The 130,573-nt window shown below is 43.0% G+C and overlaps 1 protein-coding gene across 6 annotated transcripts; it reads left to right on the top strand.

The window, feature by feature from the left end:
- Positions 1-41,559: 41,559 nt before the first annotated feature.
- On the top strand, positions 41,560-124,158 carry PACSIN3 (protein kinase C and casein kinase substrate in neurons 3). Of its 6 annotated transcripts, none has more exons than XM_063437933.1 (12): positions 41,560-41,773; positions 94,970-95,043; positions 99,654-99,751; positions 100,953-101,109; positions 104,728-104,963; positions 108,803-108,958; positions 109,340-109,515; positions 109,668-109,788; positions 111,914-112,053; positions 112,593-112,655; positions 115,589-115,746; positions 122,990-124,158. In XM_063437933.1, exons 3-12 carry the CDS (start codon positions 99,701-99,703, stop codon positions 123,103-123,105), a joined length of 1,374 nt encoding a protein of 457 aa, XP_063294003.1. In that variant the 5' UTR covers positions 41,560-41,773; positions 94,970-95,043; positions 99,654-99,700; the 3' UTR covers positions 123,106-124,158. The 6 variants fall into 6 exon arrangements, with proteins under 6 accessions (XP_063294003.1, XP_063294005.1, XP_063294008.1 ...); XM_063437935.1 differs by having other exon boundaries at positions 94,970-95,093; XM_063437938.1 differs by having other exon boundaries at positions 115,589-115,673; positions 122,990-123,090.
- The last annotated feature ends 6,415 nt before the right edge of the window (positions 124,159-130,573 follow it).

Genomic DNA, 130,573 nt, shown 5'->3' with positions numbered 1-130,573 from the left:
TACAGGCATTGTGTGTGTGTGTGTGTGTGTTACAGGCATTGTGTGTGTGTGTGTGTGTGTTACAGGCATTGTGTGTGTGTGTGTGTGTTACAGGCATTGTGTGTGTGTGTTACAGGCATTGTGTGTGTGTGTGTTACAGGCATTGTGTGTGTGTGTGTGTTACAGGCATTGTGTGTGTGTGTGTGTTACAGGCATTGTGTGTGTGTGTGTGTTACAGGCATTGTGTGTGTGTGTGTGTTACAGGCATTGTGTGTGTGTGTTACAGGCATTGTGTGTGTGTGTGTGTGTGTTACAGGCATTGTGTGTGTGTGTGTGTTACAGGCATTGTGTGTGTGTGTGTGTTACAGGCATTGTGTGTGTGTGTGTGTTACAGGCATTGTGTGTGTGTGTTTTACAGGCATTGTGTGTGTGTGTTTTACAGGCATTGTGTGTGTGTGTTTTACAGGCATTGTGTGTGTGTGTTACAGGCATTGTGTGTGTGTGTTACAGGCATTGTGTGTGTGTGTGTTACAGGCATTGTGTGTGTGTGTGTTACCGGCATTGTGTGTGTGTGTTACCGGCATTGTGTGTGTGTGTTACCGGCATTGTGTGTGTGTGTTACCGGCATTGTGTGTGTGTGTTACCGGCATTGTGTGTGTGTGTGTGTTACAGGCATTGTGTGTGTGTGTGTGTTACAGGCATTGTGTGTGTGTGTGTGTGTTACAGGCATTGTGTGTGTGTGTTACAGGCATTGTGTGTGTGTGTGTTACAGGCATTGTGTGTGTGTGTGTGTTACAGGCATTGTGTGTGTGTGTGTGTTACAGGCATTGTGTGTGTGTGTTACAGGCATTGTGTGTGTGTGTGTGTTACAGGCATTGTGTGTGTGTGTGTGTTACAGGCATTGTGTGTGTGTGTTACAGGCATTGTGTGTGTGTGTTACAGGCATTGTGTGTGTGTGTGTGTGTGTTACAGGCATTGTGTGTGTGTGTGTTACAGGCATTGTGTGTGTGTGTTACAGGCATTGTGTGTGTGTGTGTTACCGGCATTGTGTGTGTGTGTGTTACCGGCATTGTGTGTGTGTGTTACAGGCATTGTGTGTGTGTGTGTGTTACAGGCATTGTGTGTGTGTGTTACAGGCATTGTGTGTGTGTGTTACAGGCATTGTGTGTGTGTGTTACAGGCATTGTGTGCGTGTTACAGGCATTGTGTGTGTGTGTGTTACAGGCATTGTGTGTGTGTGTGTTACAGGCATTGTGTGTGTGTGTGTTACAGGCATTGTGTGTGTGTGTTACAGGCATTGTGTGTGTGTGTGTTACAGGCATTGTGTGCGTGTTACAGGCATTGTGTGTGTGTGTGCGCGTGTTACAGGCATTGTGTGTGTGTGCGTGTTACAGGCATTGTGTGTGTGTGCGTGTTACAGGCATTGTGCGTGTGTGTGTGTTACAGGCATTGTGTGCGTGTTACAGGCATTGTGTGTGTGTGCGTGTTACAGGCATTGTGTGTGTGTGTGTGTTACAGGCATTGTGTGTGTGTGTGTGTTACAGGCATTGTGTGTGTTACAGGCATTGTGTGTGTGTGTGTGTTACAGGCATTGTGTGTGTTACAGGCATTGTGTGTGTGTTACAGGCATTGTGTGTGTTACAGGCATTGTGTGTGTGTTACAGGCATTGTGTGTGTGTTACAGGCATTGTGTGTGTGTTACAGGCATTGTGTGTGTGTGTGTGTGTGTTTGTTTGTGTCCGTTCCGCCGGCCATGTCTCGCGATGTGCTGTGGTAGCGGACAGCCAGCTGTTCCCGGGGGAATCCCCGGGTGTTTCTCTCTGTGCGCCGCACTCAGGGCTGGGGGACTGGGTGTGAAGGCTGACTTACCGGTCCGGCAACTAAGACTTCAGCTTCCGGTTTCCGGGTGCGCGCACTTCCTCTCAGTCCGGCCGGAAACCGGAAACTGACATCGAAGTTCCTGTACCGCGGTGCGCGCTGTGCGGCCGGCCCACCATAGCCGTAACACCCCCCCCGCAATACGGGTACAGCAACTAACTATAGAGGGACCCTATGGGACAGGGGGAGGGGGGAGAACACTATGGGACAAGGGGAGGGGGGAGAACACTATGGGACAAGGGGAGGGGGGAGAACACTATGGGACAGGGGAGGGGGAAGAACACTATGGGACAAGGGGAGGGGGGAGAACACTATGGGACAAGGGGAGGGGGGAGAACACTATGGGACAAGGAGAGGGGGGAGAACACTATGGGACAAGGGGAGGGGGGGAGAACACTATGGGACAAGGGGAGGGGGGAGAACACTATGGGACAAGGGGAGGGGGGAGAACACTATGGGACAAGGGGAGGGGGGAGAACACTATGGGACAGGGGAGGGGGGAGAACACTATGGGACAAGGGGAGGGGGGAGAACACTATGGGACAGGGAAGGGGGAGAACGCTATGGGACAAGGGGAGGGGGGAGAACACTATGGGACAAGGGGAGGGGGGAGAACACTATGGGACGGGGAGGGGGGAGAACACTATGGGACAGGGAAGGGGGAGAACACTATGAGACAAGGGGAGGGGGGAGAACACTATGGGAGAAGGGGAGGGGGGGAGAACACTATGGGACAAGGGATGGGGGGAGAACACTATGGGACAAGGGGAGGGGGGGAGAACACTATGGGACAAGGGGAGGGGGGAGAACACTATGGGACAAGGGGAGGGGGGAGAACACTATGGGACAGGGAAGGGGGAGAACACTATGAGACAAGGGGAGGGGGGAGAACACTATGGGATGAGGGGAGGGGGGAGAACACGAGGGGAGGGGGGAGAACACGAGGGGAGGGGGGAGAACACTATGGGACTAGGGGAGGGGGGAGAACACTATGGGACTAGGGGAGGGGGGAGAACACTATGGGACTAGGGGAGGGGGGAGAACACTATGGGACAGGGGGAGGGTGGAGAACACTGTGGGACTAGGGGAGGGGGGAGAACACTATGGGAGGAGGGGAGGGGGGAGAACACTATGGGAGGAGGGGAGGGGGGAGAACACTATGGGACTAGGGGAGGGGGAGAACACTATGGGACAAGGGGAGGGGGGAGAACACTGTGGGACAAGGGGAGGGGGGAGAACACTATGGGACAAGGGAAGGGGGAGAACACTATGGGACAAGGGGAGGGGGGAGAACACTGGGACTAGGGGAGGGGGGAGAACACTATGGGACTAGGGGAGGGGGGAGAACACTATGGGACTAGGGGAGGGGGGAGAACACTATGGGGAGGGGGGAGAACACTATGGGGAGGGGGGAGAACACTATGGGACAGGGGGAGGGGGGAGAACACTATGGGACAGGGGAGGGGGGAGAACACTATGGGACAAGGGGAGGGGGGAGAACACTATGGGACAAGGGGAGGGGGGAGAACACTATGGGACAAGGGGAGGGGGGAGAACACTATGGGACAAGGGGAGGGGGGAGAACACTATGGGACAAGGGGAGGGGGGAGAACACTATGGGACAAGGGGAGGGGGGAGAACACTATGGGACAAGGGGAGGGGGGAGAACACTATGGGACAAGGGGAGGGGGGAGAACACCATGGGACAAGGGGAGGGGGGAGAACACTATGGGACAAGGGGAGGGGGGAGAACACTATGGGACAAGGGGAGGGGGAGAACACTATGGGACATGGGGAGGGGGGAGAACACTATGGGACAAGGGGAGGGGGAGAACACTATGGGACTAGGGGAGGGGGGAGAACACTATGGGACTAGGGGAGGGGGGGAGAACACTATGGGACTAGGGGAGGGGGGGGAGAACACTATGGGACAGGGGGAGGGGGGAGAACACTATGGGACAGGGGGAGGGGGGAGAACACTATGGGACAGGGGGAGGGGGGAGAACACTATTGGACAGGGGGAGGGGGGAGAACACTATTGGACAGGGGGAGGGGGAGAACACTATGGGACAGGGGGAGGGGGGAGAACACTATGGGACAGGGGAGGGGGGAGAACACTATGGCACTTCCTCTCAGTCTGGCCGGAAACCGGAAACTGACATCGAAGTTCCTGTACCGCGGTGCGCGCTGTGCGGCCGGCCCACCATAGCCATAACACCCCCCTGTAATACGGGTACAGCAACTAACTATGGCGTGACCCTATGGGACAGGGGGAGGGGGGAGAACACTATGGGACAAGGGGAGGGGGGAGAACACTATGGGACAAGGGGAGGGGGGAGAACACTATGGGACAGGGGAGGGGGGAGAACACTATGGGACAAGGGGAGGGGGGAGAACACTATGGGAGGAGGGGAGGGGGGAGAACACTATGGGACAAGGGGAGGGGGGAGAACACTATGGGACAGGGGAGGGGGGAGAACACTATGGGACAAGGGGAGGGGGAGAACACTATGGGACAAGGGGAGGGGGGAGAACACTATGGGACAGTAAAGGGGGAGAACACTATGGGACTAGGGGAGGGGGGAGAACACTATGGGACTAGGGGAGGGGGGAGAACACTATGGGACAGGGGGAGGGGGGAGAACACTATGGGACAGGGGGAGGGGGGAGAACACTATGGGACTAGGGGAGGGGGGAGAACACTATGGGAGGAGGGGAGGGGGTAGAATACTATGGGACAAAGGGAGGGGGGAGAACACTATGGGACAAGGGAAGGGGGAGAACACTATGGGAGGGGGGAGAACACTATGGGACAAGGGGAGGGGGGAGAACACTATGGGACAAGGGGAGGGGGGAGAACACTATGGGACAAGGGGAGGGGGGAGAACACTATGGGACAAGGGGAGGGGGAGAACACTATGGGACTAGGGGAGGGGGGAGAACACTATGGGACTAGGGGAGGGGGGAGAACACTATGGGACATGGGGAGGGGGGAGAACACTATGGGACAGGGGGAGGGGGGAGAACACTATGGGACAGGGGGAGGGGGGAGAACACTATGGGACAGGGGGAGGGGGGAGAACACTATGGGACAGGGGGAGGGGGGAGAACACTATGGGACAAGGGGAGGGTGGAGAACACTATGGGACAAGGGGAGGGGGGAGAACACTATGGGACAAGGGGGGGAGAACACGAGGGGAGGGGGGAGAACACTATGGGACAAGGGGAGGGGGGAGAACACTATGGGAGGAGGGGAGGGGGGAGAACACTATGGGAGGAGGGGAGGGGGGAGAACACGAGGGGAGGAGGGGAGGGGGAGAACACGAGGGGAGGGGGGAGAACACTATGGGACAGGGGAGTGGGGAGAACACTATGGGACAGGGGAGGGGGGAGAACACTATGGGAGGAGGGGAGGGGGGAGAACACTATGGGACTAGGGGAGGGGGGAGAACACTATGGGACTAGGGGAGGGGGGAGAACACTATGGGACTAGGGGAGGGGGGAGAACACTATGGGACTAGGGGAGGGGGGGAGAGCACTATGGGACAGGGGGAGGGGGAGAACACTATGGGACAGGGGGAGGGGGGAGAACACTATGGGACAGGGGAGGGGGGAGAACACTATGGGACAAGGGGAGGGGGGAGAACACTATGGGACAAGGGGAGGGGGGAGAACAGGAGGGGAGGGGGGAGAACACTATGGGACAAGGGGAGGGGGGAGAACACTATGGGAGGAGGGGAGGGGGGAGAACACTATGGGAGGAGGGGAGGGGGGAGAACACGAGGGGAGGGGGAGAACACGAGGGGAGGAGGGGAGGGGGGAGAACACGAGGGGAGGGGGGAGGGGGGAGAACACTATGGGACAGGGGAGGGGGGAGAACACTATGGGACAGGGGAGGGGGGAGAACACTATGGGACAGGGGAGGGGGGAGAACACTATGGGACAAGGGGAGGGGGGAGAACACTATGGGACAGGGGGAGGGGGTGTTAAGAAACACTGGGACAGTTTGTTCAGAATATTTTTTTTTCCTGGGTTTCCTCCTCTAAAAACTAGGTGCTTCTTATGGTGAGGTGCGTCTTCTGGAGCGAAAAATGCGGTTACCATTTATCTACCCATGTGATTTACAAATATTAACAATGCACTGTGTGGCAAGCAGGTAATTCTCTCCTGGGTGAGGAGAGATCATGTTTCGGCTGCAGTTGATGCACTGGCAATTTCTATCCATTATCAGAGGAGATGCACTGCGTAAGCTCCAGGTAGTTTTTCTCGCTTGGGAGTGACGATGCACGGTGTATGCATCAGTAGTTCATCTCCCAGGTTAGAGAAAATGCAGAATGTATGCACCAGGTAGGTTCAACCCCAGGAGAGAGTGTATGCACCAGGTAGATTCAATGTCAGGTGAGAGACTTGCCGCCTAGCTTTCAGGTGAGAGACACGCCGTGTAGCCGTCATGTGAGAGAGATAGGTACCGGTAAGTCCCCCAAGGTAGGAGATATATTATGTGAATATCAGTATTATCTGCCCCAGGTAGGTGATGACTGATCCCCCCTGGGATTACATTCCCTGCAACCTGTGAGCTCTATCCCGGGTTACATTCCCTGCAGCCTGTGGGTTACATTCCCTGTTAGCTCTATTCCGGGTTACATTCCCTGCAGCCTGTGAGCTCTATCCCGGGTTGCATTCCCTGTGAGCTCTATCCCGGATTGCATTCCCTGTGAGCTCTATCCCGGGTTACATTCCCTGTGAGCGCTATCCCGGGTTACATTCCCTGTGAGCTCTATCCTGAGTTACATTCCCTGCAGCCTGTGAGCTCTATCCTGGGTTAAATTCCCTGTGAGCTCTATCCCGGGTTAAATTCCCTGTGAGCTCTATCCCGGGTTAAATTCCCTGTGAGCTCTATCCCGGGTTGCAATCCGTGTGAGCTCTATCCCAGGTTACATTCCCTGTGAGCTCTATCCCAGGTTACATTTTTGTGAGCTCTATCCCGGGTTAAATTCCCTGTGAGCGCTATCCCGGGTTACATTCCCTGTTACATTCCCTGTGAGCTCTATCCCGGGTTATATTCCCTGTGAGCTCTATCCCGGGTTGCATTCCCTGTAAGCTCTATCCCGGGTTGCATTTCCTGCAGCCTGTGAGCGCTATCCCAGGTTACATTTCCTGCAGCCTGTGAGCGCTATCCCGGGTTACATTCCCTGTGAGCTCTATCCCAGGTTACATTCCCTGTTACATTCCCTGTGTGCTCTATCCCGGGTTACATTCCCTGTAAGCTCTATCCCGGGTTACATTTCCTGCAGCCTGTGAACGCTATCCCGGGTTACATTCCCTGTGAGCTCTATCCCGGGTTACATTTCCTGCAGCCTGTGAGCGCCATCCCGGGTTACATTCCCTCTTACATTCCCTGTGAGCTCTATCCCGGCTTACATTCCCTGTAAGCTCTATCCCGGGTTACATTCCCTGTAAGCTCTATCCCGGGTTACATTTCCTGCAGCCTGTGAGCGCTATCCCGGGTTACATTCCCTGTTACATTCCCTGTGAGCTCTATCCCGGGTTACATTCCCTGTGAGCTCTATCCCGGGATACTTCAGAAGGATATGAACATACGGATCTGCACCCTACCTCTACCTTCTACCCACAGCACGTTAAGAGTGATCCAATCCGAGTATTTGAGAAAATGGTGGAAGCTGATTTCAGGAAACTGAAGAAGAACAATAAAGAACTGAAGGGCGATAACCTTACCCGGAAAGAGAGATTAGCTTTGAAGAAATTGATGAAAGAAAACCAGATAACTATCAAATTGGCTGATAAGGGTGGCGGGCTGGTTATTCTTAACTCAGAAGACTATGAAAAAGAAAATAGATTACTTGAAGACACCTCCATGTATCAGAAGTTGGATAATGAACCCACCATATCTTTTATTGTAAGAGTTAGTAGATTATGGTAAGCAAAGATGTATTTTAAACGAAAGGGAATACAAATATTTATATACTCTCCATCCCAAGATTCCCATCTTTTACCATTTGCCCAAAATACATAAGAGACTGCAGAATCCCCCTGGAAGGCCGATTATATCAAGGATAGGTTCCCTGACTTCAAACCTATCTGAATATGTGGATCAGTATCTACAAAACCTAGTCTAACACTGAGTCAATGCTTTCCTAAGGGGAGGTCCAAACCCGCCTGTCGCACACGCGCATTAGGTCCCTGTAACGGATCGACGGGCACCCTGACTGGGTACCTCCATTGAAGGATGCTCCTAGCACTTCTTGAGGACTCCAAGCACTGCAGCAGACACCACAACCACCGAACCGGAGAAGCATACAAATGCTCTCAAACATAGGAATGCTGTAAACCGCTGAACAGGAAAAGCATACAATCAGCTTACACTCCTGGCAATCAGCATACAATCCAATTCCCCCAATAACGAGACAACACTTTGTTTTGAGGTCAAGCAGAACTGACTGTACTGGCACATACAGCCTCTTTTATTCACAATCCACAAACAAAGTACTGCCCGAAGGGTTTTGAAATACAACCAATCAATCCGTACAATACACAGACACTCCCACACAAAATCCTCACCTCTGCCTGTGATATGATTACTGAACACAATGGGTAATATAATTATCACAGGCAGAGAAATAGTTTTATAAAACATATCACAGGGACCCCAAAACATGCAATAACCCCATACAAAAACCCATACTGCACGATGTCTTTGTGCACCAAATACCGGCGAGATGGCACCGTGTAGAAAAGTCCAAACAGTGTCTGTGAGTTAAAATGGCCGCCATCCATTGTTCTCACCATGTGCTTCATCCATTGTTCTCACCATGTGCCTCTGATACATGAAATGGTGGCCACCCAGTAACTCCACAGTATGTCCCCAGATGGTTCTTAAAGGGCCAGCAGCAGGATATTAAAATACAATATGTCCAAATCAGTTCCTAGAAGGGCAATACATCCCTGGGCCATAGTTGCAGGGCAAGAGGCTGGCAAGCAGTCCTCTCCAGGCACAAGTGGCGGGGCTGGTTCCGCCACAGTCCCCTCCCATTGGATAACATCTGCACTGGATTCAAGTGGGTAAATACCTTATTAGCTGGGGGGAGGTGGGGTGCGTGAGGAGGGCGGGGGGGGGGGGGCAAGAGGACACTATAGTGTTAGGAATACAGCTTTGTATTGCTAACACTATATTATAAATTCCTTTAAGCATTGTAGTTATATTCTAGGAAATTGCCCTGATTGAAGGAATAATTTTTCTGTCTAGTACCTGATATATCCATCATTAATGAGGCCTTTGAAATACACCATTTTAAGGCGTCACTTCTTGCCATGGGATAGTAATACCTACAGAGTGAAAATTGGTTTATTTATTTCCTGCTGAGCACGCCTTTACACCTCATTTTTCTTTTTTCCACTTCCTTGGACTAATGTTTGGTCCAGACATGGTGATCACGCCATGACCTCCTTGACCTCTCTCCTTTGACTCGCTCTGCCCACCACCAAATAGTGATTGATGTAGCACCTAGACAACATACGGCTGATTACATTGGAAGCTATATATCTATGATTTATGGACTCTGTTCATTTCTTGTTTTTTTTTTTTTTTCACTTACAATGGGCTGCACACTTTAAACACAGTATATGCTTTTGTTTAGTTAGTGGATTTGTCGTATACAGAGCACTTTGGCAATGTAGGAATCCTGATTTTAGATCAGGTACATTTCAGAAATGTTTTAGATAACCAGATTTAGGCCTTTTTTTTTTTTTTTTTTTTTTTTTTAGCTTTTTATTAGTCTTTAGTGGCAAATACAAGTAACAGGGTCTTAAACGGAGACTCCACTGGCCCAATTAAATCACCATTTAGTCGATAAATATATCCCAAATGAAAACATTAATTTAATTATGCAATTGTTTTGCATTGTGGGTATATCTAAAAACAACTTGCAAAAGCTGCAGATTTCTTGTAACCCTTCTAACCCCTCCCACACTTTCTGTGGCTGTTAAGTCACAGCTCAATGAGAAGTCTTTGCAAGGCAGGGGCTCTGGGCAAATGCTGCCTCTCGAGCAGTGGTGTATTCTGGTTTTGTGCTGCTCTGGCATGACACAACTCAGGCACCCCTCCCCCCCCCCCCCCCTTCTAAATTTCACTTCCTTTTAAAAACCAACACGCTCTTGGCCTGACAGACACACACCTTCACTGATGCATACACTCACTGACGCAGTCATTGCCACACACACTGTTTAACCAACACACACTTTCATTGACACATACACACTCACTGACACACATTCACTGACAGATTCACATGCACACTCACTGACAGACACACATACGCATTGATACACATGCACACTCACTCAGTGTCAGACACACACACACTGTGACACACATATACTCACTGACAGAAACACACACACACACTTACTGACAGACACATATACACTCAGTGTCTGACACACACATTTTCAAACAGACATACACATTGGCTGACAGATACACACTCTCAGTGACAGACACGCATACACACACTGACAGACATACACATTTACTAACAGACATACACACTCTCACTGACACACACTCTTTGACATACACACACTCTCTCTAACAGAAACACAAACACACTCGCCAAACTACACACACTCTCTCACCGACAGACACAGACATACTAACACACTCATCAACACACACTAACACCAACCGACACACACACACTCTCACTGACACACACTAAAACACTCACTAAAAGACACACACCCTCACTGGCACACACTAACACATTTACTAACAACCACAGATACACTAACACACTCCCCAACAGAGATGGATACACTGAAACACACTTTAACAATTTTGTTTTTTTAAATTGCAATCCACCCAGCCCCATACCTTTGCTGGAGTGGATTTCTCTGGGATCCAGTGGGGATACTTTAGTTGCCGGAGGGACATGTGTGCAGTTAATGCAGGCACGTAAAGGAGCTCTGATCTCCCTGGCGCGCCTCTTAGTGATGCCGGAGCCGGATTGAGGAGAGCTCAGCGGACAGTGCTCCCTCGCGCTTCCCGCAACATCAGCGCATGCTTTCTAGGGACCTTAGGTGGCCAGCCGGCCAGCTACTGCCCCCCCCCCCAGAACAAGAGACTGACAAGGCATTTGCCAGGGCTTTTTTTACCGCCCCCCTGAAAGTGCCACCCAAGGCAAATGCCTTGTCAGCCTCGCGGTAAATAAACCGCTGCTCTTGAGTTTAGCTTCACTGAGCTAACCAGACCAGGCAGTAACAGGACCGGTTGTCTGACAGCCAGGGAGTGTAACAAGGTTAATTTATAGAATTGTCAATTTCTATGGAAATCTTAACTTTTTGTGAAGTGGGAAAAAAAAAAAAAACACTGTTCACACATAAAGCACTTCAGCAAGTTTTGCGAAGACTTTGTTCAGCAAACTATGTACAGTACTGTACAGTGATCTGGTATGAATGACAATAGCTCCCTTTAGTGGGCAAAGTCTGGTTATTTTTCTAGCTTGATGACTTATCTAAAAGATACCTACAGAGTGTCGTCTGTACATCCATACAATCACAACAGGAGCCTCAAGATTATATTGCTCTGTTGTGTGCATGATATGTTTTCACATTGTGTACGTGTGATCTGTTTGCATTCTGTGTCTGATCTGTTTTGTGTATATGTGTATGATCTGTTTGCACTGTGTGTATGCCCTTTCTTTAAAAAAAAAAAATTCTTTATTTCAAAGATTTTGTTCTTTGGGAAGCTGTACAGAAATAAGCGTCGGGGGATAAAATTTGTATAACACATATATTGCATAACATTCTTTTGTTACAACATGACAGTCAGTCTTACAGATTATACAAATATACAGAAGTGACAACAGCGGTTTATGCAGAATTTAACCTGTGAACATTTTGAGTAAAGCTTCTACTGTAGTGAGGTCGTCTGCCTTTGTTATGGTCGGTCATAGGTGGAGAGGGCCCAAAAGAGGGAACTAATGTACTACTTTCGACAACTATGCTTGTTCGGGGGTCCATCAATACCGGTAAGTTATAGGGTTCATAACCGTTTGTGACTCTGGTGTTAATGTCTATGGCTATTACAGCGTCACTGTAGTCTATGGTGGGTCAATGTACATTACATCGGTCGTCGCTGTGATGTAAGGGGGGTAGGAGAAGGGGGTTTGTCTTGTTCTGGTTCCTCCCGGTAGGCTCTGTTGTGCAAGCCCTGGGGGTGGCCTCTTGCTTGCGCGGTGTGGGAAATGCATATTGGGCCCTTGTCGTGGAGGAGTTTGCATGTCATGGAGGAGTTTGCAGTAATACGGTATGGTAGGTACATTTTCTGTAACAGTGGAGGGGTAATGTAGGATCAATGGGGAGGGGATATTGAAAGGTGTCGAGGATACGTGCTGAACTAGTAGGCTAGTATAGAGATGGTTTGTGTTCCTCAATGGCCTAATCTTGTGCCATAGTAATCTGATCATGTGGGGAGGGGGAGTTTGGAGAGCCAGGGATCCCAGATTTTATGAAAAGTTTTGGTGGTATCATGGATGAGTGATGGAAGGCTGTCCTTTTTCCTAGCTTTGTTTATCTTCTGCTTTAACATGTCTAGGGAGGGGGTTTCTGGGCTACCCCATTTGTCTGCTATGGTTCTCCTAGTGGCTAGTGCGATTTTAGCGATGAGTTTGTTTTGAGCTCTCGGCACGTCCCCACAGGGTTTGGTCAATAGCCAGGTCCATGGAGTGTGTCTGCCCTTTTAATGTAGCTAAACTTACCGCACAATGTGCAGCACTGACATTCAGCATCTCCACGCCCTGCATGGAGGCGCTGAACATTCCTCATAGAGATGCATTCATTCAATAAATCTCTATGAGGAGATCCTGATTGGTGGAGCATGGCGTTTTGCCGCGCATGTGCAATAACCTCCCAATGCTTTTGTAATGGAAAGCATTGAACTAGCTGAGATTATCAATTTTAATTATCTCAGCTAAGGAGGCGGAGCGGGGGGTGGAGTCAGTCGCAATGAACCTGCCTGGCTCTGGAATAAAGGTATGTAAAATCCCTTTTTAAATTGCTCATGGGTCTAAACAGTGCGAGATCTCTTACCAATGTGAGTATGTAATTGATGATTTCACTAGGTTGTCAAACATGGGCACCCCAACTGATGTAAGGTTTCAGCTCCCAAAATGTTCTGCAAACATATGGCAAATACAGCGATTATCCACAATATTAAAACCACTGACAGGTGAAGTGAGTAACATTGATTATATCATTATATCATCACAATGGCACCTATCAAGGGGTGGGATATATTAGGCAGCAAGTAAACAGTCAGTTCTTGAATTTCATGTGTTGGAAAGCAGGATAAATGGGCAAGAAAAAAGATCTGGGTGACTTTGGGCCAAATGTTGATGGCTAGAGGACTGGGTCAGAGCATCTCCAATGGCAAGTCTTGTGGGGTGTTCCTAGTATGCAGTTATTAGTACCTATAAAGGACAACTGGCGAATCTGTGTCATGGTCAAGGGTTGCCAAGGCTCATTGATGCATGTGAGGAGCGAAGGCTAGTCCATCTGGTCCAATCACACAGAAGAGCTTCTGTAGCTCAAATTTCTGAAAAACTTTATGCTGGCCATGATAGAAAGGTGTAAGAACATACAGGGCATTACCTCTACACCACAGCAGTGGATCCTAATGCTTCCTGTGAATCTGTTACCAGCAAATCCTCTCAAAAGCGGAAACAGGCCTGCTGACAAAAGGGAAAAGGAGCAGACCTCTGGACGATGCAGAAGGCTTCAGAAACCATCACCATTGTTCCATGTGAGAGCAGAATAGTCATGTAGTCACCACCGTGGGACCAGTGGGGTGAGGTCTTATGTCAACCTGGCGACTGGTGATTTTTCTATGCAGCGACCACCGCATCTCGTGAGTCTCACCCAACACTTGTGTATATAGACAGCAACTTTCACCTAGGCCTGTGATTATTATTGTGTGCCTTTGGAGGTAATTGGTTAACCATGGGACTGTGCCAAGGATTAAATTTTGGGCACATAGCACTGGACCACTTAGCAGTAGCCATGTTGCACAGATTTTCTTATGCTTCAAGTTGTTATATTTTATATTCTGTACTCAAAGCAATCAATACTTTCTTTATTATTTTAGAATGTGCAGTGTACTAAATTCATGTTACTCTGACAGACTTAACATGTTACCTCTCAAATTAAAAAAAAAAAGAAGTCAGAGTTGGCCAAACAGAATTGGTCAACCAGGCACGTTCATAACATTTGGTAATATCTGATCAATGAGACACAATAGTTGTCCACATTTATAAAAATAAAAGGTGTCAAACAATCGATATACAGGTTGACCTCAGTAATTGTTGCTTAATAAAAACATTACCCTAGTTATTTTTTAATGTAAGATTAGTGGCAAGGGACATGCACAGATTAAGCACTGCGCCTCTGCATGTCTGATCTGCAAGAATACAGTAAGTGTTTGTGCAAATTGCATGTGTATACACAATCCACAGCTTGTGAAGAGTCCTCATGTTATAAAAACTGTTACCAGCAATCTTTGTCTTTTCAACATAGGCAGTTAAAAAGTTAACACGTGGCACATGTCCGCTATGTACAGGTTAAGCTAGTTTCCAGATCTTTATCATTCTGCGTGATGCTCTTGTTTCCCACATTCAGTTATCTGATATGTGAATTTCTATTTTGTTTTTTTCGAGAGTGTGTATTGTAACATTCTTGATCCTTGACTTCATTGTTCGGATCTTGGAGATATGTTGTGTTATTTTACCATAGTATTTTTAAAACTGAAATATTAGGACAGTTCTGTGTTCTTGTTTCATAACATGCCTTGCGGCGGTCTGTTCGGTAAACACTTCCTGTAGTCTCAGAATGAACAGGTCCACCTCTCTGAGTATCCTGCTCCCATGCCTGCCCACCATCACCTAGATGGTGAGTGGGCAATGATGGTAGGACTCGTTTTACAGTCTGAGCTTGGTCAGGACATTGACACAGGACATGGACATTGTCCATTATATCTGATTCTTTTATTTTTAACATTTTATTAAATATTTGTATCTACTTTGCATTAAAGAAAACATTGATTAATTCTAGCCTCAAGTGTCTCATTAATTAAAAACAAATTGTGATTTTATCTAATTCTATTGTTACATCACTATAATGCTTATTGTAATGCTAGAGGAAAATAAAAATCTGTATACCTCTATTATTTTGTAAATAACACTGGGATCATTTGCTCAACCTGCGCCATTTATAATGACCAGGAATTCACTTGCACAAATTCCATACATTATTTTCAACGATGAGCAGGTAAATTCTCAAGATTCCAACAGGTTCTTACACCTGTGGTTAAGTGGGGTGCTAATTCTTTGTATGACGTTCTTAGCATCGAGAAGATCTGTCTGCAGGGAAAACCATTTTTGGAGCTAATATTGAAACTGTAGAAGTGAGTGGTACACGATGGAGGTTAAACGTTCAAAAGATTGTCACATCAGTTGTTTTACCACTGTAGAAGGGTAAAATTAGCTTTAACAACCCAGGTTCCCCCAAAAGTAGGGGCAACTTAGAAGCACAGATTGCAAAGCCAAGAAAGCGATGACTATGTTTTGAGAACATGCTTTAGGAGCCAATTGATGATGTCAGATCATTTCCCGCCCTCTGAAAGCAATTGTTTAAGCAAAGAATTGTAGCCTTGATTTGTCAAAAAAAAAATTGTGGCTTTGATGCATATTCAGTGCTCTCTCAATCTCTGGTGTGCGAACTTGGCAAGTACTCAATGATTTTTTATGTACACTAATATATTATGAAGATACACCATGACTTGAGACAATAACTTGTCCTCTAAACCATTATTCACAAAAGTCAGATTTACGCAACGTAGAAACATTGGAGAGGCCGGATGGAATCACGGCAATTAAGGTCGAAATAATTGAATCTTCATTTTCTCCGGTTATGCTGTTTTGGCCTAAGAATTGCAATTGCCCTTTCATTTCTCCAGAATAGCCAGTTAATAAAATAAACCTCATATTGTTTTGTGTTTGAAGGGAATTATAATCCTTCAAATACCTTTACTTTCACAACATATTAATGTCAAGTAGTGTTACAACAAATCAAAGAATCCGATTTTGTTTCTTTTTGAGAATCTGTATTCTTTTGCAATAACCTCGTGTTAGGACTTGTCACATTTAGAACAACCCCTCTGCCTATCCCTCATGTAAGTGACACATCTAATTGATGCCTGATGGCTTTTCTAGTTTAAGATGAAGATATTCACATTTTCATACATTCATTTGTAATTTAAGAAGCTTCTAATTTTTTTTAAATACACATACTAAGGCCTCATTGTAGTGTGGATTCCACATGATTCCATGCTATTGTAGTGGCTTGGGTGATCAGGATTTCACGCTATTGTAGGGGCTTGGATGATCAGGATTCCATGCTATTGTACTGGCTTGGGTGATCAGGATTCCATGCTATTGTAGTGGCTTGGGTGATCAGGATTCCACGCTATTGTAGTGGCTTGGGTGATCAGGATTCCACGCTATTGTAGTGGCTTGGATGATCAGGATACCACGCTATTGTACTGGCTTGGGTGATCAGGATTCCATGCTATTGTAGTGGCTTGGGTGATCAGGATTCCACGCTATTGTAGTGGCTTGGGTGATCAGGATTCCACGCTATTGTAGTGGCTTGGGTGATCAGGATTCCACGCTATTGTAGTGGCTTGGGTGATCAGGATTCCACGCTATTGTAGTGGCTTGGGTGATCAGGATTCCACCCTATTGTAGGGGCTTGGATGATCAGGATTCCACGCTATTGTAGTGGCTTGGGTGATCAGGATTCCATGCTATTGTAGGGGCTTGGATGATCAGGATTCCACGCTATTGTAGTGGCTTGGGTGATCAGGATTCCACGCTATTGTAGGGGCTTGGATGATCAGGATTCCACGCTATTGTAGTGGCTTGGATGATCAGGATTCCACGCTATTGTAGTGGCTTGGATGATCAGGATTCCACCCTATTGTAGGGGCTTGGATGATCAGGATTCCACGCTATTGTAGTGGCTTGGATGATCAGGATTCCACCCAATTGTAGTGGCTTGGGTGATCAGGATTCCACGCTATTGTAGGGGTTTGGATGATCAGGATTCCACCCTATTGTAGGGGCTTGGATGATCAGGATTCCACGCTATTGTAGTAGTTTGGGTGATCAGGATTCCACACTATTGTAGTGGCTTGGATGATCAGGATTCAACGCTATTGTAGGGGCTTGGGTGATCAGGATTCCACGCTATTGTAGTGGCTTGGGTGGTCAGGATTACACGCTATTGTAGTGGCTTGGATGATCAGGATTTCATGCTATTGTAGTGGCTTGGGTGATCAGGATTCCACGCTATTGTAGTGGCTTGGATGATCAGGATTTCATGCTATTGTAGGGGCTTGGGTGATCAGGATTCCATGCTATTGTAGTGGCTTGGGTGATCAGGATTCCATGTTATTGTAGGGGCTTGAATGATCAGGATTCCACGCTATTGTAGGGGCTTGGGTGATCAGGATTCCATGCTATTGTAGTGGCTTGGGTGATCAGGATTCCATGCTATTGTAGGGGCTTGGATGATCAGGATTCCATGCTATTGTAGTGGCTTGGGTGATCAGGATTCCACGCTATTGTAGGGGCTTGGGTGATCAGGATTCCACGCTATTGTAGGGGCTTGGGTGATCAGGATTCCACGCTATTGTAGTGGCTTGGGTGGTCAGGATTCCACGCTATTGTAGGGGCTTGGATGATCAGGATTCCACCCTATTGTAGTGGCTTGGATGATCAGGATTTCATGCTATTGTAGGGGCTTGGGTGATCAGGATACGCCAACATCCTTTATGAAAATATGACCAAGGGTTTATGCACATGAAAGGTGCTCTACCCTGTGTGTCTTGGGGTTGATCATCCCAACCACAGCATGCACACCTCTAATGGGTTGGAAAAGATCTATGCTATTGTCTATTTGATCTGTGAGGTAAAGAGATCTGTATTCTGTGCAGTCCAATCTGTTTTGCACTGGTTTGTGATGTCGGATTGCTGCTCACAGTAGTCCTTAAATGGTTACACCAACCAAAAAAATTGTGTTTTAAGAAAACTGCGGTTTTAGTTAGAGTACCTCTTCCATTACCTGTATTCCAGCGCCGAGGCCAAGTTCTTCTTACAGCCCGATCTTTCAAAGCGAAACACTGTGTATACAGACTCCAGGCACCATATCAAACCAGTAAAGTGGTCATGGTTCTTGCTCTAACCCTCTAATAGAGCCTGTTATGGGTAATGCAGAGAAGAGAGATCCAGTGGTAGCATCACTGCCTTAGAACTGGAAAACCCAGAGTTTAATCTCAAATCCTCACAAATTGTAAGATCGTTTGAGCAGGGCCTTCTGCACAGTTAAATATCCACTTTGTATAAATTGTGCAGCGCTGCAGAATGTGTGTGTGCTATATGATTACGAATAGTCATAGTGACGATGGGAAAGGCGCATGCATGTCCTGTTCCCCCTTTTGATCACCAGACATGCACTGATCACTGATCACTGATCACCAGACATGCACGGAGTTACGAATAATCATTCCAACCCTGCATTTCATATTATTACACCAATGTCATCCTGCAGTCAAAAAAATGGGCAACCTCAGAACCATAGCCTAGCAAAAGTAATGTTATAACTCTGCATAAGGAAAAATGGCATTCCAGGCACCTACACATGTTAGATGCAGTTCAGATTAATTTACAGTTAGTTATTCTGAGAGTTTTTATATTAAGGCAATACTTTGCATTGTCTATTAGCCTACCATTTCTTCCCATCTTTTCTCCTCTTTCCCAACCATCAGTTTTTCCTTTTTTTGCTTCCCAATTACTTCAGTGTATGGGACACCAGGGCTGGGAGTTGTAAATAAAATGTTCATCAAATCTTTGTTTTCTACCGAAAGCTAATAATCGAACTACAACTCCCCAAACCTCTTAATGTGCCTATGAAGAACAGTTGGAGGTTAAAGCTCTAGAAAGGTAAGGGATCATCCTTATTGGCCGAGTCACGTCCTAGTTTAGCGAGTGCTTAATGCAGAAGCTGCACAGTCTAACAAATTGTGCCAAATTAAAGGATCACTATAGGGTCAGGAACACAAACATGTATTCCTGACCCTATAGTGTTAAAACCACCATTTAGACCCCCTGGGCCCTCATGCCTCCATAAATATTGTAAAATCTTACTGTATTCAAGCTTGAAGCTGTAACTCTGCATGCTGTTAGACTCAGAAAAACAAGCAGTCTGCTGACATCATCAGAAGTGGTAGCCTGGTCCAATCACAATGCTTCCCCATAGGATTGGCTGGGACTGACAAAGAGGCAGATCAGGGGCAGAGCCAGCATGATTCAAACACAGCCCTGGCCAATCAGCATCTCCTCATAGAGATGAATTGAATCAATGAATCTCTATGAGGAAAGGTCAGTCAGTGTCTGCATGCAGAGGGAGGAGACACTGAATGTTTGGATGCATTTTAGGCAGCCATGACCCAGGAAGGATCTCTAACAGCCATCTGAGGAGTGGCCAGTGAAGTTATCACTAGGCTGTAATGTAAACACTGCCTGAAGGTAATGATTCTACTCACCAGAACAAATTCAGTAAGCTGTAGTTGCTCTGGTGACTATAGTGTCCCTTTAAGGAAATGTGATTATCATTTTTATTTTCCCTTGACTTTTTTTTTTTTAAGGTGTGAATGACTTTTATTTATTTATTACTCAGCTTAATGCAGGTTACACTTGCCTTGATTACTTTTTTTCCTTTTTTTTCTCTCCTCATTTACACCTTATAGAAAACATTTTTCACAAATACAAAAAAGAAAAACATACAACATTCAGACTATGTTACTATATAATTATCTGTAGAGCTGCCTTAGGCAGCACAGAACTAGAGCACCCCCCCCCCCCCTTTCCAAATTTCTCTTCCTGACAGACAAGCCCTCACTGATGCATGCACTGACATACACTCAATTACAGATACACAGTCATTGTCACACACACTATTTAACCAACGCACACTTTCACTGAAACATACACATTCACAGACATACGCACTCACTCATTCAGTTACACTCACTCACATTCACTGACAGACACGCATTCACCGACAGACACATACACACTCACTGACAAGACAAACATGCACACTCACTGTGAGAAATGCATACACACTCACTGACAAACACACATATACAACACTCACTGACAGACATATATACACTCAGTGTCAGACACACACATCAGACAGACAACAGACACACATGCACTAGCTGACAGACATGCATACACACTGACAAACATGGATACACATGCTGAAACACGCATACACACACTGACAGACCCACACACACACTCAGTGACAGATACACACTCACTGACAAACATATACACTCTCAGTGACAGACACATGCTCACTAACACACACGCTCACTAACAGACACACACACTAACAGACACAAACACTCACTAACAGACACACTAACACACTCACAGACACATGCTAACACTCACTAACAGACACATTAACACTCTCACTAACAGACACACACTAACACACTTCCTAACAGACACATTAACACTCTCGCTAACAGACACACACTAACACACTCACTAACAGACACACACAATCCATAACAGACACACTAATACACTCACAATTAAAAAAAAAAAAAATGTAAATTCAATCCTCCCAGCCTCCCTACCTTTGGGAGTGCTGGAGTGGATTCTTCTCTGGGGTCCAGTAGGGTTGCTGCTGGCTGGGCTGGCAGGCACGCAGGCAGGTGGTCGGGTTGGCAGTCAGGCAAGCTCACATTGGAGGCGGCGAGGGAGCTCTGACCTCCCTGTTCTGCTCCCTTGCGCGCTTCTTAGTGATGCCAGAGCCGGAGTGACGTTATATTTCGGGTCTGGCATCACTGTGGTGTGCGCAAGGCAGTTGAACGGGGAGCGCTCATGGCACAGTGTTACCTTGTGCGCCCGGCAACATCAGCGCATGCCAGCCTTCGGGGGGCCCTGACGTGGCCAGCACCCCCCCAAGACAAGCAATTGGGGCAGCAAATACCTTGTCAGCCTCACGGTAAATACACTGCTGACCATATACCATTTGCTGATGATTATCATTTTTATTATTTTTCATCTATTGTTTATGAATGTTTGTATAATGCATAAAAATGATGGACCTACACCTGCCTGCAGTATCGCTGGTTATCTTTCCACATTTTTTAATACAAATATTTGTATTAATTTTGTGTGTGTTGATTTTTATTTATTTTTGCAAATCTGTGTTTATTGAGTTTTCCACATTGTCAGACAGGAACAGTCAAAAGGTATGATAGAGAGAGCGTGCACGCCATTCAACATAAATTGTAAATATTAGAAGCAGGTGTAACCTTATATATATAATAAATCACAATCGTATATCTTACACATTGTATTATCGATCACTGTAGTCATAGTCGGCAACTTTTAACCAGGTATATAGAACCGTAAGCTGCCTCTGAATTATCCAAAAAGAAAGGAGTACATAGTCATCAGTGCGCTCGATGTCATCCCAGAACTTTGCCATCCAACAATCCCTAAGGGACTCAGGAGTGGGTCAGGGAGGAGATACTATAGGAGGAAAGTAAGTATAGAGAAGAGAATTAGATGAGAGATGGGAGCGGTCACCGTCCGAGGAGGCCGAGCATCCCCAGCGCACGCCCCACTACCCTGGAGATCGCCCCATCTCACAGATCCCGAGCCATGAACATGAACCATGGTTGCCATGTCTCCGCGCGCCTGGTCCCCCTTCACAGCAGCGAGGCATGAAGCACCTCCGCCGCCTGAATGTCCTCGACCCTGCGGATCCACTCTTCCCTCTTAGGAACCTCGGTCCGTTTCCAGTAAGCCGGAATAAGGGCCTTGGCCGTGTTTAGTAAATGGCGCAATATCGATATAAAGTGAGAAAGGTCTGGATGAAATATGCAGTAGGGCTAATTCAGTGGAACATTCGGCTGGTTCTCCCAATATTGCTGTCACATCAGCTTTTACCATCTCCCAATATGGGGTGATGATTCGGCATTCCCACCAAATGTGCATCATTGTCCCCCTTTCCACCTGGCATCTCCAGCATGTTGGGGGAACCGTGGGGAAAATTCTGTTGAGTAGGGTCGACATTTTATACCAGAGAGATATGAGTTTATAGTTAATCTCTTGGTATTGAGTACTGATGGAGCTCTTATGCTGACACAGTAACACCTTGTCCCATTGTGGTTGCGAGAATGTCTTGCCCAAGAGAGTTTCTCATTGCCTTTGGAAGGTGTTGTTGGCCGTCTGAGTTCATATCAATAGGTATTGATAGATCGTGGATACTGCTTTTTCAAACCAGGTGAAAAAGCCCTGTATGCAAAGGCCTTCAAACCAGGAGAATTCCCTATGCAACCAGTCTTTATGTGGGAGCGAGTTATAATAATAAGTCAGTTGCATCTATCGAAGGGCATCCAGGGATGTTCGTGGTCTGCCCTCCAACAGCGAGTAAGGTTGATGGTCCTCCAACTGTCCACCAGTCCCAGGTCTCCCAGCGATCTACGTATGCAGCGAATGCACCTTTGGGAGATGCAACTGTGTCCCGATGAGGAGTCTAGCAGTGGGTTGTGTGTGTTGATTTGTGTAAAATTACAGATTTGAATTCTTTCCTTTATATATTTACAATGTTTTATTTGCTGATTTTGTAAACCATGTGTTCTCAGTGCATAAATAATGAATTTATTGTGTAGCACAACGTGGTGTATCTGTAATTAGATTATATGTCTTGGTCTTATGAACTTTAGCAGAATAAGCACGGAATAATATTAATCACAGTATGACTCCATGGTCATTCAGAGAATAGAAGTCAAGAGTTCCTTTTATACAAGTAATTAATAAGAAAAAATAACTTGGGCTGTGCCAGAGTAAGATTACCTTATTCTGACTTATCTCGGGTAATTTGAACACACCCATAAGAAACGTCTCGTGAGTTGGAACAAACATTGGTGTAAAATGAAATTCTGGGTCTATATAACACACATTGTATTGCAGTATTTCAAAGCAAATCATCAAAATAAGGGAATTTGAAACATTTTTTTGTAATGCTGTTATTTTTGGTACCTGATGCCCTGACCATGGTGCTGTGGGCCTACAACCGTATTGTCAGAAGACACTCCTCGTCTGTTCTAAAGTACATGTTTAACCTGATACTATGTGAAATATAAAACAAATAAAGCACAAATAGATTGCATTTGAAGGAAAATTATAAGGTCAGGTATAGATCTTTTTATAATGATCTAATAGGCAGGGGCGGGCTGGGCCGGGGGGCAGGGAGGCAATTGCCCCCCAGGCCACCCTAAATCCAGGGCCGCCCACATCCAAATAGAAAAGAAAAATGTTCCCCCCAGTGGCTGAACTACCGGGCTCGGCTGCTCTGTAGACCTATGCTGGCAGGACTGGCTCCCCTTGCAAAACTGCTATTTAGTATATTGCTAATTCGGCAATATACTAAATAGCAATTATCCTAGCTCACTGATTGGCCGATCGGCCAGTAACCTCAGTAAAGGGCAGAGTGGGGTGCAGATGGAGGTCCCGCTGTATTCATTGTTTGGGTGTCCCGCGGAGGCACACCGGAACTCAATGCCTACCCTCACCTCTTCCTGGGCGGAGTTCTGGCAGAGCTGCCTCCATATCCTGCCTGCAGGCCCCTCCTTCTCTTCCCAGGATGCCAGCACTGGGACGGCACAGGGGAGCTCCGAGCAAGCCCAGCAGATCTCAGGCCCCCAAGAGATCCCTGTCCCAGCTGGCAGCAGTGGCACACAGGATCAAGGTGAGTGAAATACTCTACCTCACCTCTCCCTGCTCACATAGGAGGCTGTCTCTTCCTGGCTCTACTTCTTTCTGTGTGTCTCGCTTTCTTTCTGTCTCTCTCTAGTTTTTTAACTGTCCCAGTCTCTCCTTTCCTTGTGTCACTCTCTGTCTCTCTATAGCTTTCTAGCTGTCTCAGTCTCTCCTTTCCTTGTGTCATTCGTTGTCTCTTTCTAGCTGTCTCTGGCTCTCCTTTCCTTGTTTCACTCTTGGTCTCTCTAATTTTCTAGCAGTCTCAGTCTCTCCTTTCCTTGTGTCATTCGTTGTCTCTTTCTAGCTGTCTCTGGCTCTCCTTTCCTTGTTTCACTCTTGGTCTCTCTAATTTTCTAGCAGTCTCAGTCTCTACTTTCCTTGTGTCATTCGTTGTCTCTTTCTAGCTGTCTCTGGCTCTCCTTTCCTTGTGTCACTCTCTGCCTCTCCATATCTTTACATGTGTAGCTCTGTCTCCCTTTGGTTCTCTGTCTCTCCCTCCCTCTCTGTCTTCTCTGGCACTCTCTATCTCACTCTCTGTTTCTTTGTCTCCCTCTTAAACAGCCACAAATACAATCACACTCAGCCAGCTCTCACACACCCACACAATCACACTCATCCAACTACACAGATGCATGCAACACTCACTCAGCAACAGTACAATCACACAAAGAAACCACACACATTTCAACCATGTGTATTGCTTAGTGGGGAGTGACGAGGAGTGAGAATCTGCACAAGGTACAGTGACAAGGGGGCCCTACTTTCTTGCACAGGGGCCCAGCGGTTCCCAGTTACGCCCCATGTTCCCCCCCATGGGCCCGTGGTGCTGGTACTGCGGTTGCACTGGGGCCCACACACTAAGGGGGACCACCGGGTGGCCTATACACAGCAAGCAGAGCCAGACCCCAACTCCCAAGCACCCTAGCCAGCACACTAGACCTTAGGAAAGGTACCAGCAAAGGTAGGAAGCTGGCTTTAAAAGTGTAAAGTGTGTGTGTGTATGAGTATGTCTGTGTGTTTGTCTGTGTGTCAATATGTCTGTGTGTGTGTGTCAGTATGTCTGTCTATGTGTGTGCAAGTATGTCTCTGTGAGTGTGCCAGTTTGTCTGTGTGTGTGTGAGCCAGTATGCCGGTATCTTTGTGTGTGTCATTTTGTATGTCTGTGTGAGTCAGTATGCCTGTAACAGTGTGTCTGTCAGTGAGTGTGTGCATGTGCCAGTCAGTGAGTGTGTGTGTGTTTGTTAGTGTGTGTCAAATCAGCGAGTGTGTGCGCCTGTCAGTGAGTGTGTCTGTTTAGGTGACTGCCCCCCCCTTTCAATCACATGGGAAACGTGTTTTTACTCTCTTCTTGGTGCGATGGGCCACTTGACTGGATTTGCCCCCCAGGCCTAACGCTACCAGCCCTCCCCTGCTAATAGGGAAAACTGTGAAATAGTCTGCATCCCCTCTTTTAGGACCAAGTCTCCTGCTTACAATGGCCTCAAATTAAATCATTTCACCCAGAATCAAAAATGAGGGGGGGGGGGGCCTTTTCAAATTATTTAATTACAAAAATTACCATTAAAGTCTATAGGAACCTTTGTAGATAAATAGATAAATCACATTGAAAATAATTTTTCTATCAGAATGGAATATTTTTTTTTAATTCTGATTAACACTAATGAAATGGAGGCCATTATTTGATAATACAAATACAAAAAGAGAAGTCCTGCGCTAAAGCAGCATGGACTACAACACACATCAGCCCCAATATGTAGTAAAAACCAAAGAAAAGAAAATGTTACTTGCGCTTTTTCCTTAATCCCTATGTATATTTAGACAAATGGAGGTCATTTAGTTGCTCCAATGGCCATTGGAGGGATGCCCGCCTGCCAACGTCAAGGCAGACCCCCCCTAAGCGGGTCCTAACACTGACCCTTCAGCCTGCTTCCTTGAGCTTCTGGCAAAGATATCTCTAATGAGACAGAAAGGGGTATTTTTTATATACACCCCTTTACTTATTAACCCTTAATAGGGAACACATGGGATGGGTAGCAGCATTGTAACCAGGCTGTGTGATACAAAGTAAATACAAATACAAAAAGAGAAGTCCTGCGCTAAAGCAGCATGGACTACAACACACATCAGCCCCAATATGTAGTAAAAACCAAAGAAAAGAAAATGTTACTTGCGCTTTTTCCTTAATCCCTATGTATATTTAGACAAATGGAGGTCATTTAGTTGCTCCAATGGCCATTGGAGGGATGCCCGCCTGCCAACGTCAAGGCAGACCCCCCCTAAGCGGGTCCTAACACTGACCCTTCAGCCTGCTTCCTTGAGCTTCTGGCAAAGATATCTCTAATGAGACAGAAAGGGGTATTTTTTATATACACCCCTTTACTTATTAACCCTTAATAGGGAACACATGGGATGGGTAGCAGCATTGTAACCAGGCTGTGTGATACAAAGTAAATACAAATACAAAAAGAGAAGTCCTGCGCTAAAGCAGCATGGACTACAACACACATCAGCCCCAATATGTAGTAAAAACCAAAGAAAAGAAAATGTTACTTGCGCTTTTTCCTTAATCCCTATGTATATTTAGACAAATGGAGGTCATTTAGTTGCTCCAATGGCCATTGGAGGGATGCCCGCCTGCCAACGTCAAGGCAGACCCCCCCTAAGCGGGTCCTAACACTGACCCTTCAGCCTGCTTCCTTGAGCTTCTGGCAAAGATATCTCTAATGAGACAGAAAGGGGTATTTTTTATATACACCCCTTTACTTATTAACCCTTAATAGGGAACACATGGGATGGGTAGCAGCATTGTAACCAGGCTGTGTGATACAAAGTAAATACAAATACAAAAAGAGAAGTCCTGCGCTAAAGCAGCATGGACTACAACACACATTGGAGCAACTAAATGACCTCCATTTGTCTAAATATACATAGGGATTAAGGAAAAAGCGCAAGTAACATTTTCTTTTCTTTGGTTTTTACTACATTATTTGATAATGATGAGTGTATCACAGAGCTTCACAGCAATCAAACTGAAATAATTCTATTTGTATGAGTGCATCTTAGAGGTCTGCGACAATAGCAACAACAAAAGACTTGGATCAGATCACTAACTCTTTCAATGTGTGGGTTTTCGCTGCTTATCGTGAGAGATTGGGACTTCTTATTTTTTTTAATCTTAAAGAAATGGTGCCTTCACAAGGAACCCACTGCACTGAGGTAATGAGCTCTACTTGATAATCACAGTCACATATATATGATGATGTGTAAATTTCACTACTCTAGAGTTGAGCCAAATTTTGCTAGAACCACACCTAGTTTTTGTTTTTTAAGACTTTCCTCAAGCTGTTATAATCTATACCAGGGAGAGGAAACCTACGGCACTACAGATGTTGTGGACTACATCCCCCATAATGCTCTTACATAATTGCCCCCACCCCTGAGCAGAGGGCTCTGTGTCATTTTACACAGCGTGGGAAAGTGCTTTGGAATTTTCCCACGCTGTGTAATTTGACTCATAACTCTCTGATTGGTGGATTAAGTAACCAATCAGAGTGCTATGAGTCAAATTACACAGCGTGGGGAAATTCCAAAGAACTTTCCCACGCTGTGTAAAATGACACAGAGCACTCTGATTGGTGGATTTTAAACCAACCAATCAGAGTGCTGTGACAGGTAAATGTAGAGACTTACCTGTCAGTCTCTTCATTTACCTGTCAGAGCACTCTGATTGGATGGCTTAAACCCACCAATCAGAGTGCTCTGAGCCTAATTGCAGGGCGGGGCAAGACTTTATAAGCCTTCCCCCGCCCTGCAGAGCTTAGTCTGAGCGGAGCCCTCCATCGGTGAAGATAGATTTTTTTTTATATAATTGCGTCGGTTATTATGGTTTTTTATTTGGTCTTTTTTGGGGCTGAAAAAAAGAAGATTTTAGAAGAAAGAAAACATCAAATGGTATGTTTTATTTTTTATTGTTTTTAGGGTGAGGGGGCTAGGTAGGGGGATAATTTTTATTGGGGGGGAGGGGGTGACTAGGGGTTTGGGGACCCTTAGTCACCTGGGGGGGACATTTTTCTTAGGGCCCCCACCCGCCACTCAGGGGTGGGGGCCAGGGGGGAGGACATTAGGTACCCCCCTTATTCTTGTTTAGGGCCCCCACCCACCGCTCAGGGGTGGGGGCCAGGGGGGAGGACATTAGGTCCCCCCCTTATTCTTGTTTAGGGCCCCCACCCACCGCTCAGGGGTGGGGGCCAGGGGGGAGGACATTAGGTCCCCCCCATTAGTATTTAGGTCCCCCACCCGCCGCTCAGAGGTGGGGGCCAGGGGGGAGGACATTAGGTCACCCCCTTATTCTTGTTTAGGACCCCCACCCTAAACTACTCACTGTTTAATAGACATGCCCCTACTCGCGGTATAGCGAGTAGGGGCATCATTTACTAATACTAAGTAATCTTTACTTAGTATTAGTAAATTTGTCTGAAAGACCAATTTAGGTCTTTCAGCCTTTTAGTAGATAGCTCCCTAATACTGTGGGAATTAGGGAGTTATCTACTTATTCATTCCTGTCATTACACTGACTGGCCAAGTAACTTACATTTTATATGAATGTATGTTACTTGATTGTTGTAAGTGTTGCAAATGCTTACAGCTGAATCCTGACTATGTTTGTATACTTTTTATTTAAAATTGTTTACAATGTAACATTCTTCTTCTTTCACTGGGTAAGTATATTAGTACTTAGGCAATACTGTGCTTCGGAACTTCGGCACTTTGACACTTCGGAACTTCGACACTTCGGAACTTCGACACTTCGGAAATTCAGTAATTTTGGAACTTCGGGACCTCGGCAATTCAGACATTCGGAAGTACCCGAATGTCCGATATTCGTCCGAATTCATATACGGACCGAAACGAATTGCACATGTCTACCTGTCACTCAGCCACTGCCTTACCCATGCAACAATATTGGAATCCAAACTTAAAGATTGTAGTTTATTGATAAGCCTTCTATGTGCAACAGTGTCAAAAGCCTTACTGAAATCTAGGTAAGCAATGTCTACTGCACCACCCTGATCTATAATTTTAGTTACCCAATCAAAAAAATCAATAAGATTAGTTTGGCATGATCTCCCTGAAGTAAACCCATGTTGTCTCTGATCTTGAAATCCATGTGTTTTTAGATGTTCAACAATCCTATCCTTTAACATGGTTCCATCACTTTCCCCACTACTGAAGTAAGGCTTACTGGCCTATAGTTGCCCAACTCCTCCCTATTACCTTTCTTGTGAATGGGCACAACATTCGCTAACTTCCAATCTTCTTGGACTACTCGTGTTAACAATGATTGGTTAAATAAATATGTTAATGGTTTTGCTAGTACACCACTAAGCTCTTTTAATAGCTTTGGGTGTATTCCATCAGGTCCCATTGACTTATTTGTCTTTACTTTTGAAAGTTGAAATAGAACCTCTTCCTCTGTAAACTCACGTGTAATAAATAACTAATTTATCCTTTTTCTTAACTGAGGTCCCTTTCCTTCATTTTCATCTGTAAATACCGAACAAAAATATTCATGGAGGCAGTCAGCTAGACCTTTATCCTCTTCTACATACCTTCCTTCTTTTGTTTTTTTTTTTTGTTTTTTTTTTAATTCTTTATTTTTGTGTGCAAAGTGGTAACAACATTGTGAACGAAGCCACAACAGCTTTTTGTTCACAGACATCACATGCATTGTATAACAAACGTGGCTTTTTTTTATCCTTGCACTTTTTATAGTAATATGAGTTCTTTAAACAAAAGGAAAAACAAATGTGTTATAAAGATTTTAGGCCCTGTGAGGGATTAAGACTCGTGTAGCCTAACGGTTAAACAGTTAGCCCTATAGGGCTTCCCCCCATGTTCATATCCTATGTGTCCAGCTCTGTGTCGGCGGGAGGGTGGGGGGGGATGTCAGGTTATCACTCTACAATTCGGCTGTATTGTGCCTCTATGTGTTGTGTGTACGTGCCAGCATCTTTGTGCGAGTGTTTCGGGATCCAGCGGTTTGGTTGGGTGTGTGCTCTCTAATGTGGTTTGCTATCTCATAAACGGTGGCCCTCTTCGTGAGAGCAAAGCCCCCTTGTATTGCCCTCGTATGTCATAAGAAATAGGCTGTACCTACTATAGCTGAGGTGAATAAAAACCTAAACAAAAGTATAACTAATACGTCAAATTGTGATAACGTGTTATGTTAGTGTCCAGAGAGGAGTAGTGAGTCCGAGTATTATGAGTCTCTGACTATACGGACCGGTGCTTCGGCATGGTTGGTGGAGCGGGATGGTGAGGGTAATCCCTCTTTTGGTGGCTGGTCTCCGTTTTTTCAGGTGGGCGATCCGCCAGTAGAGAATCTAGGGGAGTCCCGTGGGACGAATTCTCGGATGCCGGCCGGGTTCAGCTGGGATAGGCTTCTACTGCTCTCTGGCGCCTTTGGCAGGATGCCGATGGTTTGCAGGTGGGTTTCCAGCTCCTGTTGGTTCTGTGCCTTGTAGTGGGTCTCGTTATGGGTGAACTGTACTGCCCGTGGAGTGCCCCATCTGTATGGAATGTCTCTGGTACGGAGGTGGTGCAGAAGGGGCTGTAATGTTTTCCGCCAGTTGATCGTATTTCTGGTTAAGTCTGGAAACACCGTGAGCGACGACCCCTCAAACATCAGGGGAGTTTTGCCCCGCAGTGCCGTGAGAAGATCTGTCTTGTCTGCCAGCGTTTGAAACCGCAAAATGAGATCCGCGGTCGCTGCCTTCGGTGCTCGAGGTGATTTCGGCAGCCGGAACATACCATCTAGTTTAACAGTTTTCACCCGTTTCGGTGGGAACAAGACTTCCAGGAGGCGCCTGATATAGTGGGGTAAGTCCGTAGGGGCTACCGACTCCGGTATCCCCCTTACTTTGAGGTTATAACGTCTCCTCTGATCCTCCATGGCGTCTAGGCGGTCAGTGGTCGCTGTTTGCCCGTTGATCAGGTCAGTTATTTTCTGTTCAACGTTTTGAAGCCTCTCCCCATGGGTGCTAGTGCAGGCCTCCAACTGCGTAATTTTTATTGTGGCTCCTTCTATGGCCTTACGGTAGCAAGCCATGTCTGCTGCCAAATCTTTGCGGAGTTCCGCCAACATAGCCTTGAGCTGGTCAGCCGTGACCGGGTCCCCGGTTGGTAGGCTTTTGGTTTTGCCTTCCGAAGGGTGTCTGTATGCGGCCCCCTCTGGGACTTCTGTGGTGAAATCCTCCGATGAGTACAAGGACATATCGTCAGGCAGCGCCATTTTGGACCATGCGGCCTGTTGCGTGGCCCGGAGCATTTCTCCGATATCCCTCCCGTGCGGGCTTTTGTCGGCTTTCGCCTTTTTAGATTTTCTGCCCATGGCCTTTCTGCTTTCTCTAGAGTTGATTGTGGGTGATATCTAGCCCGGTTTCCACCATATATTTCAACTTTGCGATAGTCAGAGACGGAGCTCCGAAAAATGCGACCTCTCTGCTGCACGGTTAGCTCCGCCCCCCTCCTTCTTTTGTTTTTAATCTAACTTATCCTTGTTTTACTTTTCTTTTCTCATTTATGTATCTAAAAAAAGTTTTGTCCCCCTTTTTTACTGACTGTGCTATTTTCTCTTCTGTGTGTGAGTTGGAAGCTCTTATAACTTGCTTAGCCTCTTTCTGCCTAATCTTATAGATCATTCTGTCTTCCTCACTCTGGAAATGGTGCTTTTTGGATTGTGTGAACAGGGGGTAAGGGCTGTTGTGTGTGTGTGTTGAGGAGGAAAAAGGGTCTGTAGTGTGGGGAATAGGGGCTATAGTGTGGGGATTGTGGCAATAGTAGGGGGATAGCAGCTATAGTAGGAGCTGTAGAAGTGGGTATGAGGGATATAGTGGGGTACAGAGGCTATAGTAGGAGGATCGGGGCTCTAGTGCAGATAGATTATATAGTGCAGGGATAGTGGCTAGGGGCTATAGAGAAAGCATAATGGCTGCAGTGGGTTGAATAGTGGCTACTTCCCACATATAGGGGCTGTAGTGGGGGAGTAGCTTTAGTAAGAGGATGAGGCAATAGTGAGGGATAGTGGCTGTAGTGGGGTATAGGGGAAAAGTGGGAGAGTAGTGGTTGTAGTAGGGATGGGGGATACTGGCTGGGGAGTTTTATTGGGGCAAAAAGACAAATAAATTTATGTTAAAAAACTAAACTGAAGTTTCTTCCCCCCTACCTAAGGCTTAACTTAATCCTGATCCCTATTGGGTCCATGGGAGATGTTGCTCTCTGCATCCCCTGGTTGGTGAAGACATCTCAATCCGCTGGATTGCACTCGCTCAACGCTTTCTAAGGACTGTCCCCTAGCCCTCGCTGGTCCACTCGTCTCCTTACCTTCTTACTAGTAGGCAGAATCTCCTGGTATACAGTCTGGGACAGATAAAAGCTGTACGTGGTGAGTGTAGAAGAAAGGGAACATGCCACAGTGTTAGAGAGACCAAAGTCAGCATTACCTTAACTAATTTTATTTTCAGCCAGTCCACACAAGTTTTGTTCCCATACATCCCTCTTAAGTTTCCATACTTAAGCAAGAGTATGTGAAAAGTAGTTAGGGTTGCCAACTTTCTTGGAAAAACATACCAGCCTTACTAATTTGCATAAATAATTATGTATGGGTGACATGATGTCAGGAGTGAAATAAGACAAAATGCTGTAAAAGCACCAAAAAAACTACTTAGTTTGATTCTGGGGACACTGAGTGAGACACCATGGACATTGGCTGGGACACATGGGGAGACTAGGGGACACTGGGAAACTAGGGGGCACTTGAAGACATGGGGACACTGAGAGACCAGGGACACAGACACTAGGGACACTGGCTGAAAGGCATGGGGACATTGAGACACTTGGGGCACTGGGAGACATGGGGACACAGACACTAGGGACACTGAGACACTAGGGACACTGGGAGACATGGAGATACTGAGACACTTGGAGCATATTCGTACCTTTTGGCAGGTTACGTGAATTGCGTCAGTGGCACACCCTTTTACCGCGCCCATTGACTTCCTGCTTCACTGGACACTGCTGCTAGGGGTTATGGATTTACTTGAAAGATGAAAGCATAAATTAGAGATAGAGATTAGCATAGGGTATGTGTTTTCTTATAGCTGCTGTTTTCTTTCCCTCCAGCATCATCTCCATCAGATACATGATACTTGGGAGTGTTTTTGTGTTTTTGGTTGATAATATTCTGTAATTAGGCCCATCATAATTATCAGCACCAGGCCCACTGGGTGTCAGGGTGGCGGTCCGGTGCCCGGAACCCAGACACAGTGTCCAGGCGGCGGTGCGTGGACTGGGACCCAATATGCCTGATGTTAAGTGGGAGTCTTCAGCGTGGAGGTGGATTAGCAGGGTCTGGTGCAGGGTAACCGTACGCCCCCTGGTGTTGAGCACCAGCGTTTGTGCAGCCACATACCAAGACCCTGAATCAGCTTCAGCGGATACCAGGAACTAGGAGCTTGGAAATTAAGCAGACCTCCCAGGCTGAATAGGGAGGCTCTGCAGCAAGATTGTATCCAGTACTAGAAACAAGGCAAGACTAGAGATAGGCACCAAGCATGAAAACAAGACAGAACTAATAGAACCCAGAACCAGAGAAGGATAGTAAGCTAAACCCAGAACATATACACAAGACATGAGGAAAATATTAACATAACATGGGCATGACTGGACAGGACTATACATGGACTGGGTATACAAACTAAAACAAGACAAGATAACATAGGCAAAACAAGAGGAGAAATAACTAAGTACTACATATGGAAATCATGGGGATTTAGTCACACTATATGATCATACATTGCATAAGCCTGCCAACAACGCCAATGTACCCCATATCTGGCAGGTCCTACACTGCCTAATGTATGCTAAAACATCCTAAGTAGACATATATAGCACTTACCTGCAAGAAAGGGCAGAAGCTTTGAGCAGCTGCCTATAGGACTCTGAAACAGAAAGGAATGATGGAAAACAAATGGGTCATAAATAAAACCAGACATAGACTAGAAAACCAAAAACCAAGGAAAACTAAGCAAGAATAGCAAAAAGAGTACTGGATACCAGAAGCCAAGTCCAGAAATCCGAACAGAGCAGAGCAGATCATGACACCGGGCTCTTAATCTGGCCCTGCCTGGGCCATAGACCGACAAGTAGTCGCTTTATGGTTTATCCTGCTCTGTACTCCCCAAATGTGAGACATACAAATACTTGTACAGGCAAGGCAGGGGTAAACATAGTATCCCTTAGTGCGGTCATAAAGCCGAAGAGTGTCTGAGTTGTTCTTCATAATAATACGTTAGACACATAATCTACATCAAACAGATAAATGCTCTAAATTGTAAACACATTGCACTGACAATACGTTACATAATCTGCTTTACATAATATTACAATACAGTTACACCTTAAGAATTGAAAATGTCAATGGTAAAAAAAAATCTCACTACACCCACACACCCTATGGGATAATAGCTCGACTTTAGTACACTATGTAACTGGGCAATGTGTAACCATACATAATGCTCTCTAATACTATTATCCAGTGACACATAATAGTATTTAACTCTCTGAATACCTGTTCATTTCAATTATTTTTTTTGGCAATAAGATAAACCGTATAACTGTGAGTTATACACATGTAGCAACACAATATGACAGTTTCCAATCATTAAAAAAAAAAAAAAAAAAGGTTATGAATTTTGTTTGCGAAAAAAAGATATAGTTTTACTTTTTCCTTTAAAGAAAACTTTGAGCACAGAGCAATCGGGACCCCTGCAGCATTTAGGAACAGTCACTGCAACTTTAAGACCACCCACTCATTTAAATACGTCACAGGGGGGAAAAATTGGCTTATACAAGTGCTCGTACCATCCTAAGAGGTTTCAGTGGGACTGTAGCTTATGGCTTTCTAGAGTAGAAAATGAACATTTCTCAAATTCCAGAGAGTCCCATGGTGCCTACTAACCACTTTTAATCCAAACTACCAAAGGTCCAGGCATTCAGGGGTGCAATAAGGCAGTTTTAATGAAACTTAGTGCATATTACAAGCAGCTACGTTTTGACTTTGTAGAGAGGTCTTTATCAAGCTAGCACCTCAGTGAACAAGTGCAGCATGTATAGGCCACAGCAAATGTTACGGACTGACCTGGACACTTTAACAACTGTCGCAGGACCCCAGGCCAACTTCACCATAAGGAACTTAAGTCAATGTTTGTCACGACCTGTTGCCATGGAGACTGAGGTATTTATTTATTTTTTTGTCTTTAGCATTTATGTCTCACGTCATTACGTGATGATGATGTGGTAATGCCTAATTTTGTTAAACATTTTAAAATTTGTTTTTATTTTTGGTGTAGTGGTGCCAGGCAGGTCTGCCATCAGGGGGTGAGAAAAATTACAGTTGTCACAGGCCAGGTACCCCACTTCTAATATGCACACACACATATATATATATATATATATATATATATATATATATATATATTAGTGATTATCGATATATATGTGCCCTGCACTGTCTGACTGCCTGTATGTGTGTCTGCCTGCCTGTGTGTGTCTGTCTGTCTGACTGCCTGCCTGTGTGTGACTGCCTGCCTGCCTGTGTGTGTGACTGCCTGCCTGTGTGACTCTCTGTCTGACTGCCTGCCCGTGTGTGTGTGTGTGTCTGCCTGCGTGTGTGTGACTGTCTGTCTGTGTGATTGCCTGCCTGTGTGTCTGTGTGTGTGTGTGTGACTGCCTGTTTGTGTGACTGCCTGCGTGTGTGTGACTGTCTGTCTGTGTGACTGCCTGTGTGTGACGGTCTGTCTGCCTGTGTGTGTGTGTGTGTGTGTGTGTGTGTGTGTGATTGTCTGTCTGTGTGACTGTCTGCCTGCCTGTGTGACTGTCTGCCTGCCTGTGTGTGTGACTGTCTGCCTGCCTGTGTGTGTGACTGTCTGTGTAACTGCCTCCGTGTGTGTGTGTGACTGTCTGTCTGTGTGACTGCCTGTGTGTGTGACTTTCTGCCTGTGTGTGACAGTCTGCCTGTGTGTGTCATTATAATGTCATTAAAATTAAGACAGAGAGAAGGCTATTGGATTCACACTTTAAAAACAATGCAACCTGAAGGTATGAATGTTGACTTTGATATGGCATGTTTTCTGTGACTGTTTATGGGATTTTTATGATGAGGGTTTTTATGATGATTTTTAATGATGTAATTTTAAGAATTTTTATGATGTGTTACCATGATGTGAGTTTTTTTTTTATTTCAATATGTCCTTTTTATATTTTGTCTTATTTTTGTTTTTAAGACTTTTCTGGATTTATTTATTAATTAGTACTTGTTTTTTTTCTCGATGGGAGCGCATGTGCATCCCACTTTAGGAGCTCCATTGACTCTATCGTTGAAAGTGTAACGCATTTGCGTTCCAAAGAGAGTGGTTATTTCTTCCGGATTGAGTGGAACGCATGTGCATTCCACACACAGACTTGTGACAACTTCCGGTGTCGTCCAGAAAGGACGGAACACAAGCGTTCCGAATGTGGATTGGCGGCCATTTCCGGCATTATTGAGAGCGAGGCTTGGGACGCAAGCGCTTTCAAGAAGCGCGAAAAAAGAACGGAAAGAGACGGATGAAATTACCTTCAGGTGGATTTATTCAGAGGTTTTGTTTTGTGATTGGTTAAATGATTTTAAAGTTTTTTCTTGGCAGGGTATTTAACCCCTTAAGGACACATGACATGTGTGACATGTCATGATTCCCTTTTATTCCAGAAGTTTGGTCCTTAAGGGGTTAAATGTATGTGTATGTGTATTATGTATTGTTGCCACGAGCCCCTGACAAAGTCTTCCAGACTAAACGCGTAGGGTGGCAAGCTTTATTACACTATAGAAAATTATTTTACTGTGGACTCTTTCTATCCACTTTTGTCTCCTTATCCTGGCGGTTTTATCTGTTCCTGGTGGCAGACAGCGGATGTTGATATTGATGAACCTTTTAACTTCTTTTATTTTGTAAGTGTATACAATAAAGCATTTTTTTGAATACCATACAGCTATACACTATGTTTTTTTCTGTGCTTTGTTTTAAGTACTCATCTTCATATACAAGAAGAAAAGAAGCACTTGAAGAAGACTGGTTATACCCTGCCTTTTTACTTCTATGTTTGTGAGTGTTTTATAGTTCCCCCTTTTTATGCATTTAGTTTTTTCTGTCTGCACTATTGGCCTCCCTTTGTACTTTTAGGTTGTGCTATTTATGGTTTTATGCCTGTGTGTGACTGTCTGACTGTGTGTGACTCCAATTGTGTGTGTCGAGGTAGCTGTGCCGTTGTGTGTGCCTGTGCCTGTATGTGTGACAATCTGCCTTTAACTGAGTGTGTGTTTGCCTATCAGCGTGCGTGAGTGTCAGCATGCCTGTAACCGAGTGTGTATGACTGTCTGCTTGTAAAGGAGTATGTGTGACTGTCTGTGTGACTGTGTGCCTGTAACTGTTTGTGATTGTGTGCCTGTAACTATGTGTGACTGTCTGCCTGTAACTATGTGTGACTGTCTGCCTTTAACTATGTGTTTGGCTCTGTGACTGTCTGCCTGTAACTGAGCATGTGTGACTGTCTGCCTGTAACTGTGTGTGTGGCTGTCTGCGTGTAACTGAGTGTGTCTGACTGTCTGCCTGTAACTGAGCGTGTCGGACTGTCTGCCTGTGCCTGTGTGTGTGACTGTATACAGGCAACTTGGCGGGAGGGAGGCGCCGTGAAGACTTTTTGCACAGGGCGCCTAATTGCCTAAGGCCGGAACTACTGCCAGGGCAGCCAAAACGGCTGCACCAGGGGCCCATACGCTGACTGGGCCCATCGGGTGACCCATGCACTTAAGGTCACCCAATGGGCATGTAACGGATCCCAGTACTCCAGCTGAGTAGTGAGTACATCTGTGAAGAATCCCCCAAGTCCCAAGCGTAGTAGTGATTATAAGTGTGAATATAGCTCCCAATCCCCCAAACTTGAGCCTAGACTTCATGAAGGGGTAAAATGATCTGTTTAATACAGGCTCAATGGCCTGCTTTTATACAGTACAAGGACACAGAAAACACACCCATGACACTCCCACAAACACACCTACAAAATGTCCCCAAAATGCCATGTCACCATGACTAAGCAAAAATTACAATTTACAGCACACAAAAATACATAATTTGCATAAAGGAACCACCATAGTTTATCTATCCCCGGATAGCCTGGATCTGAGCGCACAAGCTGTCCAAATAGCTCTCCGATCTCATGAATACAGCCGAATCGCCACAGGGGTGAAGATTTGACCGACCACTCACTAGGGGTCTGCCCAAAATAGTTCCATCGTTTCAGAGGTAGCGGTCGGTCCTGTTCGGGAGTTCCAAAACGCATGAAAAGAGGAACAGTTCCCCTGGCTCATTGGTAGCATTTGTTCGTGAGGTCCATATGAACAAACGTACGAACAGTGATTTCCTGGCTTGCCAAGAAATGAAGCATGCATTCGCGAAGTTTCACCAGTGTTCGTGCCGTCGAGTGTCCGCCTCGGAGTTCCAGACACTCAACAACCAAGTCTTGCTGCCTGCTTTAATGTGACAAGATGGTCGCCGTTTTCTCCACCACGTGACTTTCGGTTGTACGACGGCCACACAGAGAGAGCACTTCATTCTTGCGGTTTCTTTGTACTTAATGAGCCAGGAGGTGGTCGGTGTTTGGTACTTTATAATCCCGAATGTTAGGAGGGTAAAAAGAAACAAAGTTTAAACGGATTCCTGAACTGAGGAGGAGAATGGCTCTTGGGAAGGCAAAATAGGAGTTTTGTCACAGGGCATATGTCTTAACGGTCAGCGCTGTAGATCTCTAGTAGTGCGACCAGACCCCTTTAATGGTCTTGGCAATGATAGGAGGAAATGAGTGCTGGTCCCTTCTTCCCAGCTAACACCCGCGCTTGAGGGAGGAGGCTCAGGGAAGAGAGAGCCAGAGAGGAGGGGCGACCCAGACCCTTACTCCCACCAGCACGAGCCAGCAGAGCCCACATTCCTGCACCCAAAATGTATGAAACAGTAGAGTGGCTAAAAAATAACCAACATGTGTGTGTCAGTGTGTCTACGCATGTATCTGTGTGTCTGACACTTGTACGACAGATGGAGATCTACATTTTGACCACTTTACACACACTGCATCCTTGGGGCGGATTAGGGGGCCAAGACCTTCAGCTATGTTAGGTGCCCTAAAATTTCTGATGGCAGCCCCTGGTGCCAGGTTGTCGTGGCGCATTTGTGCCCCACAGGACATCATCTATTGGTGCCTGCATTTTGCGTCTAATGTCATCAGATGGTGCCCACACCTTTTGTTTTTTTAAGCATAGCTTCTGACGTCATCAGGCATAGTAGCACAGTTTGTTACCAATTAGTCTGGCTTGGGTTGGGACTAATTGGGAAAGCACATGAAGGTATTATTTCTTGATTATTTTAATTAATATTTTTAATTGGTATGTCCTATAAATAATGCACTTGTTCACTGAGGTGTTAGCTTGATAAAGTATCATTACAACTGCCTTATTACACCCATGAGTGAGTGGACCTTTTGTACTTTGGATGTTCCTAGTGGGGTATGCCGGCCCTAGTCTGGATTTGTACCTTGTGGTTACAGGAAGTGTCCAGATTCCTATCTTCTGCATAAGCCACTTTTAGGATGGGCTCTCTAAGGTAAGCTCAACACTACAGGGATCTACTCTCTTTAGATCCAAAGCTTAATTTATGATGCAAATTAACAGGAGAAGAAAGAGAGAAAAAAACAATTCATCCTCAATAGAGTAGGACAATGAGTCTGAGCATATTGTTGCTACTCCAGCTAAACAGAGGCTAATTCACAATAGACCACTAGGGGCAGCAGTACTCCAATAGGCAAAAACCTCCAATCTATATGTTAAACTGAATAAAATATATAAATGAGACTGCACTTCCTATACTAAATTTAGATGCACGTTGATGTTTTCTGGTTACAAATGAACTTTGGGGAGTCCTTTACGTGTTCTCCTTGTATTGTTCCTTATGTACTCAGCCCTATTCATGTAAATACAGAAGGGGGAAGAGGGAGCAGAAGAGAAGGCTCATAGGGTAATAATGATAAAACTATTAAAATGTATTATTACACATATAATAAACAGCAAGTTGGACTCTCATATTTTGTTAGGCTTTTGTGGCATAACAGTCTCTAAGGGAGTCTCCAATGGCAATCCCTGTCTGTCTGGTGTCTTGTCAGTCTCTGGGTGATAGGAGTTTTTCTTGTTTAATAAAGCCGGCCATTGATCCGAAGCTGTTTACTCCATACGCATTTGGCCACTCAGGGCTTTATCAATGGTACAAAGTCACTCACTTTCGTCTCGGTATTTAACCCCTTAAGGACACATGACATGTCATGTGTTCTTAAGGGGTTAAGTATAGTAGCAGGGGCATTTTGCCGACCTTGTCATTAGCTAACAGCAGTTAGGGAAGGTCATCCCCTTCCCTGATCAGTCCCTCCGCTGGGGCGGGCTGGGAGGCTGCCCGAAATTGTAAAACATCAGGAGCGTCGGGCTCTGCCCACGCTCCTCCCCTGCCGACGTCCGCCGGCGGGGGAGACCTAATGCGCATGCGCGGCAATGGCTGCTTTCGTATTAAGATTTCCCCGTAGGAAAGCATTATTAAGTGCTTTCTTATGGGGAAAATCTGACGCTGGAAGTCCTCATGCAGAGTGTGACGACGTTCAGCGTCAAAACGGACCTTTGGTCCATTATCTGGTTCCAGAAATCCCTCTAGAGGAGGAGTTAACCCTCAGAGGTAATAGAGTTAAGGGACCTTGGGCATTGCAACCAGACCACTTCAGTGAGCTGAAGTGGTCTGTGTGCCTACAGTGTCCCTTTAAATATTGGATCTAAGCAGGTCTGGAGCCCCCATGGCTGTCTGTCTTACCAACGCTAGTAGTCGTCAAAACTGCTAAATGTAAACAGTGCAAAAACTGCAGTATTTCTATTTGCAAGGCTGCAGGGGCAGCGATTCAACAAAATAAAATAAACTGTCCCTTTAACAGAGTTAGAATAGCAGGCAAGAAACAGCCAGCTTCCCAGATACACAGAATGAGAGTAAATTATAGAGAGAGAGGGAGGGAGAGATGTATAAAGAGAGTGCAGAGACGGAATGTGACAGGGAGAGAAGGAGCAGCGGGAATGAGAAATAGAGGATAAACGGAGAGAGGGGAAGAAGGGAGAATAAAAAAGGTTTATAAAATAAATAGAGGGTGTGTGTGTGTGAGAGAGAGAGACTGGAAGAGAGGGAATGAGAATGAAAATAAGAGAATGGAATGTAGAATGAGAGAGACAGACTGAGTGAGAGAGAGGCGGGGAGAGAGACAGACTTAGAGAATGTGATGTAGAATGAGACAGACTGAGAGAATGTGATACAGACTGAGTGAGACAGACTGAGTGAGAGAATGTGATGTAGAATGAGACAGACAGAGAATGTGATACAGACTGACTGAGACAGACTGACTGAGAGAGAGGCAGGGACTGGAGTGAGACAGACTGAGAGAATGTGATGTAGAATGAGACAGACTGACTGAGAGAGAGGCAGGGAGTGAGACAGACTGAGAGCATGTGATGTAGAATGAGACAGACTGAGTGAGTGAGAGAGAGGCGGGGAGAGAGACAGCCTGTTATTAGCAGGGTGAGGGGGCGGACACAGAGATTATCCAGAGGGGAAGGAGGAGAGGAAGCACTCAGACAGGGGACATAGTGCTGTTTGTAAAGGGAACCCATCTAGGCTATTTACATAGGGGAAGGACACAGTCTGGGAACAGCTACAGGTAGGGTCATTAATAAATAAATAAATAAAGGAACCTGACAGGACTAACAGCAACATCTACCTCCACCTGGGACCCATCACACTCGGCCTCAGCATTATCCAGCAACCGAGGTGAGTGAAGGAGACCTTAATAAGGCATTGCAGGGGGCAAGTGAGTGAGAGAGTAGGGGTGTGAGTGAGAGAGTAGGGGTGTGAGTGAGAGAGTAGGGGTGTGAGTGAGAGAGTAGGGGTGTGAGTGAGAGAGTAGGGGTGTGAGTGAGAGAGTAGGGGTGTGAGTGAGAGAGTAGGGGTGTGAGTGAGAGAGTAGGGGTGTGAGTGAGAGAGTAGGGGTGTGAGTGAGAGAGTAGGGGTGTGAGTGAGAGAGCAGGGGTGTGAGTGAGAGAGCAGGGGTGTGAGTGAGAGAGCAGGGGTGTGAGTGAGAGAGCAGGGGTGTGAGTGAGAGAGCAGGGGTGTGAGTGAGAGAGCAGGGGTGTGAGTGAGAGAGCAGGGGTGTGAGTGAGAGAGCAGGGGTGTGAGTGAGGGCTGAGGGAGCAGGAGTGTGAGTGTGAGTGAGGGCTGAGGGAGCAGGAGTGTGAGTGTGAGTGAGGGCTGAGGGAGTAGGGGTGGGAGTGTGAGTGTGAGTGGGTGCCCTCGGGAGCAGGAGTGTGAGTGGGTGCCCTCGGGAGCAGGAGTGTGAGTGGGTGCCCTCGGGAGCAGGAGTGTGAGTGGGTGCCCTCGGGAGCAGGAGTGTGAGTGGGTGCCCTCGGGAGCAGGAGTGTGAGTGGGTGCTGAGGGAGCAGGAGTGTGAGTGGGTGCTGAGGGAGCAGGGGTGGGAGTGGGTGCTGAGGGAGCAGGGGTGGGAGTGGGTGCTGAGGGAGCAGGAGTGTGAGTGGGTGCTGAGGGAGCAGGGGTGGGAGTGGGTGCTGAGGGAGCAGGGGTGGGAGTGTGAGTGAGGGCTGAGGGAGCAGGGGTGGGAGTGTGAGTGAGGGCTGAGGGAGCAGGGGTGGGAGTGTGAGTGTGAGTGAGGGCTGAGGGAGCAGGGGTGGGAGTGTGAGTGAGGGCTGAGGGCTGAGTGAGCAGGGGTGGGAGTGTGAGTGAGGGCTGAGGGAGTAGGGGTGGGAGTGTGAGTGAGAGTGGGTGCCCTCGGGAGCAGGAGTGTGAGTGGGTGCCCTCGGGAGCAGGAGTGTGAGTGGGTGCCCTCGGGAGCAGGAGTGTGAGTGGGTGCCCTCGGGAGCAGGAGTGTGAGTGGGTGCCCTCGGGAGCAGGAGTGTGAGTGGGTGCCCTCGGGAGCAGGAGTGTGAGTGGGTGCTGAGGGAGCCGGAGTGTGAGTGGGTGCTGAGGGAGCAGGGGTGGGAGTGGGTGCTGAGGGAGCAGGGGTGGGAGTGGGTGCTGAGGGAGCAGGGGTGGGAGTGTGAGTGAGGGCTGAGGGAGCAGGGGTGGGAGTGTGAGTGAGGGCTGAGGGAGCAGGGGTGGGAGTGTGAGTGAGGGCTGAGGGAGCAGGGGTGGGAGTGTGAGTGAGGGCTGAGGGCTGAGTGAGCAGGGGTGGGAGTGTGAGTGAGGGCTGAGGGAGCAGGGGTGGGAGTGTGAGTGAGGGCTGAGGGAGCAGGGGTGGGAGTGTGAGTGAGGGCTGAGGGAGCAGGGGTGGGAGTGTGAGTGAGGGCTGAGGGAGCAGGGGTGGGAGTGTGAGTGAGGGCTGAGGGAGCAGGGGTGGGAGTGTGAGTGAGGGCTGAGGGAGCAGGGGTGGGAGTGTGAGTGAGGGCTGAGGGAGCAGGGTTGGGAGTGTGAGTGAGGGCTGAGAGAGCAATGTTTGGCATGGTGTTGAGTAACTGCTCCCATCACCCCATACCTGACAGAGTGTAATGCCCATAGTAACCCTGACAGAGTGTAATGCCCATGGTAACCCTGACAGAGTGTAATGCCCATGGTAACCCTGACAGAGTGTAATGCCCATGGTAACCCTGACAGAGTGTAATGCCCATGGTAACCCTGACAGAGTGTAATGCCCATGGTAACCCTGACAGAGTGTAATGCCCATGGTAACCCTGACAGAGTGTAATGCCCATGGTAACCCTGACAGAGTGTAATGCCCATGGTAACCCTGACAGAGTGTAATGCCCATGGTAACCCTGACAGAGTGTAATGCCCATGGTAACCCTGACAGAGTGTAATGCCCATGGTAACCCTGACAGAGTGTAATGCCCATGGTAACCCTGACAGAGTGTAATGCCCATGGTAACCCTGACAGAGTGTAATGCCCATGGTAACCCTGACAGAGTGTAATGCCCATGGTAACCCTGACAGAGTGTAATGCCCATGGTAACCCTGACAGAGTGTAATGCCCATGGTAACCCTGACAGAGTGTAATGCCCATGGTAACCCTGACAGAGTGTAATGCCCATGGTAACCCTGACAGAGTGTAATGCCCATGGTAACCCTGACAGAGTGTAATGCCCATGGTAACCCTGACAGAGTGTAATGCCCATGGTAACCCTGACAGAGTGTAATGCCCATGGTAACCCTGACAGAGTGTAATGCCCATGGTAACCCTGACAGAGTGTAATGCCCATGGTAACCCTGACAGAGTGTAATGCCCATGGTAACCCTGACAGAGTGTAATGCCCATGGTAACCCTGACAGAGTGTAATGCCCATGGTAACCCTGACAGAGTGTAATGCCCATGGTAACCCTGACAGAGTGTAATGCCCATGGTAACCCTGACAGAGTGTAATGCCCATGGTAACCCTGACAGAGTGTAATGCCCATGGTAACCCTGACAGAGTGTAATGCCCATGGTAACCGTGACAGTGTGTAATGCCCATGGTAACCCTGACAGAGTGTAATGCCCATGGTAACCCTGACAGAGTGTAATGCCCATGGTAACCCTGACCGAGTGTAATGCCCATGGTAACCCTGACCGAGTGTAATGCCCATGGTAACTGGGAAGGTTAATTGGTTAATGTTAGCACACTCCCATCACTCACAGGATGTGCAAACAGTTGAGTTATTGCTTGGAATACAGAGGGCCGTGTGAAGGAATGCAGAGTTTACAGAATTTGTAGGAAAAGTTCTATTCAATGTTTGTTAATGTTAGATATAGGAACCCCTAACGATAGATTGTATCCACTTACAGGCAACAAGCACTCAGCAATCACTAAACGCTAATTACATGCCAACACATTGCACTGCATCAGAGACATTAAAGGGTTGCAATGTGATTGGTTAAACTGATATCAGTTTTATTAGCCCTGTCTGTAAGTTGGCAATATAACAGGTCTGAGTAAAGAATGAGTGAGAGATGGAGGAGGTAAATATTGGCAGTGACATTAGGTACATTGTGGAGGAAACTTCATGATTTCATTCTAAAGATTGAGGGTGCTTAGAGGTGAACTGAGACTGTAAGTTAGCTGATTTTAGATATGGCCTCTGTGTGTACACAATGTATGTTATAAATATGATATCCTAAAAATATATATTGTCTGTACTGTTTCTTGCCCAAACGCCTCTTGGTTTTCTGTAGTTCTGTTGCTTCATCTATCATGTCAAACAGCCATCTTTAAAATGACGCTTTATACTTGGTCCCTGATGGTCACAAAACTGATTTGGTCCAATTCTGTTAAGCAGCTTTGTACAAACCATCAACTGAACTTGTGGCCCTATGGGTTATTGTACAAGAAGAGTTCCTCATGCCCTAATGATTCCGCTGACTACTTTATTATTAAAGGGACCCTCCAAATAGATCTGTTGCAGTCCCTCTGGGTTTTGATGCACGGTGGTTTGAGGATTTCCTAGGACCCAAATCCCGTCTTGTAAGCCAGGAACATCATAATGAGGGAATTAACTTCCTTGTCATCCACCCAAAATATTTGTACTTTTAGGGCAGGAATTGTGCGCGCACACTATTCAGGGATAGGCTCTGAGCACTGGATTACAACACTTTGGCCACGCCAGAAACATTTCAGTGACTCAGTGCAGTCTTTACCTGCTATCATTTAAAAAATAAAATAAAAAATGTATATAGACTTCTTGAAAATGAAGAGTGTAGACATTGCACTTTTTAAAAGACCATTCTTAAAATATCACTAAAGTCACCCTGACCACTTCATCACAATGAAGTGGTTTGGGTGCATTAGCCATGTAGTTTTAACCCTGGAATGTAAAACACTGACGCTTTGTAGAAACTACAATATTAACATTGCAGGGTTAAACACTCTTTATAATGGTTGCCCTCCAGACAGCCACTAGAGGTGCTTCTGCTGCCCTAGAAAAAAATTGGTCACGTGTCATTTCAGCTCACAGGAAAGCACTGAATTTAATGCTTTCCTGTAAGAAGCATTTGGATGCACTTGCCGCACATGAGCATCAGTCCTTAATACTTCTCTATAGGAAGCATTGAATTGGGTTAATGAGAGCTGGATGACATTGTGGGAGGATAAGCGGGAAGCCACGCTAAGGGAGTATTGGAGCTGGATAAAGGGTTCGTTAAAACCTTTCCTCAAGACAGCTACTAGAGGCTCTTCCGCTACACCGACAGAGTAAAATTCGGCACGTGACACGGAAGCTCATAGGAAAACATTCAATTCAATGCATTCCTATGTGAAGTATTTTGATGCATGCGCATCTATTTCCAATGTTCTGTTGTGCGGAGCATTGGATAGGCCAGGGATAGGCAACCTCCGGCACTCCAGATGTTGTGGACTACATCCCCCCATAATGCTCTTACACCCAAAATGCTGGCAAAGCATCAAGGGAGGTGTAGTCCAAAACATCTGGAGTGCCGAAGGTTGGCTATGCCTGGGATAGGCCTTTTGGCTCGAGAGCCGGATGATGTCGCAAGAGGCAGTGTGGCTGGCGGTGCCTCGGGACTGGAGTAAATGTAACTATAAACTGGAAACAGTTTTTTGGGGGGAGGGTGGGAGGGGGTTAAACCTGCAAATAGGGTACAAATGCAGTAGGTATACAGCCCCCTGATTTTCAGTCGAACCACTAGAGATCAGGGTGACTATATATAGACATGTTTTGTCTGTCTCTATACTTGTCATTTGATAATTTTTCTTTTCAGTTTTCTACATTTCCTGGTTTAGTGGAAAAAGTCCCTATGCCTTTGGCACCTATCCTTGACCGCTGCAGATTAGTGACCGCATTAAGAAATTCCAAACATATTATTATGTTACGTGTGTGTGTGTGTGTGTGTACATATTTCCCAGCGCAGCTATTTCAGCCTATAATTTGCATTTGATTTCATTTCTTCACTCACTGTTCCAGGTAAGTGTAGGTTGCTTGGAGTATTACCCCAGGGGACATGGATTTATATTTTTGCATAGGCTTTAATAATTGTATCAAGGTTCAGTTATGTACACCCAGATTAGGTTATACTTGCTTGAACCTAGACTGTCTGGTTCAGTCACTTTCCCTTATTATTATGTACACTTTCACAAATGGGGCGTAAACTCAATTAGACTTCTTTTTTTGTTTGTTTTATTCACCCTCTAGCACACCGAGAGTATAGACTTCTTGAAGTAGTGCCAGAACAAGCTTGCCTATATATCCACCATCCTGATAGTACTCATATGTTCATGTTGTATTGTTGGAGAATATTGTTACCTGTTCTAATCTGTCTTAACCACTTATCGCTAGGCATCGTGTATAACACAGGGCTGAGCATACATTGCTTAACTGCTGTAGAATGCTGTGCACAATTTTATTCTGTAATACCTTGGTATAATGTCTTTTAACAAGTCTTGACAGAGTCTGTTAATTATGGAGTCTTCGATTCCAAACTTTCATTGTTTGTGTTGCGTAGATCTCTGATGTCCCCCCACCCTTTCTAAAGGATTTTGTCAAACCACTCAATATAAAATTCAACTGGAGCCGATGTGAGCACACGCTGGCACTCTTTGGAGACCTTTCAAATGGGAAAAGGTGACAGGAAAATCCCCTTCTCCCCCCTCATCTTGAATTCCCAACCAGATCTTAAACGCTGAGATTTTTTTAATATTCCTAGATTGTGCTGTAGTATTCGTGAAACACCCCACGCACACTTTTAAAATCATTATGTATTTATATATTTAAGTAGTTTGAAAAATACGCACACATTAAATATATATCTGCAGCGGAGTTAAAATTTTGTGTATGGCAGAGTGGGGGTGGACTGACTTGATTTAGACTTGACTGCATGGGTGTTCACGCAACCCTTCTGGCGGTTGCCTTCACTTTGATTTAAATGGTAGGTGGCTATGTAGGTTATACATTTGCTCCCCTATGGGAAAACGTTGTCTTAATAGCTGTGGATGACTGAACATCATAGATCGTTTAGTCCATTAGATCTATGGTGTAAAAATGTAACCACCTCCATTTTCTCATCTTAGTTTTCTTGCAATGTGCGGCTAGCCAGTAAGTGGCAACAAGAAAATCCAGTTGTTGGGTTTTCTCTAAAAAAAAAAAAAAAAAAAAAAAAAAACACATGCATTTCTATATTTACATCTTTAAACAAGTTAGACGTAATTTTTGCAATTAGGCCCCAATCTCACAAATGGGAATGCAAGCGCCAACACCCACTACCTACACTAAAGGCTTTTACTAGTCTGTTTTAGACAGCTGGTACAGTAAACTGAGTTGGCAAATACAGTTGGCACATAGAATTTGGAATGCTAATAAATGGCCAATATACAGTTTACTTAGTGCTACTGCGCGTGCATAAAAACACACAAAAAAAAACAAACATTGTGAGATTTAGGGCAATGTTGACCTGGAGCTCAATACGTTGATGGGTCTAATGGAAGAAGTTAAATTTACATATGAGCGATTATGGATTATGCGTGTGACTTATGGTGAACCTAACGAAGATCTGACCCTGAATTCTCTCTAATTTGCGATTTGCAAAGTTGCATATCTGGGTTAGAGGCTCCACAAGCATAACAAGAACAAACACCGTACAGACAGAATACTATGTGCAACCACTGGAAAACGTTTAATAAATAAAATATGGAAATTCCAATACCTAACAAATGCAACAGAAACCGAACATTTTACATGGCAGCTCCTTTTGGGCTTTTGTCAAATTATGGTCCTAGAACTTCTACTTTAGTTGGCCCATATGTTGATCTGGCCTCAAAAATCTCAGAACAGATGGTGAGACAAACCCTTGATACTTTGCATGCCTTTCTGCACTTAATCATAAGCTAAGCTGATACTCGGTAACATGGCCCAACCTATTAATGTAGAAGGTTGCGTTCCAATCAGATGCATAGTCTTGCAGGCTTGACATTATCAAATATAATACAATATTACTCTTTCTATATATACACATGAGATCATATTACGTATTTTCCATATGAATTGCAAACAGTGCCTCTACAGTGACATACATACATACATACATACATACATACATACATACATACACACACACGTATGTACAATTAATTCTTAACCCCTCAGTCACGACATAAAATTCTGTATATGTTGATTTGGAACAAACACCTCATATTTATCCATATCCTAGTTTTAGATGGATTATTTGCTTTTCCCTGTGCTATTGTGACCCCTATGAAACAAGACAAATCTAACATAGGTGTTTTTGATTATATCTTATTTTATTTTTGTTTTATAAAAATTTTAAGGATAGATTGGAATGTTGCAAATGAGTCACCAAGCTAATTTCATGTTTATATTTAAAATTACTGTTCACAAAATAAAGTTGAAGGGATTCTATGAGCACCAGAACAAAACTGCTTAATGAAGCAGTTTTGGTGTATAGATCATGCCGGGTGTTGCCAATGACTAAACAATTCCTTACTTCCTAATGTTGGGTACTATGCTGGTGCGATTTTTTTTTTTTTTTTTTTTTTATATTTATATATAATTTTCATTTAGGTTTACTTTAATGTTGCCTTGTCCTTTCCTTCTACCCCCTCCCCTTCCATTGTAGATTATATTTTGCATTTGCTGCTATTTTTATCTGCATTTGGTATACATCTCCCAGCGCTCTCCTTGCATATTTATGTAACCCTAGGAAGTTTTTAGGTATCAAATGTCAATTTGGGATACAATAAGGCTATTCTTTCGTCTTAGATGTGGTGGGGAGCACTGAATCTCAGCCCATTACCTGCTTTATCTACTGTACTGGAGAAATGGTCGGTTACTACGTCTAGCTAGAGTTAATATAACGGTAAACAGGACAGTCCTGTTTAGTATTTGCAGAATCCGAGATTGACAAATTATTGCTGGCACCCTATTTGATGATCTCATTTTCCACTTCTTTATTGTGAGCTGGATGTACTTTGAAATCCTTGGGTTACTTGGTGCAATGATTACTTTAAAGGAAACTATAGGCACCCAGACCACTTAAGCTCATTGAAGCAGTCTGGGTGAGGTGCCCCTGTCCCCTTAACCCTGCAATTGTAATTATTGCAGTTATTGATTGCCTTGCATGGTTAACTCCACCTCTAGTGGCTGTCCGCTAAATGACGCAGGATGTTCATCACATCTTTGCATAAGGGAAGTGCAGCATCAGGTAAAAGCCCCCTAGGTTGATTCAATGCTTTCCTACTGGGAAGTCCTTATGCGCTCTGCTCATGTGCATTAGGTGTGTTTCTCCCCCCCTCTCTCCCCCCCCCCCCCCATCGGCCGAGGGACATCAGTGCTGGAATCTGTTAAGTCGGGGGGGGGAGAGACACTATAGGGCACTATAGTACCAGGAATAAAACTTTGTATTCATAGCACTATAGTTTCCCTTTAATCTGGAAAACAGTGTTACATTTCACAAACGTTTAACTACCCTAAATAATTGTTCTCTCCTTGGTGACACTGGTTGTTTATCTATACATCTGGTACATGCTTCTAAATGTGGAACAATCCGTGAGAACATTCCTTTTGGCTTCTAAAAAGATTGTTCCACTTTGAGAATTTTGCCCATAATTGATATGTATAAACATCCATGTTTGTTTTGGCTTTTTTACAATCCGGTAACTGTCAATTCATGTCAGATGTTGAAAACTCATGAAATGGTGTCTTCCAATATTTTAATATTTTTGTGCCTCTGATGCATGTGTTGCCACATCCATGTGTTTTTTTTTTTTTTTTTGTGGACATCAATGACCTGTGTCCAACAATCACTTTTGTTTCCGTTTATGCAGCCCTAGTCACACCTCCCTGGCTGTGACTGGTACTGCCTGAATGAAAACAAAATGGTTTTCATTTTTAACCAGATGTAGCTTAATTAAAAACATAAAATAAATTATTTTATATTTTCTGCTCTTTAAATCAAACTTTAATTATATACAGAAGGCTCCTGCTGGGTCTAGCAAGCTATTAACAGAGCAGGAGATGAGAAATTCTAAATTACACCGAATTTGCAATCAGGGCCGGACTGGGGATACAAAGCAGCCCTGGGAAAAAAAAAATCTATGCCAGCCCCATAAGTCATTGCGCCATATATTGTCGCATGTAATATGTAAGGCTATGTCTTGCCACCCCAGATGATTGAGTAATTATATATATATATATATATATATATATATATATTACTCAATCATCTGGGGTGGCAAGACATAGCCTTACATATTACATATATATATATATATATATATATATATATATATATATATATATATATATATATATATATATATATATATATATATATATATATATATATATATATATATATATATATATAATTACTCAATCATCTGGGGTGGCAAGACATAGCCTTACATATTACATGCGACAATATATGGCGCAATGACTTATGGGGCTGGCATAGATTTTTTTTTCCCAGGGCTGCTTTGTATCCCCAGTCCGGCCCTGATTGCAAATTCGGTGTAATTTAGAATTTCTCATCTCCTGCTCTGTTAATAGCTTGCTAGACCCAGCAGGAGCCTTCTGTATATAATTAAAGTTTGATTTAAAGAGCAGAAAATATAAAATAATTTATTTTATATTTATAGCTTTTTCTAATATAATATATTGGTCCTTTCAGAGTAAAACATTTAATTATACAGTAAGCAGACACAGACAATCTCACTGACACACACAAGCTCATTGATACACAGCCTCATAGACAAACAATTTCACTAATATACATAAGCTCATTGACATAAAAATACAAGCTCACTCACTAGCAGACACACACACACACACACGCAAGAAAGCAAACTCACTAGCAGGCGCACACACACACACAGCTTAATGTAGTGGTTCTGGTGTCTATAGCCGGTCCCTGCAGGCTTTTGAATGTAAACACTGACTTTTCAGAGAAAAGGCAGTGTTTACATTGCTTCCTAGTGACACCTCTAGTGACAGACACTCAGACGGTCACTAGAGGCGCTTCCTGTGTCAGTGCGGATTGGCTGAGATCATCAAGCTTGATGATCTCAGTCATAGAGGCAGAGACCAGCATGACGTTGGAAAAAAAAAAGTGAGTAAAACACTAATTTTACAAACACACACAGACACTACGACTGACACACACACACCATGACAGACATACACACACCATGACACAGACAGACACACACACACACCATGATACAGACACACAGTGACACAGAGACACACACACAGCATCACACACACAGCATGACACACACACACACAGCATGACAGAAACACACACAGCGTGACACAGACAGACACACACAGCATGACACAGACACAGCATGACACACACACACACACACAGCATGACACAGAAACACACACAGCGTGACACAGACACAGCATGACACACACACACACACAGCATGACACAGAAACACACACAGCATGACACAGACACACACTCCCACTGACATACATACTTGTTGCTACCTGTGTGGGTGGGCAGACTGATAGGTGCCCCTCCCCTTCTGTGCCCTCTTTTGCCCCCTGTGTGCTTTTTAGCCCCTTCCCCTCCTGTGCCCTCTTTAGCCCCTTCCCGTGCCCTCTTTAGCCACCTCCCATCCTGTGCCCTCTTTAGCCCCATCCCGTGCCCTCTTTAGCCCCCCTTCCGACTTGTACCCTCTTCAGCCCCTTTTGTGCTCATCTTTTGGCCCCTCTCCCCTTCCTGTGACCTCTTAGCCCCCTCCCCTCCTGTGCCCTTTCTTACCCCCCTCCCCTCCTGTGCCCTTTGTTACCCCCTCCCCTTCCTGTGACCTCTTAGCCCCCTCCCCTCCTGTGCCATTTGTTACCCCCCCTCCCCTTCCTGTGACCTCTTAGCCCCCTCCCCTCCTGTGCCCTTTGTTACCCCCCTCCCCTTCCTGTGACCTCTTAGCCCCCTCCCCTCCTGTGCCATTTGTTACCCCCCCCTCCCCTCCTGTGCCCTTTGTTACCCCCCTCCCCTCCTGTGCCATTTGTTACCCCCCCTCCCCTCCTGTGCCCTTTGTTACCCCCTCCCCTCATGTGCCCTTTGTTACCCCCCTCCCCTCCTGTGCTCTGTTACCCCCCACCCCCCCCTCCCCTCCTGTGCTCTTTGTTACCCCCCCTCCCCCCCCACCCCCTCCCCTCCTGTGCTCACCTTCCAGCCCAGCCAGCCTTCCTGAAGCTCTTCTTGCGGCCGCAGGGGAAGCTCTTCTGGCGGCCGCTGGGGGAGCAGGCTGTTCTGTCTCTGCTCCCCCTCCCTCGCACGCAGCTTAATGAGACCGGGGCCGGAATATGACGTCATATTCCGGCGCCGGTCTCTTTCTAGCGTGCGAGGGAGGGGGAGCAGAGACAGAACAGCCTGCTCCCCCAGCGGCCGCCAGAAGAGCTTCCCCTGCGGCCGCCATCCAAGCTCTCCATACGGCCGCAGGACATCCACATGTCTCCCCGGCCCCAGGTGCTGACGGCCCACCGGGAAATTTCCCGGTATCCCGGTGGGCCAGTCCGGCCCTGTTTGCAATAAAGGAAGTGTAAACATTAGATGACTCTCTTTACAGGAAGTATTTAGGAAGGCTGTGCATGACACATGCAGGGAGTTGTGGCTAGGGCTGCATAAACAAAGTGATTTAACTCTTAAATGGCAGCGAGACTGCAGGGGCATGGCCTATACACCAAAACTATTTCAATAAGCTAAAGTTGTTTTGGCGACCATAATGTCCCTTTAACGTCTGTTAGAAATTATCTCCTGCTCTGCAAATTGAACTTTAGTCACGCACAGGAGGCTCCAGCAAGCCCTAGAAGGCTAATAACAGAGCAGGAGATAAGCAATTCTTGACTAAACAGTGCAATAAAGGCTCAAACAGCCTTTCTAAACACTTCCTTAGCAGGAAGTGTTTGGGAAGACTGTTTGAGCCACTTACAGGGAGGTCCGACACTATGGCCATCTACACAAAATGATCTAGCTCTTAAATGGCAGAGAATTGAGCAGTGAGACTGCAGCGGCATGATCTATGCACCAAAACCGATTAACTAAGCTAAAGTTGTTTTGGGGCTGATCATATCCCTTTAAATTCTGTTCTGTCTTTCCTGCCAGATATGCTAAATTATAATATAACATTTCTCTGAGGGGTATTTACCTTTTAACCCCTTAAGGACCAAACTTCTGGAATAAAAGTGAATCATGACATGTCATGTGTCCTTAAGGGGTTAAAGGACCACTATAACGTTAGGAATTCAAATCCGTATTCCTAACATTGGTGTTTATTATTATTATTATTATTATTATGTCCTCCTCCATTCTTCACTGAAAGCCTTAAAAATCCTTCTTTACTTACCTTGTCCCAACACTGAGGCTCCCAATGATGGCTGCAGTGAATTGGCTCTATCTATTTAGGGCAGGCTTCCCCAAACTCCGGCCCTCCAGATGTTACTGAACTACAACGCCCATGATTCTATGATTGAAATACGCTGAGAGCCATGGGACTTGTAGTTCAGCAACATCTGGAGAGCCAGAGTTTGGGGAAGCCTGATTTAGGGTCTCGCAGGATCCTCTATAGACCTCAATGCTGTACTCTCTTGCATGTGTGGAAGTACAGCAGTGATGTTGGTTCTGACGATGAAACACCAGGAGCAGAAGAGGATCGACCCTAAGATAATGGTGGCGCCCGCAAGGGACCGGTTCTGGTAATAAAACTCCCCTTTGCATTCCCTCCCGCCCCCCCCTTTCCTTTCTGGCAACTGCACACTCAGTGACAATGTCAGCGTGGGGGGGGGGGGGAAGGGGGTCTTTGAAAAGGAAGCAAAATCCTGAGACGGTGACCGTTTCGCTGTAATGTTTATACACTCGTATCCTTTCAACGATTGATACGTTTGGCTAAACTGGCAGATGTTCACTCACACTATCTCTCAGAGCTGTAACAAACTTCCTAATCTCTTGACAGAAATGCATGTGTTGTGCCCTCAAGTGAATCCAAGCCGCTTGTGGCTGTATTTGTCTGCTTGAGTGGTCCCCGTTCGTTTGAATGATGTGAAAGTATACATGTAGACATCATTCATAATTTGTCATTTTGGGAGCTTGAATATGCAATTGCAGTGTTCCTACAGGGAGCCAAATTAAAATTGTAAGAATAATGAAAACACATTTCCAACATTCACTAAAGTAGTTGCAAGCGCTGTCCCTCAAACATTTTCATGTATATAGTTTGGTACTAGCAGGAGTTGGTGCTTGGAGTGAAATGTTTCAATCAAGTGGTTTTTTTTCTTGTTGGTTTAATTTAGTTTTTTTTTTTTTTTTTCTCATAAAGAGGGTTCTGTGTTTTCTTTTGATCTTTTTTACTTGCAGAGTGACCAAAGAATAGAGAGACAAACCTAAACCTAAATCTGAGTATTACACCCCTTTGTTCCCAATAAACCGCATAGTCTAAATCTTGGTAAAATAATAAAAAAATAATTTATCTCCTGTATTTGTTCATCTTTAAAAAATAAATAATTATGTGGGATAAAAAAAATAGATTTGGTGTTATACAGTTCTAAAACATACTTTGTCATTTCAGGTATGGGAAAAGTAGACCTTTCCTGTAAGTGGATGTTTGTAAGAGACCTGATGACTATTCTTGGAATGAAATTACCATGAGAATTTAAAAGATGTATCTATATAGGCATAGCGCTCACATATAGCCAGTTATGCCAAGTATCTGTATGATGTAGTGTAACGCAGGCTTCTGATGCAGCCTGCAAATAATCCCTGTATTGTACTCTGTGTGTTCAGATCTCTTAGAAGGGGAATTGGATGTACTTGTCCATTTAGGGACAAATGACTTGGCTTGCAATGAGGTTTCAGAGGTTAAGGAAGTTTTTAGTGTTTTTGCCAATGATATACGGCAGGTTGCTTCCACATTGTCATTCTCTGAAGTTCTGCCTGTGCATAACACTCAGAATGACAGGCGGATGCGTATTAGGGACTTTAACTTGTGGCTTGGTGAATGGTGTCGGGAGCAAGGATTTGGCTTTATTGCTCATGGTAGTTCTGTTTGGAATGGAAATAAACTGTACAAAAAAGATGGTTTGCATCTTTCTCAAAAGGGAACAAATGTTCTCAGTGAGCAGTTCAGAGGTTTTGCTAGGATGTATTTAAACTAGGAGGGGGGGCAAAAGGGTGATAAAACATCAATCCAATTGTCCCCCAAAACAAGGACAGAAGGTGCCTGTAGCAAGTGTGTTAAAAAATGATAAGCTTAGAGTCATGTCTACAAATGCTCGCAGTTTAGGGAATAAGATCCATGAACTTGTGGCAATAATGGCAACTGATAGTGTAGATTTAGTCGCTGTTACTGAGACATGGTATAATGAGAAAAATGACTGGGACATAGCAATACCAGGGTACTCTTTATATAGAAAAGACAGGGAAGGCAAGAAAGGGGGAGGGGTGGCCCTGTATGTAAAGAATAGCATAAAATCTAGCCTAATAAAGGTTAGTGAGGCGAACATAGAGTCAGTTTGGGTTACATTAGAATTTGGTAATCACACAGTAACTCGTGTAGGTGTGATTTATAGGCCCCCAGGACAAATTGAAGAGTTAGATAATCTACTAGTTGAAGAAATAGCTAAAATGACAATGAAGGGGGAAGTTATCATCATGGGTGACTTTAATCTTCCTGATTATAAATTGGAAAACAAAAATAGCTACTTGTGGCAGGAGCACACATATTCTAAACTCCCTACTGGGATTGTCTCTAAAACAAGTCGTTGAGGAGCCAACTCGTAAAGAGGCCATACTAGATTTAGTGTTAACAAATGGAGATTTGGTATCAGATATTACTGTAGGTGAAAGTTTAGGATCCAGTGATCATCAGTCAGTGTGGTTTAATATAAGAACAGTGACTGAGTCACACCACACAAAAACAAAAGTTTTAGACTTTAGAAAAACAGACTTTTCCAAAATTAGAATATGTGTAAAGGAGTCATTATCAGACTGGAGCAATTTAAATGGAGTCCAAAAGAAATGGGATTATTTAAAAGTTGCACTACTGAAGGCAACAGAAAATTGCATTAGGCTTGTCAGTAAAAGCAAAAAATTCAAGAAACCACTGTGGTACTCCACAGATGTAGCCAAAATAGTAAAAAACAAAAAGTTAGCATTTAGTAATTATAAAAAAAACCAGAGTGAGGAAGACAGAATGACCTATACGATTAGGCAGAAAGAGGCTAAGCAAGTTATAAGAGCTTCCAAATCACACACAGAAGAGAAAATAGCACAGTCAGTAAAAAAGGGGGACAAAACCTTTTTTAGATACATAAATGAGAAAAGAAAAGTAAAACAAGGATTAGTTAGATTAAAAACAAAAGAAGGAAGGTATGTAGATGAGGATAAAGGTCTAGCTGACTGCCTCAATGAATATTTTTGTTCGGTATTTACAGATGAAAATGAAGGAAAGGGACCCCTGTTAAGAAAAAGGATAAATGAGTCATTTATTACACGTGAGTTTACAGAGGAAGAGGTTCTATTTCAACTGTCAAAAGTAAAGACAAATAAGTCAATGGGACCTGATGGAATACACCCAAAGCTATTAAAAGAGCTTAGTGGTGTACTAGCAAAACCATTAACAGATTTATTTAACCAATCATTGATAACAGGAGTAGTCCCAGAAGATTGGAAGTTAGCGAATGTTGTGCCCATTCACAAGAAAGGTAATAGGGAGGAGTCGGGCAACTATAGGCCAGTAAGCCTAACTTCAGTAGTGGGGAAAGTGATGGAAACCATGTTAAAGGATAGGATTGTTGAACATCTAAAAACACATGGATTTCAAGATCAGAGACAACATGGGTTTACTTCAGGGAGATCATGCCAAACTAATCTTATTGATTTTTTTTGATTGGGTAACTAAAATTATAGATCAGGGTGGTGCAGTAGACATTGTTTACCTCGATTTCAGTAAGGCTTTTGACACTGTTTCACATAGAAGGCTTATCAACAAACTACAATCTTTGAGTTTGGATTCCAATATTGTTGAATGGGTAAGGCAGTGGCTGAGTGACAGGCAACAGAGGGTTGTAGTCAATGGAGTATATTCGAAGCTTGGGCTTGTCACCAGTGGGGTACCTCAGGGATCTGTACTTGGACCCATTCTCTTTAATATTTTTATTAGTGATATTGCAGAAGGTCTTGATGGTAAGGTGTGTCTTTTTGCGGATGATACTAAGATATGTAACAGGGTTGATGTTCCAGGAGGGATAAGCCAAATGGAAAATGATTTAGGTAAACTAGAAAAATGGTCAGAGTTGTGGCAACTGACATTTAATGTGGATAAGTGCAAGATAATGCATCTTGGACGTAAAAACCCAAGGGCAGAGTACAGAATATTTGATAGAGTCCTAACCTCAACATCTGAGGAAAGGGATTTAGGGGTGATTATTTCTGAGGACTTAAAGGTAGGCAGACAATGTAATAGAGCAGCAGGAAATGCTAGCAGAATGCTTGGTTGTATAGGGAGAGGTATTAGCAGTAGAAAGAGGGAAGTGCTCATGCCATTGTACAGAACACTGGTGAGACCTCACTTGGAGTACTGTACACAGTACTGGAGACCCTATCTTCAGAAGGATATTGATACCTTAGAGAGAGTTCAAAGAAGGGCTACTAAACTGGTTCATGGATTGCAGGATAAAACTTACCAGGAAAGGTTAAAGGATCTTAACATGTATAGCATGGAGGAAAGACGAGACAGGGGGGATATGATAGAAACATTTAAATACATAAAGGGAATCAACACAGTAAAGGAGGAGACTATATTTAAAAGAAGAAAAACTACCACAACAAGAGGACATAGTCTTAAATTAGAGGGACAAAGGTTTAAAAATAATATCAGGAAGTATTACTTTACTGAGAGGGTAGTGGATGCATGGAATAGCCTTCCAGCTGAAGTGGTAGAGGTTAACACAGTAAAGGAGTTTAAGCATGCGTGGGATAGGCATAAGGCTATCCTAACTATAAGATAAGGCCAGGGACCTATGAAAGTATTTAGAAAACTGGGCAGACTAGATGGGCCGAATGGTTCTTATCTGCCGTCACATTCTATGTTTCTATGTTTCCTTCACTGAATGGTAGACTCAAACCATTGACTTGACCTACTATATAGTGTTTGGGAAGGGGTAGCTGATCTCTATAGTCCACCATAGATACAGAGGGGCAGACAGCCATAACACAGAGGCTTGTTTGCAGAAACACAACTTGCATATCCACTTTGTTAAAGGACCACTATAGTGCCACGAAAACATACTCGTTTTCCTGGCACTATAGTGCCCTGAGGGTGCCCCCACCCTCAGGGTCCCCCTCCCGCCCGGCTCTGGAAAGGGGAAAAGGGGTAAAACTTACCTTTTTTCCAGCGCTGGCAGGGGAGATCTCTGCCTCCGATCCTCCTCCGTTCCGCCCCGTCGGCTGAATGCGCATGCGCAGCAGGAGCCGCGCTCGCATTCAGCCGGTCGCATAGGAAAGCATTTACAATGCTTTCCTATGGACGCTTGCGTGCTCTCACTGTGATTTTCACAGTGAGAATCACGCAAGCGCCTCTAGCGGCTGTCAATGAGACAGCCACTAGAGGATTTGGGGGAAGGCTTAACCCATTAATAAACATAGCAGTTTCTCTGAAACTGCTTTGTTTATAAAAAAAAAAAATGGGTTAACCCTAGCTGGACCTGGCACCCAGACCACTTCATTAAGCTGAAGTGGTCTGGGTGCCTAGAGTGGTCCTTTAAGAGGGAAGGGGTAAAAAGAGGTGGTAATGGCTAAATCCTAAAAGGGAGCCTATTAATGTGTATTGGTGCAGTTGGAAGTTTGCGCTGGGGAAAAAGGGGAGGGCTTGCTTCTCTGGGTGGTATTTCTGTCTTCTTTATTCTCTGCCCTCTAACAGAGGCCTGAGGAAACTGAAGGTTTTGTGCATTAAAGGACCACTATAGACAGCCAGACCACTTCATCTCAATGAAATGGTCTGGGTGCCAGGTCCCTCTAGTTTTAACCCTGCAGCTGAAAACATAGCAGTTTCAGGGAAACTGCTATGTTTCAATGAGGGTTAACCCAGCCTCTAGTGGCTGTCTCACTGACCACTGCTAGAGGCGGTTCTGCAATTTTTTGTAATTTTTTTTTACTGTGAAAATCACAGTGAGAAGACGCTGGACGTCCATAAAAAAACATTGAGTAATGCTTTCCTATGGGTGGTTTGAATGCGCCCGGCTCTTGATGCGCATACGCATTCAGATCTGACGTCGGCAGGGGGAGGAGAGGTCACCAGCACCGAGGGAGCCCAGCGGTGGATTAAGGTAAGTGGCTGAAGGGGTTTTAACCCTGGGGCACTGAGGGTGGGGGTGACGAGTTTGTTTTCTTGGCACTATAGTGGTCCTATAATTTAGTTGTTCATAGAACTGCACTCTTCTGGACAGAGATCTGATGTTCCACCCAACTTTACCACCTCTTCACAATGCGTAGAATAAACCAAATCTTACATATATGGACAAAGTTTTGTGTGTGTGTATGTAAATATTATCCGCCCACGAATGATGGATTTGTGGCAAAAGTAGCTGTGGCCAGGGCTGGATTTAGATGAAGAGGCCCTAGGCTATTCCACTTATGAGGCCCTTTCACCTCCCATTTTTAAGTTTGTAAATTACATGCGACAATAAAATACATCATTACTGTGATATATATCAATATGTTAAATGAAACATGTTGTGATTGGTACTAACCTTTATAAAAAATGTGGCACAGATAATAAATTTAAAAAAAGTCGAGATGAGGAGAGGGGGGGGGGGGGTGATGGGGTGATTTGTGAGAGGGAGGGGGGTGATGAGGAGAGGAGGGGTGATTTGTGAGAGGGAGGGGGGTGATGAGGAGAGGGAGGGGTGACTAAAAAAATTACCTTAAATCCCTGGTGGTCCAGTGGGGGCTGCCTGGTGGTCCGGTGGCCCTCATTTCCGGTCTGCAGCTCCGCAGAGCTGCAGACCATAGATCTCGCAAGACCCAATCAGAGCGTTGCCGTGGTAACCCGCGGCAACGCTCTGATTGGGCAGTGCACACGAGATCCATGGTCTGCAGCTCTGCACATTGCGGAGCTGCAGACCGCCAGTCTCGGCGATCGCGGCAGGAGGGGCATTGCAGTCTTCCCCGGGCACCCCCCTAGTAAGTGGCACCCGGGGCAGACCGCCCCCCCCCCCCCCTTAGTACGCCACTGGTCATATCATGCGTAGAATTTCTCCTTATTTTCGGTTCAGTGTTTTAGTGTTCACTGTTTTTAGAATGGTGTAATTTTAATTTTGCTAACAATTTGAATGTAGGCCTCTCTGGATCTTGAGGCCCTAGGCTGAAGCCTAGTTAGCCTATAGGAAAACCCGGCCCTGGCTGTGGCTAGTATTTTTTTAAAATAGTATCATGCAATAACTCTAAACTTAACAATACTAGTGGTATCTTCTGTATTCCCAAAATTGCTTCCATCCAGATGTGGTTTCCTCCGCTACAATTTTAAGAAGGGAAACCGGGAATGCCATTGTAAAATCACCGATGGTATATCTAGTGTAGTGCTATAAAAAGGATTGCATCTAGATCAGGGGTGCCAAAAAGTTGGTTCCCCAGATGTTGTAGCACTACAGCTTCCATTATGCTTTATTATTATTATTATTATTATTATTATTATTGCCATTTATATAGCGCCAACAGATTCCGTTGAGCTTTGTCATTTTAAAGCATTCTAAAGGTGTGCACAGCATCATGAGAGTTGTAGTTCTACAACATCTGGGGACCTCCCTTTTGGGCACCCCTGTGTGATTTCTCATTTGTATTTTTGGTGTAGAAATGAGAGAATTGTCTGCCTGCTGTTATGTGTTGCCAATATGCTAGAAATTCTATAATAAGAGCACAGTATGTTCTCAGACTGAATTTACTGCAGGGGGTTGCTGAATATTTAACTTCATGATATAAAAGTAAGACTGTTACTGTATCAATCTAGTCCTCAAGTGTACCGCTATGGTCCGGTTCTTCTGTAAACTCTCAAAGTGCCTCTTGAAAAAATGTAAGTGTTATTCTAGGCACCAAAACCACTTCAGCATGCTTAAGTGGTTATGATGCAAGGATCCCGTCTCGACATTCTTGGATTTCAAAGTCCGTTATCTTATGAGATAAAGGAGCGCTGATATGAAGCATTCCACCCCTCCATCTCTTGGCAGAAAGGCATTTGATCTTTCTTATTGATAAATCCATTTTGTCGTACTTGTGCAAGTGATGTGTGTCCTCACCACATGCAGAGATTGGTCTGGTCTATTACATAGTCGTAAGGAGATGATCAAACACTTGGGTGGCTCCTGATTTATTCTTGTTTGAGTCACCCTGTGTGTGTATATGTATATTTGTGTGTTATGTATGTATATATATATATCTTAATATCTTATCTAACTGCTGCTGGATTAGATATCCATATTTATATGATGACCAATTCATTTTAAAGGAGAATAGTTGTATTTTTTACTTATTAAGTTAACTTATTCCTGAAAACACTGTTGCTGTGAGCACAATTGTTAAAGAGAGAGAGAGTGTGTGTGTGAACTCAGCTGATGGACCTGGTAACATTCGATGGTTCCTGAATATCCCATGATCTCCCCATTCCTGAAATGCAATCTAGTTGAATCTACGTTGACATTTTTGGGGGGGAGTTAACTCCTGATGTGGGAATCTTGGGATATAAAAGTTAATTTGCATTAAATGCCTTGTGTATGCCTCTCTAGAAGGCAGTTGTGATGTCAGTGAGCGTATATTAGTTAAGATTATATAGAAAATGTAAAGCATTCTATAAAAAGGCACAAGGAATAGCCGTTTTTGTTGGGTGCAAAAACACTGGTCATGAAGGGGACAGGTCTGCTTTATATATCTTTATTATACATGTATTATTCCTAGTAGCATTTACAGTATATAGTGCCAAAAATTCCACAGTCTTCAATGATTTTATTTATCTAAAAAAATAAGTAATAATTGACAGACAAAAATGATCTTGACTGACACAAGGTAAAGGTCATTTTAATTTATATTAACAATTTTGAGACCACAAATTTGTTCCAAAATTCTGATTCTTGACTTTATTTTTTTTTACATTTTTATTATTATTACAAGATAATGCAATACTCTATTATTTTTGCATCTGTGTTAGTCTGTAAACTGCTCAAAAAATGTGAGCTTTTACGATTGTTGGTGAAATGTCCCTATACTGCAGAGTTTGCAGAGATTAAAATAGATGTGAATGTGTATCGTTTAATATAAACACACATAATGGAAGGGGTGTTTTAGCTATGTGTGCTAAGCAAATTATCACCCTGCCTCCCAGCACACCCCTCCTACTCCTCACTTTTCCATCTTGCTCCCGAACAAAGCTTGTTCTGTCCAGTTTAACATTGGGACACTTTTAACCCGTGGTGGGGAGGGGGTTCTGCCACTGTATGCGCTCTGTGTACGCTTTGGCTTCTCCCCGTCACTGCGTAGATTAATTAAATCCGTGTCTGAATTCAGCTCCCTCACCAGCGCTGTTGCTGCTCTGTGCCAAACACAGATTGAAATTTTCCAACCCAGTTGTTTGCCAAGCAGACTGAAGGCTCCTGAAGCGATTTTCAATTTTAATTTATTTTTTTTTCCTTTCCTTTTCTTGTTTGTTTTTGTCTTTTTAGCCCTCACATCCCCTGTCTACATCCATCTTTCATTGCTTCGTACAGGTAAGATTTAGAAACCGTTTTTTAATAAAATGTGGAGCTTGGGCCCTGACTATTGCTATGCAGTAGTTTCAGCCACTCTTTTCAAATACTGTATCTGCAAAAACTGTACCCAGTAGAGGCGCATGTACCATAAACCTTTTCTGCTTCACCAACTCGGTTACAATGTATCACAGTGAAACAATATGTTGCTGGGGGGGTTAGGGTGCATGAGGAGGGGTGTGCTCTATGTGCTAGTTAAACACAAAATTCTGGTCAGGTGTTACAGACCAGGAAATAAAGCCTTTTCTGTAAAGGTTAATATGCTTGATAAATGCCTGCACTGAAACTTGAGCACCCCCCCCCCCCCCCCCAACAAGGAACTGCCTTGTTAACTGTTTGGATGCTGGAGTTGGCAGAAGCCGCCTTGTTTAGAGAGTGATCTAAGCAATGGCAACAGGAGGGGCAAGCCTCTGCAACATATTATGGTTTTATATACATCATTACTATAGTGGGAAGCCTAATAACCAGAACATATCTACCCTGTCTGGTAAAGTATATTGCATGTATGATTGGTCATACTGAGTCACTGTGAAATTACATATTTTCTTCTAAAATGTGTCAAGCCTGAAAGCGTTCTATTGCATCAATATGAAGATAATGTTAAATGTCAAAATATATATAAAAATATTTTAGCACCTCCTGTTACAACATCCCAGACAGTTCTGTTTTAATTAAAAATTGGGCGAATTGTATTCTAACCACGATATGTATTTACTGTGATCTATTCCTTATCTACATGTTATTGCTGTCGTGATGACACGCGTGTGTCTGTCCTTTGCTTGCACCAAAAATATAGAATTTTAAAAAAATATATATATATTTTTTTTTACTTTATATCTTCCTGCAATACCAATATTTTGATTGTGCATAGCAAAGTCTGTCTATACTGCATCATTATGACAGTCTGTAATTTTTTCAACATTATATTATGTATATTTTCGATGACTGATCCATTGAATTTGGTTTTCCAATCAATGTCACTCAGGGTTGCTACATTATTTTAATGCTGCAAAACCTCAGTGCCTTCACAGAGGCTAGTTCTATTGAATATACAAGGCATCCTATTTTATTTTTCTTCCTGGCAGACTGGCATCCTGCAGTGATGGATGTTGACCGGTTTATTTTGGTTGTGTTAGTAGCCATACGTGTGGCTTTTAGTATTTTGTTTCCATCTAATACCTGTCGGGGGTTTTGGAAGTCATAATATTTGAACAGAAAGTGAGGGGGAAAAAATAAAGACCGGCTATGTGGCTTTTCTGTGAATATCTTGCTGACTGTGTTAGTGAAAAGAAGGGAGATATGTGGGTGGCTTGGCATGACGGTGCAGCTGAACCTTTTTTTTTTTTTTTTTTTTTTTTTTTTTTTTTTTAAATGTTTGTGGTGTGTGGATATCATGCAGATGATTGCAGTTGACTCAATGTCCTAGAAACTTGTTGGTGCACTTTTAATGCCAGCTGTGTTCCAAAAAGACAAGAAGCCAGAGGCATTTTCTGTCTTCAAATGTCTCTCTGTATATAAATGGCACAGCAGCAGAGTTGCTGCGATAGAAATGAGCAAGCCAGAGGTCCGGCATTAATGGTTGATGTGAGTTACCACCTCCACAAGCCAAGTTTGTTAAACGTGTGAAGATACACTACAGACCCTTAAAGCATTTCAGCTTGCTTAAAGGACCACTATAGTGCCAGGAAAACACACTCTTTTTCCTGGCACTATAGTGCCCTGAGGGTGCCCCCACCCTCAGGGTCCCCCTCCCGCCGGGCTGGATGGAAAGGAAGTGGTTTACCTTTTTCTCCAGCGCCAGGTGGGGACCTCTCCGCCTCCTCTCCGCCTCCTCTCCGCCTCCTCTCCGCCTCCTCTCCGCCTCCTCTCCGCCTCCTCTCCGCCTCCTCTCCGCCTCCTCTCCGCCTCCTCTCCGCCTCCTCTCCGCCTCCTCTCCGCCTCCTCTCCGCCTCCTCTCCGCCTCCTCTCCGCCTCCTCTCCGCCTCCTCTCCGCCTCCTCTCCGCCTCCTCTCCGCCTCCTCTCCGCCTCCTCTCCGCCTCCTCTCCGCCTCCTCTCCGCCTCCTCTCCGCCTCCTCTCCGCCTCCTCTCCGCCTCCTCTCCGCCTCCTCTCCGCCTCCTCTCCGCCTCCTCTCCGCCTCCTCTCCGCCTCCTCTCCGCCTCCTCTCCGCCTCCTCTCCGCCTCCTCTCCGCCTCCTCTCCGCCTCCTCTCCGCCTCCTCTCCGCCTCCTCTCCGCCTCCTCTCCGCCTCCTCTCCGCCTCCTCTCCGCCTCCTCTCCGCCTCCTCTCCGCCTCCTCTCCGCCTCCTCTCCGCCTCCTCTCCGCCTCCTCTCCGCCTCCTCTCCGCCTCCTCTCCGCCTCCTCTCCGCCTCCTCTCCGCCTCCTCTCCGCCTCCTCTCCGCCTCCTCTCCGCCTCCTCTCCGCCTCCTCTCCGCCTCCTCTCCGCCTCCTCTCCGCCTCCTCTCCGCCTCCTCTCCGCCTCCTCTCCGCCTCCTCTCCGCCTCCTCTCCGCCTCCTCTCCGCCTCCTCTCCGCCTCCTCTCCGCCTCCTCTCCGCCTCCTCTCCGCCTCCTCTCCGCCTCCTCTCCGCCTCCTCTCCGCCTCCTCTCCGCCTCCTCTCCGCCTCCTCTCCGCCTCCTCTCCGCCTCCTCTCCGCCTCCTCTCCGCCTCCTCTCCGCCTCCTCTCCGCCTCCTCTCCGCCTCCTCTCCGCCTCCTCTCCGCCTCCTCTCCGCCTCCTCTCCGCCTCCTCTCCGCCTCCTCTCCGCCTCCTCTCCGCCTCCTCTCCGCCTCCTCTCCGCCTCCTCTCCGCCTCCTCTCCGCCTCCTCTCCGCCTCCTCTCCGCCTCCTCTCCGCCTCCTCTCCGCCTCCTCTCCGCCTCCTCTCCGCCTCCTCTCCGCCTCCTCTCCGCCTCCTCTCCGCCTCCTCTCCGCCTCCTCTCCGCCTCCTCTCCGCCTCCTCTCCGCCTCCTCTCCGCCTCCTCTCCGCCTCCTCTCCGCCTCCTCTCCGCCTCCTCTCCGCCTCCTCTCCGCCTCCTCTCCGCCTCCTCTCCGCCTCCTCTCCGCCTCCTCTCCGCCTCCTCTCCGCCTCCTCTCCGCCTCCTCTCCGCCTCCTCTCCGCCTCCTCTCCGCCTCCTCTCCGCCTCCTCTCCGCCTCCTCTCCGCCTCCTCTCCGCCTCCTCTCCGCCTCCTCTCCGCCTCCTCTCCGCCTCCTCTCCGCCTCCTCTCCGCCTCCTCTCCGCCTCCTCTCCGCCTCCTCTCCGCCTCCTCTCCGCCTCCTCTCCGCCTCCTCTCCGCCTCCTCTCCTTCTATTCAGCTGAATGCGCATGCGCGGCAAGAGCCGCGCGCGCATTCAGCCAGTCTCATAGGAAAGCATTTACAAAGCTTTCCTATGGACGCTGGCGTCTTCTCACTGTGATTTTCACAGTGAGAAGCACGCAAGCGCCTCTAGCGGCTGTCAATGAGACAGCCACTAGAGGCTGGATTAACCCAAATATAAACATAGCAGTTTCTCTGACACTGCTATGTTTATAGAAAAAAGGGTTAACCCTAGATGGACCAGGCACCCAGACCACTTCATTAAGCTGAAGTGGTCTGGGTGCCTATAGTGGTCCTTTTTAAGTGCTCTGTGTGAAGGCTGTGTCAGATGTCAGTGCAGACGTGTCAATCAGCCAACTGGTCCTGTTAGTTCCACATTTGTTTAGCTCAGTGGAGCTAAATTCAGGGGGCAGCAATTGCCCAGAGCACCTGCCTTGCAAAGACTTCTCATTGAGCTGCATTGGGAAGTCTGTGATTGGACAGCTACGGAAAGTCTGGGCTGGTGTGAAGGGGAGGGCTTGCAAAGGCTGCAGACAAGAGAGCTTTAGCTGTTTTTGGATGTAACCAAAGAAATGCATAATTAAATGCAGTTTTGTTTAGTTTAGTATTTTTTGTTTTTATTGCGGACATATCTACTAAACAGTGATATATAATAATAAATAAATATATATATATATATATATATATATATATATAAATCTCACTGTTTAGTAGATATGTCCGCAATAAAAAACAAAAAATACTAAACTAAACAAAACTGCATTTAATTATGCATTTCTTTGGTTACATCCAAAAACAGCTAAAGCTCTCTTGTCTGCAGCCTTTGCAAGCCCTCCCCTTCACACCAGCCCAGACTTTCTGTAGCTGTCCATTCACAGACTTCCCAATGCAGCTCAATGAGAAGTCTTTGCAAGGCAGGTGCTCTGGGCAATTGCTGCCCCCTGAATTTAGCTCCACTGAGCTAAACAAACCTGGAACTAACAGGACCAGTTGGCTGATTGACACGTCTGCACTGACATCTGACACAGCCTTCACACAGAGCACTTAAAAGGACCACTATAGGTACCCAGACCACTTCAGCTTTTTTGGCAAGGTCAGTGTCCCTTTAATTTCATGCTCTTTAATTACAAAATGTATTTAATGCATAACATAGGGTGTAGTGTGTGTGTGTGTGTGTGTGTGTGTGTGTGTGTGTGTGATATATATATATATATATATATATATATATATATATTAGGGAGAGACTCATGTCTGCCATCCCTGTGAGTCCACACATGCTCTTCTAAAGGCAGCGTGGTGATACAATAACTAATCCACCATAATGTTCTGGGCTGGCTGACTGAGAGTGGTAGGAGTGTGATTGCTGTTAACATATTGGTAATCTGCTTGGGCTCTGGAAAACCTATACCGGCCGATCCTATATACTAAATGTTTTCGTTTTATGTAACATACTGCCATAGGCTAGCTTTAGACAAAATCATTAGTGGCCTGTATCATTACAGGTCAACTGAGGGGTTTATTTATTTTTTCATTTTTAACCTGGATTGGGTCTTTGAACTTTCTATTTTCACTTTAAAGTTCCTATTGTGGGTATTACGACACTCACCGCCAAATAGATGAAGCCGCCGTTTAGTGAATAATCCCCTTTTCCCGAAATGCAGATTTTATACAGCCGACCGTCAAACTCCCGAACGGAGGATACGAACGCGGCAACTCCGGACCATCAAATCAGCCGAACTCCTTTCACAGCTAGAAATAACGAAAGAGCTGTCCCAGTAAATATTCCCCCCACAAACGAGACCAAGCTCCGTCTTGAGGGTCAAACAGGAATGTGTTTAATGGGGGCTACCTGCCCGGTATTTATGCAGGTCTCCACAAGGTGGACACTCCCCTAGGGGACCTTGTGGAAGACTGTAAGACATATTGGACAGTAGCCAATCACAGTGGCTTCAATATAAGCCCTTCCCATCTTACCCATAAATCCTTCTTCTCTATCCCGGAGATAATTGGGAAGAAACCTAATTATCTCCAAGGACAGAGACAATCACCATTTTAAAATACAGTAAGAAAAATACATTAAAATACACAAATGAAGAAATACCGAATAAATATGGTTCGTGTAACGTATCCCCAGATAGCCTGGATCTGAGTGCATATTTCTACCGAATAGCGCTCAGACCCGATGTACATAGTTCAATCGCCATGGAGTCAAAGTCTCTCACAAGTCCTTCGGTATACGAATGACTCCATGGGGCGGCTATCTGGGTGAAGTCCATACGGATGTTATAAAACTCCCGAACAGACCGGTGTTCGTATGCCTCGACGAAATAGAAGGCGTGCAGCAGCTCCCAGCGGTGTTTGGTAGATAAAGTGTCAGTTTTTAGTTCCATAGGATCGACACCAAACACCGCTGATTTTCCTCGTGTCCCAAAATGGCCGCCGCCTCGTGGTCGGCATACAAACGACGACCACCCGTACGAATGGAATGGAGAGGTGTCTGCAGTTAACCACAACGTTCTAATTGGGGCCAAGAGGTTAACCAGCAGCACACTCCTCTCCTGGGTGGCCGTCTGTTCGGTAGTTTCAATCGGTATTACAGAATCACACGAACAGGGGCATACGGACAGGAAATCCAGCGAAAATAAAGGCAGACGAACCAGCAATACTAGTCTATACAGATGGATCTGTCACAGTGGGCTGAACATAATTGGTGCTTTGTCTAACTCTTTTTGCAAGTTCTATCCATCCTTTTGTTATGAAGATTTATTTTTCATTATTTTCTTTGGGATTTTTTTTTTTTTTTTTTGTGACCTCTGTGGGCGCAGTTTGATTTAAGAAAGAGATCTACAAATGCCATTATATTCTTTGAGGTTCCCTTCAGGTCTGTCTATATAGTTACATTATGTTTATAGTACAGATACGTTGGGGAATAATGGCGCTTACGTTGCTCTTCCATGCCAGGGCACTGTTGTGCATTGCCAATCTGGCAATCTCTCTGCCATCAAACTGTGCATACCGGGGCGTTTTTAAATTCTTTCTTATTGGATTTTTATAATTGTGTTTGCAAGTCCTTTATTGTACAAGAACATGCTTTTGATTTATTTTTTTGGGTGCTGCTGTACAAAGAACGTCATTGAAATTCTAGGTGACTAATCTTCTTATTCTTTGTCCAAAGTACACTATGAAAGTTTATTTGAACCCCTTGGGTGCTGCTATGTGACCTCTGTATCTGTCTGGTCCCTGTTATTATGGAGTTGAGTTTGTTTCCTCTTTAACCCCTTAAGGACACATGACATGTGTGACATGTCATGATTCCCTTTTATTCCAGAAGTTTGGTCCTTAAGGGGTTAAGGACACATGATGTGTGACATGTCATGATTCCCTTTTATTCCAGAAGTTTGGTCCTTAAGGGGTTAAACTTAGTAGCCCATATGGAAGATCTAATCTAATAACACCTCATTTTTCATAATTATGTACTCCTCGTATAAACCCCTAATATTTAAGGACCAAAAGATTGATTGCTCCGTAAAAACAGATATGATCTACTGTAACAAAAATCACTAAATTGACCACTTTAAAATACTCAAGTCAGTGTAAACCTCAAGTCAGCTGAACACTTGTTGACTGAGGAATATGCTGAATTAGTCCTCTATAATCATTCCAAGATTGTCCAGCAGGGTATGTGTGCATGTGATATAAAATTGTGGGCAAATCTGCCCTTTTTTAAGTACATACTTTGCATCTTGATCAGTTTGGGTTCAGTGATTATCTCGTTCAAGGTAAACATTGTGAAAATTGGCCATATCTGCCATAGGCTGATTATCTCTATAAAACAAATGGTGATATTTTGTTTCTCGTTATTTTAGGCTGGAATTTTTAACTATACTTGTTTAAGTTAAGTTGGAATAAAATTAAATGTTCATAATTAATGAAGCTCTATCCCTGGCACTATCACTCCCCCCTTCCTCTTGTCCCCCCCCCCCCCCGACTCCAGCGCTGATGTCCATTGGCACTGGGCCAACGCTCTGGTCCCTCCAACGTACTGCGTGGAGCGGGCGCTGGTAGACCGCCACTAGAGGCCGAATTATTGCTGCAATGTAAACTTTGCAGTTTCTCTGGAACTTTAATGTTTTACATTGCAGAACTAAGTGCAAAAGGGACACAGCACCCAGAACACTTCAATAAGATGAAGTGGTCTGGGTGCCTACAGTGCCCCTTTTAATTTTTCAAAACCAAATCAGTAAATGTTTGCAGCATTGCCACACCTCTTTTTTAACTAAACCTCTTGATTGGAAGGTAAGCAGTGTATCTCAGCCAATGAGATTAGTGTGAGCTGAGCTGCTAACATAATTCTAAGTTTTTAATACACCGTATCCTTTCACCTATTTACTGCCATCATGAAGTGAACACTTTGTTACAGTGTATTTCATGGTGGTTATGGAACAATGTCCATATAGATAATTTGGCAATTCTTTGCCCTCTTGAGATCATCTGTTAACAATTGACTGTGCTGGGGAGCAGGCTGTTATGTCACACAGCTCACTAATAAGGCAGCAGTGAGTGCATCTTATCTGTTAATCTCAAAGTGTTGGAAAACAACCCATAAGGGGTATCCTGTTTCCTCTGTGACAGGCCAAGTTCATTCAAGCATAAATTGCAGATCACATAAAAGAGAGCTGACCCACCTTTAATGTATGTATATGTGCACGTTTGTGATGTATACCGAAATAATAAATATGTTGTGCAGGGTTGACTCAGCCCTTCATCCTTCCGCGGTAGATAAAATGAGTACCATTAAATTGGGTAATCGTAACAACCCCTGGATGTTGGGCTAAGGTAACATCCCCAGTAATCTGAATGTGCCTTTCCTGGTTAAATACTTTGTTGTTGTTGTATTTTTATTTTATCACGCTCACAACTAGTTATAGAGCCCATAAAGTTACATTACATATACAGCTAGGCTTAAAGGGACACTATAGTTTGTTTAAACCCCCTTTCCAACTCTAATGGCTCAAATGCCCCCCATTTTACCTATATTTAATGTTTAGGTCCTGGGCACCACCATCATCTTTGTGTGGGTAGATGAAGTCCCTGTGGGACACGTCATCTGCCCACGCTAGATAGGGCTGTGAAATTCCCACGCATGCCAAGTTCGGCATTCGGACGTGAATTTCAACCATTCATTCGTCAAAAAGACGAATGAATAGAAATTTCAAATGAACAAAGAGAGACCGAATGTTGGTGTTTGTTGTTCGTTTATTACAAGGAGGGAGCTGCTGGCTTGCAGCTCCCTCCTTGTAATATGTAAAATAAGATCATCAGGGAGCTGTGCACCCCGCCACTTCCTAACCCCCCACATGTCCTCCCTCACTCTATGGGGTCAGTATATTCCCCCACCCATACCCCATGAGTCAGGGCTATGCCCTGTGGGTGGGGACCCTAAATGACAATGACTGGGGACCTATTGTCAAGTATAGGAAACCTTCATAAGACAAAGTAGTCCCTACTTTGGTCTAGTTTTCTTTAAAACGTAAGACAGACCGGAAGAAATGAACAACAGATTCTGAGAGAGGGCGAGAAGAGGAATCTATCAAAGAAAGGTAAGTTCGGCATGACAATGCCGCTTTTAATGAAGCTGTTTTAGTGTATAGATAATGCCACTACAGTTTCTGCCATTTAGGAGTTAAATCACTTTGTTTGTGCAGCCCAATCCATACCTCCCTGCATGTGACTCATACAGCCTTCCTAAACACTTCCTGTAAAGAGTCATCTAATGTTTACACTTTCTTTATTACAAATTCTGTTTAATTTAGCATTTAACTTCTGCTCTATTAATAGCTTGCTAGAGTCAGCAGTATGTAGTTAAAGTTCAAATTACAGAGCAGGAGATAAAAACAAATACGGTAAAATAAAACTTTTAAAGTCAGTGACACCTGATTGAAAATGAAACCATTTTGTTTTCATGCAGGTTGTGTCAGTGACAGCCAGTTGAGGTATAGGGCTGCATAAACAGAAACAAAAGTGATTTAACTCCTAAATGGCAGAGAATTGAACAGTGAAACATCAGAGACATTATCACAAAAACTGCTTTATTTAGCTAAAGTTGTTTTGGTGACTATAATGTCACAAATGTTAATGCCTATAAAAGTATTAAAGGGACACTCCAGGCACCCAGACCACTTTTGCCCATTGGAGTGGTCTGGGTGCCAACTCCCACTACTCTTAACCCTGCAAGTGTAACTTGCAGGGTTAACTCCACCTCTAGTGGCTGTCTACTAGACAGCCACTAGAGGTCACTTTCTGACACATAGCACAGATTATCTGTGCTAGAGCGTCGCTGGACGTCCTCACGCTGTGTGAGGACCTCCAGCGTCACTCAATTCCCCATAGGAAAGCATTGAAAATCTTTTTCAATGCTTTCCTATGGGGAGCGCTAATGCGCATGCGCGGCATTGCCGCACATGCGCATTAGGTCTCCTCGGCCAGTGGATAACTCATGTAAGATGCTTAGGTTTTTATCTCTGGTCCCCCCTTACCCAAGTTCTATAATTAAAAAAAAAAAATGTAAATTTTTTTTAAGAAGGGGGTATACTTCCTCTCTGCCATTAGCGTTTTAACGTGTGTGTCATACATGACCTGGCAACCAGGGTAGCAATGTTTGGATGATTTTTTTTTGCTTCCAAACTGGGCAAGCAGGGGAGCCGCAAGTTCTTTTCCCGGTGCTATGATGATCACACCGGGAACTGTGCTCTCCCCTGCCGGCTCTGCAGGACCGGAGGGGAGAACAGAGATTTCCCTCTCCGGCCCGCTAGCACTTTGCTGACAGCCGACAGGGGAGGGAGGAAGAGAGGACCCGGTGGAGCTCTATCACAAACTCAGAGCGTTGCTGCGGTTACCACGGCAATGCTCCGAATCTTGCGAGAGAACTCTACCAGCTCCTGAGGCTGCTAGTGTTTACTGTCACCACCAGGGAGTGCAATAAATATCCCCTCTCCCAGGCAAAGGTAACCAGGGAGGGGGGACATTTTTAATTTTAATAAAAAATAAATACGGTATATTAATTTGTTCTCCTACCCCCGCAGACCCCACACCACACAATAGCTCCCCCATGCATGCACACTGCCCCCCCACACACTGCACCACTCACACACACGACATCTTTCACAAACACAAACCCTGTACACACTGCAACCCACACGCATGCACGAGCGCGCGCACACACGCACTACAGCCCCTATCCAGGCAGACCCCAGGTAAGTTGTCAAACTTTTCTATGGAAGGGCACTACTGGCACCATAACCACTACAACATAATGTAGTACAGTAGTTATTGTACCTGGATTGTTTCTTTTAATGCTCTACCAGTGTCACTCCCAAGATTAGGGGTTCAGTATATGCTGCAGCGCTCTACATTTATACAACCTAGAAAATTGATTTGACTTTGGGTGCCATGGAAAAATATTGAAATATTAAGGACTCCTCCTTGAACCTAAAAAGTTTGGGAACCACTGGTCTATAAAAGTGTAATTTTGGCATAACGAGCAGAAAGAGAAGACCTTTTTATGTAATAGTCAAGATGAGCAGTCAGGGGAACCCTCTGAATAGGTGTCAGCAGTGACTGTGTGGTTTGTCTGGGGAATTTACACAGCAGAGGCGCTTGACCTTGTGTGTTAAAGGACTTTGACATTATTAATGCACAGCGATTGGCCAATTACAGTGCGGCATCCCTGTCCTCCCAATCTAGATGTGATGACAGCAGCTCAATGTCATTGCATGGTTTGCCCAACATAGGTTTTTTTTTTTTGTGCTTGTAAATTGAAGGAAAATAAAACTGCATTGATTTTTTTTAAAAGTGTTGACTCCTTTAAATGGCTAATACATTTCTTAAAATCTATATTATTGAAGTGACTGTAAAATATTCTCTCTGTTGAAAATATGACATTGCTTCCCATGATCCAGATGTACATTTTGTGTTCAACATGTCTATAGACTGTAAGCTCATTTGAGCAAGGTCCTCTTCAACCTATCGTTCCTGTAAGTTCTCTTGTGATTGTCCTATTTATAGCCATTTCCCCCCCCCCCTCTCATAATATTGTAAAGCGCTACGAAACCTGTTGGCGCTATATAAATGGCAATAATACTAATAATGTTGTGTGATGGCTGACGCAGTCAGTGACAATTGTGCTCAGTCCTTAAGGAGCCCAATTAGTACTGTGTGTTATGTTCGTCTAATTATTCCTTTTGTGGATAACTGGTCAATATAGTTTCTGAATAATATGATTACTTGTAATCTCCTTTTTGTAGGCTGTGTCTTATTAGATAGAACCAATTTCTGGTATATAAACATTTAAAGTTAAAGGGATACTATAGTGCCAGGAATACACAGCTATATTCTTGGCACAATAGCTTCCTCTGCTTGTCCCCTCATGCCACAGTGAATAAAGGGTTACAAACCCTTTACTTACCTGATCCTGGGTTGCGTTCGCGTCTCCTCAACACTCCTTGACGAACGGGGCTAATGCGCATGCACAGCGAGTGCTGCGAGCATTAGGCCTCCACATTGGAAAGCATTGAATCAATGCTTTCCCATGGGGGTATAGCCGACGCCGGATGTCCTCATGCAGAGCAGGAGGACGTCTAGCATTCCGTTACCAGGCAAAAAGTCAGTTAACTTCAAGGAAGCTTCTCCAATGGCTGCCCGGTAGACAGTCTCTGAAGGCAGACTTAGTGTTGCAGTGTAAACAGGGCAGTTTCTTTGGAACTGCAATGTTTGTCCATATTGCACTTAGTGTTGCAATGCAACTGCACCCAGTCCACTTCAATGACCTGAAGTGGTCTGGGTGCCTATAGTATCCCTTTAATGGTTTCCCTTTAGAAATAATACATTTTCAATCTCATTTATTTTATATTGGTTCTTCTAAAATAATTAGGACTTCTCAGACCCAACATGGTCTGTATCCAGTGGGTCAACACCTTTTTAGAATATTTTACTATTCAAGGTTAAGTTTTAATTTTACCACATGTTCTTCATATTTCTTATACACTGATCAGCCACATCATTAAAACCACTGGCCTAATATCGTGTCTATCCCCCTTCAGACTGCCAAAACAGCTCTGATGCGTCCAGTAATAGATTCCACAAGACCTCTGAATGTGTCCTGAGGCATCTGTCACTAAGATATTAGCAGCAGATCTTACGTTGTTAGGTAGGACCTCCATGGATCAAATTTGTTGTTCCAGCACATTCCACAAATGCCCAATCAGATTGAGATCTGTGGAATTTGGAGGCCAAGGCAAGACTTTGAGCTCTTTGTCATGCTCCTCAAACCATTGATGAACAATTTATGCTGTGTGGCAAGGGGCATTATCCTGCTGAAAAACGCCACTGCTCTCAGGGAACACCGTCGCCATGAAGGGTGTACATGGTCAGCCATATTCTCTAAGTAGTTGGTAGATGTCAAAGTAACATCCACATGAATGCCAGGACCCAATATTTCCCAGAGCATAACACTGCCTCTGCCGGCCTTCCTGCCTTCCTATTTTGCATTCTGCTGCCATATCTCTCTCCCCCAGGTAAACTGTGCACAGGCACCTGCCTAGTCGTCTGATCTAAAAGAAAACGTGATTCATCCTGCCAGGCAATCTTCTACTAAGCCACATTGCGGTATGAGTGAAAAATGCAGCATAGCAGGTTCTCTAACTAAAATACACCCTAAAGCCCACATCTAAAGTAGTTATGGGCATGCCGGTATCTCCTGCAGCAGCTGTCTCAACTCAAGGCCCCGTGTTCTTTAATGTAGCATTTTGAGAGCAACTGGAAATATAGATGTCAGATACTCTGATGTGGTTGCTCACGTGCCTTTTTAATGACCGCTACTGTCATAATAAGAGAGTCATTAATGAAAAAATCTCAGGCACTCACTGTGATTCCAGATTTTGAAGAAAAAAAAAAAAAATCTATAATAAGAGTCAGGCACCGTTCATATCTATTAAGGAAACCTATATAGACAGGGGAAACTTCCCAAAACGTGGGGATAGTAAAGGGACACTGTAGTGTCCTGGCACCCACTGCAATGTAAATTTAAGTAGTCAATAGTTTTTATTCTTACCTGGTGTTTGTAAGATGCGGCTCCCTACCTCCTCCCATCCAGTCATGACCTCTGGAAAGTATTGTGCCCAGTGGAACACAGGTAAAGTTAAACAGTTGGCAAGTGGTTTGACTTCTTATATTGGAGTTGGGGGCGCAATCTGAACTCCTGGCACCATAACCACTATATGGCGCTTGAAGTATTCCTTTAACCATATTTCTTGACAGGAACCCAAATAAAATGCATGTCATTGTCATGGCGACTCATTATTCAATTTTAAAATTTACTTGGTTACCAATTTTTATCCAGTACCATACGCAAATTTACCAGAGCGCTTTCATTCAACTTTTCCCAATGTCTGCATAAAGCATTTATTGGGAGCCACTGCCTAGAGCCGGGTTATTATGAGGTGGCTGGGGGGGGGGACCTTTTGAAAATAAAACTAGAATCCAAATTTGAGTCCCAATCCTGTGAGTAGAAATCCGTGTCCTAAACTTTCATTCACAAAAATAGGTTTCAGACTTTGAAATCCTGAGAGCAATATTAAAAGCCAAAGGCCTTGAAGTTCTGTGCACTCTCTGAAAATTCATAGACTGTATCCTATCTACAAAGCTGCAATGTTTTGCACTGCAGGGTTATAGAGACAGGACCCTGCACCAAAACCACTCCATAGAGATGCATTGGTCAGGGTGACTTTTAGTGGTCCTTTAATGTCCAGTGTAGAACCATCCTGATAAATAAAATTATGTTGTATGTTGGAAGGGGATTAAGGGATCCAGCCTGTACCCACCTCTGCTGAAGGTTTTTTTTTTTTTTTTTTTGTAATACATTTTTAGTGCTTTTTCTGCTGAAATTCTGGGGTTGCTACATCTTTTTGTTACATGACTACTTGCTTCCACAGAAAGGCCCACTCTAAGCACCACAGCTTGTGCAGCAGATATTGTAGTGGTAATGGTTAAAATGAGTCTTAAAGCGTGATTGTTTTCCCATGACCTACCCTCTAACTTGGCTTTTCTTAACATATTAGCACTCAATAAAATGATTAAATAAACCAGTTATTACTCTGGAATATGTTTTTAATTATTATTTACCTTTTAAAAGACAAATAACATGCCCAGAATTTGTTCATAGAAAAAGGTTCAGTTAGCTCAAGGTTTAAAAGTAATTGTGATATCTAAAAATCCTCTGGTTGCTACATGTAAAAAGTGCTAAAATAAATAATTAATGAACATGCATTATAAGAGTGTCCCCCTCTCCTTAATGGCATGGCTGGCATTGCATGGTGTTTAGATCTTTGAATGGGGCCTGTGGTCTTGACTCTGTTGAAACTTGTATAATTTTTTTTTTTTTTTTTGGATCAAGTGCCACTTTCCTCAAACTGGGCATTCATCATGTCTGAACACCTGTCAATGTTGTTGAAGCACGTGCATTTAAATTGCTGTACATGGGCATATATGCTTTGGCGTTCCTTCCATAAAGCCGTATGAGATTGTTTCCATTAATGACTTTTATTTATATTGTTTGCTTATTTACACAGTCTGTGGCTATTTTTGTTGGCTATTGTGTTGTCCTCAATCTAAGTGGTTACTCTTTGTGCAACGTTTCATTGTAGTACCTGGTACTCGTCGTTTCGTCATCAATCTAGCAGATGATCTACAATGGCACAGGTGATGCCTGATTTTAGTGGTTGGAAGGGAGAATTCCATCACAACTCGAATTCTACTTCCATGTATTGTAGGTCAGTGCAAGTTGTGCAAGAAAATTTCACAGACTAGATAGTTTTAATTCTTTCATGTTTAAATTTTTTGTTTATAAATTAATATACATACTGTGTACTGATGTGATGCAAGGTATTTTTCCTAGTTAATCCAAAAGCAGGATTTCCTGATATGTTGGCTGTCCAGATTCGGTAAAGTATAGTTGGACCACTTCTGTAGAAAGTGATATTGTCTTCCTGGGCATGATGGGAGTTGTTGTACAACTGGAGTCCAGCAGGTACCAGTTTGACAGCTCCTGGAAATGCCATTGTTAGTGTATCTGTATCTGCTTAGTCAGTGTATACCACAAGACCAGCATGTTATCCCAAGTAAACATTGTAACTAATCAGTTGGGCTGTGTTTGCATACAATACTGTGGAAGAGGTTGATGTATATTAATAATTAACCCTTTTAGGTTTGTTTTCCCTTTCTTGAAATCTAGCAGATCTTTCCATTTGAAGTTTCGGAGAGTCACAGGACACTCCCTTTTCCGCTGGCAAATTTCCTGTGTGTTTGGGTGAAGGATTCCAATGTTGTCCTATGATGTTAAGTGGCTGGGTGCATGGCAGTATGGTACTCTGCTGGGAAGAGGCCCCCCTCCCCCAATACCTCTATTTGTTCCAAAATGGAGTAGAGTATTGCTAAAGGGAGTAACAGTCCTGGCTGGAAAGGAGTTTCCTGTGACTGTAAACATGTGTTTCTGACAAAAGGTTATACGAACATGTTACGATGACTGTCTTAGCATTATGAGGGTCAGGAGTGGGGTTTATAGACTTGGTGTTTTTTTGTTTTTTTAGTTTTTTTGGTTTATTTATTTATTTAACCAGGTTTAAGCAGGGAGTTGTTGCCTAGGAGTGAGGTATCCTAACGTGTTCTCTGGGTTTCAATGGCAACTGGCCCGTATCTAGCATTTTACCCCTGAATATTATTATTATATATATATATATTAAGGTAGAGTATATATTTGATACTTTGTGAAATCTCCAGGCAGTATCCCCAAACACTGCCTTGTACACCTTCAATACTTCAATATGGCAGCTACGAAGAAACAGGACGGTTGGGTCAAGTTACCCTGCTCGCCATATTTTGGAAGAGGTATCTGACCATGCCTAGGGTGAGACTCTGGGCTGGCCGAGAAGCTCCAACCTGTGCTCCGACGTCTGCCTTTATCTAGTGATTTGTGGCCATTCACTGCTGCAATTAACTTACCTGCAAAGAGTATGCGAAATTCTCCTTCCCTAGCAACCTCTAGTAGTAACCGTGTTAGTAATATTGCTCTCCTGTAAAGATCTGTAGGACTTATGGTTGGTCACTAAACTCCAAACTGAAATCCAAATGGCAACATACAGACTAAAATAGGTGAATTGGAAAGTCTCTCGCCCTGCTATAGTTACTGCTTGGTTATTTTAGAATACATTTTGCCATTCAGATTTCAATTCGCTATAGTTCCAAATGCATGGAATGACCCCTTTTTATGTTTACCATACTGCTGTACAGAATCCATGACCCCTTTCTTCCATAATGGTTCAATGGGACACCAAGTCATTACCATTGACATCCGTTACGCCAAGACCCATCCACTGAACGCATGATGTTGGCAGAGGTGATACTTTGTATTTTTTTTTTATCATTGGCTTATCCTTTTAAACTCTCTGCAGGATCTTTATTCCACGGAGGATAATTGCAATGAAAATGTTACTATTCCTTATTTTAAATGCGTGTCTTAAAGACTCTGCTTCTCCCATAGACAGAGCAGTATTGGGAAAATCTAAATCTGCAGTTATTTATAGCTATGGTCTTCTCACAGAGAAGCTGCTGGGAATCCCTGGTTAGCTCTGTAGTCAGTGAGCTCAGTTTTGTTTTTGGCAGTGTTTGTAGTTGCAACCCCCACAGTCACAATGTTGCCAGTTAGAACTTGGGAAACCACTATAGCAATTTCAGCCTTCGCTTTCCAGCTATTTCTGACTTCATATCAAATAATGTTCTGGAAGCTGCTGGCTGGCATAGTGGTATGGGTAATGTAGTCTGTAGTTGCAGGGCGAAGGTTGGGTGTCCCAGCTTTATGTTTATTCACCAAAACTGTCAGTCAGTCTGAGAGGCCCTGAGAGGTGATACATAAATACAAGTAAAGACAATACATACATTTAAATGCTACATGTAGTTGCTAAGGGTGTTATTATAATAATAATAATTAATTACATGGTTATATAAAATAAGTGTGAAGATCATTTTATTTTAGTGTTTTGTTGTTTTTCTTTGGGGTTTTTCTTTTTTTTTTTTTGACACAGCGGTCATAGAGACTCCATATTAATTTGTAAACACAAATTATACTATGGATGGAGATGTGGGGGTTACTGTTCAGAATAAGTGGACCTAGTCACATTGTCCTTCATTTGAATGATAAATGAAATGTGCCCATTTGGTTAAAGGACCACTATAGGCTTAATGAAGTGGTCTGGGTGCCAGGTCCAGCTAAGTTTAACCCTTTTTGCTGTAAACCTATCAGTTTCAGAGAAACTGCTATGTTTAGTTAAGGGTTAATCCAGCCTCTAGTGGCTGTCTCATTGACATCCGCAAGAATGCTTTCCTATGGACTGGCTGAATGTGTGCGTGCGTGCGTGCGCGCGTGCAGCTCTTGCCACACATGCGCATTCAGCCAGGGACGTCAGAAGAGGGAGGAGAGTCCCAGCGCTGAGGGAGCCCGGCGCTGGAAAAAAGGTAAGGGATTAACCCCTTCCTCTCCCTTCAGCGCCACGGGAGTGGGATCCTGAGGGTGGGGGCACCCTCAGGGCACTATAGTGCCAGGAAAACAAGTGTTTTGCTGTCACTATAGTGGTCCTTTAAAATGACATGTATTTAGTGGCATGGGGTAGTGTATATAAATGTTAAAAATAAATAAGGCTATGCTTTGCTGCCTTATTTTTTTCTTCTTAAAGGGACACTGTAGGCACCCAGACCACTTCAGCTAATTGAAGTAGTCTGGGTGCTGTGACCCTTTTGCACTTAGTGTTTACATTGCTGCTCTAAGTCTGCCCTCTGTGTCTGTCTACCAGACAGCCACTAGAGGGCTTCCGGAATTCAAACAAACTTTTGGTCCGTTATCTTCCACTGGACATCAGGTTAGTGACTGAAGGGGACCTCCAGCGTCAGATTTTCCCCATAGGAAAGCATTAAATAATGCTAATGCTATGGGGAGGTCTAATGCGCGTGCATCCATTGATGTGCACTATGTCTCCCCTTGTCGGCTGACGTCGGTAGGGGAGGAGCGTGGATGGAGCCTGACCCAGCGCTGAGGGACATTGGCACTGGATTCGGGTTAGTTGAAGGGGGGCCCCGAGAGAGGAGGGGACCTATTAACCCTATAGTGCCAGGAAAACAACTTTGTTGTCCTGACACTTTAGGATACCTTTTAAGTATAGAATTTTTAGTGCCTTGTCCACTTTTGCATCTTGTGTATACATGTTGGAACTGGAAATTGCCTGATACAGTAAAGAGAATGGATTGGGGAAGAGGTTTTTTCTAGTTGATCAATGAGACTGCAAATCATTTAACCCTTTACCCCCTCAACATTTTGTTTCAGTGAGCAAAGCCCACTCTAGGTGTAGCAGGTCCTCTATTGGATAGGTAATGATCTTAGGGACTGCCACTAACTAATATATAAAGCTGTTGCCAGTGCCTTGATGGACTAGGAGAGTCCCTTTAATTTATTTTTAACAATTTGCCTTCTCATTGTTTACTACATACCTGAGCATTGATCAGTCATTTACTGATATTTTGGAAGTAATATTCCCTAATAGTTTAGCCGTGAAATCCTGGCATGTCCTCGTTGGCTACACCAGGAATGGGGACCTGGCACACAGTCGCCTATCGGCAAATTCAGCAAAATGAGCATGTTCTGATATATACATTCTATGTATATACACACGTTACTTATTGTATACACACTTAACACACCCTTTGGAATGTTAAACACCATTGTCTTGTTCCTAGCAAGGTTGGTCGAAGCTGTTGCCCAGTCTTTCATGTTTAGACAGATGACCCGAGGCAGAACTAAACATTTGAAGATTTTACTTTATATACAGACATTTATTTGAGTGTGAAATAGATTGGCATTTCTGTTGAAAAGTCAGACTGAATCAGTGGGAACTTAATATGGTCGTCATCTGACTAGATGTCATATTTCATGATAGAAGTCATGTGTCAGATATATTTTTATTTATGTTTTGCCTGCATAGATGTCCTCCTCCTAAGTTCACTAACAAGTTGTTAACCCCTTAAGGACACAACTTCTGGAATAAAAGGAAATCATGACGGAATATATCTGTCATGTGTCCTTAAGGGGTTAAACCTCATTCATGTTTTCTCTGCATTCGTTATATAAATCTACCGAACCCCGACCACCCCCTTGGCTCATTAACTACAAAGAAACCACAGGATTAAGTGCTCTTTCTGAGTTGTCGCCGTTCGTATAACTGAACGCCACGTCGCACAAACGCAGGCAGCGGGACTTGGTCGTTGTGTGTCTGGAACTCTACGTCGGACACTCGACCTCGCGAACACAGGAGAAACCATACAAACGCCTGCTTCTTTCCGCGACAAGCCAGGAGAGCGGTGTTCGGTAGGTTTGTTCATACGAACAAACACTACCTGTGAGCCAGGGGAATCATTCGTCTTTTTGGTCGGTTTGGAACTCCAGAAATTGACAGACCGGTACCACTAAAACTATGGAACTGATTTGGGCAGACACCTCATGTGCAGTCGGTCAAAACTTTACTCCGGTGGGGATTCAACTGTATTCGTGGGATCTGAGCGCTATTTGGACAACTTGGACGCTCAGATCCAGGCTCTCCGGGTATATAATATTTTTGGGGGTTCCTATATGTTTATGTATTTTATGTGTTTTAATATTTTTTCATTTATGCCAAGTCTTGCTGACACTGTAATTTTTAACCATTTTGTGGGAGTGTTTCAGGGCGTGTTTTCCAGCCTCCTGATTTTGTATATAAGTGGGCCAGTTGGCCAGATTAAACACATTCGTTTCTACCCTTCATCAAGTCTAGGCTGATGTTTGGGGAACTTGGGGCTATAATCACTATTGTGCTTGGGACTCGGGAGAATTATAACGGATATATGCAGCTGGCGTATAGGGGATCTGTTACATATGTATTTGATTGATGAAGTTTCTCAATAAGAGTTAATCGGGGTATAAACAAGCAAAACATTGGAAAAACATTTCCTGGTGCAATATATGAGATTTATTTTTTTATTTTTTCCTAATTTATCTAAACCGTTTCTAAACCTCCACGTAATAAACGTTCCCCCAACGATTGACCACTAATTATATTGGTTACATCAGTATTGAGTAAATGGTCACAACTCCTACAAATGTCGCTACATATACCAGGCTTCCTGTAGGAAAAAAAAAGGCAAAAGGTAGAAGATCCTGCTCTTTGGAGCAGAATGACCCATATAACTCAGGGAACAATACGCTCCTTTTATTGTGCTGAAAGCATTCTAGTTAGTGACCTCATTAATTGCAAGTAGACAATGGAATTTAAGAAATACTGTACACAAATGGTTTGTTGAAGTGTGTGGGAATTTTAATTTTTATTCCAAATATGTAATATAGGAAACATTGAATAATTCAAAGTGGAGGACTTTCACGAAGGGCCTGCAGGGAATACCAGAACTTCAACTGAAAAGTCCATTAGAGTCTTCTTTTGAGAATCCCCAAAAATTACTAAAAAAAAAATGCACAGCCCTGAGAAATTCTGCACTCTTTATTGCAAGGCCTCCACCCAATCCAATCCAAACATATATGCTGATTTGGACTACCAGAGCATTAAAGTAAGTTTGTTGGGAGATACCTTAGATATCAGCTCATTGAAGTGGTCTGGGTACGGTGTCCCTTTTGCACTTAGTGCTGCAATGTGAAACTGCAATGTTTACATTGCAGCTCTAAGTCTGCCCACAGTGGCTATCTTCCAGACAGCCACTGGAGGGCTTCCTGGTTTGACCTTTGGTCCGGTATCTGATGCTGGACGTCCTCCCGCTCTGCATGAGGACCTCCTGTGTCAGATTTTTTTTTTTCCCCATAGGAAAGCATTGATTCAATGCTTTCCTATGGGGAGGACTAATGCGCGGGCGGCATTTGGCGTGCATGCACATTAGAGCCCGCTCGTTGCAGGACATCAGAGGGAGCAGAGCGTCGATCCAGCGCTGAAGGTCATTGGCTCTTGGGAAAGGCAAGTAAATAAAGGTTTTTAACCCATTATTTACTGGGGAGGGGGGATGATAGTGCCAGGAATACAGCTTTGTATTCCTGACACTATATATATAGTATCCCTTTAAGTAATTTATTAGTTGCATTGTGAATGTCACTGGTGGAAAGAGAGGGAATTGATATTGTCCATTGGTAAACACTGCTGATTTGTATAGCAGGATAATCTGAATAATGAGGTTGCAAAGGGTTCCAAACAATAGTTTAATGGTTGAGTCCAGTTATTGTTTTGTGGGTGAGATAAAACCAGTTAAGTATAATTCCTAATTTGTAAGTAGGCAAAAAGAGGAATTTGGAGCAAGCGGAACACATGGTTTAAAGGGAACCTTGCTTTTTTGCAATATGACACCTTACCGTTTTGTGGAAACTGCAAGGTTAACATTGCCAGGTTAAACACCGCTCTAGTGGCTGTCTTCCTGTGAAACTTTGTCATGTGACCAAATGCAGATAATTGGGAAAAGCATGAAATTCAATGTTTTCCTGTTAAAAGTATTCATGCGTGTCTCATCCCCAATGCTTTTTTGTGCTCACTGAGGAAGCTCAGATGGAGTCTCGGTGCTGATAAAAAAAAAAAAACGTAATTTAACCTTTTTAACTTTTTTTTTTTTTTTTTTTTTAAATGAGCACAGGGGGCCATTCAATCTAATTAGGGGCACTATACAGTTTTGTATTCCTAATGCTATAGTGTTCCTTAAACAGTCGAAATTTCCCATGTGATTTCTTTTATTGATATGATTTGACAACGCAAGCCTAATTTACCAGACTTTTTACAATTAAATTGACTCATAAATTCATTAGTGCGACTAACTAATTGCCGAACCATATAATAAACGAATTGCGCAATTGAACAAATTGTTCACCTAATTTTTTTCAAATCCGTTCCCTTACATGGGGTTTCGATAAGGAAGGCTACCAAAACAGGGGGCTGTTGTGTCTAGTAGAAATACTTAGCAGACTACACAAATCATTGCAGCTTTATTAGTATGAACTACATCAAACATGCAGAACTGCACCACAGGGGGGAGCCAGAGCCTAATTTAACATTAAAGACCCAGAGGTCCTTACTCATGGGAACAAACATACAAGTTACACACCCTATATATGTATCCAAGGCGCATAATCTATTCTACACCACGGGTGTCCAACCCGTCTCTTAAAGAGACAGTTTCAAAATTGCATATAATCTACAAAAAATAAATATTTACTGCGTAATAAACAGTAAATTTGTATGCGTATAAATATGCAAAAGGTTTGTGTGTGTATATATAATATATGTGATACATTTAAAGTTAGTTTTGTGTTAGCCAGCCCAGTGTTTTCTTTGTCTAGAGATCTTTCTCTTCTACCTGGCCAGAAGCAGTAAATTTGGGTTTGTCTTTATCCTATTTAAATAAATAAAGAAAAAAAAATTCATTGTTCATTGTTCCCTTATTTGGCATCTTTGAGTTTAGCAATCCCACGTAAGGATACCAAATTGGCGACAATGGAAACATTCACCGGTTATCATGGCATTTCATTCGTCTGAATAGAAATCCCATACTGAGCATATTCATCGTACTTCTCCTGGAACTTATTGCACTGTGCACAATTCTAATAGTTACTCTTTACTTGACCGACCCCTATAATTTACAGGTTAAAATGTTAAAACTAAACTCTAAAGATCATTAAAACTATGACCTAAAATAGTCCTCTCTAATTGATCATTCGAAAGCGTGTTGATATCTCCTCTCTTCCAGTGACTTTCAGCTGTCCTCTGTGCAAATCCAAATTTAAAGTTTGCCAATTTAAAAAAAAAAAAAGGAAAAAGGCTCAAGAACAAACCATATGTGTTTCCACCACATTACATTAGAATATGTACCCAGAGCAAATAAATATAAACTCCATTCAATAATGCATACAAAATACAGTTGACACTAGTGACCAGGTGTATACAGTGATGATTTCCCCTTCTCACCCAACTTCATAAACCTAACAAGATAACCCAAACTCATCAGGAGAGCGCCCACAGGGATTAAGCGTATACAGGAACGATTTGTGTCCCTGTATTAGTGAGCCTGGGCACACCTGCCACTCTCCTTGTGCACGCCTATACAGTATTGTCTATCACTGTAACAATTACACCTGCTCAATCTCCAGCTACATTAAATGTATTAACTGTTACATTAAATTAATTATGTGATAATTCCACTAGCCATTGGCAAGTGAAACTTTAGCCCTTAAAAGGAGAAATTCACCTTTGGAGAGCTCGTCATAGATCCTCCAGGCTTGCAGGGGCAAGTCACTTTTGAGGCAGGGCCTAGCAGCTTAGAACCTAAACAGGGTGTTGCATGATCTGAGACTGTCGGATGTTTTGGATGTACATGGTATTGGTGGTAGGGGAATTATGCTCTATTGGGACAGTTGGTGTGGTGTGCATACTTTCATAACCGATTGAATATAATACAACCTTATCGCCGTCATTGGTCCACAATTTCCACAATCCATCTCCTGGGCCAACAAACAAGACAATAATACACAGAAAATGGAGTATTGTAAAAGCAGATTTTCCAGCTGTTACGATCGATTTTATATAATTTCTTATTGGGACACAACTCTAGCAAATGTAGTCTTACACCAGCCTGTGAATTAGAGGATTGCTGCTTTATTTTTCTAATCTTTTTAAAATTTATTTATTTTCTTTACAATCGTTTTGTTTTTTTTAACATAAATTTACAATACAAGCGTGTTATTCATTAACATCAATAAAAAAAAACCTAGTTGTGTTTTGCAATTACTTCATCAATAAGCCATGTAGTAAGCCCTTCAGGTTGACATTCCGCCTCTGTTTGTGAGGTTCAATGCTAGTCTGCATGTGTAACTATTTATCTCCATTGTGGAAAGTGTTGACAAGAAGCAGTAAGAGGGAGGAAAAAGGGTAATCTATAATGGTAGAGGCTTCCATCACCCCCCACCACCTTCAAGACTTCCAACCCCCCATCTTCGCGATCTGCCCTGACATGTGCTGCTTTTATTTCTCACACTGTCCTATCCTAGCGTGACTATTGCTTCCCCATGGCCCTGATCCCACTCTCTAACTGTTGGCTATCTCTCACCTTGATATATTCTCCTGCCATGGTGGCCACATCTGTGTACACAGGATTCCTGTTTTTATTCTTAAAATATATGGGGAACAAAGTCAACCCCTTAATAATCCTATGTTGAAGTGTTAACAATTCTATTATCTCATGTGGAATAGGTTCATGAAAGGATAAAATTTCAGTAATCGAACACATTAGTTTTGTTACAGCAGTATGGCGACCATTTGGCACTTAGAAAACGTAAGGAAATGTACATGATTAGAAGACTGACTGCTACAAATAATACATGTCCTGTAATACGTCATTAAAACACAATGTGAATATTGATGATTTATGTAGCCTGTGTACCTCTAAACATTGTTCCTGGGCTGCTTTCCCCATTATGGTAAAAGTAAGGACCCTTTGGGCTATTTATTGTCAGTGCAGTGGCACCTGTTTCCCAGTGAGAATTGTGCTGACTGATTCTACTGCTCGGCTTAGTGTTTGCATTGCCTCCTTTTTGCTGTGTTCGAATTCAAATGCACAGTTGTGTTTTTTGTATTTGCAGCGATCATTTGATTATGGAATACCCTCGAAATAGGCCAGGGACATCTGATCTCTGACCATCCCTCACGTCAGTTGCTGTTGAAGCTTCTTAAATAAGCTGTGGTTGTTACTTGACTACAGACCGGATTGTCACCCTTGTGAATGTTGCCTTTTTGTCTGATCAAAGGAACTACATGATTTCTAACAAATCGTGGATACACTAGTTATCTTACGAGATAGATATATATTGTACATAACAAAGCAAGCCCTACTTCCATATACTAGCAACCGATAAGAAAACAAATATATGCATAGAAACCAAGAGGAAAGAGGTAGAAAGTCTTCAAATGTCTCATGAGGATTGGCGGGGAACAGGTGGAGAAGCACTCAGGACATAGAACACACCTGCACCATTGGCCTCTATGCACAAATCCAGTACTTCTCCTAGAGAGGCATTGAATTAAATGCTTCCTATGAGAGGCATTCACTGCATTGTGAAGGCTGCTGAACATTTAAGGTTGTACATGAAACTGTAGTTCAAGCTTGAAGTGAAAACACAGTAGTTAAACTATTGGAGGTGCGTCAAGAAGATCTTTCTGGGTCTGGTGTGGCTGTGTTTTAGATCACTTTAAACTATTTCAGCATCAGTATTTTTTTTTATTTAATGGGAGTGTTACTTTAAGGAGGAACCCCCTTGGGCTGTTTTTCAGAAACCTCAATATTTTACATGATCCAAAAAAAGTGCAGCATCTATGCACCAAATCCATTACATTTAGATATAGTGGTTTTGGAACTCGGATTGTCCCTTTTTAAATACGTCTGTATATATTGTGGTCCTCTGTGCTCTTGTGGACTAATGGGAGGGCTTTGAAGTGTGCGTTATATTGGTGTGTATTTTAAACTATATATTTGTAGTCTCCTGGGACTTCTCCAGCAGTTATTTTAAGATACAAGAGTTCTTTATAGAGAAATTATGATTATGCCCCCAATAATTTTTTGTACGATTTAGACAAGCTTACTTGGCAATCATTGTCATTTAGACTTTTTATTTTTTTAATCCGGTATCACTAGCTAGCGTTCTGTAGGCTAGGCAATATTCACACCCTTTTTACTTCCATGATGAGATTTGCCATTTGTAACAGATTTTGTGTAACCAGTGCATTGCAATATGAATAAAGGTAACAGTCTGCAAAAGAACGGTTTAAAAGAATAATAAAAAAAAGCTTCCATTTGCACAAATTAACATGACAAAGCAATAATATGTGTCTTCCAAAATTCCAGATGGGTCTCTAGTGATAATGTAGTAGTTTCAAGTCACTTTACGGTTTGACATGTATAATGGAAAACTGCCATTTATTTTATTTTTGTGTTGGGGGTAAGTTCCCCCTACCTCTGTTTAGGTTTCACAAAGCCGTTTGTCAATGCCACCATTATGGGCATGAAGATATTTTAAACCGCAGTTAAAGTAAAATAAAAAAATATTAAATCCAGCTGTTCAAGGACTACAGTGAAAGTTTTACATTACTGCAACACTTTCTTAATGGTACATTTAACTGCGGCATTAATGGAGGAAAGGGAGCGCTGACTGGGAAGCTCATTGTGCCATGAATTGAAGTGTCCCAGTGAGTGCTGCCCATAAATACATGTCCTGCTACAATGGTAATTCCAAGCCAGTGAGTTTTTTTTATTTAAATTTTGCGAATTAAATGTGAAAGGGCAGTGCCATGAGTCATAAGTCAGGGCGCACCCAAATATTGCTACTATGTGTAATGTTATATTGGCATTACCTGCATGTAATAAGTCAGTGCGTGTATTTATGACATGTTAACCTACCTAAGGGATAGATGTTTATTAAGTAAATACACACCCACCTGCTGTTGCAATATTTAGCGTTCATACTGTATTAAAACGCTTCAAAGTATGCATACGCCTAGAGCAGGGGTTCCCAAATATTTTTTCCCATGGAACCCTTTGACTTTTTAATTTTTTTTAATTTTGCGCCGTTGCATAAACTTCATTCTTATTTTTTTATTTTTTTTGTGTATGTATCTGACGCACAAACACGGCACATAGTGGCACACAGATATACACAAACCTTGACAAACAATGTGTATCTGTGTGTGTTTGTATGTGCTGGTGTGTGTATGTATCTGACACACAGATACAGATATATATATATATATATATACACACATACACACACAAACTGGCACATACACACAACACAGATTTAACACACATTGGGCGATACACGCACTGACACAGGTATACACACACAAACTGGCACATGTACACACACACATGTTTACATTTGCTATTCACTTACCTTTTTTTCTGCAGGAGGATCGTCAGTGCTACAGGCTGAGGTTGGTGTACTGCTTAGTCCCCGCTGCTCCCTCTCCCCCTCCCCCCTCCCCCTGACACCTGCATCCCCTGTTTAGTGATACCCGTTGGATGGCCCTAAATGCTTGGGCCACCTGACAGGCAAATCGCAGCAGAATCCCTATTTTGTTCTCGGTTCCATGGAACACTAGTTGGGAAAGCTGGCCTAGAGTAACGATGTATCACCTGACAGATCCAATTGGACAGTACTTATTTCCCATAACCCCTAGCAAGTTTTGGCCATCGCGCTATTTCTATTGGTCATTCTTTCTCGAAAGCCATCAAGCATTATTGAAAGTTTCCCCACACCGCAATTTCCCGAAACTATATATATTCACTTATTTTAGCTTGTAATCATTTTTTTTTTTTCTCCTTGGCCATCGCGATTTCGTGATCGGCTATTTTAAACTACACTTCCCACAATACTGTGCTCCCAGGATAGAGCACACCTTATATTTTATTGTTCAAATGTCTATTTAATTCAAGTATTAAAGGAACACTATAGTCACCTAAATGACTTTAGCTAAATAGCTAAATAAAGCAGTTTTAGTGTATAGATCATTCCCCAGCAATTTCACTGCTCAATTCACTGTCATTTAGGAGTTAAATCACTTTGTTTCTGTTTATGCAGCCCTAGCCACACCTCCCCTGGCTATGATTGACAGAGCCTGCATGAAAAAAAAACTGGTTTCACTTTCAAACAGATGTAATTTACCTTAAATAATTGTATCTCAATCTCTAAATTGAACTTTAATCACATACAGGAGGCTCTTGCAGGGCCTAGCAAGCTATTAACATAGCAGGGGATAAGAACATTTTAATTAAACAGAACTTGCAATAAAGAAAGCCTAAATAGGGCTCTCTTTACAGGAAGTGTTTATGGAAGGCTGTGCAAGTCACATGCAGGGAGGTGTGACTAGGGTTCATAAACAAAGGGATTTAACTCCTAAATGGCAGAGGATTGAGCAGTGAGGCTGCAGGGGCATGTTCTATACACCAAAACTGCTTCATTAAGCTAAAGTTGTTCAGGTGACTATAGTGTCCCTTTAAACAAGTATTATTTTTTACTTTTCATTCAAAGTTAATTTTACATAGTTACATATAGTTACATAAGTTACATAGCTGAAAAGAGACTTGCGTCCATCAAGTTCAGCCTTCCTCACATATGTTTTTTTGCTGTTGATCCAAAATAAGGCAAAAAAAAAAAAAACAGTTTGAAGCACTTCCAATTTTGCAACAAGCTAGGAAAAAAATTCCTTCTTGACCCCAGAATGGCAGTCAGATGTATCCTTGGATCAAGCAGTTATTACCCTACATTGAAAAATTATATCCTTGAATATTCTGTTTTTGCAAGTATGCATCTAGTAGCTGTTTGAACATCTGTATGGACTCTGATAAAACCACTTCTTCAGGCAGAGAATTTTAACTGTATAGAACTTAGTCATGTGATTATGATCACATGACAATGTCATTTTGGTGCCAAAATTGCTGTAATCAGAAGTGTGTGTGTGTATGTGTGTATGTGGCTGCCAAGTATGTGTTTGTTTTTTATTCTTTTATTCCACTTGAAAGAGCCTCGAGGGCGAAACGCATTGTTTTATTTTAATTCTGTTAATAAAAGTATTTATTTTGACTACCTCAATATTTTGGTTAGTCTTTATACTTTTTATTATTTAAAATATTTTTACCTGGCTAAAGCCCTTATCATCTGAAGCATCAGATCTATCAGCAAAATAATCCAAGGTGGAGATTATTCCACCCACGCCTGGCACATAGAGCGGTTTGTCTGCTCTTTGTATTGTAAGTACCACTTTTACTTACCTGTATGGAGAGCACTATTTTACTTGCCATATTGCACCATTTGGTTCCCTCTGTCTTTTGCTTTCTTTCATATGCTGTTGCCAATTTAAGCTGTATCAAAGACTTCACAAGAACATTTGAAGACAAACGGGGACTTTAGGACTTCTTTTACTTTTGGTATTTTTATTGTAATTTTTTTTTTTTTTTTAACTGTCCATTGAGCCTATTTTACCTTTTTGGCGCACTCTGTACTTTTTTTTTCGTTCTGTCTGGGCAGTGCCATAGAGTATACTGTAAATACATCAATAGAGATGGGGAGAGGCCATAAAGAGAGAAGCAGGCCCAGCTAAATGCCTTTAGCATTCAGTTCTCAAGTGCCCCACTCCATTTCTCAGCTAATTTGTTAATTACTTGACAAAAAAAAAATACTCTCTTGTTTAAAGCTGCTTTGTCACCTTCTGGGCTGTTTTTATATTTTGACTTCTCTCCTTGTATTCCGGTGGCCATAGCAGGCAGGGGTAGATCGTGTATACTTACCTGAACGTGTCCCTTGCAGGAGCCACCACTTTATTCTTCGAGGTCCTCTTTAGCTAATGACTCTTCCTCAGTCAGCACTGTATTCTTGAGCATGCGTTGTACAGCGCTACGGAATCTGATGGCGCTATATTAATAATTCATAATAATGCGTGAAAGCATAATAGTGATGTCTATGGAGGATCCTGCGAGACTATAGGATACTCAATAAAAAAAAAAGCCTTTTGCCCCACAGCTGTCACTAGTGATGGATGAGGGCTGGACAAAACGTAGCTCCGACGTCTGTCAAGCGTAGGAAAAGCTACACACCACAAAGTAATCCCTACCTCGTCTCAGTTTATTTTTTGACTAGGTTGTAATTTCAGTAAATTTCCAACACAGTCTTAATGAACATTTCATATAGATTTATTAACTTTTTTTTTTTTTGTGGAGACCATAAGAACTGCTTTAAATATGATAAATGTTGTATACACACTTCACACATGGTGTGTGTGCGACTGTATACATATGTCTGTGTGTTTGTAGCAGTGTGTGAATATCTCACAATTGTTTCCACTTGCTGAGTGATAGTCTAAATATAAATATATTATATATTATATTATTTTTTGCATATTTATTCTTATATTTACATTAAAACTGAAACAAATGGATACTTCCCCATTTTGTTTTTTGTCTTTTTCTGATGTAACAAACTGGCAACATTATATGAATCTCTGCCTCCGTCTACTGTTATTGTTACATATATTATCTTTTAACTGAAACCATTTGACACAAGGATCTTGTATCTGCAGCGTATCCTTTCCAAACCTCTGATTGTCCAAAAGGAAACTTCATAGCCCAGTTTGTGGGGTAACTAACATTGTTTGTGGGTGTTCTGTTTTAAAGACAAAATATATACGCCTGTTCAACGTGGCGTTCGTTCAGTAGCAAACACAGGTGCACGATTCGAATAGCATGTACACACACGAGGGCTTGCAAATATGTGTTCTGCTATTAACCCATTTCATGCCAGGGGCTATCATTGTGAACGAACTATAAATGTAAATTTAGGTACAACTAGGAGTTTTACACCGTTACTTGCCCTGAGTTTTTAACTGCTGTTTACGATATACACGGGTAGATCTACAGTTCGGGACAGTACATTCAATGCAATACACACTAACTGACCGATTCTAGTCCAGAACCCTCGGTGTCCAGTTTCCTGATTCCCCCCCCCCCCCCCCCCCCTGTGTATAATTGGAGCTCTTATTTTATTAGTCATCAGGGGGATACATGCTGGTGTCACTCTTGGTGTGGGGTTTGGCAATCGTCACTTGGCGTGGGTGACACAAGCGTCATTTTGGACAGTGCTATATTGGGGTCGCCATAATTAGTAGACTGTCATGTGAGATTGAGTCTCCATTCTGGGTTTGCAGCTGCCACTGGCTTCTCATTCTCTCTCTCTCTCTCTCTCTCTCTTTGCAGATTTTGGAAGAGCACAGGTCTGTGCAGGTCTGCATTCCCCCTCCCTCTTTTACAGTTTTTCATCCGCCTAAGAGGTATGTGACACGAATTTGGACTGCTGACTGTAGAGATGGGTGTTCAGTTGGTGAGTCCTGTGCATTCAGGAAAGGGAATGTATGGGTTTTGTTTTTTGTTAACAAGTAATATGAATGAGTGTTCTATGCATTCTAAACCATATATGTCTTATAGTAAGACAGTGTTGCATCTTTTTCAATAGAGGCAAGAGAGGGCTGGACACACATTGTATATTCCTGACACTATATTGTTCCATTAATGTTTGATGTGTGTGCGTAGTGTGGATAGATAAGGGACAGAGTGTGTCCTGTGCCCTCAGTAAGAATCTGGTTTCTCTGTGCCCTGAGTTTTCTGGAAGAGAAATGGAAGTGTGTACATTGCACTTTGTGGAGAAGGGGCAGCAAATGTCCTTAGTTTTCTGGAGCAGGGGCTTTGGGTGTGCTGCTTTTTCTAGAGCAAGAGCTGTCTGTGTGTCCTAAACGTTCTGGAGCAAGGGCATTGTTATATCTGTGTGTGTGTGTGTGTGTGTGTCCCTTGCCTAAGGCTTGTAAAGTCCATTGCTGCTGATAAAATATTGCCTGTCCTACATGGAGAATTCTGGAGAAGGGACTCTGTGTCCTAAGTAAATTTGTGCAATGTGTCCTTGGTAGGATGGGAAGTATGCATTCTGTGCATTTGGTAACCTTGTGTTGAGCAGTAGGGGTATTTTCTGTAGACCGGGTAATGTGTAACCTTGTATAGTGCGTGCATATAAAATAGGTCTCCCAATGTAGGAGTTTGTCGGAGATTAATACTCCAGCATGGAGCCAAGTGAATTTGAAGTTTAAGGTCGAAATAGCCTAACTGGAAAAATTCTCCAAGTTCGCTATGCTTCCAGTTCCCTGGGCAGAGGGTGGGACCTTAAATCTGGTCTTTGCTTGAAAGTGAATGAGCAATCCAAGGTGAATGAATGAACCAAGGTGAAATGGTTACTTTTCAGGGAGTTTGTGGTCAAAGGGCAATAGATTCTGATCTGTTTAGAAGGGGTTCATGATGCCTCTTCCGGTAACCTGATATTTTCCCCAGTTGGCAAAGTCTGCTTGCTGTGTTCTGGGTAGTTTGTATCCACAAAGATGGTTCTGATACTTTGCGAACCCAACATGTGCCCAGTCTATATAAATCAATGGTTTCCAAACCAATCCTGAAGGTATATGATTCTTTCTCATTGGGGGAGTATTCTCTTTTCTCTTGAAGTGCCTTGTGAAATGGGTTGGGAACCACAACTGCTATACATTACTGTAATCTACTTAATTAAGGGAGTTTTGTAATCAGGGCTTTGGTATTTTATTTTATTTTTGTAATTGGCTGTTTCAATAGGTTGGTTTTTATTTCCCTTTTAAAAGCTGTCCTCTAATCATGTTTTCTGTGTAATTATACCTCTGAGTTTTCCAAATGAGGAGCTGAACATAATTCCATTCTTAGCGTTAACCTTTTAAAAGTCCTTCACAAATGCCTGTGTGTTGCATTGGGATATCTTTGAACACACAGGAAAAAAAAACCCACATTTCATCCCCAGGTATGTAGAGATAGCTGTGGGAGTATCTTTAAAAAAACATTGAGCTGTGAACTGATGACATTAGTGTTCCTTTTCTCCTACATAGATTTTGACACAAGGTTTAGGAAAGGTGACCGTTTGCAAGTTCTGGTTTAGAGCTTGCAGTCATGTTGTGTTCCCAAGAACTGTAGGATTTGCAATACATGTTAATCTGCTCAAATCGCTTGCTATAATTGTATGTATAATTCCTATCATTATTATTTAAAATGATAAGATATATAGACAAGAACAGCAGGTTAGAACACTGATTAGAGCAGCAGGGTTTCTAAAATAATAAATAAGAGTCGACAACCATGAAACTGGAATTAATTGTTGCTAAATGCTCCATAGCAGGGGTGCCCACACTTTTTAGTATCATCGTCTACTTTTTAAATGACCGGCTCAACAAGATCTACCTACTAAAAATTAAAAAAAAAAAATCTTTATTGCGACTGCTACAAGTATCTTCATATTTAATTAATCTAATATAATGAATACAAAACCCTGCCTCCCTACTTACAGTAGTATTCATTTAAAAAATACAATAACCTTATTAGCGAGCAGCCACACCACTCCCACTTTTTGCTGCTCCCTGCTGCTGACTCCAGCCTCTCTGGTCTACTGTTGTGGCTGTGCTGCCCACACCCAGTGTCAGAGCGGATTCTTCACTGGAGGAAGGCAAAGCGTGTTGACTTGGGCATGGCATTGCATGCCTTCACGCTCCTTCACAAATGGCGCGGACTGGCCATTGATAGTCTGTGGTAGTGTTGGCACACTTCTTAATTGAATGCTAATTTCTCTGCTGCCTATGGAAGATTGGGGTATCGCCCTTTCTACCTACTCGCCTTTGTTTATCGAGGTATGCAACCTCTTCTTAATCTCTCTGCTGTAGTCCTGCACAGCCACACTAGTCTTGGTAGGTAGGGGTATCACAGGAGAGATCTATGGACTTGACAGACACACAAGGGGGTGGTAGAGGAGATGAAAGATTGGAGTTGGAATTAAATACACACAGAGGGGAGGAGTGAGACAAGGGCATGTGTGGGATTAAGGCAATACAGACATACATGGGGTGGATGGGCATTAGAAAGGCACATGTTTGGGGGCACAAGGAGGAGAGATGGGGAGGGAGACTAATGTCTTTTCCGAACTTTCTCCTACATCAAGTCTCCCATCTCAAGTTCTGGAGAGATGGAAGACCTAACTTAATGGCAGGAGGGGGAGAGAGACACAAGTAGGAATGGGGGATGTGGAGACCAGAAATGCAAAAATGCTAATAAAACCGCACATACCTATACCTGTACACTCTAGGTGCAATCCATGTACACTGACACGCGCATACACACAAATAAGGGAACAAGCTGAAGAAGCCAAAAAGAATGTTAAAGGTGACTCCAGGGGATAGACGCTTCAAATCTGTCCCAGCTGCCAAACACCGCCTACAAAGCAGAAAATAGAACATCAAAAAAGTGTTCTTAATCTCATTCTTGAAACTGAACAATACAGTTTTGTAGCGCACGGATATTGAACTTGTGGCAGCATTCCATCCTAACCAGTCTGAGACTTTGGAGAACGTTCCACAGTACATTGTTTGATGTATATCAGCAGGATAGAACTTTTAGTTATGTGCCAGCAGTGTACGTTCAGCTGCAGAAGTGGTTCTCTACTCTGGGAGCAATCTGAGGCCTGCACAAATTGACATGCAGCAAGGAGAGGAGACCAGTTATGTGTGTTGATGATCATAGTAAACCCCACTGGTGTCTTTATGGGGTCCACGTTTTATTTACTCACCCGAAAATCTCAATCAGTCTCTGCAAAGAATTTCTGATCTTGAAAGTGACGGACCCCTGCATAGGTTGAGGCTTCACTCATGGCTGGCAGCAGGTGCTGATATTTTAGGCCTGGGTTCAATGTTTATTTTGGGAGTGAGAACAGTTTCCGTTCTTGGATTGTCTGAGCTTTTAATAACAAGAAGCATGCTATGAGTAGGAGCCTGTGAAAGCCACTTAACAAGTCCAAGAGCTCAACACAGCTGCAGATAGCAGACATTTTATCTATTGGGAAGATCCTTCTTTATGTGCTGGAAATTGGGATTTAAAAATACTGCAAATACTCTGTACAAAGCAAGGAGTATGATTAATGCAAGGCCAACATTTTAAATGCATGAGACTATTTAATAATCCTGTGAGGATATCATATCACATACCACTTTAATAGTGTGGGCTATAATATAAATAAATGCCAATAATGTTCTTTGCAAATTGCAGTTTGTTGATGGAGCAATATACCTTTGTATTTAGCTTCTCGGGATATATTTGTCAAAATTTTCAGCAGCCTGAAATGCAATTTTATTAAAAAAAAACGAAATAGTTTTTGTGACTCAAAGCGAAGACACTTTGTTTCAGGGAGTCCAAAATATAGGGAAAGGGTCCAGTACTCCAATAAAACATTTTCAGCATATTTTGGTGTAACATTGTTTCAGGCAGTTGGTAAAATAGAATGATTCCTCCTCTTAACCAAGAAACGGGTGGAAAGTGGCTTTGAACGTGAAATATGGGAGGTAGCAGTGGGAATAAGGCAAAGACCATTATTACAGGGGAGAATATTATATATGTTCCCTCCCATGCAACAACTGTTATCCTAAATGTAATCATAAGTGAGATTAGCCAAATACAAATCTGAGTGTTAATTCACTGTACTTACCTTTAAAGTTGAACCAGCCATGTTTTGCCTTTTTTGGATGGTGGTTGTTCTTGGGAGTTGTAGTCCAATTTTCTTTGGCATCATTAAATCTTTATAAGAGAAAATTAGGTAACCTTATATGGAGAGAATGTTAACTTTATTCTACTTCATCAAAATCCCTGATGCCACATCGACTGACGACATAGTTTCTATTTACAGTGCTTGTCCTCAGTGTTCTTCAGAGACCGTGCTGTATTACAGAGATTACTAAAATCCCGTTGCTATATAGGGGGGACTGTGCTGACTTGTCAAGTTTTTGTTGGTGGAGGGTTTGTCAGTCACTGTTCCTTCACTATTGAACTTTCCTCTTTACAGGCCTAGGATAATCTGCAATCATTCTGTGCTGCAAGAAAAACACGGTGATGTCTGAGGAGGGCACCGGTGGGGAGGCAACAGGAGGCAGCTTCTGGGAGGTGAGTAGAAAACATTGCTATGTTTTAAAAAATATTCTTGTATATCATACCTCCAGTATACATCATGCACTCTACAAAGAGGAGGATTGGCAACTTACAGCCTGCGTTGGGGAGCCAATACAGCCAAGAGACCCATGTTGCAGTGTAACCAGTCCACCACCCCAGCATATTAAAGCTAATGGGGCTCTGGGCAAACCACGGACTCATGTTTTAAACATGCTCTAAATCTCTACAGTGACTCTTTCTCCCCATCCTCCATCCAAAATGTGCTCTTTGAAATTTTCAGAGCTCGAGGTGTTGATAGATTGTGATGAACAGACAGGATGGAGACCACTGGAAACAGCTGCCTGATTATGCACTTTTCCTATACAATTTTTAAGAAAATGCATGCATCGTGCAAAAGTAGAGTATGTTCTTCTTGTTTTAAAAATGGTGTTTAGATGCAGTCATTCATATCTTCGCCAAACAATCTAGATATTTTTCACAGATCTTGTTTGGCACAGAGATGTTGATTGCATTTAAATGATTTGCCCACGTTTTACCCTTCAATGCATTTCTGCCCATTTTAACGTTCACACTGGTATTGAGACTATGTGCTCAAGACAAAAACACAGAATTTATTTTTCCCCTCCCACCCTACTTTCTAGTTATTGTAAGTTCTATAACCACCAGCAGGCTTAATATAGTAATGCTTACTTGTAGGCTACTACGAGTATATATATATATATATATATAAAAAAAATGAGAATCCCGCTTGACTAGGTGGGCCAAATGTTTTTTTTTTTTATCTGCCATCAAATTACCGGTACCCTGTTTTCTTGAAAATAAGTCATCCCTCGAAAATAAGCCCTAGCATATTTTCAGGGGATGCTTGGAATATAAGCCCTATCCTGAAAATAAGAACTAGTAGCTAGTTAGCTCCTCTATATTACGGGATTTTTTCCCAAACAAAAATTCGCGGGATTCCGTGTCATAGTGCACTGGTCTGTGTTCAGGGGAAGACCCCAAACATAGACCTGCTTTCTAGCACGTTTGCTGCCGTTTTCCCCCAACATAAAACAGATAAGCCCTAGTGCATTTTTGGGGGGAAAATTAATATAAGACCCAACTTTATTTTCGGCAAAAGATGGTATGTGTATGCTGGTGTATGTCAGTTTACCTGTAGTAGGTTGATGTATCCATGAACTTCCTTCTGTCTCAGGCTGGTAATTATCGTCGCACCGTAAAACGAATTGAGGATGGAAACCGGCTATGCAATGACCTCGTCAGCTGTTTCCGGGAACGTGCCAAGATCGAGAAAAGCTATTCGCAGCAACTTTCGGACTGGAGCCGAAAATGGAGGGGATCTATAGAGAAAGGTAAGATTTAGCAGAAAGAGGTTATAGATGTTGTCATGTGTAGTTAACACACCTTATCTTAACTTTTATATTGTCCGATCATTTTAAATCTGGGTACTAGATTCTACACTTGAAATTGGTTCTCGTTTTGGCAAAGCCCATGCTTTCCAATGGGGATCAAATTTATACTTTTATATATTTGTTATTCAAGATAGTGATTAACGTTTAAGAAATGGCCATTTCTGGGCTTAAAAGGTAGTAGAGTGCGATCTGAATTGTCGGGGTTGCCAGAATATGCTAAAATGAGTTGACAATTTAGATATTTTGTTGTAACTTGCTTGGGAGAAGTTGGGGACTAAAGTTGCAGAGTTCTTTTGCACCAGTTCTCGGTCACCCCTGATGTTTGAGATTCTCGTGATTGAATGTCTGCTGAATATGGGTGGTCTGAGGACAGTAGAATCTCCCTTGGAAGTGGCAGATTGGTATAATGGCAAACTGATTATAAATAACCTTGATAGTGAGGACACTGCTTACCCAAAGCCGTAGCATGTTGAATGGTTAGCAGTGCTGTGTGTAAGCGGGAGCTGCTGTTTTTCTGATGGAGACCGTTCCCACCTGACTTTTTTTAAATATTTTAACAGTGTTTGTTGGGTTTACAGAAAAGAGAAGTGCAGCTGAGATAGATATATAGGAGATTTAAATGTAAGACACCTATAGGCACAAAATGTTACCGGGCCGCATGCTTCCCGAACCAGCAAAGGCATATAAACTTATTAACCAGATGTTGCAGGCCTTAAACTGTGTGTGTGTGTGTGTGTGTGTGTGTGTGTAGTTGTTAGGGTACAGGGGGGTTAAGGTAAGAGAAGTAATGATCTGTGCAGCGGGGAAATAATCACCTAGAGTAGTAATCATAATATATTTGGTGATGATAATAATGATTGCACATAAAGGTAAATGAGTTCTGCAAGGTCAGACCTCTGACTGTGTCATCTCTGTTGGGGTCCAGTGGCCGGGAGAGGGTCAGGGAAAGGTGAGTCCTACTTACCTGAACTTGTCCCTCATGGGCGCTGCCTTCTTCCTCTGGCGGTTGAGCCCATCTCACCGCTGTACTCTCACACATGGGCCAGAGTACAGCATTGAGGTCTATGGAGTATCCTGCGAGACCATGGGATCCTTCGTTCCCAGCCAATTCCTAGCAGCCGTTACTGGAAATAGCTGTTGGGACTGATACAAGCTCCATCCAGTTTAAAAAAAAAAAAAAGTCAGGCAAAAATACTTAGTCTTATGTTTGTAGTTGGAAATAGATTACAAGAGGGGGGGAATAAGAAATACATAGTAGGAAAGAGGAAGTGGCAAGTACGGTATAACAGTGCCACTTAAACATATTTTGGAGAACTGAACAAAGTGGCCACAATGGGGGGAAAATGATCATTACATCAGAGCTAGTTTTTTTGTTTTGTTGGTTTAAAAAAAAAAAAAAAAAATATATATATATATATATATATATATATATATATATATATAAAAAATATATATACATATACGAAGTTGGGTCATAAATTTTACTTTGTTTTCCACTGAAATTGGCTATGCTTGGCCTTGGCTGCTCATGCACAGACCTGTATATCACATACACACATATTCTATTCCTTTGCCCTTTTCTTTAATTTACAATTTTTTGTTAAATAAAAAAAGTCAATGAGTGCTATATATTCTAATCCTATAAACCCTCGGAGAATAAGGGTTTATGATTTGCACAGTGCTCTTTGTGAGGAAAAAATTGAATGAGAAAGTTCAACCATGTTTTGTTTGAAGTTCATATTGGCTGTTAACAAGGGATTTTCAGAGATTAGTATTCTTTTCATATTTAAAAAAAAAAAAATTATATACACTTTTTTGCATCTCTGTATGCATTGTCTGTAAAGCTTTAAGTTAACTGGAGGGGCGCAAACATATCCTGGCACTATTAAAAGTGAAGTAGCGCTTTCCAGAATTTTTAATATTCTATTTACTTCTCTCTATATTTAACAAATATGCCTGTGTAAGGCGTGAAAGCAAAATTACGTTTAGAATGTTATACATCATTTTCCTGCAACTAGGCGACTTCATCTTGGCTCCCTGTCCATCAATGTTCTAATCTCTGTCCTTTACACCTGGCAGTCCACATAGAGAGCATACAGAGAATAAGAAATTAAACAAGGAGTCTATCCCTTCTCTTCATTTGCAATGATTGCTCTAGTTTTGACTGGACTGACTTGTAACGTCATTATTTGCCAAATCTTTTAATAGAAATTTAGAAGGAAATTAAGGATCATGCGAAAAATATTTTAGGTGATTTTCAATGTTAATTGAATGGTGTAATTCCCAAGGTAATGACAGTTCTCTTCTAACCTCTAAGTGCCACTTAGAACATTGTAAGAAGTTTGTTTTACAGATGGGTTACCAGTTCCTTTTTTCTTTTATTTATATAAAAAACAATTTGCCAACAATAAAGACAATGGCTAACCAGACTAACAAGTTTGTGTGTCAGTATGGAATTACCATTCCCCACTCATTCACTTTACCTGCTCCAACCTATTTTTATGCCAGTTTGTGGTGGCATGCCACCAACCAAGGGGTTGGTTGGGGTTTTGGAGGAGTGACCACTCTCAAAACATTTTGCCAACCTTGCTTGTACCATGTATGTTATCAGTAAGCGTAAAGTTAAACAGTAGAAACAGTGAACGTGTCAAAATCTAAAATGTATTTCTTTTTAATATCATATGACGTTTCTGCAGCATTTCTTTAAAAAGTGAATGAAGCCATGTTTTTGAATACGGGAAATTTCAGATTCTCTTAAAGTCTCTCTCTCTAGAAGTCTAAATTCATTTCATGAATTCTTTGCTGGCTTTTGGGCAAATGAAGGTGATAGCAAGATGCTTAGTTCAGGTCACATCTACTTGTTGGAGCACTGGCAAAGTCACTTCCTTAGAAGCGGGGAACTTGAATCCTCGTCAGACCACTTCATCAGTAAACGTCCCTGGGCAAGACACCAAACAATTTATATCTACCTACCTCGACTTCTCATGGATTGTAAGCTCATTTGAGCAGGACCGTCTTCACCTCTCAAATCTCCCTTTTCTAGAATTGGAAAGCTGTAAAAATATGTTGTCACTATATAAATGTTTATAATTCTAATAATAATAATTTAATGAAACAAGATTGCAACATGTCATAACTACTGCTGTGCAAATGTCACGGCTATCCTTCAATAAGGTCAATTCAAAGGTTAATATTGTGTCAATATTTGTTTCCGAGGAGTGCTGGAGCAGTACCCAGGAGTGAAGTTTGATGGCTTGGCATCCTTAAAGACTGAAACCTTATTCACATTATAAAACAATGGCTTTGTTCTCTCACTTTGTTAAAAACAAAGTATTAATAAATATTGTATCTCTGCCTGGAAATGCAGTACACTTACCGGATTTTTTTTTTTTTTATTGCAATTAAAATAATCAATAATTCTTATAATAATTATAATAGTACTAACCCTCCCTCCATTTTAACATCATACTATATATACTTTCCTATGATCCAAGATGCGTAGTTCAGTCTCTCTGTTTAACTTTATTCATTTATTTTTTGGTGTGTTCCTGTCTCTAGGCCCTCAGTATGGTACTCTTGAGAAGGCTTGGCACGCGTTCTTTACAGCTGCGGACTCGCTGAGCGAGATCCATACGGAGCTGCGCAATCTACTATGGGATGAGGACAGTGGCAAGGTGCGGGATTGGCAGAAGGAAGCATTTCACAAGCAAATGATTGGAGGCTTCAGAGAGACTCGAGACGCAGAAGAAGGATTTAGCAAGGCCCAAAAGCCCTGGGTGAAAAAGCTTAAAGATGTGAGTGTTTAAAACTGGCGTAAAACATAACTCTCAAGACTGTTGTGCGAATCCAGCATTTTCAGACATCCTCTATGACGAAAGCTTTAGAACCCAGAATCCGTTTTAAAGCAGACCAAAGCTAGATCTGGGAGAACGCATTTACAACACAGAGACTGACAATATTACACTTTCCCAGTCTCCAATAGACTTTCCATTCTAATCACATGTACACCTTTTTGCACTTCGCTATTAGTCTAAGTGCGTCTTTTCTGACTCCCTGGTGCGCAGAGGGAGAAATGGCTGGTTGTCTAGCATATCATAGTGCTACAGTATATTAGGAAGCTGGATTCTATACGTTTAGAGTGTTTCAGAGTGTTGAAATGTTTATATAGTAACAAACACTGGGCTTTATTGACCAGTATTTCTCTTTCTGTATCCCTTCAAAAAAAAAAAAAAAAGGCACTAATACGGTGCTTGATAACCTTGTTTGCACAGCAGTTTGTAAGATCTATTCATTGAAGAATATTTATTTATGTATTGATTGATTTATTTATTTATTTTAAACCCCAAATGGTGAGAATCTGTATATCTTCATAACACTTTTTTTTTTCGACTGTAATTTCTTGCAGTCATTTTTAAGTGATCTTCAAGCCTCTGGGATTCCATTCATGTTTTACTGTTTTACCCTGTCCAGTTCAAAGTTCAGTCAATGCATAGAAACAGATTTTGATGGTAGATAAAATACATTTTTTTTTTTTTTTTTTTTTTTTAAGTCTACAAATCCAGTTTCTAGTTTAAAATTGCAGCCTATTCATTAATCTGCTTTACTTTGCCCCTATACCTTCCATCTAAAGGCTGTGTCATATTCCTATTACATTTGTAGTCACTATTACCATTTCATCGCTTTGAATTGGTTATAGTGTCTGGAGTCCCCAGGCACTATCCCTCCATTCAGTGTCCCTCCAAACCATTTTAGAGCAGTTTAACGCTAATAAGGGTCTCTGGAGGTGTGGCTAAGGCAAAGAGTACATACTTCCTTGTCATACCCATTCATACTGCCAGTTGGAGCTCTGATAGGCTAAAAACAGTCAGCTGACACTCCCAACCAATCACAGCTGCACAGGCTAATACTTCCTCATTAGCCCAACTGGCACAGAGGGGGAGGGGCTTCTGGGTACCCATATTTAGCATTAAACTCTGTTTTAATGCTCAATTAAATTACAATACCAGGGGGCTGCAGGCACTATAACCGGTTAAATGTGATGAAGCAGATACAGTGCCTGTAGTGTCCCTTTAACAAGGAATTGTGAAGCTTGTGTTTACTGGTCCTTATAAATTGTTAGTCCTTCATAGACCAATCTTATGTGTTGTTCTAGAGAGCTTATTCAGAAACAAAATAGTCTATTGGATTAATGTATGGAGCAATCTACACAATCGTTCAAATGATTTATCCGTTGACTGCTTCACTTTTATAACTGTTCTGTATGTTTAGCAATTATGGCTGCGGGATGGTTATATTCTTATATTACTTGAGTACCTGATGGGAAGGATCTGACTTCTTTAAACAAATAACAAACAAAACAAGCCCCAAATTATAGTTGCTCTTAATAAATTGCACAATTGTACTTTAATCAACTGGAATTGTTGCAAGACCCCAAAATAAAGTGGCAAATAAATAATATCGAAATTGTCAAGAATTGACCCGCAGATCTCAAATTTTATGGAAAATTGGAAAGTTGGGAGAACCTCTCCTTTTCAGCCATTTGAGCCTAAAGTTTGCAATTCTACTACCTACCAATTCCCTGTGTCCTAAATAATCCTGTACCTGTGTTGAGTGTGAAATGAGCATGAGGAATCCACTAAACTAAATCATTTTAGAGACAAGTTTTCTTATGATTCCCTGCCTATTCACAGCACTGCCACAGTAAAGTAATACTAATGGGGAATTTTGACTGGAGGCGGCGTAAACTGAGAACTTTCAAATACGACTTACTTGCAAATGCAACTTACTTTTAAGGATTTGCATGCATAAGAAATAAATAAATCACGCATTACTCGGAGTTATTTTCAGGGATGGGTGGGCTCCATATTAAAGGGGCAAGTAACAATAAGCAGATTACATTTAATTGGAACGTTTCTCCCTGCAGTCTTGACGTCATTTTGGAAGTTGTGTTTAATTACAGCTGTGCGCAAGGTTCAGTGTAAATGTGTTTAGAAAACTCCTGCCTTGTGCATTTGCTGGAGTTCTTACCAATTGCTTCCTTTTAGAATGTATTTTTCCATCTATTTGGAATATGTGAAAGACCCCCGGTTTTTTTGTTTCTCACTTTTTCTCTTTTGTGTTGGCCTCTCATTTATTTTAAATAATGTATGCATGTTTTGGGAATGGCACAAACCTGGAACTGAATTACAGTTTATCCATGATTATGCTTAGACTAAACTTTCATTAGCCAAGGTGGGTCGGCCAAAATGCCAGTGCAGCGGACTGACTCACCCTTGACTTATTACCGTGGGAATTTCGGTTCTGGGAGTCTGAAAGGCGCTTTTTAAGTGAGCTGGTTTGCAATCCATCTGAAAGTGTGGTGTCCTATTTTGTGGAATAAGTATAATTTAGAAGTAGGATTTGGGATGAGTATAATTGCACATTTTTGAACATGTCCTTACTAGAGCCCGGTACAACCTAGCGTAGTGATGCACCCTACAGCATTTACACCTCTCAATGGCATGCTAGAACTAAATATATCAGATATGCATTCCTGAGCAAGCTAATCGAGAATTTAATCATGTCCACCATCAATGATGTCCTGTAGAATTTAATGCTTAAAAGGTTTTTTGTTTTGTTTGTTTTTCTTCTTCTTTGTAATGCTTTCAAACTTGTGAACCTTTTTATTCTGTGAGGTTCTTTGGGAAATGACTCAATCTTTTACAGAGCGAAACTTCAGAATCTGTATTTGGTACAAAATGTCTGCATTCAAAAAAATAGGTGCATGCTGGCAAAGTGTATTAATCTAAACAGATCTATAAATATGTGTTCCTTTTGACAAGCAGATCATTTTTCAAAAACTGTATTTCAGTGTGATGCAACTCTGCGCAATATGGTTTAGCCATAACTCACAGTGTGACATGACATTGTAAATTACAGGGTCTCTAAGTGTCCGTGCAGCAAGGAGAGAATTGTACAATTATTCTTAATTTTGTCCCTTCACTATTGCGCATATATGCCTTTTTGGACATTTGGTGTAATATGCTGGATTAGCTGCCATGTTTTTTTTGGACATATCACTAATAGAGGATAATTAATGAGTGCAGCTGCAAGTTGTGGTTTGGCTCCAGCCTAGGAATGTGGCAACCATCTATTTTAGGGAGTTTGGAACATGTAGGTCTCTGTGCTGCATTAAGAGGAAAGAGGAAACTATATGCACCCTGAATGCTGATTGCATATTAGATCCACTTCCAAATCCATTTTGCAGCCAGCTCCTGGTGTCTGTTGATTCCTAAAATGTATCTAGCAGCAGTTTTAACCACACAGGCTCCACATCGTTCATCCCCAGCCCAATTACTTCTTGCTCCTATGATACCTAACTGTTGGGGTCAGTTTGTGTTACAATTCCATTTCTCTCTGCTCCCTTGAAAATCCTCAAATGTCTGTTAAGACTTCCTGGTCCTGTTTCAGCCACTGTATAGATTCTGATATTGAACACTATTCAATACTCTATGCAAAGTTCAGCAGAAAATAATGCTGACCGATTTACAAGAAATTAAGATTTATGATTCCGGTCTTGGCCTTGTTGTTGGTGCTGTGCAGTAATAGAAATGGCATATGGGAGGTCATCATTTTGATGTGTTCCTTTACACAGGTGGAGGTTGCCAAGAAACGTTTTCACGCGGCCAGTAAGGAAGAAAGGGCAGCTCAGGTACGAGAGGATCATTCGAAGGCAGATGCCTCTGTGTCACAAGAACAACTCCGCAAGCTGCAGGAGCGCGTAGAAAAATGCAACCAGGAGGTCGATAAGGTCAGAGGTTGGGGGAATTTTGTCTTGGGGAATCTTTTGTATCCATGCAAAAAAAGCATGCATTCGTGTGAGAACACTTGCTCTCTTGTCTGTCATTAAATTGGGTGGCGCATTCAGTGAGAAGGAAAAAACATTTGCTAAATATTTCAGCATTTGAACATGGTGAATTGTGCATATATAGATAAAACGGAGGACTGGGCGAATACTTTCCAGCTTCTGTAACAGAGTGCTGGATGGTGGCGGGGCGTCACAAAGCTGTGATCATTCACCTCTGTATAAATGACACGAATACAAATGAATGTCACTAATACACATAGTATCTATCTGCATGTCATTTCTGTCTACCGTTTCCTCACTTACTTTTCTCTCTTTGGATCCCAGGGGAAGGGCATCTACGAGAAAGCTTTGGAAGAACTTAATCGGTACAACCCTCGCTACATGGAGGACATGGAGCAAGTGTTTGAGACCTGCCAAGAGGCAGAGCAGAAACGTCTATGTTTTTTTAAGGAGATGTTGCTGGACTTTCACAAGCATCTTGACCTCTCCTGCAGAGAGAGGTATCCACATGTAATCACAGATTGCAAAGAGACGCCCTCAGCCAATCATAGCTCTACTCATTATATTATCCTGCTATAATAGAAAACCCCGAGGCAAACATTAATTGTTGTAGTACATGGTTAATGTATGTCTCTCGCTTTTTGTCTTCCAGTTTCCACACTCTGTACAAGGATCTGTATCAGGGCATCCAAACGGCCGATGACCAACAAGACTTGAAGTGGTGGAGGAACACACATGGACCAGGCATGGCCATGAATTGGCCACAGTTTGAGGTAAGTGAAAGTGTGAGAAATTTCTGTATTGTTATAGCTGTATTGTTAAACTAACATGTCAAGTCATGTTTTACATTTGGAATGGGTGAATGGGGTTTAGGTGAAGGGAGGTTTTGTGAAGTGCTGATAGTTTTTAACGTACTATGTGAACATCCTAGGATTTTTAGAATCTGTTCTCCAGCTTGTTGCAGGGCTCTTTTGGCTAATAAAGAATTTTCCCTACTAGTCTGCCAGGTCAACAACGAAGTGCTTTTTCGTAACTCTACACTGGGAACTTTGCATTCACCATCTCAAAGCAAGCATTGAGAAAAGGGAAACTTGTATGCACATTCTAGCTGATCAGGTAGTGACCCATTAGAGTGCTGTGAATTTATTAGAATGCCCTCCCAACTTAGAGGTTTCTGGTGGTCAAGAGATGGTTAATGCTCCTGCTGCAATGTTTGGGTCTATTAAACTCTTTAACCAACATTTAGTGCTTTGAATACAAAACCGTGTACCCTGGCGAAGAAGGCTTTAATTCCATGGTATCTGTTTGTGAGTTGAGGTTAATGAAAGTACTTTGTACTTGGCACACAGACTGGTATTTTCCACGACCCAGGGTGAACAGATGGGCTTTAAGCCAGAGAGGTTGAGTAATTCTTTTTTCAGTACACACCTCTTTGGCACACAGTTACAGTGTCAAAAATGTAGAATGCTCAAGCTTGAAGGTGGGTCCACAAAACCACATTAAAGGGACACTATAGTCACCAGCTTAATGCAGTGGTTCTGGTGTCCCTGCAGGCCTTTTAATGTAAACTCTGCCTTTTCTTTGAAAAGGCAGTGTTTACATTGCTGCTTCTTAACACCTGTAGTGGCAGTCACTCGGACGGCCACTAGAGGTGTTTTCTATGTCTTCATTCTCTGCCTGGAGGCACTAAACATTAATTATATAGATGCATTGATTCAATACATCTCTATAAGGAGATGCTGATTGGCGCAGTGGGGCATTTTGCTGCTCATGAGCATTAGCCTCCCAATGCTTTCTAATGGGAAAGCATTGGATCGGCTGAGATCGTAAAGATTGAGGATCTGTGCCGAGAAGGCGGAACCAGCCATGGCATAGGAGAAAGGGTGAGTAAAATCACCTTTTTACTGCGATCAGAGGGGGTCTGGGGACATAAACAGCCACATCTGGACTATAATGTTAGGAATACATGTTTTTATTCCTGACACTACAGTGTTCCTTTAACAAAGTCTAGGTAGGCATTTAATAGCCGTGCGCCTCCCAAAACAGAAGATGATGATGATGACACTGTAAGCCTGTGACCTATGTAACCTTTATCTCTGTTCCTAGGTTTACTGAAAAGTGGAAGTCCACGTCCATGATTTATTTATTTTTTACATTTTTTTATTTTTTATTTATAATACTTGTGAGGAAACCTGATTTTGCTAGCTAAAAACACAAGGGAAGTTTAACCCCTTAAGAACACATGACACGTGTGACATGTCATGATTCCCTTTTATTCCAGACGTTTGGTCAAAAAGCAATCTTTAAAAACATATTGGCAGTCTTACAGGTAATTGATATATGGATTTAGGGTCCGTAGCAAAAGACCTTTTTGGTTAAGCATGTTGGTAGCAATTGCTATTTGAAAACCAGGCTAGAACTTACTGAACTTCTTAATAATGCAACTTATACCGCACCCTCCCAACAGAGCCTACTGGCTATGGATGCTAAATGTCTTATGGGAACCAAACACACACTCCGCATAGCCATAGATAATAACTGTCTGGAAGGCCAAGCCCTCTCAAAATAGTCCCAAGCAGAGCCATTGGAAACCCTAGTAATGGAAAACAAAGCACTGAGACATTTCTTCTCAAGTCAAGTAAAGCCCCAGACAAATCAGTTAAAATAACTGTTTTAAGATCTTTGAGAAGATATTAACCCAACAACTATGTAAACGTTATGGAGGGGTGGAACTTCTGACCATGCAGCAAATGTCACCAACACAGTTACAAGTACTTTGTGTATTTGTTTCCTTTTTCTAACCCTGGTGATTTCTACTGTAGCAGGTATTCAGTAAGATCCCCTGTGTCTATTACTGCGTTTTTTTAATGCCCCCTCCACTTGTATTATGTATGTCAGGAGTGGTCCCCAGACGCACAAAGAGCAATCAGCAAGAAGGAACGTAGCAGTAAAAACGTGGAAGAAGTGACTCTCACCGGCATTGTACCAGCACGAGATGGAGTATCGGTAGAAACACCGACTCAACAATTCAACAGAGGGTGAGTCATTGAGGCTCAGGCGTTGTCTAAAGAATGTCTGTCCAAAAACTAGCTTAAAAGGTAGACAAATAGAGAAAAGGGGGTAGTGAAAATATAATCAGGTTTAATAATTTTGTGTAAATCTGGGGACTGAAATGAGAATATACTGAAATTATGTACTTAACTCAAAGTGGCAAAATTTTAGGCAAAACCGCCACAGTATGCGATTGTAGATCAGATATTTTAGCTTGAATTTTCCGATTTTCAATTTGCTACAGTAACCCTGAGCTTTTATGCGTGCGTATTGCCTCATTTATTTGTTAACCCATACAGTATGAGTACATTTTTAAGATTCATAGTATTGGTATGTATAAAGTGTTTTCAGTTTGGGAACAAGTTCCTTATATGGTACAGCCTATTTACAGTACTTATGATGATTGGAATAATGTGCCTGTTGTGACACAGGGGTCCGATAAAGTGCAAGTGGCTCATCTAGGTAGGTGGCGTCACAAAAGGACTGTTGGTTGAAGCTCAGCATGTTTTTGACATCCCTTTCCCAGGTTTTCCTACGCAGACGAAGACACCGATTTTTATTCCGCTGTGACGGACACCCCACGCTTAGAGTCAGTATAGTTGTCCCAATACAGATAACCAGATCACCTTGATCCATTACCGAACTCCCTCTGTCTCATTGTCTAATTGCGTCTCTGGCTCGTAGTGGTGGTGGGTTCTAAATCATGACTTCTCTCTAATCAGATGCCAGCGTGGAAAGTTACAGATGTTTAAGTTTGGATAAGACGATTATCTAGCAGTGGCGGCTGGTGCCTTTTCAAGTTGGTGGGGTGCCAGACTTGACACCGTGAAATACACATGTATTTGAATCTATCCCGAAGTATTGTTAATCAAAAATAGGAATATGTCTACATGGCTATTCTATCTACCAATATGTGGACAATACCATATAGATCTATTCCTATTAATGAGCAAAATAAATAGGCTATTTTGAGGCGAAACTCCTATTACAAAAGTAATACCGAGTTTAGCCACAAGATGCCGCCAAATGATTACTTTTAACAGTAAAATAAAAAATTGATGCAGGGAAAAAAAAAGTATATTGAAGCAGATGGCTCAGTATACAAATTTATAGTTCTAAAATGTTCTCCTGATGAGAATGGAACTAAAATAAAGAATAACTTTGAGTGGTGCTTTTCACTTCTGGGGGCTTTGTTAAATCTTAGTAAGGCAGGGACCCGGTGGTTGAAGCATGGCCTGCCTTAATAAGCTATTCTGGGGAGATGGGGCAGTGGGAGAGCTGGACATTTTAACACTTCATGTTAAAAGGGTGCCTGTTGGTTAAAGAAGATTGCTGCTGCTGTTAGAAGAGGGAGCCAAGGAGAGCAACCTTGGCGGAAGGTACCTGGTGATAAAACGGTGCATGCCACTAGTCTTGGTTAAAGAGTCCAGCTTCTGGAGGGGAATGAAGGGAGGGAGCCAACTGCACCATGGGAAGTGGGGTTCTGACTTCTCAATCCCTTGGTGCCATTTACCAATGAGAGCCCAGTAGGCTGGCGTATCTTAAGAGCTATTTTAATGCCGCCTTTTTGCCACTCTAATGAGCGTTCCATTAGTGAGCAATAGAGGCTTCCAGGCAGCCAGTGACCGTAAAGTAGAACAACTGCCCATAGAGTTTAATCCGCTTTTTGGGACATCACCCAACAATCTGATTAGGACTTTTTAAAAAATGTTCTACTCTACCTAGCAACAGAAGAGGGGAGTAACAAGGGGAACTGCAGAACTAATATTTAAAATGGACAGAACACATTTTATCACAGAGACATACTAAAGGTGTTGGTTTACAAGAAAAAAATATATAATTTATTAATTTTCAGCCAAAACAATTGGTGGGGCTCTTCCCCTCTATTCGAGCCACCACTGTTATCTAGTAACAAAACTGACCCTTATGCTGGCTCTGGTTACAGAAAAATAACCTCACACTTTTCATCCTTTTAATGTTCTTTGGCTCAAGTTGCTTTCGACTTTTCTTGCCTTACTGGTATGTTTGTTAAAATATTTTCCATTGTCTAACTTTTTTTTACAAATCTTGGCAGAAGAAGGAATCCTAAAACAATGGGTGTTGTGTATTAATTGCAATTGTGGGCCAAAATCCTAAACGTGAAGCATTCATGAGACAAATTTAATTTTCCCATCGATTTCACCACTTTTAAGGCTTTGCCCCAGATTGCTATTTTTGTTGTTAAAGCTTTATTTATTTATGAATATCACTGTATGTTTCTGATTCTGGACCAGTCACCAAAAACTTACTTCTCCCCTCCAAAAACAAGTTGTGTATAATAAGTAATGAATATCTTTTAAAATACAGTTTTTAGAATTCTCTTTTGTATCTTGAAATTTGCCTCTTATATCATCTTGATTGGTTATATTTAAAGGGACAAACAGGATGTTGTCTGTTTTTTTTTTTTTTTTTTGCTTTATAGTGTTGGTGCATTAAAATAATGCAAAATATAAATATACTTTTAAAATGCATCCTAGAATAGACTTCTGAACACCCCTGGTTTAAAAAAGCAAATACTCTGGATCGTATCCTTATTTAGGGAAGACTGCAGAGATCAGGACATGTCTGACCTGGATTCCAATCCTGATTTTCTGTGGGATTTATGGGATACATAGTACTACTTTTATGGAGCTTATAGTATATTTAGTACAGATCTCCACTTTCTGATTGCTTTACAATGCAAGCCAGATGTGGCCACAACATGTTTCGTGCTTGTAAAATATTGCGAAAAACGCTCTAATGTAATAGAAGCCAGAATGAGTCCTATACGGCTCTTTATCAAGCTACTCTGTAAACCTGTTTTTTTTTCTTTAGTAACCTACATCCAGAATTTAAAAAAAAAAAACAACAACAAAAAAAGGCCTGGATGTTTTTCTGCATAAACTGAATTTTAAATTGTATAATTAATGTTTGTAAACAGGTTGTTGAGTAAAGTAGAAACTAATTGTAATTAGTCAAGAATGATTTTCTACCTTTTATTGTGGCATAATTGGAAATGCTACAACTGGGGGGATTGCTATTTTGGATCAACAGCATAAAGAAATGGGTTTTAAGAGCTGAATATCTGGGTCATTAGTTTTTGTTTTTTTTCTCCCCAACTTGGATTACTATTTAATTATAAATATAAATACATTTACAAAATAAAATCAGGATTTTAGATTTGTTAGACTAGAAGTTCTTTTAACTACTTATAATTAATAGGGAGGAGAGGGAAGTAGGGGAATGCCTATTAAATAAACGCTAAAGGCAGAGGAACATGTGAACTCAATGTTCAGTTTTTTTGTTAAGATTATACAATTCAGAATTCCAGTAGGTGACCGGTCCAATTAAAAATCCTACTGCTATTACTGTTCTGTCTTTTTGCTTCCTGCTTTTGGTGTTCATGTGGTTAAGGTCCTCTCTATTTTGATATCCTGGATAATAGTACTTTATTTATGCAATGTATAGAGGACATTTTGACTAACCTTTTCTTTCTACCAACAGTGCTGGGAAAGATGATGGATCTGAGTGGTCGGAGGATGATAGTCCTAGAAAGTCGTTGGACAGTAATGGTCGGGAGGTTTCACAGGTAGAGGGCGTGCGTGTGCGAGCTCTGTATGATTACACAGGGCAGGAGGCTGACGAGCTGAGCTTTTCGGCAGGTACAGACTACTAACGTTCCCTTAACTACCCTACCTTTACTTCCTCACAGGCACGTACCACCCCCCTCTCCCCCACCTTCATCCTTCATCCTACAGCCCAGCCTTAGTGCATGAAATAAGTGCAAGGCAGAGCACGCCAGCTGGCAGCCGTGCATGCTGCACGCTTCCTGCATCATTTCCCTGCACATCATTAACCTGGCACTAATTTTAAATGAAGACACACGTGGGTTGCAATGTGTAGCCCGCCACACAATGCGATAACCTGGATAGGCAGCTGTGTATCCAGCGATTTTTTTTTTATTTTTTTTTTATCCTTTGTGTTTGTGTGATGTCAGCTACGTAATTTAACCTTTATAATGGATCCCTCTGTTCAACTTACCGGCTAACCATGAGTAGCAAAAAAAGCTTGCTATTTGTGTTTTCACAGCAAGAATTCTCTGCAAGGTTGCCACCTAGTGACATGTTGAACACCTGCAATAAAGGTTGAAAATGGACCAGTAGGATCATGGATAAACTCTGTGGTCCTACAAGACGTGTGCAAGCTGTATGTGGCTTTGCCAAATGAAAAGGTGGCATAAGTTAATTTTAAGTTTGAAATCGCAGGGTTCTACAGGGATTTATGAACACTGTAAAATAATTTTCAGTCCAGTCACTGCCTTACCTTAAGTTTAGAAAGATGCAGGGTTATTCAATAAATAGGTCTTTTAGTTAGAAACTCTAGACTAAAATAATCAAGCTACTTTGGCATAAATTGTGCAATTTGGCATGCTGTATTATTCCATTTACAAGGAGATGACTTGATGGGTAAAGGATCTAGATTCCTACGATGATGAGATGGATCACTGGACGACTTTAATTTAATCCTATTCTAACTAGATACTCCACCATCCATATCAGCCCACTGCTCGGCAGGAGGGAATATTCCAAAAATAAATATATTTTATTAAAAAATAACACCTGATGGTTCGAGTGAGAAAAGCTGATCTGCAAAGCTCTTTAATTGCTAAAATACATCAAACATTGGAGACTGAGACGATTTAGCATTTCACCATTTCCATTCCAGAGAGAGGTTTTGTTTTTTCTTTTAATGAACTCGCTGTAAGGTATCAAATTATAATTCCCAGATTTGTCAACAGATGGATTTATTTTGTTCTGTGTAGGCAGCAGAAATTCATAAATGTGAAGTTAAAAAGGTCCACATTATGAATGCAAAGTCATTTCTCATATCTCACTGGTAATATGTTATACAAACTGTGGTGATAAAATTTGAGAGCGGACGTTCCTGCAGTCCGTGACAGAAAATAAAGTAACATTAATCCCTTACTATAGCTGACTAGTCATTGACAGAAACCACCATTAAGCTGCATAAAGATGGCAACGTTGGTAGCACTCTAATGGAATAATAAGCAAAATGCACAACTACAGCGGCAAGAACCATCAGAAACGGCAACGGCAGATTGCCAATACATAATCTATGTATCCAATACATAATCTTAAACATGCATGTCGTTTTTTTGATTGAGAACATGGTGTGGCTTACCTAGGGTTACATTATAATCGTATAGGCTTAATTTGCATTGAAAATCCTGTTTGTTATCGAACTGTTGAGTAGTGAGACTTCTCAGAGCACATAGATCTGATGCTGAGTTTCTAAAAAGCCTCAAAGTTTACCGTGCTGGAGCAATGAAGCTAATATCGGGAGTTATTTTCTACTGAGACAGAATTAACAAGGTAAGTTAGGAAGCATATTCACTCCTGTCGACCAAACCCCCTCCTATTTATTCATTCAGGAAACCTCCCTACTGCTCCTTCATTGCATTACTTGTGTACTGTTTTGGCGTAATGTGTGTTTATCAACTTTGCTACATTTGACCAATATTCATGGTTGTTGTTTTGTGTCTGCCAAATGATGCCATATAAAGGCACTCCAATGGGATATGTGACTCTTTCTACCTAGAAAAGCCTCAGTACTTTGATCCTCCACTACCTTACAAACATTCTCAGTTCTATTCGTAGCCGACACAAGGAGAGTGGAAGGAACAAACAAATGGGGAATTCAAGTTCTGATTTCTTATAGAAAGGAAATAAATGGTTACATTTCTTAGTTTTATAGCTTGTATTTCAGAGATGGATCAGGCCCATTCTGTGTGCTGAGGTTGGAGACACACAATGATTTATTTTTTGGAAAGGGTTCCTTGTGATGTTTAGTATACTTCATTCTCTTAACTTCCTAGAACCTCTAGAGATTCTGTGACCATTTCTGTTTTAAAAGATTTATTTTTTATTTTTGTCTTCCTATTAAGAATAATGCAACCTGCATAGTTGGGACGTGGATTGACCCAGTTTTTTTTTGTTTTTTTTTGTGAATTCTTTATTCGAGCTTATATTAATCCTTACAGGGTTATTCACTAAAGTGAGAATTCAAAGTGAATTTAAAATCAAAGGTAAAAATAACCAAACTGGAAACAATATCTTCCAGCTCTGCTTTCAGTTTGGCTATTCTGGCCTTAAATCTAACATTCACTTAGAATGTTCTATGAATAACCTGTTATCTTATTTAAGGGTTGTTTGCCCCTTTTAAGACATGTACTTTCTTCAGTAATGTCTTCTAAAAGTCCACCGTGGGGGGAGGGGTGTATTAATGCCAATTTAAGTTCTGGAATGCTTTAAATGGTTAGAGAATCCGCCCATGGATTTGTACGTACGTGTTCATTTAATGATCCTTTGATACAATGTAACAGAGAGCTAATCGTTAGTATTCTATTTTAACTTTCCAAATGAAGAAATGCCCTTTCATATTGCATTAGTGAGATCCATAGCGGTATTGGGGTTGTGCCAACATTAGAAAAAAGTGATGTAACACAATCAATTATTACTATTGATAGAATTACAATATTGCACTATTATTTGTATTCATTTTTCATCTAGGAACAGCTGAACCCCCATTTGTTTTTGTGATACTGGATAATCTGTTTGTAATTTTAGCTTTAATGTGGTCATTGTGCTACACAATTAGACGGTAAAATATTATTTTCTAATAACTTTTATTATATTTTCCCCAAAACTTTGAAAACATCAACTAGCGGGAAGGGTACAGAATAAAAAAGGTAAAGGTGGAACATACACAACAATTCTGTATATAAAAAATCTTGGACATTTTTTAACAAATACAGAAATGTGGTCGTTACCAGTTATAAGACATATATTGTAGAACAAAAAAATGGGGCGCAAGAGCATACTGAGAACAGACAGCAGCTGAAATAGCCTGCCCTTTGGTGGGTCCCCGCTCAGATCTCAAGCTGATTTTAGATCATCTTGTGCCCTTACAGAGAGAACATATCTGAAGCATATCAGGTTGGTCCCACCTATACAGGCGGTCCAGATCCAAAATGCCAGCAAGTTCCCTCTGCACGAAAGACACAGCAACCCCAGACAATCGTTTCAGCCATGTTGGGCATCATCTCTCTAGGCACCGTGAGCAAGGGGTCCACATCTGGATTACCCTTTAAACTTATGGAGCTAGCATTTCGGATCTGGACTGCCCGTATGGGTGGGACCAGTCTCATATGTTTCAGAGATGTTCTCTCTGTAATGGCACAGGATGAGCTAAAACCAGCTTAAGATCTGAGCGGGGACCCACCGAAGGGCAGGCTAATTCAGCTGCTGCCCGTTCTTAGTATACTCTTGTGCCCTGTTTTTTTTGCTTTCTATATTGTAGAACAGTTTCAAATCTAAAGACTTTTGTTAAAATGAGTCCCTTTAAAAATAGCATTATATCTGCGTGCTCTAATCTCCATAAACCCCCCTCACGGTAATAGAAATAAAATTAAACTTTAGGAAATACTTGGTTTGACTGTGTTAGAATTTCACTGACATTACACCCCAGTCAAGAGATATACGGTTAGAGGAATTGGGTCTGTGTATGGAGGATCCTGCAGTCTCGCGGGATCTTCCATAGACCTCAGTACTGTACTCTTGCACATGCGCAAGAGTGCAACAGGGACGTTTCCTGGCTCGCTGAAGAACCCAACGGAAGATGGCTGCGCCCATGAAGCACAGGTTTAGGCAAGTACTGAATAGCTAGGTTTTAATGTCACAGTCGGTGGGGGCGGGGGTCTTTGTCCAGGTGGTGACAGTGCCATTTTACGATCATTATAAAAGGATAAGAGATCTGAGAGGCCTATTATTTTATTATTTATATAGCGCCAGCAAATTCCGTAGCGCTGTGCCTAAACACCACATCACACCACGTAAAAAAAAACTGCCTTTGTTAGTTGGAATAAAGACAGTTTTATAGAACTTGCGAAATACATTGTTTTTTTCTATGATTATGAGATGTAGGACTTCAGCAGATTGTTTTAACATTAGAACAATGAATAAATAATTAACATCTGCTCCTACTGCTAAATAACATGAGTAACAGATCATGGCACGAGTCAGTAAATAAACATGTTGGTGATTTATCTAATGAAAACCTAGGCCCAGACCCAACTCCCCTGGTGTGCACCATGTTTTGGATGAAATGATCAGATACAATGTGTACATAGCTAAATAATTCCAGCCACTAGTTGCAAATAGAAAATATTCAATTTTCTCACACAACCTCTTTAAAGTGGTATAAATTGTGTTACCAGCACTAAATTAAATAACCTACAGTTTGCAATGAGAAGTGTGAAAATCCCAACCAATTCTCTCATATTTAGCTGTAAACATCAGGTCTATTTTGAGCACCCCAAAGTGGTTTCATTTCCCAATATGATATTTTTATCTCATGACTATTCTGGAATGTTGTGACTCAGGATTAATACAGTGTTGCTGTAAAATGACACGGCAGATATCTTTAAAACGAACTGTGTGCACAAACAAAATGAAATTACCCTTTATATTATTACGACCATTTTATCTTTATAGGGTTTATATATATATATTATAATATAATGTGGAGAGCCACCTCTGGGCAGTCAGGCAACTGGAAATCTATATTCAAGGCTGCCTATATAAATAGAATGATTTCCAAAATTTAGAATCGGGTTATGGTTAAACACAGGGCTGGACTGGGGCAAAATTTCAGTCCAGGCATTTCCAGGAATAGCAGCCCAATAGTAGTGGATGGGACATAGAGGAAGGCATGCTGTCATCACCAGCGACCTGCACCCCTCCTACCCACCAAGTGGTCATGCCAGTCCAATGCCTCTTCAGGACAGCCCTTGTGCAGGGCCCCACTGTAGACCTCTTGTGTGACAGAGCTCCTGTACTCTGAGTACCTCCGCCTAGTCCGCTTCCTAGCTGAAGCTTGACTCTGGTCGCTCAAGAACTCTTCCACCTGACCAGGCTGCATCTCTCATCTTCCAGGCAGCTATTGTTTCCTCTGCAACTCCTTCCTCATGCAGGTATCCACACATCCGCCTGTATGGTTTTCGGTTACTGCCTTTACAAAGGCACTTGCGGCTCTCAGGCCTAGCTTTTTTTGACTTGTCCCAGGCCACCGAGACCAAAGACTTTGCCAACAGGTCCAAAGACTCTGTTACTGGGATCCCTGAACAAATTCACATAGAAAACACTGTTCCAAAATGAACTACCATACCATTTAATTTTACTCCGGACTAGCCCATACGCGCGTCACATTAAACTTGCTGCAACAAATTCAATACAATACAAATAACCAAATCTCATCAGAAAACATACAGGAACTTATAATAACATATTTATAAAGGGGTGGAGAAGACCATAATTAACACAATATTTCTCAATAATATTCATAATATACAAAACTACTTGAACATGCAAATGAACAAGTCTTGCTATTCAGGTAGTGCATATAGCTGTTTTCAGGATCCTTACAACCAACAGAAGGTGCTGTACAGGGTCAAAGGCCAAATCCGCCTAGTTGGTTGAAAGCAACAGCAGGACAAAAGAGCACACAAAACATTTAACAATAAACAAATCTATTATACACAAACTGCTTCTATAATTGGCATAGGCTAACTAAAACCTAAGAATAAACTGGGGACCTAAATTAAGTCTTCCTCCCCCTGTGATGTTGACTACTGTCACAGTGCCCGTAGTCGGTTGGGAGGAGGCTGACCTGCAGTCCTCTCCAAGTACCAAGGTATCGGAGGATTATGTTACATCTTGCATAGGGAATTGTTGTCCTGTTTTTGTTCACCTAATGCAAGCAAATAAGACAAATGTGTTTATGGTGACCTGTTTCTTATTGGGAAACCACAGGACAAAGAGAAGACAAGTGTGTGTGTGTGTGTGTGTGTGTGTGTGTAGGCTGCTTGTGGTGTTTTTTTGTGTTTGGAAGTTGGTTGCAGAGTTGTTTGTGGGTTATGTGTGGGGGTTGGGGAGGGTAGCTAATTGTGGTGATGAGTTTGTGGGGACTGTGTTTGTGAGGCTTTGGGAATACCGCTTGTGGTGGTGTGTGTGTGGATGGGGTTGTATGGAGTTTTGTGATGTGTATATGTGTACATGTGAAATAAGGTTAATGTAGGTTTGTGGCAAGGTAGGGCTTGTATTTTTTATTTTTATTTTTGGAGACAATATAGTCTGGTATGTACAGTAGTAATCAATTATTTAACCCCCATTGAAAATCAGGGTTATTGTCAAAATTTACAGACTTTCAGCGGTTTGCAAAAGCAAATGAAATAGTTGAACACAGCAAATGCTTCTAGTGTTTACCCCAAACTCAATTTTTGATTACAACTGACTGTGTTTTGGGGGGAGATAGGGGCTATAGTAAGGCAGGCATAGTAAAAATAAATAAATAAACATTTAAGACAAAACTGTTTGTGTCCCTTTAACTATGCAATGTAATTACATGTGTGTATTCATTCTGTTTCCATTCAAAAACCAGTTAAGTATTTTGGGGTGAGTTGGGTTTTTATATTTTTGTTTGTTTTTAATTTTTCTCATCATACTGTGAAAATGATAAAGTACTGTGTAAACATTTTCCTGCTGGAGGTTGCAGTAATGTTTGAAGGTTAATGCAACAGTAGTAAATTGGTATTTTTATTTAATACATACTATACATAATATTAGAACCGTTTTTGTTTGGCAGTATTCTGGACAGTATACAGTAGTTGTGATCTTTCTTTTTTTATTTTACCATTTAACAGCCGTTCCACTGAATCGTACCGTGGATTATGTGATATTTGAGTATCTTAACCTTTACAATTTTGGACAGCTTGCTCACTTTTATTTATTTTTTTCCCCCCCATATCATCTCAATGTCTTTCCTTAGGAGAAGAGCTCATAAAACTTGGTTCGGAAGACGAGCAGGGCTGGTGCAGGGGACGTCTCCTTGGTGGGAGAACCGGACTTTATCCTGCTAACTATGTAGAAGATGCTGCGTCATGAAGTCAACAAGCCTTCTCTTCCTTTGAGCTGTGTGCGTGCATTTTGTGTCCTGATCGGACAGACAACGAACATTGGATCCTTCTTGCGAATCCATTGCTGCTTTTATCATTTTATTTTAGACATGCAGATTTTTTTTTTTGTTAATAAACTGACCCAGAGAATATTATTAGAGCCGCGGTTACCGCAGCATTGTGAAATCAGACAAGGGATAAAACGGTGAGCTCTGATTCTGAAGGGTCCACAAAACGTCATCGGAAACCCCAGCGCATAGTAAACTCTTACTTAACACTTATTTTATCTATCACATTTTGACCTCTGTCTGTTACCTGCATCAACGTAGAAATGTAGGGATAGGCTGGCCCTTCAAAGCAGCACTAACGTTACAATGGAGGCTGGTTTTATAGGAATCTCTACCATATGACTTTATACAAAGCAGTTACAACAGACGGCACAGTTTGACGATACATTTATCCTGAAGCAGGTGACAAATTATAATTCTAAAATAATACTTACTGCCCACTTTTGCACATGCACAAAAAAGAAAACGCCTTCGATTTTCTATAGTAGATGTTGGGGGAACTTTTAAAAATTAAATTATGACTCTGATCCCAAAGGTTCAGACATCGTCTGTCTGTCATGAGGTGATGTAACTGTATGCACCTAAAGTGTTTAAACAAAACAAATTCCCTATAGTGTATATTTTTAAGATATTTTTGCTGAACAAAGGATTATGAGAAATGTTGTATATGGCTCTGTTTAATTGGGGGGAGGGGGTTGAAGGCTCACAGTGTAGTTAATGAAAGTATGGTATCATCCTTCCCCTTAAGCTCAGTCAGTGCTAGTTAGAAAGAAAACACAGGATATTTAACGTTTAACTTCCAGGGACCTCGTCTAGGCAGGAAGTAAAAACGTTTAGGAAAATAAATGTATTTTATGCTGGACACGAATGAAAAGGGAGGATACATATTTTGTGCCATCTCATCATGCAAGTGACCTTATCGTGAAAGATTTATTTTGTATTTAAAGAATGACAATAAAAAAAAAAAACTTTGTTTTTACCCATAGTCTGTTCATATTTTATTGGGGAATGGGCAACATTTACAGAATATTTTTTTTTTTTTTTATGTGAAGAGCTTCCATTAAAAAGGGGATGAACGCTGCTCAACTTTATATTTCGGACCAAATTGCTGGATGGTGGGAGGAGAGTTCAAAAAGAACCTCCGCACTGAAACGGCACATTCATCTTATGTTTGTAACTCACACATAGGAACTGGATTATAAATTCCTCCCCATATACACAACTACACCCTCTTCCTAATTCTATTTGTCAGATATTTTTTTTTTCTCACTTAATTTTCCTTTTAAATGTATTCTTCACTCCTCATTCAGCTACCCTTTATCAACCCCTTCTCATCCCGTCTCGCGGTTTCATCCATTCCCCAATCAGTCCTTTACCAATTTTTATTTCAGATCCCTTTCCCCATGAGTAAACATCTCGTTACTCCCATTATAATTATAAGGGTTCATATAGTATTAAATTGTAATCCTTTATGTTGAACTTGTACCATGCCAGGCAGTTACTATGGTTAACCCTAAAGTCACCCATGTTGTCAATCCGGGATGGACTGCAAGCAGTCTGGCTCCCCCAGGCAGAATTAGGCGCTGACCCCCTGTATGATTACATTAACTGAGTGAAGTTCTGTGCCATTTGGGTGAAACTTTTTATGTATTAACTAGCCTATGACTGTATTTCATGTCCCCCATCCCTCTCCAAAGTGCATGGCACACACACACACACCGTATACCCTGGGGAGGCCAACATTACCAGTGCCAGTGGCAAAAAAGTTGTCCAGAGTAAATGGGAATTAATGATTGTGTGTGTGTGTGTGTGGTGCCAGGATGTGGGAATGCAGAGTAGATTTGAGCAACACAGAATAATACCCTATTCTTTTTTCAAAGTGGGTGTAAATGTATTGGTGTAGCATGGCAGTATGTGAATGTGTGGGTTATTTATGTAGTATGGCAGTGTGTGCATGTGGTAGTTTGCGTAGCATGGCAGTATATGAATGTGGTAACTTAGTTGCATAGCATGGCAATGTGTGGCATTTTGTGTAGCATGGCAGCGTGTGAATGTGGTAGTATTTGGGTAACGTGGCAGCATGTGAATGTGGTAGTATTTAGGTAACATGGCAGTATGTGAATGTGGTAGTATTTAGGTAACATGGCAGTATGTGAATGTGGTAGTTTAGTTGCATAGCAGTATGTGAATGTGGCTGTATTTGCATAACGTGGCTGTATTTGCGTAACATGGCAGAGTGTGAATGTGGTAGTATTTGGGTATCATGGCAGTGTGTGAATGTGGTAGTATTTGGGTATCGTGGCAGTGTGTGAATATGGTAGTTTAGTTGCATAGCAGTATGTGAATGTGGCTGTATTTGCATAACGTGGCAGTATGTGAATGTGGCTGTATTTGCGTAACATGGCAGAGTGTGAATGTGGTAGTATTTGGGTGTCATGGCAGTGTGTGAATGTGGTAGTATTTGGGTATCGTGGCAGTGTGTGAATGTGGTAGTATTTGGGTATCGTGGCAGTGTGTGAATGAGGCTGTATTTGTGTAACATAGCCGTGTGTGAATATGGTAGTTTAGTTGCATAGCAGTATGTGAATGTGGCTGTATTTGCATAACGTGGCAGTATGTGAATGTGGTAGTATTTGGGTGTCATGGCAGTGTGTGAGTGTGGTAGTATTTGGGTGTCATGGCAGTGTGTGAATGTGGTAGTATTTGGGTGTCATGGCAGTGTGTGAATGTGGTAGTATTTGGGTGTCATGGCAGTGTGTGAATGTGGTAGTATTTGTGTAACATGGCCGTGTGTGAATGTGGTATTTTGCATAACAGGGCAGTATGTGCATATGGTAGTTTATAACCGCTGATGGTTCCCCTATTTACCACTATAACATTTATAGATTTTAGCAGGGCTAACCATACAGATATCTTGGCTATCATATTATCTAGTTAGTAAGAGTTCCTCTATTTAAAATATATAAATAATTGAGAATGTTGATGTGCATTGTGAGTTTATACATCAATGCACTATCACTTAAATTGTTTAGTTTTGATACTGCATTTTTTTTTATTTGCTGTGTTGATCATATTCATTTTGTATTGTGTATATATTCACAATGTTTTATAACACATTATTAAAATTAGCTTTTTAGCATTCGCACTAATTCCATGTTGGAATTAGTGTAGGACCCACCAATATTGGGGTACTGTAGAGTAGTGTTGGTCCTAACACAACATGGACATATTGTGGAACTGAATCCCCATTCCCCATATGTTTGCTGAAATAAAAAAATGTAAAACTATTTTTATTTGTGCTCTGTTCCTTAATCTCTACTTAGCTAAATAACTGCAGCAGCATATAGCTTTATAGAAGCAATTATTTTGCCCATCATGTGTGGTTGGTTGTGGTTGGTATCCTCTCGATTTTTGAATAATAATAATAAAAAAAAATCTGTATTATTACTGGTATTTATAAAGCGCCAACAGATTCCGCAGCGCTGTACAATTAGTGGAGAACGTACAATATACATAGAGAAATACAAAAGGATACAACAGACGCACACACTGCATCCCGTACATACACAGAAACACACCTTGTATGTACATACACATACAAACACAGATTCACACAATGCATTCCTTACACACATATCAGGACATCCCCTACACATTCCACCCCCTGTGAACAAACTCATTGGTGGAACGTGAAGGTGGACCCTGGGACCCAGACCTTGAGCTGTGTAAAGGGCCCCCAAAAAATGGAGCTGCTTCCCGTTCTCACAGAACATTGATTTTTGTGATCACAGTTACAAACAGCCTCCAGAGAGCCTGTTCTACACCAGACCAGTGGAGCCAGACTGCAGCCAGAGCCCATCACCATCTTCATCTGGTTGTAAGTAGGCAATCTAGTATATTATTAGTGACACTAATCTCTAATTTACCTCACATTAAAGAAACACTATAGTCCCCAGAACCACTGCAGCTTAATGTAGTGGTTCTGGTGTCTATAGCCTGTCCCTGCAGGCCTTTTAATGTAAACGTGGCGGCACTGCAGCACTGGCGTTAGTTAACATGGCAGATCATATGGGTGGGGGCATTGTGATGTCATATGGGGGGGCAGCAAACTTTACTTTTGCCTAGGGCGGCAAAAATCCTTGCACCGGCCCTTCCCATGAGCTTACAATCTTAAGTATACCGTGGGGATTTGAGGTAGCAGGGGACATTTGGATGTGATGGCTAAATAAGTAAACATAGTTGCAGCTATTAGTAGAGTTTGTAAATGCTCTTATTGCCTAGGCCAGTGATGGCAAACCTTTTTGAGCCCGAGTGCCCAAACCGCAATACAACATGCCAACTTTTTTTTCCTTAAAGTGCCAACACGGCAATTAAACCTGAATACTGAGGTTTAAGTTTAGAAAAAACAACTCGTACTGTTGTCCGAACTAATTAACAACTTTTGTTTTAAAAGAGCACAACAACAGAGTTCAATGATACAAATTTTAAATAATGATATAAATAGATAAAATTAAGCTTATATTTATTAGTATCTCCAACAAATGCAATACATACACACAGAGACTGCTGAATACATACACACAGTGTGCTGAATATACACACAAGACTGCTGAATACAGAGACTGCTGAATACACACACACACACACACACACACAGTCTGCTGAATACACATACATACAGACAGACTGCTGAGTACACACACACACTGCTGAGTACATACAGACAGACTGCTGAATACACATACATACAGACAGACTGCTGAATACACATACAGACAGACTGCTGAGTACACACACACAGACTGCTGAGTACACACACACACAGACTGCTGAGTACACACACACACAGACTGCTGAGTACACACATACACACAGTCCGCTGAATACACACACACATACAGTCCGCTGAGTAGACACACACACACACACACAGACTGCTGAATACACACACACACAGACTGCTGAATACACACACACACACACACAGACTGCTGAATACACACACATACTGCATTGAGGGGTGTAGTGTATGTGTTTGTGTGTGGGGTGGTGTGTCTGAGGGTTGCTGTGTGTATGTGTGATGGTTGCTGTGTGTATGTGTGATGGTTGCGCTGTGTGTGTGCTGTGTGTGTGTATGAGGGGTGGTGTGTGTGTGTGGGGTGCTGTGTGTGGGGTGCTGTGTGTGGGGTGCTGTGTGTGAGACAGGGGTGCTGTGCTGTGAGGGAGGTAGGGGTGCTGGGCAGGGGTAATGGTGCTGTGCTGTGGGGAGTAGGGGTGCTGTGTGTGTTGTGGGGGTGCTGTGTGTGGAGGTAGGGGTGGGGATCGATGCTGAGTGTGAGGGAGGGGTGGGGATCGATGCTGAGTGTGAGGGAGGGGTGGGGATCGATGCTGAGTGTGAGGGAGGGGTGGGGATCGATGCTGAGTGTGAGGGAGGGGTGGGGATCGATGCTGAGTGTGAGGGAGGGGTGGGGATCGATGCTGAGTGTGAGGGAGGGGAGGGATGCTGGGTGTGGGGGAGGGGAGGGATGGTGTGGGGGGTTGGGCTGCTGCGTGTGGGGGGTTGGGCTACTGCGTGTTGGGGGTAGGGGTACTGTGGGGGGGGGTTGGGGTGCTGTGGGGGGGTAGGGCTACTGCGTGTTGGGGGTAGGGCTACTGCGTGTTGGGGGTAGGGGTACTGTGGGGGGGGGGTTGGGGTGCTGTGGGGGGGTTGAGGTACTGTGTGTGGGATAGGGGTAAAGGTGTTTTAATAAAATAAAAAAAGTATTGTAAATCAGTATCCCCCCTCCCTCCTTCTTACCTTTAATGAAGGAAGGGGGGGGGACACAGCCATCCTTGGTGGTCCGGTGGTGGCAAGCAGTGCTTCCGGGTCAGGAGGCAGGGGGAGGGATCTGTGTAGCAGCTCCCCTGTCCTCCCGCGCGATGCTGTGTGGAGCGTTGCCATGGTAACGCGCGGCAAGGCTCCACACACCTTACTCGCGGGAGGATGGGGAGCTGCTTCAAAGATCTCTCCCCTGCCTCCCGACCCGGAAGCAGAGTAGGCGCCTGCCGTTTCGGGCAGGCAGGTGCCTACTCTGCAGTGATGGCAAACCTATGGCCGCGTGCCCACAGAGAGGGCCCGGCGTGCCACAGGTTCGCCATCACTGGCCTAGGCCCTAGTCTATATGTTTGTTTATTCTTTTGATTTAAAGAAAAACACTGCTATTGCAATTTTATGCTAGCGCAGGGATTCCCAATAATTTTTTTCCCGTGGAACCCTTTGACATAATGCGCTAACAATGTGGAACCACCAAAAAATATTTGGCGCAGATAGTACTTAGGAGCAGGTGTGCTTTTGTGTGTACAGTTGGTGTTTTGTATATAATGTTAGCGTTTTGATACAGGCGTGTGTTTGTATGTAATGTTTCAATTTGATTGCAAGGGTGTGCTTTGATGTAGTGTGTTGGCTTTTAAATGCGTATGTACATTTGTGTGTTGTATTAGTGTTTGTCTTTGAAATTTGAATCCAGGGTTTTTGTATGTAATGTTTGTGTTTGCATGTTGTGTTGGTGTTTGCTGGGATGTATGCACATATACGTGTTTGATTGCTGGGATGTATGCACATATGATTGCTGTACATATGCCACGTACATACATACACAAACAAATTAACACACAGACACATATAAAACATTGACACATACACATACATTCATATACACATTGACACATGCACAGACCTTGACACACAGATACACACACACACACACACACACACTCTCCGCGATACAGTGACAGATATAAACCTTGACACACAGATACACACACTGACAGACTCACACACATACTCTTTGACACACACATACACCCTCACGACAAACACACATACACACTCCTTAACCGACACTCACAATTTATTTAAATTTCACTTCACCCAGCCCCCCTACCTTTGGGAGTGCTGGCATGGAGTCTCTATTTCCCTGGGGTCCAGTGGGGCTGTTTGGCTGAGCAGCTGGCGTATGGTCCCTGGGGTCCAGTGGGGCTGCTGGGCTGAGCGGCTGGCGTGCCTGTGCGCGGCAAAGGAGTGGCAGTTTACTTGCTTGTTATTTTGCAAAGCATGGCAGTATGTGAATGTGGTCGTTTATTTGTGGTGTGTGAATGTGGTAGTTTATTTTCATAACATGGCAGTGTGTGAATGTGGTAGTTTGTGTAGCATTGCAGTGTGTGAATGTGGCAGTTTATTTGCGTAGCATGGCAGTGTGTGAATGTGGTAGGTTATTTGCGTAGCATGGCATTGTGTGAATGTGGTCGTTTATTTGCGTAACATGGCAGTGTGTGAATGTGGTAGTTTATTTGCGTAGCATGGCAGTGTGTGAATGTGGTAGTTTATTTGCGTAGCATGGCAGTGTGTGA

This window comes from Pelobates fuscus, chromosome 12 (genome assembly GCF_036172605.1).
Source record: "Pelobates fuscus isolate aPelFus1 chromosome 12, aPelFus1.pri, whole genome shotgun sequence".
Taxonomy (NCBI): Eukaryota; Metazoa; Chordata; class Amphibia; order Anura; family Pelobatidae; genus Pelobates; species Pelobates fuscus.
The sequence above is the reverse complement of the archived record's forward strand: the minus strand, read 5'-3'. Positions and strand labels throughout refer to the sequence as shown.

Excerpts from the sequence above, each read along its gene's own strand:
- PACSIN3 (XM_063437936.1), top strand. The coding sequence starts at position 99,701 with ATGTCTGAGGAGGGCACCGGTGGGGAGGCAACAGGAGGCAGCTTCTGG. Across the intron at positions 112,054-112,592 it reads ACTCAACAATTCAACAGAGG|GTTTTCCTACGCAGACGAAG; the intron begins GTGAGTCATTGA and ends TCCCTTTCCCAG. Across the intron at positions 115,747-122,989 it reads CGAGCTGAGCTTTTCGGCAG|GAGAAGAGCTCATAAAACTT; the intron begins GTACAGACTACT and ends GTCTTTCCTTAG.